General features: G+C 43.8%; 5 protein-coding genes across 8 annotated transcripts; 2 read left to right on the plus strand and 3 right to left on the minus strand.

The window, feature by feature from the left end:
* Positions 1–252: 252 nt before the first annotated feature.
* CHD1L (chromodomain helicase DNA binding protein 1 like) lies at positions 253–24,130 on the minus strand. Of its 2 annotated transcripts, XM_084201178.1 has the most exons (23): positions 23,997–24,130; positions 22,290–22,402; positions 21,441–21,547; positions 20,049–20,163; positions 19,673–19,704; positions 17,536–17,617; positions 16,122–16,284; positions 15,521–15,676; positions 13,931–14,023; positions 13,392–13,488; positions 11,988–12,061; positions 10,177–10,287; positions 8,488–8,602; positions 7,895–8,048; positions 6,641–6,806; positions 5,170–5,315; positions 4,640–4,803; positions 3,828–4,036; positions 2,695–2,793; positions 1,875–1,945; positions 1,504–1,618; positions 1,233–1,341; positions 253–536 (listed from the first exon to the last, which is right to left on the minus strand). In XM_084201178.1, the coding sequence occupies exons 1-23, from the start codon at positions 24,091–24,093 to the stop codon at positions 458–460; spliced, it is 2,667 nt and encodes an 888-aa protein (XP_084057304.1). In that variant the 5' UTR covers positions 24,094–24,130; the 3' UTR covers positions 253–457. The 2 variants fall into 2 exon arrangements, with proteins under 2 accessions (XP_084057304.1, XP_084057305.1); XM_084201179.1 differs by lacking the exons at positions 17,536–17,617; positions 22,290–22,402; positions 23,997–24,130 and having other exon boundaries at positions 21,441–21,543.
* On the plus strand, positions 24,104–40,789 carry LOC311151056 (uncharacterized protein). Of its 2 annotated transcripts, XM_084201180.1 has the most exons (21): positions 24,104–24,365; positions 24,448–24,504; positions 26,041–26,078; positions 27,309–27,449; positions 27,787–27,843; positions 28,412–28,474; positions 29,617–29,737; positions 30,133–30,225; positions 31,219–31,379; positions 32,443–32,528; positions 32,742–32,825; positions 33,648–33,710; positions 33,854–33,931; positions 34,025–34,113; positions 34,814–34,850; positions 36,449–36,597; positions 36,815–36,877; positions 37,189–37,264; positions 37,642–37,726; positions 37,889–37,976; positions 38,484–40,789. In XM_084201180.1, the coding sequence occupies exons 1-21, from the start codon at positions 24,213–24,215 to the stop codon at positions 38,592–38,594; spliced, it is 1,893 nt and encodes a 630-aa protein (XP_084057306.1). In that variant the 5' UTR covers positions 24,104–24,212; the 3' UTR covers positions 38,595–40,789. The 2 variants fall into 2 exon arrangements, with proteins under 2 accessions (XP_084057306.1, XP_084057307.1); XM_084201181.1 differs by lacking the exon at positions 27,787–27,843 and having other exon boundaries at positions 24,106–24,365.
* Positions 40,790–40,944: 155 nt separating this feature from the next.
* On the minus strand, positions 40,945–59,744 carry TMEM39A (transmembrane protein 39A). Its single transcript, XM_084227014.1, has 9 exons — positions 59,444–59,744; positions 49,093–49,286; positions 47,338–47,560; positions 45,894–45,977; positions 44,340–44,482; positions 43,549–43,891; positions 42,554–42,741; positions 41,943–42,063; positions 40,945–41,419 (listed from the first exon to the last, which is right to left on the minus strand). The coding sequence occupies exons 2-9, from the start codon at positions 49,203–49,205 to the stop codon at positions 41,186–41,188; spliced, it is 1,449 nt and encodes a 482-aa protein (XP_084083140.1). The 5' UTR covers positions 49,206–49,286; positions 59,444–59,744; the 3' UTR covers positions 40,945–41,185.
* Positions 59,745–69,718: 9,974 nt separating this feature from the next.
* B4GALT4 (beta-1,4-galactosyltransferase 4) lies at positions 69,719–95,628 on the plus strand. 2 transcript variants are annotated; one of them, XM_084226090.1, is made up of 8 exons: positions 69,757–69,850; positions 71,572–71,641; positions 83,175–83,656; positions 85,252–85,484; positions 88,913–89,100; positions 92,026–92,148; positions 94,497–94,601; positions 95,039–95,628. In XM_084226090.1, exons 3-8 carry the CDS (start codon positions 83,389–83,391, stop codon positions 95,178–95,180), a joined length of 1,059 nt encoding a protein of 352 aa, XP_084082216.1. In that variant the 5' UTR covers positions 69,757–69,850; positions 71,572–71,641; positions 83,175–83,388; the 3' UTR covers positions 95,181–95,628. The 2 variants fall into 2 exon arrangements, with proteins under 2 accessions (XP_084082217.1, XP_084082216.1); XM_084226091.1 differs by lacking the exon at positions 71,572–71,641 and having other exon boundaries at positions 69,719–69,850.
* Positions 95,629–96,892: 1,264 nt separating this feature from the next.
* On the minus strand, positions 96,893–110,991 carry B4GALT3 (beta-1,4-galactosyltransferase 3). The gene is made up of 6 exons (XM_084227126.1): positions 110,546–110,991; positions 103,457–103,692; positions 101,704–101,894; positions 100,966–101,088; positions 98,168–98,272; positions 96,893–97,252 (listed from the first exon to the last, which is right to left on the minus strand). Exons 1-6 carry the CDS (start codon positions 110,781–110,783, stop codon positions 97,111–97,113), a joined length of 1,035 nt encoding a protein of 344 aa, XP_084083252.1. The 5' UTR covers positions 110,784–110,991; the 3' UTR covers positions 96,893–97,110.
* Positions 110,992–117,170: the final 6,179 nt, after the last annotated feature.

A 117,170-nucleotide genomic window follows, 5' to 3' on the forward strand; every position in this document is an offset into this window, starting at 1 on the left:
TATCATATAGTTGACAGGTTCCTTTCTGCTGAGCTATATGTGGACAGGTAGACTGAATGCCAGGTAACCACTAAAAAGCTGATTGAAAAGAGGTATAGTGAGATAAGGTATGAAATCTGAGAAGGAGTGAGGTGGCAGGGAAATACAGCTAAACAATACTGTATTCCAAGCCCTAACAATAACTTAATGTAAGGGATAACAATGGACCATCAGTTAAAAGTTTAATTTTCCATCTCTGAAAGAGATCTGGGATTGAGCCAAGATCCTTCCTCTTTGGACTCTGAAGCCAGAGAGAATCTCATTCCACTCCAGAGCCACTGACAACATGCAAATGTCACAGCAGAGAGGTAGAGGTGTGAATAACGGCTGTGCAACCCATGTTTCTGACATGAATGCACATGACCTGTCTGAGTGATGGTCACTTTTTGTGCATGTTCTTGGTGAAATTACTTCATCTTCATGGCTTTGAGACTGTTGTTGAAGATGAATATGACTGTGAAGCAGAGGAAGAACCTTTATTCCTAGAGAAGTAGTATCTAATACAATGTCAAGGAAATGCTATCAAGTGTCAACAAGTACCAGACAATGTGTCCACTAACAGAGTTACCAAGGAAGAGAGCCAGAATGCTCTGAATACTTTTGTTTTTGTTTCAGGTTTTTGGTTTCACGGAACTGCTGACAGTGTCAGTATAGCAAATGCATGTCTTCCAAGAGAAGTGACAAAACAGAGCCTCCTTGTAAACCTGCTTCCTTTTCTGGAAGGTGAAAGCCTTCCTAAGCCTGTCCTAACACACCAACTTTCATCATGTTCAGCCAAGGAAGCAGGCTATCACCTGTTTGGAACATTGTAATGTTTTTTTATATTCTCACTTTTGCGGCTTTCTGAGTCACCTCCATTAATCTGAAATTCCAGTCATGTCCCCCCACAGATGTGGCATATACAGGTAAGTCCATGCTGTCAACAGAAGACTAGCACCTGGTTCTAACAAATCCTGACAGGCGCGCTGAATCACACTCATCTGTCATTATCACCCAAAATGCTAAGTCTTTGAGTACCTGGATGCTGTCAGAAATACCGGATACTGACAGCAAAGTGAGAGAAACCAGTTTTTTTAGCTGGACTGTGGCATCTGTGCCTCGCCTTACTTCCTTGCTTTGCATTTACCAAGATATTTACAGGATTATTTCAGTACTGGCTGGTGAACAGAATGAGACACACTCCAAAAGGATACATAAGAGTGGGCACACCCCGAGCTACCAGATGCTTTCGGATGAGCCGCTCGGTGCCATACCAGTTGAAGCCTTTTGTTGCATACCCGATCCGTGGGAGATGCACTGTTGCTGAGGAGGGAACAATAAAGAACAGAAGAAATACTTTTGAGCAGCCGAACTTCAATGGAGATCTCACTTTAGAAAAAAACAGTAGAGAGGTGGAAATTGGTCATCATCTTTAGGTGCAACCACACATGTACAGATTTGCTGTTCTGCCACACAGACACTTACCATTCCTTTTCTTGGCTGCTAAATAAATCTTCTTCAGGCCCTTTTCCAAAGCTGACAGCTTAATGCCAGACAAGTTGTTGGACCGATCTCGGTGCTGAGCTACAATCAAGGCCAGCTAAGGAGAAAATGCAATAAATTGAAATACAATCTACATACAGTACTAAGAGACACAGTGACAGTGCTGGAAAACTGCATTACTAACTTTTACCGTTAATAAATGAAGAAAAGAACTCATTATGTCTAATATTTAGCTGCAACTTAGCCATGTTCAGTAATCAATGCCATTACTGTGAAAAAGACATAAGGTTCATTTTACACAGCTTCAAAAACATATGGATAGAGCAAAACAGGAAAGAGCTTCTCATTCTCACCAAATCTTGTCCTTTTTTCCTGGATTTTCTATCATCAATAGGGAATAGCAGGGTTCCTCCTAACTCCAGGTCTGTCCAGAAAAAAGAACAGGACAACAATAAAAAATCAGTCCTGAAGAGTAAACAAGCAGTCAATGAAGCAGTGATTTCACTGTCACATTCTGTATTATTCTCTGAGACTGTATCTCCTCATGATGGTTTCAGCAGTCAGATCCTTTGCTCAGGGAAGCAAGACAAACATTTTCTCCCGAGCCACACAATCTCACACACACATCCCAATTAAAGACAACAAATGGAAAGAGAGACACTGAAATGAGAAGAAAGCATCCTGCAGGGAATTAGAAAGATCAACAGCTCCATTTTATAGCAAGATGTTAATTCCTAATCAGCTGCAGGTATCTCAAAACTGTTAATATATGCTTGGGAAAAGATTAGTGCTTGGAGGGGAGCAAAGGCTCAGCTGAATGCTGCCTGAGGTGACTTTCATCCTTCTTGAAAGCACTTTGACAGAAGATGCAGTGCTCTGTCTTATTTAGTGAAAAGCACTCTGTGAATAATGTACAAGATTGGAGTTTTCCCCTTTTTTTATGACTTGTAGGATGGATTGGAATGACCAACCCCTACACAGAGTTCTCACACTCCAAACAAGCCAAGTGAAAGCACCTGCTGAAGTACTTATTTGAGAGCTAGGGATGCACATATCCAGAGAAAGAGTAAAACACATGAGTATCGAGGCATCCAGGCACTTCACTCCTGCAGTGTCACTGGGGTTTTACCTCTTTCAAGTGTCTTGGCCTCAGGTCATATTTTAATCTCTTACCTTTCATCTTTCCTGCCATCTCATATATTTTCCTTGGCTGATCAGAACGAGCCTCTAGAGCAGTGAATAAACCACCCCTTCCCCAGCGGCCGGAGTCATCTAGAATGAAATAACAAGTTAGACTCCTTTCAAAAGTGAGGTTGAAACCACCCCTGCAGGAAAGACACCTGCTCTGTATACAGGCAATGAATGATTATCAAAACCAGATATGGGAATTACATACAACCTTAAGTCAACCACTATTCAAGGGACTATCCTAAAGGATAAACCTCAGCCCTGGAGAAAAACAAACTTATCACAGTTCCCTGAAAAACTCCACAGAAAAATTCCTTACTGTTCACTGAAAATGCTGAAACAAGCACTAACCATAGCACTGAGCATATAAACCTGACAGTATCCTCACATACATACATATAGGTACACAGAGCATGCATGTAGTATGTCCCCACACTGGTGCCTTGGGCTTCCCATACCAGGTGTTTGATATTTGCAGTCTTTCATTTCTACTTGGCATTTGCACTTCAAACATGAGCTTTCATGCACAGTGTAACTATAAGCCAAAGCAGATGTTGATGTTTTGCTGTAGTCCTGGACAGAGAGCAGCTCCAACACTGTTTCAAGAAGAACTCCTCTTAAGGTCTTTAATGCCTTAAAAGAGGGCCTTAACTTAGGAGACTAGCCTAGAGCCTCTGTACTGTCAGTGTTGAGAAACAACCACCTCTGAAACTTTGACCTCAGCTTCTGGAAGTGTCTGTCTTTCTCTGCTGACTGGAAAAAGAAGATGAATTTCAGGATCTCAGTTTGATTCCTACAGCTTCCACGGGATAAACAAAAGGCCCTGCTCTCAGGAACTGTCACTATTTAGCCCCAGATATAAAATTCCAAGCCCTACAGGCCCCTTTGAAGAGCCTTACCTATAAATCCAGACCAAGCATACAAAGACGCCTGCACACTTTGCTACTACTTAGTGGATTATACATGCTGGAATAAAGGCTGTATTGCCTCTTTACCACTTGAGATTGTCAGACTCAAATTGAAATTATTTCAGAATTAGAAACTATGGAACCATTAGGGAGAATTCAGCTCCCTAGTTCACCCCATCCAACAATACTCCTGTTGTTCACAAATCCCACCTAGGCAATGGACAATGATGGCATCTTCCTCTTCTGCTTGGGGGTGGGTTACATCTCCCATGACGTATTTAATATAGTTCTGGTCTCCATCTTTGTAATCTAAATCCACATTCTGCCCCAACTCATCCTCCTCAAACTCCTCCTCTGAGCCACTTTCCTCTGAAGGAAGGCAGGTAGATGTGTAATGATTGGCCTCCCACCAGGCCATTCTGAAACCAAGAGAAGAGGATGTTCAATGAAAATCAAAGGTAGGGGCACACAGCTTGGTTTAAATCATTGCAGTGAAACACAGGAGACCTAGACCTGCATTCTCTCTGCTCCCTCCCCATTTTGGGCTAGAACAATGGTTACCAAAGTTCTTATTTATAATATTAAGAGCCACATGACAATGTGATAAGCCAGTTGCAGGCAAGGAAAAAGTGAGCACATAGCAAAGGGCAAGGAGCTACTTGGAGTGGTGAAAAGGAAGAATACCTGACAAACAAGAAGGAGAAAGTTAAGATGTGCCAGAGAGTCACAGATGTCAGACAATTTGTAGGAGCCAACTGTGACATTCAGAAAGCTTCTCCCAAATGCTCATTGATTGTACAGTCAGACATGGGGCTCTTATTCAGGACATCCTCTATGAATTAAAGTCAGGCAGGGTATTCAGGAGGAAAGAACCCTTGCTAGGGACTCAAGCCATTTTTCCACTTTCACATCCCCATGTTATGCAGTTTGAGCATATTATTTCCTGATATAATCAGACACATTCCAAGAGTACAGTGCAACAGACATCGATTTACAAGTAGTAGATGCAATACAAACCATACTTTTTCTTGTGCTCTGCCTCTGCTTTTGCTGCCTTCTTTTCCTCCATGAGCCTCGCTCTCTTTGCTGCTGCTTCTTGGCGCTTCTTCCTCCGAGCCTCCAGCTCCTCTTCACTCAGTAAGTGCTTCCTCCTGGCTGACTGTTCCCGAAGGCCTGTGAGAAGGGCCTGGAGAAAGAAACAGGTATCACAGAAACAAACTGCTGATCTTAAAGCCATGCCTGATGCCCTCCTTAACCTACATTCCTTTCCCATTTGTTTACTTGTCCACAAGTCTTAATCATCAGAACTCAATTGTCACATAATACGTGGTTTTGTGACCTGAGTTTATAGAAGTACCCTCTACAGCATATCTCAGATCTGTTAGCAGAACTGCTGAATTGTCAAGCCCTGATTCCAGAGCCAACTTTAGTACACTGACATCCAAATCTTTTAACATGCCTTCTGCAAGCTGTAGGTAAAGAGAAAACTGCCAAGTTTCATTTTCCACAAGCAAATGAAAAAGCATCATGTTCCTTGTCACATCTGCCTTACGTTTGCTTTGTTCCGGAGAGCTCTCCCTTCCTTACTGGTCTCTTCGATCAATGCTTTCTGAAGATCCAAAAGCTGATCAAATGCTTTTTTGTCTTCTCTGCTGGGTTCTTTTGAATAATCTTTGCCTTCATACACGTACATGTGATCTTTAAAAAATAATTTAAAAGTGTGAAAAGGAACTGAAACCTACTAACACCCAAAATGTACAGTGAGATAAAAACCAATCTGGATCTTCTGTGACATTGTTCTACCCTCAGCAAAGAAATATCTTCACTCTCACAACTTTTTGGTATGACCAGAATCATGTACCAGTATCATGTAGAAACAGGAGAATCAAGATTTGCTTCCTCTGACAAAAGCTTTTAATTTAAGATAATTTAACATGTTTAGACTGGTAAGGAAGCTTTCTTCCTATTTCATTTAATTAATTATTTTAAATTGTGGTTCCATCGCTGTTCTCTTTGGTCATTGCATCTCTGCCAGTGGAGAATTCATTCAGCTCTGCTATGTAGTTACAGGCAGCTCTTGAAAAGGGAAAGCAAATTTTTCCTTTTGACTTCCCAAATGAAATGAAAGCACAGAACTCTGGCAGCCTGGGCTGCTGCTCACCACGTGAGTTATTTTCCCTATACTTATTACACTGTCTGGTACCACTGCCCCTCTTTTAAGTCATCACCAGAAAATACCACTCTTTGCTAACTCTCAGCAAATAATTACTCATTGCTGGCAACTGCTGCTGGATGGACAATAACTGTCCTGCAGAGCCACATTTCAGCTTCAGTCAAAATCTGTATTTAAGCGCTACTGTGTACCTAGACAAAATTTCAGTCTTTCTCTGGGAAAGAAGGCACTGGAAGAGGGAAGTATCCTTAAAATTTATTTTCAGGTAGCACAGGGCTATGAAAAATTAACCACAACTGGGTGACATTTGGGCTGGAAAGCACAGTTTTAAAGACAGAGTAGGTTTGTTTCAGTTCTATAGACACCATGACTCTGTGTTTCTTACCTCACCTTTTGGATTTTCGTAGCCAATAATCCTTTATTTGGAGATAAAAAATTAAATACCTTCTACACAGCCTTTCCTTAACTTACTATAACATCTCCAAAACTGTAGATCTATCTTAATGGTTCTCTGTGGGAAAAGCAGTAGCTACAATATTAACATTAATATTAATTCTCAGGAATTTCCATCTGAGGTATTAAAATATGAAAAGGAATTCAACTCTCAGCCACCAAAACTGGGCAAATATTGTTAACATTATCTTACAAACAGGCAAATAAGGACAGAAAAAAAGAACAAAAATACCCATAAAGACTCAGAAGTAAAGTTTGTGGATAGGCCACAAACAAAATCTAAGTATCTTAATTACAATTCTGCTTTTGTACCTATTGCCTGAAAAATGCCACTCCTGCCTGGGAAGCCTTCTTTACCAGCAGTTAAGTGACCCAGCTATTTAGATTCTTAACTTACTGTCTGTATCCTCCTCTTCATTCTCTTCCTTTTGTGGCAGCACAGTGTCCATTATCCACTGCCCTCCTTTTGTCTCTCCAAGGATGTTTTCCAGCTCCACATCCTGCACAGTACTTCCCTCAGAGGAGAGCAATTTATCCAGGCCAAATTTCAAGATTTCACTCAGCTTTAACAAAGAGAAGGGGAAGTTCAGTATTATTATGCTCTAATTCCATGTCAATCCCAGTGTCTCGAGCTTCTCAGGCTTAAAAGCAAAGGATGTATGAGTGGTGGAACCTAAGCTTTAAGGCTGCCTGTCAAAATACTTATTCTTTAACATGCCCCATTCTCCCAACACCTGACAGGACAAGCCCCAACAACATTTCTCCCATAATCATAACTCATCCAGACTTCAACAGTCGTTTTTCTTCAGGGCCAAATGACAAAACAGCACTGTACTGACTGCATTCAAGCAGCTTTCTTCAAAGCCAGAAAGGCCAGGCTTGCTTTTGCCCTCAACCCGTTTAAAACAAAAGCCTAAATACCATAAAAATCCAAGGAGAGAAAAATAACAGCATGGAATTTCCTATGGGCTCAGTTCCACTTCTCCCACAGAAACTTTAATTGCTGAGATACACACAAATAGGTCAGGAAGGGCAGGCAAAGGGGAAAAGGATACACTAAACCCAAACCTCTCCTAGGTTTAGCTGCACGCAGGGAATATGTTTCCTTAAATGTCAGTTTGCTTGATGTTTTGAAGCCAAGTTCTCAACACAAACCTCAGCTTTCAGGTCAGAATTATAAACCATACCCTGACTCCTGAGACACTGTATTTGCCATGAGGCCAAAAGAAGGTTGACAGAGTTTCAGACTAACAACCAAAAGCTGACTAGGTTATCACCTGACTTCTTAGCAGCTCTGTTTGTGAGAGAAAAGCACCAGAGACAGATCAGTTTGAGAAACAATGAGTCCAGCTTCCACTTTTTATAATTTCAACTAATTATAATTAAAAAAACAAGTAAGACAAAGAAAGGTTCTGTCTTCCCCTCTTCTCAAGGACAACACACCCTTTTCCCCAATGAACACACTTCAAAATTGCAAAAACCATCTTCAAACATCAGACGCTGTCTGGACCTGGGATGTCATTTTGGTTCCTACATACATGTCAACGCACAACTCTTTGCAGAAGTTCAAATATGATGTAAACACAGAAACATTCTGGCACATTTCTAAGGTGGCTACTGGAGTCAAATTGAGGATACAACTCTGGTTTACCTGTAACTCTGCTGTTCCCTGAGGCTTGGGTGCTCCCAGAGCAAACTGCCCCCCTTCAACAATGGCATTGGTCAGCCGGAGCTTGGAGGCAGCTCTTCGGTAGATTATTTCTTCAACTGTATCTCGCCCAATCAAACGGATAATTTTTACAGGCCTTGAAAAGTTTAAGAAAATTCTTATTACTTACTTTGTTTTGAGGTGCACTAAGGTATTTACTATCCACTCCTTTATTTATTTACCCACTCCTTTGGTAGGTAAAGAAGGCAAGAACAAAATGAGCAAAAATAATCAGCAGAAATGTGATGCTGATACAATTCTGCTTGACACAGGGGAAATGCTCACTGCAAAAGTGCAGTCAAACGTTCACCCTCCATCTCCTACTCCAAATTTACAAAGTTCCCACCCTGGATACATGACAAGAACAAGATTGTATGAGGCTGAAGTTGGAAAATGAAGACACAAAATCCTCTCTGCTCCCCTTTAATCTTCAATCTATCCTCATACTTGAACCTTCCACTGCCTATGGAAGGGGAAAGTAATACTGAGAGGCCAAGAGAGTCAGCAACCAAACCACAAGTAGTGACATTTCTCACTTGTGCTGCCCAATCCGGTGAGCTCTTGCTATTGCTTGCAAGTCATTTTGTGGGTTAAAATCACTATCAGTAAAAATAACAGTATCTGCTGCTGTCAGATTCATGCCAACTCCACCTACAAACAAAAGAAGAAGGTCATAAAATATGTCACCAACAGAAAATAAAGGAGAAGCTAGAGAATTTATGCTGTGCAAAGTACTGTCAGATCTGATCAACTGTATCTAATCCAATCCATCTCTCAAACCCAGATGTAAATCTTCCAAGTATCTAGACAGATGGGTAAGCCTTCCATTTCCAGCTTCTGGGTTTCTGCAACAGTCCAAAAAAGAAGCTGTACAATGCAATGTAATCAAAAAACATAGGGTGTGAGTGAGCCAATGCAAAAGGGACTGATTGTCAAGACTGATGAAGATAGACATAATTCTTCTGCTGGCAGGCAGATTGTCCCTGCAAGGACTGGCTTCCCTGAAGCCCTAAGGGACTGCCCAAGTCATGACTTGGCTGCAGCACAGAACCAGCTGTAAATATACCATTGAAACAGTGGAAAACACCAAGCCAAACTATACAATAACCAAAGTCTAGTAGTTTATGAGACCCAAAGGTTTTGAGGTTAGAACTTGAGGTCTCATGAAACAAAAAGATTTAAAAAACCACAGTTAACTTTACATTTTAAATTACCTCTACTATGACCACATTGTGTAGTTAAAGAGGGGACAGCTCATGACAAGACACCTTCCCTGTAATCAGAATATCCCTGTAAGTGGAGACAGTCATGCACCTGAAAATCTCTGTCCATAATATAACAACAATGGCAATACTGTTAGCACACCTGCTCCCAGCTGAATTCAAGATGCTTTGGCCAGACATAGCAGCGAGCAGTAAAAAACAACCCTAAGTCTGGCTGGCATGGGAGGGAGAGCTCAGGCACCGTGGTGACAGACACACATACTCACTCCTGACACACATCCAGCATTAGGGTCTTCCCTTCACTAACCCTGTGTGCTCTCCTCTGTGCCTTGTTGTGCAGGCTTGTCGAGACAAGTCTAACCAGAAGCCCAAAGGAAGACCTGGTTCCAGTTTGATGTTTGAGACCAAGCAGTGTGGATTCTTCCTCTGGTGACAAGCAGAAGCCTGGCTCTGTGCTTGTTTGAACAGAGACAGGGAGGTCTGAAACTGTGTAGAAGACACAGATCTGCCCAGGGAGCAAAGAGGGGAAGCAGCACAGATGGCAGTCCCATGGAGCTCTCTGCAGCCTCGGGACGGTAAAAGACTCTCATTTCAGTCTGTCTGCCAGCTAAAGAGCATGTCCATGTTCAGCAAACTTGAGAAGCAATTCCACCAGCTCACTTAAAGGAAGTCTGTTCCTGCCTAAAGACTGATGCTTGCAGAAATAAAATGGTAGTGAGATTCCTTAAGCTCAAGCTGGCACAGAGACAGGCATTATGGAACTTGGAATAAAATAAACTCAAGAGGCTGCAGTATGAAAAGATCTTGGCATCAGCTGCCTAAAGGAAAGCACAGAAACCAGATGTCCTAGATGAGAGACCCAAGTTCAGGATGTGTCCTGTCTCCCTCAAAAATCCCCCACATGAGCAGGCTCTGCAGGATTCAGAATTCCCTGAAACCTTGCCAGAGGGAATAAAATAAGAGTGCAGAAGCAAGATGGTTTGTTTGTCTCTCCTTACTTACCTGCTCTGGTGCTCAGCAGGAAGATAAAGATGGGCTGTTGACCAAAGTTCTTGATGGCAAGGTGTCTCTCCTCACCCCTAACAGAGCCATCCAGCCGCTCGTAGCTGTAGCCTTGCCAAACAAACAGCGTGAATGTTTCTGAAACTTTGCCTTTGCTCTTACCCTCTTACCTCATTCTCTGCTGTCTCACTGCTGTCCTGAATCTTTTCATGCCATATCCTCCTAGCTTGGTTCTCATCTAATTGCCTTCAATTCCTTCATTTTTTCCCAGTTAAACCTCATATAAACTGAGGTAATGACCCTGACTTCCAGATTGACTTGGTAAAGAGTAATTTAGCTGTCTGAAGCAGAGACTCTTAGCATTTAATTTACTGTTTGGAAACACAACAGGAAAATTCAGAGCCCAAGTAAAAGAACATTAGCACACAGTCCCATTTCAGACTATGCTGTGCTGGCTGTTGGCCCCACAAAGCAAGCCAACTACCATCAGATCCTCCTTATCCAAACTCCCACGGCCTTCAGTGTGCTTTGCTGTGAGCATGCAGTATGGGATATGGCACTACATTTGGCTTTATCCTACACTATTAGTCGTCCAAAACCATAAACACCAAACAAAAGCCTCTTTCATGGGAAATCCTAAGTAGGCATGGAGCCACGTGGATTGAAACAAAAGAAAATGTCCCAAGAACACATTGCTAACCTTGCCAAAAATGGTCTGATCCAACCTGCCCTCAGACACGTTGGGGCCCCACTGTCAACAACCGTTTTAATCAAAAATTAATTTCCTGGTATAACTGTGGCTCAGTTTGTGTTTTGTGCTGGACAAAGTGACTCTAGAGCAAACCTACTGCCTTTACTGCAATTACTTCAGGACACAGGTACACAACTGAACACAGGTATATAATGAAACATTGCTGTTAGCTCCGTTTCATCAAGGCACAAAAGCTACTTTGAAGAACACTTAACTGCCAGCTCATTTCAGGAAGCTGGTAACAGCAAAGAGCTGAACTCAAGACCCTCCAACTCACAGAGCTGCTGCAGGAATATGGTCCCTGTCTTAAGAACCAATAAATCTTCATCACATTCCTTTATCCATCCCAGGTGGATCAGCCAAAATCACAGGAACAATATCTGGCAGAGATCATTAAGATAAGCCCTTGTCTGGGTCGGCTGTTGTCTGTCTCTGCCCAGACACGTGTAGGATGGTTCGTTCAGATTGGGCTTCAAAGGACGAGACTGGACTCTCTGAATTTTGGTCTTCAAAGTTGTTTATTATTTGTTATCTACAAAGTTTTCTCTCTGCCCAGCTGGAATCGGACTAGCAAGGCAGCCAAAGGCACTCTGACTGCCCATGAGGCAGTCGTGTCTTTTTATAACAAAACCTACGTAAATCATATTTACCTTTTATCCCCCAATACCTTTCACCCTTGTTAACAAGTGTACCTTCACCAAGAACCTATCTAAAAGTATCTGCGTCACACAGAAAATGGATGACATGAAGAAGAAAGAAGAACCACGAGATAGGCCTAAATTCCTCCATCTTGTCTCCATAACCCCCCTGTACCAAAACCTTAAAACCTGTGTTTCACCTTGTAAATATACTATTTCTATACCATTTAAACCCCAGTGATTCTCATATCCTCATATGCAGGTGGCACATCCCTAGAGGGATTAAAATCAAGCCACCAAGTGCTTTTGGCAACATTCCAAGACTTCCGAGCCCCCCAAGGGTTCTCTCGGTAGCTCTGGACATCCGGAGCGATGTGCTGAATTCCCACAAGCCCTCTCCTATCAAAGTGTGCAGAACATACCTCTATAGTCCATGTAGTCCTGCAGAATATCGAGCAGTTGAGTCATCTGAGAAAACAGCAACACACGGTGGCCTCTGCAAGAAGAACGTGAAACTCTGTGATCCTCAGCATACTGTGACAGCATTTCACAGCCTGCTGGGGGGTCACAACGGCTTAACCAGTCATTATCAGTCCCTGCTACACAGCAAGGCCTCCCAGAATCACAGCCCATTCCCTCACCACACATTTTCAGCTCCATATCTAAATGCAATCAGTTAAGCTTTATCTGCCGTCATCATTTGCCCTGTCCAGAGTGTGGAGTCAGAGAAGTAACAGGGCTCTGGTACAGCTCTGCTGCTGGCTAGATAAAGGCCAGTGAGGAACCTGTCTAAAAGGACTTCCAGCTTCAGCCTAGCAAGATGAAGTCTTCATCATCACATGACTGCTCTCAAATCACACACTACAATGTATCTGAAATTCTGGGAAAATGTAATATCAGCACCTCTGTAACAGCAGAACATCTCCTTCTCCAGGAAATAACCTTCAAAGATCAAGTTCTACCTACAAAGGTGTTTTAAGAAATCAGCTCTCCTCCCTCCCAGCCCTAGGCCTCAGATAGTGCTCTATTTAAATCAGACTTCACCCTATAGCAGAACACAGACATTTTCAAGTCCCGAATTTGCACAGTGTTTGTCCTGCAGCAAACACATTCAGTGGAGAGGTAGTGACTTACAAGATGCTACACAGCAGGACAAAGACAAAAAATCACATCAGAACTTCACAAGGGCTGTTGAAGCTCTGTCCTTTGGTCTTTGGATTCCAGGTTCTGAACTCACCAGAGCACAAAACAAGGGGTTGTGAACACCAATCCTGAAACTTCTGAAGTTTCAGCTTAGCCTTGGGTTTTTCTTTTTCCCATTTGCCATGGATTGGGCCTCCCAGGCTAACACAGGTACGCTAGCACAAAGGAACTCAACTAAGGCATTAGAAACCACCCTCAGGAAATTCAGAATCAAAGCAGATTTGCTGAATACCAAGTCACATGGTTATTGTCCCAGGTTCTCAAATATGGCAAATATGAGAGCATGTGAGAGAGTTAGCCAACTGCTTTGAGAAATGCTGGCGAAAATGCACCTGAAAATCTCTGTCCATAATATGACAAGAATAGCAATACTGTTAGCACACCTGCTCCCAGCTGAATACAAGATGCTTTGGCCAGACATAGCAGTGTGCAGTAATCTTCAAGGTTCCTCTACCATCCCCAATACAGCTTGTTTTACTTCTTTCAGGTAGTGAGTAATGTGGAATAAATAAGTCAGTGCTTGTGTTGTAAAGAATAACTGCTCAGTCTATGGCTAAATAATGTACTTTGCTTTCCCAATTTACTTTTTCTCCCTATGTCAACCCCATCCCAACATGACATACCCAGCGTACAAGAATGAAAGGAGTTTATCCAACAAACACATCTTGCCACTGGCTTCAACAATATGGTCTCCAATCTCAAAGGGTTCAGGCTCAACACCTGGAACAGAAAGGAGTTTCAAAAGGCAGAGTTAATACCACATAAATAACAATTCTGTGGTAAACCTCAGTGTGTCTACACTGTTGCTTTTGCTGAGCGGAGCCACACGATGCTTGCTTGAGAAGTGATGGTCCTTCTCTATCTCCAAATGACACCCTCAGTAGTTCACAAAGCATTGTGATTTCTTTGTTTAGATGACAGAAGACATAGAAATAGAAAGCTGCAGTCAGAAACTCAGACTTCACACAGTCTCCTACTTTATTTGTCACTATTGATGAACTGTCATGTGTTGGAACTGGTCACAAACTCACAGCTGCTACTGATTCAAGCACAAGAGTGTTTATTACTTGCTTATTCTAAGCATTACACTAATAATAGAAAACCACTGTATAAATCAAGAAAGTTATTTTTTCTGTTCCAAAAGAGAACAGTGCTTTCCTACCATTGAAGAGGTATGGGTGGGCAACACACTTCCGAAGCTGAATTAAGACATTCTGGAGTGTAACCTTCCTTCCCGTTTCATTTTCAAATGCATCTGGAACAAAGAGCAGACAAAAAAACAGAGCAGGGAAGCCCATGCTCCATTAATGGCTGTGACTGGGAAGGTCTTGGTACTAAGCACTGCTCCAAAGTGCTTCAGCACTGGAGTATTTCTCTCATTGAATCACAGCTGGATTTGAATTTCCCATCTTAAGACTAATACATCTGTTTTCATGGGCCAAAAAAAATTTCCCTCACACTTTCTGGACAAGCTTTTAGAAATAAGACCCTGATAAGCACTACTTTGCCTTGTCAGATTCAATTATCAGACTCACTTTCTGGACTCCCTGTAAAAGGTCACTGTAATTTTTGTGATCAAAATAAGTGAAAGAAATTTGGTGCAATTCATTTGCATTTTCAGAAAAAAAAAACAAAACAGCACAGTTGAGATCTCCTGGGCAACAAGATCTTCTTGATGCATTTTTGTGAGGAACAACAAAAAAAAAAAAGCCTGCACATATGCTGACTAGAGTAGAAGATGAAGTTTCAGATTTCTGGGTGATATTCATGCAAAGTGCTAGAAAGCCCTAGAAGAACAAAGCATCTGCAATTCCCCAGTTTTAATTTCCCTAGGACAAATAAGCACTCACAAGCCACATGATGGTAGTGGTTGCATTGTCTACATAACCCTGCAGTTTCCCAAAAAACTCCTATCTGCATCCACTGGGTTGAAATTTGCTCTATGACATCTGTGCTACTATTAGAAAATTTGTAGAGAACCACAGATCCAAAATTTCTTGTACCACCCTTTTGTTTGAACACAAAAACATGCAATAAGAGCAGGCTTACCTTGTGATAAGTATCTTTAATTACTTTAATTACTTTGAGACTGCCCAAAGCAGATTCTCAAGCTGACCCCTCCTAGCTCACAACACCTGAGCAATAGATCAATATGTCTCTTATTTTGCCACAAGCTAAAATCAAAAATAAAGCAACCCAAATTTGGCATATTTATTCTGTACATACTCTGCAGACCAAAGTAAGTTCTGCTTCTTTACAACAGAGCATGCATGTACAACAGGAATGTCACCGATATGTTTTATGAAAAATCCTTTCCTTAGGATTTTTTTTCTCCTGAGAAGCTGAGAGACCTCAGGAACAAAATGTAAAAAATGATTGTTTGCTGCTGTGGAATGCAACAGGTGGATCTGTGATTGGTCTCATGTGGTTGTTTCTAATTAATGGCCAATCACAGTCCACCTGTCTCAGACTGTCTCGGTCAGAGACAAACCTTTGTTATTATTTCTTTTCTATCCTTAGCAAGCCTTCTGATAAAATCCTTCCTTCTATCCTTTTAGTATGGTTTTAACATAATATATATCATAAAATAATAAATCAAGCCTTCTGAAACATGGAGTCAAGATTCTCGTCTCTTCCCTCATCCTGGGACCCTTGTGATCACTGTCACACAGGAATTGTTTGCATGCACAACAGGAATTAGTTTTGTTTTTAAAAATAATTAATAGACTTCAAAATGCCCTTCAAAAGTTACCTAGATCTTTTGTCAAAATGGCCTTGTAGTACTTCTTCTGCAGAGCTGACATTCCATGGTACAGAACCACTTCCATCTTCTTTGGCAGCTCTGCAGCCACCTCAGATTTGACTCTACGAAGCAGAAATGGCTGCAGAAGACTGTGCAATTCTTTGGCTATGCAGAGGCAGGGAGAAATTAAAAAAAAAAAAACCACCAAAAAACCACCAAAACAAACAAACAAAAACTCCAAAAAAACCCCACAAAAAAACCATCCAAAACCAACAAAAACAGAGGAGAATACTGTGTTAAAAGTAAGGAATTCATACAATACCTTCAGAAGTACACTTTCAAAATAAATATAAAAGGAATATCACATTTATTGGTGAAACCATTCAAGCCACATTTTACAAACAGAGAAACCAAAACATAGCTGCATACCTGCAACACTTGGGACTACATTAAGAAAGCTCTTGTCTTAAAAGTAATAATTTGTTTTTGTGGCTTTGTTTTAAAGCTTGTCACCATTAAAAGAAAGCAAATAAAGATGACACAACACAGCTGTTTCCTAGTCAAGCTAAAAGCTGGTTCTGAATGAAGTACAATGTTGCTTATTACTGACCTGGCTCATTCTCCTTTTCAATAACTTGGTAATACTCAACAAACTCTTTCACTTTTTCCTGGGGAAAGATGTCGGGTTCAATAAGGCTGAGTAAAGAGTACAGTTCCTGGAGGCTGTTCTGGACTGGAGTGCCTGTGAGTAGCAGGCTGAAGCCTACTGAGAACTGAAAAAAAATCAGCAATAGAACAAAGTTATTAGGGAAAAGTATCTGTAATTAAAAGTTAGTTAATATACAAGTCTACCTCCACCACTCTTAAGCTTAACTTAGAAGATGAGTGGCAGCACAGAACTGCTCACAGAATGCTGCAATTTGCCAAAACCATCCAAACAGGAGTATAGTGTGACAGTCAAACAGCTCCAAATTGACTAGGCTGACACCAGGGCAAGGAATTCAGTGTAAGCAAAATAAGAATAAAGTATAAAACTGACTCCATTAAAATGTCAGGTCCATGCAGTCTACAGTCTAATACTGCACACTAGATGTTAGATAAGGAGGGATAACTGGAAAATGCAGTTGGAATAGGACAGTGAAATGAAACTGCATCAGACTAAGTTCCATTTCTGTTTGCTGAGTGACTCTGACAAACACAGGAACATTATCAGGTCTATGTTGCTCACAGTAATCCCTATAAAGAGGCTTGAGAAATATGTTTACCTTTGGAAAGATACAAATTTCTCTCAAGTTTGGTAATCGAAAATAGGTTAGGAGGAGAGATGAGGTGAAATCATGTCGATTTTTTTTGTGATTATAACCAAAGCTCCTGAATTATAGACATCAGGGACAATATGTTCAGAATAGGTAAGATTTTCAGGAATTCAATGAAACCCCCTGTTTTCCAAGGTGTATTGTAGTACATTGCTGCTGATGCCAGCACACACCAAATGCTGATGTTTCACTGCCATGACAAAAAGTGCAGTCTTCACTCAGGCATTTGGGCTGCTTTGGCCAGGTACTGTGGAAGCTAGAGCAATTGTCCTAATTTCTGTAAAAAAGGGTGGCTCCATTAAATGGGACAGTGGAAGTCATAGCTCAAGACTTGAGGTCTCATGAGCCAGGCAAGGGCTCCTTCACCCTGCCAGAGCTGGAGATGGTCTCCTGTTGCTTAGGTCAGCCAGACATCTACTTCTGCAGCAGCACAGCTGTGGTTTAGCATCATGTCTGGCTGTTTTACTTTTTCAAGTCTTTCAAACTGCTCCAACATGGCAAGCCCAAACATGAAGCAGAATGTGAGGGAAGCTCCAAATACTACTGCCCACTGCCATGCAAAGCCAACAAGGCCTTTATCTCTCTGACACTAAATATGGGAATCTTTTCACCAGTTCTGATGAAAACGAGTGATGATTCACATTGATTGACTGAGAATCTTAAAAGGGAGAAGTCTTAAGACACTAGAAGAGAGATGAGTTACTTTACCTCAGAAAGTGTCTTGTAAAGCAGAGAATTTTGATTTTTCAGTCTATGAGCTTCATCTACAACCAAGGCAGCCCAGTTAAAGCTGAACAAGCAAAAAAACAGCATCTTCAGTTAGGGGCTGACAATTCATTCTTGTAAGTACAAAAAGACCAAAGTAAGTGGTGGCTCTGCTTGGCTCAACTTGAGGTGGGGTCCCACTCCATGAACAACAAGCAAACACCAAAAGTGGGGTGGAATTCACAGGTACTGTTTTTGAAGAGCCGACAGAGGTTTTTACCTATCGTCTGGGTGAGTTTTTTTCTGAAATCAAGACTAACAAAATTCACTTAAATTTCTTGCTTCTCTCTCCACCCCTATTACTATCAGGAAAATGATATAAACACAAGTTTGTTGAACATACAAGGAGGTCTCTGATTTGGAAAAAGAGACATGAAACCAGGCCCTAGCACCTGTACAAAAACCCAGCAACGATCATGAGGCAGTGATGGAAGAGTGATCCCAAGGCTTTTATAAATCACCTGAGACAGGAGCTTAAACTTTTCATACAGCTCTATGCAGTGTGTCCTCTAGCAGGCTGCAGAATCACTGGTGATCCAGTAAATCCACTAGGCTTACTTGAAACTCCACACCTTCTCAACCCTCAGTGCCTCCTTATCACTAGGGTTTCAACTTCCACATCAGAGTCATTTCCAGGGGAGGGAAAGCATGAACCTCCATCTTTTCTCACCCACACACTTCTCCTCCCAGTGGAATACAACATCTGAAATCACTGTGACCCACATTCTTCCTAAAAAGCCTTTTTGTTTGCCTTGATTTCCCTCTCTGCTATATCAGAGAGGTTCTCCATTGCCAGAACAATCAAGTGTCATTACTCTTATTCTACGAGTTCAGAAGCTGAACTGCCGAAGGACTCTGCACTGGGCAGCATCACAGAAGCTCATCTGCAGAGCAGCCTCGTTCCTCATCCATTCCATTACAGCATGGCTCTTGCTCAACTCATTTGTGCTGTTACACTGCTTGTAAGGAGTACTGGTGGGGACACATCTGATAACTCTGACCCTCCTTTACAAAGTGCTCCAAATGCTCCCACACAGAACAAGGTACAAATGATTAGCAACCACTTTTTTTCAGAAGGAAGACAAAAGGGCAAAACCCTAAATTTGAGTGACTTGGCTTTGATGTTATTTGTTAGCTTTAGAAGTAGGAAATTACTCTGGAGCTGACATTTCTGTGATACTAGGGCTGGCTACTTGCTCTCTCTGGGCGCTATGTACCTGGGCTACACTTTAAAATAAACAGAGTAATATGCAGTAACGCAGAACAGGATATGAAACTGTAGGGACAATACAGTCAGGGCTACCTTTCATTAGACCTGGTTTCTACCATGATGTGCAGCACAGTCTGCTACTTCCAGCAGTGGCCAAGGACAGGTGCTTTGCTGAAAGACAGGAGGATGCCCATTGTGGGCCTGACAGAAACAAAATTGTGCCAGCGGGGGCCACTGGATTTGTGCTTCTACAAAGATACTGAGCCATTCATCACGTATAGCTGCCCCCAGCATTTGTCATGACACCATTGCAAGGCACTGGCACTACTGCTAAGAAAAAAAGAAAATTCCTCCGCATTTCAAGTGCAGATGCCTGTGGAATTCTGCATGACTGTGACAGTACCTCCTACAGGCTGAATTTGAGCTGAATAATCAGTCTTTGTAGAAGGCATAATGCTTCATAAGCCCTCCACAGTTCTGACTGGAGGCAATAAACCTCAGGATATGATAGCACATTATCACTGTTATATAATGCAGGTCAGTTTCAGTGAATTTTGCAACTAATACCTTTGCAACCTGAAGCTCTTGAGGATGTCCTCTGCTAGACTGATATTTAATGTAATGCTCTAAGTCACTATGTGTCATATTGCCTTGAGTTAACTGGCTTGAAAACTGTCCTTGGGGGAAGTTCATATATATTTTAGCTGACATTAAAGACTTAAAGTTGGAAAAGGCAAAGTTCTAATCACAAGCCAAGAACATCCCTGTCTCTTGTGAAACAACACAGAACCTTGCACATACAAATATCCACTTAAGAAATCGTTGACAGATATCCAGACTTAAATTTGAAGAAATTAAAACCAGACTCACGACTTTAGAAATGCTGCATCTTTCAGGCAAATCTGCAATGAAAGAAAATTAACTGTGATTTATGATTTAAGTAAATACATCAGTTAAGAAACAGAGCATTTTTGCTTGCAAACTATGGTGAAATGGAGCAGAGTGGAATGAAGGCACTTACTACCTGAGGAAAAAAAATGACAGCTACATGACAATTTCAGCATGTCATGGTTTAACACCACACACCCTCTCACTCACACTCCACCCAGGGAGAGGGAGGACGGAACTAGAAAGGTAAAAGTGAGAAAACTTGTAGGCTGACAAGGCATGAACTGGATGGTGCAGAGGAATCAAAAAGGCGAGGAAATCTTGAGCCCCCCTCTCAAGTGACAAAGACATCACGTACCTCGTATGTTGTCAGGAGTGCATGGAAGTGAGAGTCCCCTTTCAGATTCTCCTGCAGTTTGGGTCGCTCTTCCTTGCTGCCTACATATGTTATAAAAGAAAGACCTGGAGCAAACCTGTTGTTAAGAGAAAGACAGAGGAAAAACAGTGAGCCAAGTTAAGTCTTTTCATGTTTATGAACATGGACCTCATTACCAAACACAGCCACTGCACAGATGATGAGAATTCCTATCCAAACACCCTATACTCCTGTGAGATGTGTCTGGCTCTCAGCTTTTGAATCTCATTCCTTCATCATTTTTACCTCAGGTGAAAGAAAACTTCCACTGTTGGCTCTGGTTTGGACAAGTCCTAAATAAACCTGCATTCTTTTAGGTGTAAGAGTCCAAGGCAGATGATTGAAAACCAGTCTCATGACCTAACTGCTATTCTGAACTGAAAAAAGTTCATAAGAAGCTGGTGAATTAATACAGTTGGCCCAGATGAGGCCAAAGAATTGGCCTGAATCATACTAAAATAAAGACAAAAAATGTCTGCAGCAAAGAGGTCCAAGTCAGAATAAAATATATTCTGTCAGTCAAAAAGCAGATAAAACCAGTTCCACTTGTTGGGACTATAAAATTCCTCCTCATTTAATCCCACCACTGTTATTTACCTAATATTCCTCCTGGAAAGCTGCACTGCTGATCTATGAAGGAATGCACTTTCCCCCAACTATTCCAACCCAAAATCTATCCAAATCAGGCCAGCTCACTTCAGAATGAAACCTGGATGACTTCAAATGCTGAGAGACAGCATCAGCAAACGGCCACACAGACAGACTTCTGCTCCAATCTTTAACTTCTACCCTTTCCTCTTAAAAGGAGTCTGTGAGCTAGAGACCACAAATGTACATATTTCAGCACAGCAGCCTGTCACCCTGATACACACCAGCACTGCCACCCCAGTGAAGATGGGCTGCATGCACAGGTGCGATGTATTTTGTGTGTATATGTGAGCATGCCCTACAGCTCGGGTCTTACCTTTTACTATGAAGATTGCTGGTTGCCTTCAGCAGATTTTGCCTAAGAGAGGCTGAGCAGGGAGGGTTACAAATCAATAAAAAGCAAGGAGCTAGTGGAGGCATTTGGACTGAAAGTCAGCCAATAATATAGGATGGATAGATTCATGTATATCACAGCATTGTAAAGACTATGCATTAACTGCATAGTCTGCATTGATTTGTTGGTTTAGTAGCAGCCTCTCTTTTTACTTTCTATCCCTTTGAAAGGATAAAAAGGAAATGTTGGAGTGAGCACATTTGAAAACAATCTTTGCAATCTTGCAACATGCAAACTTTGCAATTGAAAGTCTGAGCAATAATATAGTAAGCCAGACAACTGTTGAAACTTACCTCTCCAGCTCTTCCTTCCAGTTGCTCAGAACTGACAGAGGACAAAGTATCAGAAATCTCTCTTTGTTGGATAACTTTTTTGTCAAATAAAGAAGTAGAGAAATGGTCTAAAAAGCAAGGAAAATATTTTTTTTGTAACAAGGGAAGGGTTCAACCCAATAGCCTGATCCTACATAAGCTGTCTCCTTGTTGAGCTTTGCAGCTAGTCTACATAGGTTATCACAAATCAGAGTTAACAGAATATCAAGTGGGATACAGACAAAAAGGCTTAGATCCTAAAACATGACCTCAATATATGAAGCCCCTTTCTTGCACAGTCACAAACTAGGTCTACCATGCATCACTTTCTAAAAGTATTTGTAATTTAAGACCTATTGAATAAAATCAGCTGATCCAAAGCACAAATAGTCATTTACCAACAAAACTTTAACTGAAAAACTTGGGAAAAAATCCAACAAACATCTGAAAAAATCAGATATATAAATTTTAATCCATGTGTTGACAAACACAAAAATCCCCTTGGTGTGAGAGCATCAAAAGGACATTATTTTCCCTGTACTGGCTGTGTATTGTGCCTTCAACTCTGCACACTATGAATTATGCATTAAGGCGTTTGGATAAAATGACCACTCATCTTTTTACAAAACCCTGAAACCTATTTAGAGTTTCACAGGATTTAACTCAGGACTTGAGTGACAGAAAAAGACAATGAGCTCTCACTTGAGTATGGAATTCTGGAGGGGTGAGGGAGAATAATTAGGATACTTTTTCTTTTTCGTTCTGCAGAAACACTAGGCTAAAAACCCCAAAATTTAAGCAAAGATCATTTTCCAGAAGAAGAAGACACACCTGACAAGTCTTCCCAAGACCCATCTCATCACCCAGGATACAGCCATGCTGGACTTCATAGCATTGCACAAGCCAGTTCACACCTTCTAATTGATAGGGACGAAGTTTAATGCCTGGGAATAAAAGTGATTTGTTACACTTACAGTCACCCAGTGCACTCCATACACACACTAGAAACAGGTCTTGCCCAGAACAGGCCTTCCCAAACATCTGCCTTATAGGAAAAGCACAGCAGCCTTCAGCAGAAGCTGGTTTATGCTCCTGGAAGCAAAGACCCCAATGTTATAGCATTAAATTAAAGCATATTCAGAAACTTACACAAAAATGCCCTGAGCCATTGCAACAGACTGTACAAGGAACCTGATCTAATAATTAGGCTGGTACTTTGCATTCCTAAAAGAAAGCTTGATTTTTAGCCCGAACCACTTTCTTAAATATTTAAGTACTAGAGCCAGGGACACGCTTTAGGCTACCAGAAATGCTTGTCATGATCTATTATTGTATAATAAAAATTTCTCAACAAGATGTTTTCTAGATTTTCTGTACTTAAAGCTAAGGCAGACCTCCACTATAGGCCACTGTGACTACTACCACCATTGCAATCCTTATTATGGGGCACAATACGTCAAAATGAATACAAAACGAGTCACATAGGAGTCGGCAAGACCTTTCCTTGTGCTTGGACTCAAGTGCTGTGTATTGTGGCATTGCTGCCCTCTCCTCTCTGGGAAAATGTGCACAGTGAGTGCATGAAGTAACTCACCAGCCCGCAGGATACACAAACCCAAACCAGCCCACAGACTGAGGTGGGGACTTCCACAAGCTAAGGAAAACGTTCGGGCAGGATGGATTGCCCTGGCACTCCCCTTTAACACCACCCTCCAGGCAGCGGAGAGCACTTTAACCCATTTCGAGCCCATTTTGGGGCCACTGAACAGGCCAACCCTCGTTCGCGTTGTCCCGAAGCAGAGAGCTGCCTGAGGCTGTGCTGAGGCACCAGGGAGGTTAAAGCCGAGCTCAGCCCCGGCCCAAACACCCACCTACCCACAAAGCCAAGGACACGGACTGCGGCATCCGGGGAAGGCTGGCACAGAGCGGAGAGCACGGCAGCAATGCCATCTCTGCAGCAGCTGCAGCTCACTTTGACCACTTTATTTGCACTTTTATTTCTTTCCGGCCTGAGGGCTGTTAGTACAGAGCTCAGACAACCACAGCTGAGAGAACTGGCGTTGTCCAGGCTGGAAAAGTGAAGGCTTCCGGGTGACATAACTGAGGCCTTTCAGGACCTGAAGGGAACTTACAGGAAAGATGGGGCAAGACTATTTAAAGGAGCCTTCAGTGACAGGACAAGAAGGCATGTGTTCAAATTAAAAGAAAGTGTATTTAGATTAGATATTAGGAAAAAATTCTTTACTGTGAGGATAGTGAGCCACTGGAACAGGTTGCCCAGGGAAGTTGTGGATGTCCTATCCCTCGATGTGCTCAAGGCCAAGTCGGACAGGGCTTTAGGCAACCTGGTCTGGAGGGAGGCGTGCCTGCCCATGGCAGGGGGGTTGGAACTGGATAATCATCTTCAAGGTCCCCTTCCAACGCAAGCCATTCTCTGAGCTGGGCAGCGCGGGGCCCCTCCGCCGCCTCCCGCCATCTCTGACAGCACCCCCACCCCTAAGGCTCCCTGCCGACCCTTTCCCCGGGCTCCCCGCTGACCTGTCAGCCCCCACCGCTGCACGTCCGCCTCCTGCACGCCCGGACCCCCGCCCCGGGTGCCGCCGGCGCGGCGGAGCGCCTGGAAGAAGCGGGACATGGCGGGACGTCAGTCACCCGCACCGCCGCTCCGTTCCCGCCGCCTGAGGCCGGCTGCGGGCGGGGCCAGCCCCAGCACCGCCCCGGCAGCGGGAGGGCTGGCTGGGAGGGAGCACCGCGATGGCGCCGCTGCTGCTGGTGCTCCTGCCGCTGCTGTCCGCGGCCGCCGCCGCCTACCTGTGCTGCGGCCGGCGGCACACGGGCAGCGCGGCGGCCCTGCTGCACCGCCGGGGGCCGCGCCAGGCCGAGCCGTCGGGCCCGCCCCGGGACATCGTGAGCGCCGGGCCGGGCGGGGGACAGCGGGCGTGGGGCGGCGGGGCCGGCGCTCACCTCACTTCTCTCCTTCTCTCCGCAGTGGGCTCCGAGGCTGTCCGGCGCCGGGCTGCGCCTCTTCGTCCATGTGGCTAACACGGTGAGTGCGGGCCGGCAGACGGGGCGGTGAAACCCGGGGTTGTGCGGGCAAAACCGGGCGGGGGGTGCGGAGGGAGCGGGGCTCGGCGGGGAGGTTGTGGCTCTCTGCGAGCTCTCGGGTTCTCCCGGCCCCACAGGTGTGATGCCGCGGGCACTGAGAGCGCCGGCCTCTGGCTGAGGGGGTCCTGTCTGTCTTCGGTTGTGGAGAGCTTTGGAGCTGACATCAAACTCGAATTAGAGCTGCCAGCAGCTTCCCTTGGACATTAAAGGGCTCGGGTCCCTCAGCCCTCTGAGGGGGGTTCCAGCAGGGTGCTAAGGCAGCTGTGCCGCCGGTGCTCCCCTCGGGTGGGCTCTGGCGTGTTTGGAGCCTGCGGGCTGATCCCGCTGTGGCACTGGGACCGCTCGGTGTCGGGGTGCCGAGGGGACAAAAGCCTGCATCCCCTGCACTGCCCACCTCGCACCTGCTTCTGCTGGAAGCAGCTGGGCCTGATTGCTGCTGCTGGTGCTCGGCCTTTCTTTTTGAGCGAAACAGGCACAAAAGTTTCTTTTCAGCCGTGTCGCCTGTTACAAAGCTTGGTGTCCGGCTGGGCCTGGAGTGAAACGGCTTGAGGGCTGTGTTTATTTGTGAGAATACCTTAGGAGCGGCTTTCTGTCAAGATGTAGGAACTAGAGTACTTTGGTATCTTTTGCTTTGTGGCCGCTTCTCGTGCGTGGCAAAGGGCTTCTTTCCTTTCGCGATACCTCCCTTGGAGGGGGGGTGTGAGATTCTCAATCTCCTACGGGATTGCGCTGTGTTAGATTAGATGTAGATTAGGAACCGTTTGTTTTCAAAAGGTGCTGTAATTCTTATGCAATGTGTGAGGTAACCTGCCGCTTTGTGGGGCTGGCAGTGTGAGCCTTGCCTCAGACTTGTACGGTATTTATACATCTCGAAACATGTTTTCTGAAGTCCATTGTTAAGATATTAAGACAGGCCAGAACAAGGCTGGTCTCTTTGGGACTGTTGATGCTACTACTCTGGGAGCCAGGGTATTGAAAGACTATTTTCTGCTGTCCACTACCACAGAGTCTATAAATTTCTCACACTTTTCCAAGTTGTCTCATGTTACTGCGGGAGCTGGTTGAGAGATGGATAAGGTCCTAATAGTAAATAAAATAATAAGCTCCTGCCTTATCCAGTGTTTGCATAATTGTGGAACATGAAGAAAATAACGGATGGGAGCTATATAAATGCTTCTTAACAGTGTTGCAGCTGCAGATGCAGGCTTTCTGTGTGAGTCAGGGAAAAATAAAGGCAGAAGAATACTCTTTTTATAATTATATAAATATGAGAGGTGGGGGGAAAACATTTCAGGCCGTTTTTGTGGTGTAAAATGCAAGTGTTTGTGCTGTTTCTTTACTGCATAGCATTTTATGCTCTCTAGGGTGTTCCAAGCCTGCAGCAATCGTGAGCATATTCAGCATTCCATGTCTAGTGAAAGAAGGTGTTCAGGTCAAAGTTGCTGCAAACCAACATTTTTGCTTGCTTTTTTCCTAGGCTTTTGGGCAGATCTGCTTATTGCCATTCTTAATGAGGTAAGCATGAGGACTTTTCTCCCACTCTTGCTTTTATTTCTTTTTTTAGGTTTAAGGTACTTGCATTGCACACTGCTTGTAGGTTATCTGAAATTGTATTTATTAAAGAGAAAAGCTGCATAATTTGACTGGAGAATAAGATTACTTCATAGATGTTTGCTAGATTATTTTTTTTAACCACTGTCATTTGAGTGGGTCTCTAGGAGAAGAAATTAACCTTTTTTCACGCTCATGCAGGTGCATAGAAACTGTAGCCAGCTTTTCTTTTTGCCTTTTGTTTGCCTTTATGTCTCTTTGTCTTTGCTCTTTTGTTAAAGGACAGTCTTTTTTCCAAAGCTGGTGGCAGTGCAAATGTGCTGTTCTTATCACTGGTAGGGTTCAAAGAATAGTAGTAGTGGGGAAGTGAGGCCAGTCATAAAGTTCAGAGGTTTTGGTAAGTTCTTTTTAATGTTTATTTTAGGCCAGCCTTTCTTCTTTCTTTCTTTCACATGTGTTTTTGTTCAGACACTGATTTCAAGTTTACATTGCACGAGGAGTAAGAGGACACTTGGGTAAGAGGTTCAGGAACCTCTTCATGCTTTTTTCATATAGTTTGCCCATCATTTGAAAGGTCATCTGTGCAGATCCCAGGACACTGAGAACTGTGTCACCCCTGAATTTGACTTGGGATCTGGGCTTTTTGAGCAAATCAAACCCAGGCAAGTGTCACTGCTGTTAAATTGCAGATCATTCCTGGATATCTGTGACAGGGTTTTGATCTCCTTGCTTTGTGTGGTCCAAGTCATGGATTTGTATTTGATTGCAAACAAACTATGTTCAAGCAGGTCATGGAAAAGTCTGAAGAGGTGCTTGTTTTAACAGGATTAGTGGTTGAATGTAGGGCTTACACTACATTCTCCTTTTATTTTCCTCTCCACTCCTGTCTTGTTTGGTCTGTGAATGAGAGGTCTAATTACAGTGAATCAAAAACTTCCACCATTTCTTTCCCAGCTTGAGTTTACAGAGGCTCCCCTTATATCAAGAGGTAGGAGGCTTTGTTAAAGGCAGAATAGATTTGATGCTGCCTTTAGGAAATATGTGAGGGAGATTAGCTTGTAACTGTTGCAACTCCCTGCTGTGAAAGCAGACTGCTAAGACAAAATGTTCTTGGGTAAAGGTTCCTTCTGAACAGTCTGAAAAATTAGTCATAGTTGAGGTTGAAAACTCCAGCAGTGACTCTCTCTTATTCAGAATGAACAACTTCTCGCTTATGCGTTCCCTTGACATTCATGAAGATCCCACGTTTATCCCGGAGGTTGCTGCGGGGGTTACAGAAGACAAGTCTGAAGCTGTAAGCCCTTCAGATGTTATCAAGCAGCTGACAGATGCAAGGTCAGTATGTGATGTGTAAGAGAGAAGTGGAAGAATACACGTGCTGGCACTGTTACGTTAGTGGGAAGCTGTCATTGTCAGCAATTTAGATTGAATCCTTGTTTCCGTGGCCAGCCACTTCACAAAACAAATAGTGCTGTCAGTCATCTTGCCTTTTGTAACTTGCAAATCACCAGTAATTACAAGCAATGTGAAAGGGAGAAGTCTGCCTACTGGGGAGAGACCAAATTCTGCCCTTATGAGGGCTCTGGTTGCACTATTAGAGCAGGTACACTTAGTGTTTGGCTAGTCAGTAAATAGATTCCTCTATGTGACTTTACAGGAGTTCTGTTTCTAGCCTGCAGGGAATCTCAAAGAGAGCACCAGGTTTGCTTGGAGGAGGAGAGGAACACAGGTTCTAAAGCAAATGATGCACAAGAAATTAGCTTTCTTAGTGATGAGAAATGGCCTACTGCTTATGTACTAGAGCCATTGATTTGTTGTTGAAGCAGTTTGCTTGTGTGTATCGTTGTGCATGCTGCATGGTGCCTTTTCCCACTCCTGCACTACACACCCAGATGTGCTGCTGGCTGTCTCTGGATTGAACTTTTGACAGAGTTTCTGGGAGTAGATTCACAAGCATATTCCAGCTAGGCTATAATGTTGTAGTGGTGAGTAGCAAATGTAAATCTGGAATACATTTTGAACAGTTTAATGACTGCTGTATTCAGTAGGAATATGAAGAACTAGAACATACTGGCAAAACTGGTCCCTTATTTCTATGGCATCTGCAGTGTGCCTGTTGCCTGGCTTGTGTGCAAGCAGTGTGACAGTGTGAGCTGCAATGCAGGGTCTGGTAATCCACATAGTTTGCTGTGAGTGATGCCCAAATCTCCACTGGACAGTGATGCTGAAGTCTACAGGTCTGAATAAACCTGGCTGTGGAAGCCCACAGTTGCACCTTTTAATCCTTTCTTTTGCAGGTCTGATTCTGCTAGGAATGGGTTTAGCTTCAAAGGGATCAAAGACTACCTGGAATGCTACCGGTAGGTGAAATTATGGTCTGGAAACAACCTGTCCCGCATGTTCCTCTGCTGTGGGCTGCCACTCTTCCACAGGCTCTCAGGCATCTCTTTGTCCTTGATGTGCCATTGTTTATCCTCACTTCCTGATGTTCTTTCCCTTTAGTAGAATAACAAAGGAAAGTCAGCTGGGAGAGCTGGCACAACTTTATAAGCCCTGCAAGGATATTTAAATACCATTTTCTTTGGCTTATTGTCAGTCTTGTCTGAGAGAGATTTCAACACATCTTGTTTGCTCAAACACGAGTGAGAAATAGATGAAGGTTGATCTGGATTATGAAAGTTGTCCATACTGTGGGTCTCTGATGAATCCCTTGGTTCCCCAGCTCCTTGTGCTTCTCTGAGCATTATACCTGCTTTCACCCAGTAAACATGTCCAGCTTGGAATGAGCTGAAAATGCCACCCTGACTCTGGGGTTCCGTGGGCTGTTGGCTGCCTGGTAATCCTAGTTGCCTCTGGGACATGTGCCAGAAGTGGAGCCCTTGGAAAAATATTCTTGCACCCATAGAACTTGTCCCTCAAGGGCTATCTCTGCCTGCAGGCTGTGGCATGGGAGCAAAGTGCTGACACTGCAGTCTGGGGTTACAGGTGCAGCTTGGCCACGAGGCCTTTGTTTCAACCAGAGATGGTGTGTTTGTGGTGTAACACAGCCTTTGCCAGGACGGAGGGAAGGTTTATTAAAGTTGTGTTAAGACAGTTCTGCTGCCCCTTCTCTGTAATGGGAGGCCTGCATAAAGGAGTCTGGCCTTTGGTCTTAGCTCATTATACGGGGAGTTTCACAGCTTCCAAGCTTTCAGGAGCTTGAGGACTCTCAGTATAGCTGTCAGCTGTTTCTCTCTGTTTATCTGTCTGGTGGTTCAGGAATATTTGTGTAACTCTCCTAGCTTTTGCCTCTCCTCTAAGGAGCATTCTGTGTAGGCAGATTGTCCCCTTAAGGAAAAGAATTTCCTGTCTTGATGGTGTCAACAGTGTTCAGATCATCACCACACAGAGATTCTTACCTGATTCTTGCTTAAAGCTGTGACAGCTGCCATCTTGCTGCATGGGAGACAAACCCTATGAGGGAAGGTCTTGTAACAAACTTCCAACTTCTCCTGTCCTGTAGGAGTGGGAAGCTGACACCAACCCAGGTAGCCAAGAACATCATTGCCATGTTGGAGGACTGTGACAAATCCACGCCACCGCTCAGAGCCATAGTGCAATGGGACCAGGAGCAAATAATGCTGGTAATGTCTGCCTCTGGTAGGAAAGGGGCCTCTGCCACCCCAAGCATCCATTAGAAGGAAAATATGCACAGAAAAATAAGTACATTTTTCCTTACTCTCTGTGTGGAGGACTACAAACAAGTTTGCTTTCCTTCCTCTGAAGAGAGGTAGCATTAAATCAATCTGTTTCCTGCTGGATGACTGTTTATAATAGGACTTCTGTGCTTATGTGGCATCCATTAGTGTAGATGGTTCCAAGTTGTAGTTTCCCACCAGCATATGGTGGAAGAAAGAAACTTTGATAGACTGGCCAAGAAAGCCATTTTTCATATCCATTCCAATACTGGTGATGACCTTCAGCTCAGTTAAATATATATATAGCATATGCTTTATGCTTTTTCTTTTTCTCTGTGCAGATGGCTGAGGCCTCCACTACTCGTTACAGGAATAAGTGTACCCTGTCTTGTCTGGATGGCATCCCAGTGTGCCTGAAAGAAGAGTTCAAAGTGGTGAGTTTCCTTGTCTAGCTGCCAGTTCCTGCTGCAGGTGGTTAACCTGGACAGCTCACTGTGACAAGGTTTTGAGACCAACTTCTCAGCAGAAGCCTGAGAATGTTTGTAATGAGGGGTTGTATGTAGGTTTGTAGTGAGTAGGATTAACAAGTTTTGCAAGGTGAAGAGAGATCTTGCATACAGCAGACGTGCTCCATATCTTGTACTGATCTCTTTATTCCATCGGGAGTAGAGGGTGGGTGTGGGAAACAGTCTTATGATGAAATGAGAATGTATAAAAGCATATGTAAAATGGGTGTAACTGTCTGTATTTCTCAGGCACTGATTCTGCTCCTTTGGCAAAACATCCCTCTCACCTTAAAATACATGTGCCAGAAATACACAAGTTCCTTTGAAAATTCCTACTGATGGAGATTTTTACCTGTGGCCTAACAACAGCTAACAGTAAATAGTTGTGGCAGTGCCATCAGGCTGTTGTAGACTCTGCAGAGACCTACCCCTGTAGTGGGAGTCCTGTTTATGTGCAGATTCTTCTGTTGCTTCCTCAAAGTAGAGTACTTAGCATATCCTGAAAATAGCCCATCTGTTATTTTGGCATTCAGCTAATCTTGATGCCAGGCTTCAGAGCATGCAGATCTGAAATGCTGTATCTCTGTCCATAGACAGACAGAACACAGAGCTGTGTGTGGTGAGGCCAAGGTGATCTTCAGCCTCTGGGCGCAGCAATTGCATTGCTGCAGGGAGGCAGGCTTTGATCATCTACTGTTTCTGCTCTTCTGTATCATGGTGTGAAAAAGATTCCTCTGCATGGGAGAAGGACCAAGTATTCAAGGGTCAAGTCCTGACAGGCACCAACACAGGACAAGTTGAAGAGTGCTGCTCCCTAGCCCTTGCTTACCTCCTTGTCCTAATGTCTGGGATCTATTGTGATGTTGAAGTGGGCATGTGCTCCTTTGGCAGGGCTTTATAATTAGGTGTCTTCTTGCTAAGGTACCTTACCATCACCGAGTGGGAACAGTGTATCTTGGGACCCAGCCAGAAACAGAAGATGCTACTGTGGCCAAGAAGCTGCGAGAGGCTGGGGCTATCATTATTGGGGTCTCAAACATGCATGAACTAGGGACTGGAACAACTGGATGTAACCCTAATAGGTAAAAATCCCTGTCTTCTCTCTTCTCCCAGTCTAGAAATACCTATGACTGTCCAGAACTCACAGGGAAGGGTACAAAAATAAGGGGAAGCATGACAGAACCCTGGGGGTATGAAAACCCAGTACTGTACATTTGAGGGTTAGAGTAGCTGTGGAAGCCTGAAGGCTCCTGAAACCAAAGGAAGGAGAGGCTCCAAGTGTTGTCTGCTGGGTAAGGAACTTGCTTTGTCAGGCATTACAGGCCTGGAGGTGTGAATGTTTATAGCATGAATGGTACACAAAAGTTGTGACAGAAAACAAATAAATAGTCATGTAATGCTCAGCCTCAGTGATGGCTGAAGGCCTAGAACATTGAGAAAAAGGTACAGTCATCTCAGGAGAATGCAGTGGTTTTACTTCCTAGCTAAAACAGCTTCACTGAATTTGCTTTACTATGGTGCATTCTCCAGCTATAGCCAAGCTGAGAACTCAGCTCCAGCCAGTGGTGCTCACAGCCTTGATGAGCCTTGTGTAGAGCCACACTGGGTGCATGTGCAGCTTGGTGGAACTAGGGCTCCCCCTCAGCTGCAGCAGCGTGCCAGCATTTCCAGCATTTCCTCACTGTGGGAGGGCAGCTGGATACCCAGTGGCTTGGCAGGGCTCTGCCGGCTGGTGCTGTGGTCAGGCTGGAGACGCGGGGAGCTGCTGCTCAGGGATAAAGGGCAGAGCTGACTTGCTTGTCTGTAAGGGTTGCTGGCCACCAACTGCTCCACCTTTTGGAATTGCATCATGCACTGTGGCAGGCAGTAATGGCATGGTGCCATTGCCAACAGAAGAGCTGGAGCGGCATCTTTTCTCTTGCTTTGGGCCTCTTTTGGGTGGGCTGCTTATGCTCACAGGAGATTGGACTCTGAGGCAGAAGTCTTTTATGCATCCTGTGTTTTAGGGACAGGCACTTTCTGAGGTTAAATGGTGTCTCTTTACCAAGAGATCAGAATCCCTGAGCTGTGTTTCTGTATCTTTTCCTGCCCTGTAGTGCACACAGTCCTCCTAAGAAAAGGTTAAACAGTCTTTGTCTGCTTCAGGTACCACAAGATCCCTAGGAATCCCTACAATCCTAACCACTTCACAGGTGGGAGCTCCAGTGGGTCAGCAGCAGCTGTAGCAGCAGGTAGGTGGTCCTAAATGGAGTTGGTGGGAGGAAGGTCCTGAGCCAGAGTACCTCAGGCATTTAGTTTTTATGGGGGGTTTGGCTTTAGCAGCTGGAGAGAACTTGTAGCTAAACAGAGAGCTCTCTGTGCTGTCTTGGATACAGCTGCTGGTAGAATGGACAGGGCAACATGTTGTGTCTCTGATCACAGGCCAATGTGTGGGTTTTTTGTAGGTCTCTGCCCCGTGGCTATTGGCACAGATGGAGGAGGCTCTGTGAGGATTCCTGCTTCGTTCTGTGGTGTGGTGGGGCTGAAAGGTACAGCCCTTTAATCATGGAGGGGTGTGTGTTTGCCTTGTTTGCTGTTCCAGATAGAATGCCACAAACAAGTCAGACACTTATTAATTCCTGTGGAGTAAAATTTGACCAGAGAAACTCTGAAATATAACACCCTGAGAGTCATGAGGGTTAGCATGGCAGCATGGAGGTATTCTCTACTCTCTGTTGAACACATGTTCAAAAAACCTAACTTAAGTAAAATACTAAACAAAATATGCATGCTGCTTTTCCTTTCTACCCTTTCCTTTCTACCTTTCATCTGAGACCAGATACTCCGCCATTACTCTCTTTCCATCCTTCACATGTGGTCAACTTGACAAATCTTGATTCATCTGAGGAACATGATAACAAAATGCAACTGGTCAGAAAGGTGATATGAGTACTTGCAGAATACAGCTGGTGTTAGCCATGAAGTCTCACCAGTGAAGTGGGTGAGACCTCCCATGGGGTGCTGTCTCCTGCTGTTGATAATCCTGCTCCTGCCTCCCCATCCTCCACACTACAAATGCTGCTTCTGCATATTTAAATATAAATATTCCAAAATGTGCCTGCACATATTTCCCCTCAACTAAATAATTTTTATGAGGGGAAACCAATTTTACTATTCACATGTTTCACCGATGAGACAGATTGGAGTCAGCAGAACAGGGTACTGAAGGATGAGAGACTGGGCTCTGAAAACAGCAGACATAAAAATGACTGGCAGGGGTTTGCTGTTTATCTTGGGTGCACCAAAGCCATCTAGGTAGCTCTTCCCAGTGACTGCTGATACCCAGCTAAGTCCCATTTCTTGTTCTCTAGGTACATTTGGGCGCATCAGTTGTCATGGCAGCTTGCCACTCTCCTACTCCACAGTCAGCGTAGGTAAGAGGACTTGTGCTCCACTTTGGGGACCTTGCTCTGTGCTGCTCTCTCTCACAAGGGAGGCAATCTCTGCCTAGAAAAGACCTGGGGAGGAAGGTACTATTTACCTCTTGTCACTTTTTTATAACTGGTCTCTTTTACAGGCCCTATCTGTACATCAGTGGCAGATGCAGCCATTGTCTACAGCGTCCTTGCTGAGCCAGATCAGCTCTATCCATATGGTAGGTGAGCCCTCTTCCTCCCTGAGCCCAGATGCTCTCCCTTCCTAGAGGCATCTTAGAATAAAAGGAGGAACTCTTCTTTGTTCCCTGCAGGACTAAAACAGCCGAAAGCAACCCTATCTGATATGTGTGCCCCTGACCTGAAAGGCTTAAAACTGGGAGTGGACTGGACCTTTTTTAAGGTACCTGGTTTATCTCTTATCTTTCTGCTGCTTTATAAAATAAGATTTTAAAGGGGCCCAGTGCATTCATTGTTCTCTTGCCTGTCATAATTAAAGCTTCTCATATTTAGTCCTGTAATTGGAAGATAATACAGCCTGTGTGAAAACATCAACATGGAGATATTTTTTTCTAAGGCAGCATTTTGAGTAAGAGTCTGTTGGAGGCATGAGGAAAAGTCATGACTGCTGCTGATTCTATTGGAAGTAATGCTTCTGAACTGATAACAAAAGACAGTTAGTTTAAAATGAAATGAGGAAAAGGAGTGTATCCACTCAGTGACAGTGCTGTAGCTGCTGAATGTTATGTTCTTATTCCAGTGTAGAAATGAGGCTTGCAAGCTAGTACTCCTTGAAAATTGTAATACAGCCCCACAAATGTACTCGGGATTTCTTCCTGAAGGTACAAAAAAGACTCTTAGTGGCTCTGGCACAGTGCTGACGAGGAATATTCTCTGCTCTGGAAAAGGTGACCTTTCCTTTTCATAAGGGGTGTGAGCTGCAAGCTGTTCTCTTGCAGCATGTGACCTAAGTCTTGTAGGACGATGTTTCACTGCTCTTAGGGACAGGAACAAGGAAAGCACCACGAGGACTGAAGTCCTGGTGAGTGTGCTCACCAGGATGAGGAGAGCAGTTACTAAAGTTCTTTCCTCTTACTCTTTAGGCATGTGATGCTGAAGTGCTGTCTGCCTGTGAGAAAGGTAAAGAGGGAAAGTCTGTAAGTCTCTTATTGTGCCAGATGTTATGGTGTCACTTAGTGCTCCTTTTGTGTATGCATTAAATAGCTCTTGCCTTAAGTCCTTAAAGGCAGTTGCTTAAAGGGGTCTGCTGGATGAACAGCAGTAACTTTGTATTGGGGAAGCCCCCCCTGACTGCTGAGGGTTAAAAAGCTCAGCAGTTGTAGGCTTGTCAGATTACAATGGAAGAATGCAGTCCAGTGTGCTCAGCCTCTGTGTGTATAAAGACAGATCTGTGCTTGGTTATACTTACTCTGCAAGCTTTAATGGTAAAAGACTTTTCAGGGAAGGCCTTGTTTCACAGCATAATGCTCAGTAGTAATAGAGTACTGAGTCTTTGTGATATATCCAGTCCTCTGGTATTTCCTTGAAATCTGCCAAGTGGTGGCTTTAGGGTGCCTTTGTCAGAGTTTAGACTGAGCAAAATTGACCCTGATGAGTACTTGTGGGCAGGGAAGAAAGCCTCTGCAGTGCCTGGTATAGTAGTTGCATTGGAGCTGAGTATTCAGGCTTTGCCTGGATTTTCTTCACCCTCCTTATTTCCATAAACACCCTTCTCCATTTATAGTTTTCTTAGGAGAGATGGGTCATAGGCAAGCTTGGGTATTTATAAAGAAGCTGGGGTCACAGAAAGAATAGGATTCTTTTCAGACTGCAAAAGATTCACTTTTCCCAGTCTTGGTGTTCAGCCTTGTTAAAGTGCATCAAGATTTAGTGGCTCTGTATTGTTTACCTGGTCTCTTGAGTATTCCCTGCTTCCTTTACCATTATGGTTCAGAAGAGGCTTTGAATGGGATCTCTTGATGCTAAATAATCACTTCATGCTGAGAGAACACTGGTCATGTGAAGTTCTCAGGGAAACATTGTCAGTCCTTCTACTCTTGGGCTTAACTGGGAGGCTAGAGGGGTGAGGTGAATTTGCCTGAAATAGAGCAGGTAAGTTAGGAACCTGTCTGCAGCCCCTGCCCTGTTGGAATACTGAGATGTAGTTAGTTGAAAGCATTTCCAAAGGTGAAACAGCTGCATCTGTGCGTGCCACACAGTGCACTGAAGATGCTTGCCCAGCAACGGCATGTCACCAACATATTTTATGAAAAATCCTTTCCTTAGGATTTTTCCTCCTGAGAAGCTGAGAGGCCTCGGGAACAAAATGTAAACAATTATTATCTGCTGCTGTGGAATGCAACAGGTGGATCTGTGATTGGTCTCATGTGGCTGTTTCTAATTAATGGCCAATCACAGTCCTTGTGTTTCAGACTGTTTTGGTCAGTCTGAGCCTTGTTATTCATTCTTTTTCTATTCTTAGCAAACCTTCTGATGAAATCCTTTCTTCTATTCTTTTAGTATAGTTTTTAATATAATATATATCATAAAATAATAAATCAAGCCTTCTGAACATGGAGTCAACTTTCTCATCTCTTCCCTCATCCTGGGACCCTTGTGATCACTGTCACAATGGCATATGGGGTCTCTCACTCTGCAGGGGTTGGGGATGTGCAGACTTTCTGTGAAGTCTCGAGAACTCAGGGATGCTGTCTGTGCTTTACCTGTCCTGTACACAGCGGTGAAGCACCTGCAGAGTTTGGGAGCCAGTGTGGTTGAAGTCTCTCTTCCAGAGATGGAGGAAGCCCGAGTGGCACATGTGATCTGCATTCTCAGTGAGATGAGGGACTTCCTGCAACCTGACTTCAATAAACATTTCCATGAAATGGTAAGTAGCTGCAGCTTGGAGCAGTGTCAGTAGTTGTTCTGGCTGATACAGATCAAATGTCATGTCAGTGAGAAACCTGAGGTGCTCCTGCTTCTTCTGTGACAAACTACCTGGTGGATGGCTACAGGTATAGAAGAGCAGACCTGGAAGAGAGCTCCTGGGCTGTCACAGTTCAGTTTCCTGTAAGCAGAGCCTTGATCAGTTTTTTCTATTTCAGAATTTGGAAACTCGGGCTAGCCTGGCCTTGGCTTGCCAGTTCACAGCTCTGGATTATATTAAGGTAAGGAACGTACTGGGGTGAAGGCTGAAGGAAAGCACTTAGTGAAATTGTAAAGGTGGGGTAGGGGCTTCTCTTATCTTCCCATGGGTATGGGGAGGCTGTCTCCCAGCTTTATCTGTCCTCTGCAGTGAAAGCATGCTGGATGGTAGGGCACCACAGAGGACATGCTACCTGTCCTGTACCCTGATTCCAAATTGCGGGAATGGTGACTTCTGCAAAGGCAGAGATGCTGATGAGCAGAGTCTGCCAACATCAAACATGAATTTTGTGAGCCAAGAGGGCCCATCAGACAGTATTCCCTCTGCTTGCAGGCAAATCGGCAGAGAACTCGGAGCATGAGATTTTTGCAAGAGATCTTCAGCACTGTGAACTGTATCCTTACACCAGGTATTGCCACTCTTAGCTAAAGAGACAGTCCTCAACATCTGTGTGGTGCCTTTTAAGAGCAGTCACTTCATGAACTTCCCCTCCTCAATTTTGAGAGTATGACTTTTGTGCACTTTGCTGTGCCTTGCACCCTTAGAGGATAATGCAGCCTGATTAGAGAGACCACTGTGTATTTCTAGACTTAGTGGTTATATCCATGGCACTGCATCAGGTTGCCCAGAGAGCATGTGGGATCTTCATCCCTGGGAATATTCAAAAGCTATTTGGACATGGTCATGGGCACCCTGCACTTGCTGACCATTCCTGAGCCAGAAGGTTAGGCAAGATGACTTGCTGAAGTCCCTTTCAAGTTCAGTCACTTTGTGATTCCTCCACAGCTGTTCCTTGCACTGCTCCAAGAATTTATGAATCTGACCTCTTGACTGGGAGCAGCGATATGACCTTCACAGTCCGGGCCATGAGGTAAGGAAAATGTTACTTGCACTACAGAAACAAACATTTGGGAACAGCTGGAAAAGAACCTCTGACTGTAAAGTGGGAGAGATTAATCATAGCTGCCTCTATCAAAAAAGGATGAATTTGCTGCTGTCCCCAGGAATACTGATGACAGCTTTTTCCCTCTAGGTTCATGCAGCTTGGTAACTTCACTGGGATTCCAGGCCTTGTGGTCCCCATTGGATATTCTACTGCTGGGCTTCCGATTAGCCTCCAGGTAAGTATTTGCTCTTTGTGAATGCTGGGGCACAAAATCCCGAGCTGGCTTTGTCCTGAAGCATCACAACCTCTTTCATACATCTCACTTGAGGAGTGAGCAGGTACTGGAAATAATAACTTTAATTTGCGGGCGATTTGCCTCACTCCTAAATGGCAGAGGTATCATCTTTGAGAAAGATTTCACTGTCTCCCTGTCTACTTGCATAAATACCCAGTATTCGTCGCTAATCTTTCCTCTCTTACTTCTCATGTCTGTAGCTTCTTTTAAATAGTTTCCCCATGAAACAGGTCTCATGTAAAGGAAAGATCTATGTCTTACAGCTGAAAGTCACACAGCTGTCTTTATCCCAAATATAGTGATGCCATACTTACTGGGGTAAAAGGAGAAAACATCTTTTGAGGATGTTGAGGTGGGGGAAAATTGTTTCCAAGGCTTTCAAGAGCATCTATATGATGCTGCTTTTTTTCTTTTATCCTTCTCCTTCTGCCTCTCATCTTTTCCCAGGTCATGGCAAAATGGTGGGATGAAGCTGTCCTTCTGAGGATCGGGCTAAAGCTAGAGCAGTTCCGTGACCAGACCAAAAAACCATCCATTTATTATGACATCCTCGCATGATGGAGCAACCAAGATGGGGAACAAGACTGTTTTTTTCCTAGTCTGACCTGACCAAGTATTAGAGTGAATTTGTTTTCAGTGATCATCAGAATAAGGCATAATAGCAGGCCCATCTGAGGAATGGGGACAAACCACTGATCTAATCAGGCACTGAGGCTGAGCCAACATAATTTCTGCTCCCTGCTTGGTGGATGGTCCAGTTTATACTAGGGAGACTAACTGTGCTAGCTAGTTCAGTTTTTGCCAACAGGGGAAGCTGCAACTATCTTCTACAATTTCTTCCCGTGCAGGGGTCCTGTGTATGGGTGGAAGGCAGTTGCATCTGCAGGACTGCATGCAGGCAGTTCTTACTACTGTACCATGGCAAGGTGAAACCTTAACTTTGTCATGGAACTTCCCCTCCTCCAGGACAGAACAAAGGTACTGTTTCTGAAGGGGAAAGGCAGCAAGCAATGCCTAGCACCTTGGAATGAGGAGGATCTTAACCCACCTGCACTTAGGCAGTGTTTGTTTTGGCTTTGTTCTCAGGCACTGGGAGCAAACCATAAAGCCTGTAGCTAAGGAGGTGCTGCCAACAGTGCAAGGTCAGCCCAACGGCTGCACAGTGTCTGGGTGGGCTCACTGCTGCAGAGTCCTGCCTCCCTTTCAGCCTGGCATGCAAGGGGAGGAAAAGCCACACCATGAACCTGCCTTGACTCCACCCCAAAGCCCTGGTGCAGTGTTTTGGCTTTCTTTTCACATCTCCATTTCCCAAGCTAAGCCTTGAAGACCCTCTTGTCTCCTGCTGGTTGCTTATATATAAGTCTACTATCAAATGGAAGAGACCACTAGATAATGCTATGAAATACTGTTCAAGGAGTGCTGAGCCAGCTATTAGAAACAGGTGGAATTTGTAGGAAATGCTACTAAGCTAGTGCAAAATTGAAGCTGGATGTGCAAGAAAGGTGTTGCACAAAGAGCAAAAGAGCATATACAGCAAAGAGCCTGCTCTAGATAAGAAACCAACCTTCTCTTATCTATAAATTACTTCCTAAAGTAATCATGGATTACTACATACAGCATGACACAGCTGTAAGCCACCATGTTGTTTCATTGAAAGGCACCAGACTGTAAATTCCCTAGTACCTTTGTCCTGCCAGCAGCATTAGGGCCATGTGAAAGGAAAGGCTTAGGAACACAAACCTAAGCATTTGTGTTCACTTTGGGTGAATGCTCAGAGGCATCTCCTGTTGTCTGCCTTACAAGGCATCCTGGAATTGTGATCAGGCTGCTGGAGACAGCAGAAATCACTGTATTGTTGTGTAGCTTGGAAGGAAAGAAGAAACAAAGTAGTTGCAGTTTCTCCCAAGCTCAGTACTGTTTTGGGATTTCTTTTTCCCATACCTACATACTCCTTAACCAGAGCTAGCACTTTACTAATGGCTGAAGTTGTCAGATGGCATCTGAATCCAAGAACATTGCATTGCTGTCCCCTGCTTAATTACCTGAGTTAAAACATCAACTCCTACCATCAGCTGTCACCAGCATGCACAGTTAATTGTATGGTTTATAATGCTTTTTATCTTGAATGAAATACTGGCACAACTATTTTTTCACTGGAGTCTAGTTTAGCTCAGCTTTAGGAAGAGCAGTCTCAAAGCAAGGTATTTCCTGTATTATTAATGATAAGTTATTAACACTACCAACATAAATTACAATGAAACTGCTGAAATGTACTGCTTAGCAATAAGGGAGTTGGTAAGAGTTTCACAAGAATAAATTTCAGCTAGGAACATTACTGCTTGAAGGAAATAACTGGATATTTCTTAATTCAATGGTATTACTCAAGGAATAAAGAGATGAGTGTCTAAAATATTCAGTTACAATCCTGCTAGATAAAGCTGTTTATTTCAAATCCTTTCCTAAATGCCACACTACCCTAAAATTCTAATTTCAATATTTAGTTCATTCTGTGGGCATGGTGAGGGAGTTCAGGTTGCTAGGAGGAGAGAGGCTGAAGTAAACAGTTATTTTTAAAAAATACCTGCATCCTCCTAACAGTGGGAAGAAGAAAGAACTGAGTTTTTACTGGCTGACAGTAATACTGCTTCCTCCCTTTGCCTAAACATATCTCATCAATGCACATTTCCAGTGCAAGAATTTCCTAGTACTGAGGTCACTAAAATAAACTTTACTCATCCTGGTGAAAGGCCCCTGTGTTTCCTTTTTTCCCCTGGCTGTTAGTTTATCCAAATTCTACAGCAGACCAGTTCCTAGTTATGAGTTCTGTGAGCGAAGCAGACACAGTGACCACACACACAATCCTGTTGCTTCACATAGATATATGTATCGGTACAGATATACTGTATATACACATGGAATTTTTTTAATATATATATATATAAAATAACACCTTGTTTATAAAGCGACATTTAATTGCCACTGGTTCCCTTCCCACCCCACAAAAACAATAGTATACAAAATATAAAATATTTTAAATATTTATAAACGTCGCAAGAAAAAAATAGAACTGTACGAAAATATTTTTTTTTTCTGAGGTTCCCTCCCTGCCCTGTGGGATGAGGAAGAGAAGGGGTACACGTCTGGCCGGCCTAGTGTGCCTTGAGTCCATAGTTGTTAAGTGGGTATGAGTATGCCCTGCCTAATACTATCCGGTCCCGGAGGAGCTTAAATAAGACATAATAATTGCAGAAAAGGATGAGGGCCATGGAGAGGGTGTGGTTCCACTTCTCTGAGCGCAGCAGGGAGTAAAGCTGGTAGCAGACCACGCTGCCTTCGATGAGAATCAGCAGGTTGAGCAGCCGTAAGGGACGATGAAAGAGGAACTGCAGGGAAAGAGTAAAGAAGGAGAGATTTCTGTCATTTGTTGCTGGGTTGAAGTGAGGAGGAATATGGAAATAATGCTGTCAGGGACCACTGCAGGGCAGAAGCAGTGCTTGTGCTCCAGCCACCACTAGCTGCTACTTAGGGCAAATAGTAAGAAACAAGGCATGTAGAAGTGGCATTTTGCTCGAGAAGAGGAAGTGGGTGAAATAAACCGATTGGCCTGCTGACACACTTTCCCCTTTCCCTGAAAGGTGTTAACTAGAACCCTCTCAGGGGAATGCTACTGCCTGATGGGAGAGCTGTGTCACCTCAGTGAGAAAGCACTAACAAGGCAGCCGTACTCCCATCTTGCCCAGAGGTCACTGTTAAACAGATTGGGAAAGCCCCACTGCTGCCAACATGTATTTTGATCAACAGCACCAGCCTGTCACGGAGCACTGAACTTTCTTCTGCTACAGCTGGGTTTGAGCTGCTCCTCCCTCCCACAGTCATGAGACACCAAGCAAGAGAAGAGATACTTGCATAAAAGCGGGCATGAGACACGTCTGAAGGCACTGCTACGTTGTAAGGCCCAACTGCTTTATACAGGCACCGGCTCCGTCGCACCAGAACTCCCTGTGGCCATATTGTGTTTTCTGACCAGCTGTGGAGAAACAATGCCAGAGTGTTACCATCTGTGCTCCCAACTCCCTGAACGAGGGTTCACGGGGATGGACTGCATCTTGAAAAATACAAAAGCCTCTGCCACAAGGACATGTCTTAGCTCCCACTGCAAAAGGGAGGGTTGATCACAAGCCCATTGAATGGACTCTTAAGTAATATGAACAAATGGCTCCCAGTGCTAGAACCTTGTCCACTGCAGTGGAGGGAGCCACCCCCTCCTCTGCTCAAGATACTCTCCAGTGGCCAAGAAGAATCTCGGCATTCCTTTCTGTGAAGGAACCAGGAGTGACTGGAGGAGCTCAGACAGCTCTCTAGAGCAGTCATTTCTGTTTTCAGTGAACGAGGCCAGTAGAGTTGTATGCGGAGTGGAGACACATCCTCAGAAGATAAACACTGCTGGTATTTGCTCATCCACTAGAACATCTCAGCCCCTTGGTAGGCATGCCAAGCCCTGCCATCCCCACACTCACATGTGCTGTGGAGCATTGCTGTAGGAGCCGTGTTCTAGTTTCTGCCACTTGCCGAGGTGGGCAGCAGACCTGTGGAGCAGGTCACAGTACTTGGGAGGCAGCAGCTGCGTGGTGAGCATGACAAAGGCATTGATCCACACCATGATGAGGTGCTCGCAGGACCAGCGCATGTCATAGTACTGGGTGCTCTGCAAAGAGACCAGACAAGAACTTGGCACCACTGTCACAAAGCAGAAAGAGGAATGACAAGGGACATACTGCATGTGCATCCAGCAGACCCACACCACACGTTACAGGCATGCGCTTTTGGACCGGTGATTTCGGAGGGTTACAGCTCAGGAGGCACTCAAGGCTCCCTTCTCCTTGAGCTGCAGGAGAAAGGGCAGGGGATGATGCTGCAGCTGGTGCATCTCCTCCTCCAGCAGCAGGTAACAAGGCAGTTTGCTTGCCACAGAACTGCCCCAGGAGCACCAATTGCACCAAGACTGCTACATGGATTGTGGAGCCCTGCCCATTTCTCTGCACAAACTGGAGCTTATTCAAGTTAGAGAAATGACAGATGAAAAAATATAACCCCCACACTGACAGGTTCTTGGATTTAGTTTGCCAAGCATCCTAGTTGGCTCTAACAGGCTGACCACCAAAGCCTCTGATCCAAGCACTCAAAAGCCACAATGTTGGATCTGAGACGGGTAACAACAGGTTCTCTTTTCTAGGAAGAACACAGCTATCCATCTGCCTAGGACGGGGGTGGGAGAAGGGGAGTTAGTAAGTGGGGTGATGGGACTAGAGGTGCATCACATTTATGGCAATACCTATCTGCCAACCAGGAGCAGTACTAGTGCACTCCGGATGCAGCCATGCTCCGCTATCCGGGCTGCCAAAGGGGAGACAGAGAAAAGGGGAATTAACCAGGATTCTGGCCTGGCAGCAGTTCACACAACATTCAGAAGGAGACAGTGGGCAGGGGCACAGAGAGAGCAGACAACAGCTACCTTTACAAAGCACAGTGGCAGGAATGCCACGTAGTAGGCACTGAAGAGAGAGTTGAAGAGAACTTCTTTGATCCTGCGGTTGAAGTCTGCTTTTAGGCACTCCACCTCATTGCGGATTAGATCTGGGGAAAGGGGGCAGCTGTGGGTGGGGATAGATGTAGGATTATTGAACTGTTCTCTCAGGGATTCCCACAGAAGCGAGAAGAAGTCTTTGACCAGGCTGCTGACAGCTGAAGCCCCATCATCCGCCACCTGGTCCTGTACCAAGTAACCACAGTCTGCAGGTAGAGGCTGTGCTCTGCTGTCCTGGTGGAAGCAGCACAGAGGGACGTAGACACCAAACCTGCCACGAAGGAAAGAAAAAAAAGGCTGAAATAACAGCCATCCCAACAGGGGACACCTCCCCAACAGGTACTGGCCCTGACAAGAGTAACAGCACATAGGAACCCCCACTCCAGAAGCTAACAGCCAACTCTTCTTCCCACTAAAAGGCCAGAGACTGCAGCTTCAACACCTGTGCAGAGAAGCTTTTTTAAATCCCATCTGTAGAACCAACAATCCCAAAGGTTCAGTTTTCAAGTGTCAGTAAAGGCCCCTCACACAAACAGCAGCTGAGGCAATTCATTTCATCAACTCAGTGCCACCTCCTCACACCTTCCCCCAGCCACTCCTGCTTCCTTTTTAATCCTAAATCGAGGAGACATTACAGCCAACACTCTGCACCCCCAAGCAGAGTGTTGGTGCAGCAGGGGTGCCCCCCTACCCAGAAGGTTCAAAGTGGTGTCACTCACGGGTAGCCCAGGAAGAGAAGGTTGAGAACAGAATGGCTGCGGAAGAGGTTGACCAGAGTCCAGCAGAGCACCCATCCACAGAGGGTGAGCAGCACCAGGCGCACCATGTAGCACATCAGCGATGTTGCACCCACCTGAGAGGCCTGCAAACGGAGAGGAAACACTCAGCAGTCCTGAAACAACCAGTGCTAGAAGATGAGCTCAAGGGATGCCTGTGGAGGAGGAGTAGGGAGAGGGGTGCCAGGAGGTACTAGAAGGGGGATAGGTGCCCTCTTCTTCTCCAAAGCAGGAAACGGATTCTCTTACAAACATAAATGCCTTTAATTTTATTAATGATTGACAGGATCCAAAAGATTCAAACAATCATAAGTTGTGGGAGATGACTAAAATAGGGCCTTTGAAGAAAAATTCAGAGCTGCAAAGTAGAAAAATATTTTTGCTTAAGTCCCTTATTGCTCTGATGATAGTCTAGGACAGCCTGAAACCCATGTCCTCTCTCTCTTTTATTTAGAAGGATCAGGTCTCAGCATTGCAAAAGTTTGCAGCTGAGGGAAGAGAAGATGTGCACCTTGGCAATCCCAAACCCAAAACCATATTTCCATAATTTTGCTCTATTGGATGTGCAGGCTGCAGTGTAGTGAGGAGGCACCACAGCAAGAAAGCCTGATCCAGTCTCCAGAGGAGAGAAGGAAAGTGAACTATGAAAAGATGCTTAAGGGTTAGAGCAAATACATGCGATGCACAAGAACCTGCATGGAAGATTTCAATGCAGAAATTTCAGTCTATGGCAAGTCTTACAGAGGATGTGTACTTAAATGAAAATGGAAGGAATCAATTGAAAAGAGACCTTCAGAGTTCCCACCTTCTCCATTTATCTATTCAACAGGACATAACTGTTCCTTTATTTAATTTACTTATTTTTAAACACTGATTAGTTGCTTAGCCTAGAGTTGTATTAGCCATTTCAGTGGACAAAACTTCTATTTTCCTGAAAATGACCTTTTACAGAGACCTAATTTGGCCTGGTTCTGCTCCCACAAACACAGAGAAGGTCTCAAAATGTGTGGTGACATGACCAGAGTGAGTTATTGAGTAACCAGGACTGGAAAAGCAGCTCTATCAGTATTCCTATTTCACTTCACTGTAGTCAGACATCCTCCACCTGACTCTTCCTCCCCTGAGTTCCTGTTCATTCTTCTTGTCTTGGCCAACCTCCCTATTTGCCTTTTTGCTACCTAACTTGCAATTCTCTCAGCCACTTCTCCAGCACGAGATAGTGGGGTACAGTATTGTACCTGCAGAGGTAAATAAGCAAGTGGGACCATTTAATCTCCTCCTAGATGCAGAGCCAACAGAGCTACCCAATACTACAGGACATGACTGGTCTCAAGGAGCAAACTCCAAGGCAGAAGAGCATCCTCAAAATCTTAGTCCTTCACACCCAGACTCTTCTGAGGTAAAAAACCTTCCAACCTGCAGAATTTTCGTAGGCCATGGATGACCACGTTCTGCAGCAAATTCTAGAGGCAGGAGAGGGAACAGTGGGAATGTTACCTCAGAGATAATGGCCCACACCAGCCTCCGTGCCAGCATCACTGTGATGAACGCCGCCAGGTGGTAGTCAATGAGGTGAAAATTCTGAAGGAGGAAAGAAAAAAGGTCTTCACCGGGAAAAGGAACTCTGAAACCACCCAGATGATGTGGGACTAGAAAGCTGGCTGCTGGAGAGTACATTAGGACCTCACATAAGCATTCCCCAAATCTCTCTATTAGGAATGAAGGGAAATCAATAAACATTAGTAACATAGGAACGTCCCCAGAAGCAAGATCTCCTCCATACAGAGATTCCTTCCCATGGAGACGTTTCCAGCGAAAACAAAATAAACCCACCCTTCAGGCAGGTATTTTTGGGGTCAAAGAGACATCTAGAACCAGAATCCTACCATGGAGAACAGGTTGCAGGCTCTCCACAGAAAAGCCCCTGAACAATCAATCAAAGGGCAGCCAAACTGGAATCCAGAGTGAGCACACCAGCTCACTTTCCACCTTGGTCTTAAAAATGGTCTGTAGCAACTAGTGCTTCCTGATGAAAACAAGCTGATCTGAGAAACCTCATCTTCATTGGCCATGAAGAAGTTCTCTAGCTGCATCAAGTTAAGACACAGCTCTTACAGCTTTTCAGTGAAGCCATCCAATATATTCTGGCCAGAAGAGTTAGTAGACTCTGAATACTGTTGCTTTTGGTACTTCAAGGACATTCTGGGTAAAAAAAAAATGCTTGAGTTGTGATGGGAATAAACAAACAACTGTTAAATCCTGGCAGGTAGGGAGCCCCAAACAGAATGCTTTTACTTCTAAGCCAGCTGTGTCCAGCACGGCAGAGCTGAGCAGGAGGCTGGTGACTGGAACACCAGCACCACCTGTCGGTACAGGTAACTGAGGGACGACTTCGTGCTTCCAAACAGCCTTTAGGACACGGTTCCAGCTGTACAGGCAAGCTTTGCTCACTTGAGGCCTGCTGGCTCACAAGCAGCTTATTGGGACAGCAAGAACACTGAAACCAAGGAGGTTGAGAGCTTTACATAAGCTGAGGGTCTGACCCCCTCTGCAGCTGTGCTGCTGACCTGCTGTTGGATCCTAAGAAAAATCTGCACATCTTCCTTCTCTCAAGCTCTCTTGTTTCAACTGTCAAGGGGCACTCACAGCAGGAGACAGCTCCTGGAGTCCCAGCTCTGTGTCAAACCCTAGGGGCTAGCTACACCATGCAAACACGTGCAAGAAATTTCCCCTGAAGGAGTCCTGCCCACTTCTCTCTCTCTCCTGCCATGATTTTCTCCCCTGTAAAATGGGGGATGACATGGCCCTGACTGATGGGGGTGCATGTGAACTCTCATTCACTCCCTTAATGTCAAAGGCTTGGTGATTCCTGGATTGAAGAAGCATGAAAGGAGCTGTGTAATGAAAAAGCCCTAGTGATGGCACTTGCTGGGGAACTCACCAGTGAGGTGCAGGAAGCAGGGTGATTGTATGGGTACCACCAGACAGTCTTGTAGATGTTGATGTACTGAATGAAGAGGGCTACCAGAAGGTAGATGAAGAACAGGAATTCAAAGAGAAGGCTTCCATCCAATGGCAGTTCAGGGATCCGGCAGTGACGCACAGGCTCTGGAGTAATCAGTGCTGTGATCGGAGGCGCCGACAGGCTGATGGCACTACCATTCCTGAAGCAGATGGACATCACTTACTTGATAAACATTCTACATCATCTCTGACATTTTCCAGGATAGAGTGCTTGAGGTTGTGAATTTGAGACTGGGCATTACTAGGGGAGAGGTGACGGCAGTCTTGCATTGCTATTGCTGACATGAGGCTGGTGGTGAGCTCCATCATCTTAGCTCAGACAAAACCCTTATCCAGAATTTTCTCTGGACGACAGCTTGATCTGTCAGAAGTGCTGTGACAGGCCCAGCAACATTTCAGTAAATTTGCGTACAGAGCAAAAATCATTGAGGACTCTGTGCTACACCCAACAGTTAATATTGGCTCTTTCCACCCATCACCAGGACATTACACTAGCACCCAGCCTCCTTCTCCAGCACAGCAAAGTGCCCATTGTCTTACTGTTCATAGTTCCTGTTTTAAAAAGACGACTAACTAAAAATGGAATGGAGTAGTTCAGCCACTTCCTAGAGACTAACCTCTCAAGTGTTCTCACACTTCCTTCTTTTCTAGCTTCCAGAGGAGGATAGGACAACTAAAAGCTCTGCCATACTGAACTGGTAGAGGAACTATGCTATGTCTGACTGAAACCAGATAAGCAACGCTCTCCCAGGACGCTGGGGCCCTGACTCCACAGTCTCGACAGTCACTTGCTCCTCAAGAACCTCAAACTGTGCTATCTGTCCCTCTGTTCCTGACAGAGTAGTCTGTAAAGGCCAAAGCTAAATGTCTTGGATTGCTCTACTCTGTAAGAATGAACCTATACCAGGGCCCCAGCATGCAGCAAATAGCTTCTCTATTCTGCTAACTTTTTATGGAAAGAAGTAATGCTGGGCCCTTTCAGTTTTTATACCAAATGTAGTAATGTCAATGTCACTGCGTGTGTGTTCCTGTTTCAGCCCCCAACTTCCCCAGAAAATGCAGTTCCTCTTTACCAATGATGAGAATTTGTTTCATCAACCTGCAGGTCTAAAACAGAATATGGGCATCCTCCTGCCCTGCCTTTCTATTATGTAGGGGGAGGAGTCACAGCTGTACTGTGATGTGTCATGCTAATCCCCCGGGGCAGTGAGGGCAAGAGCGAGACAAGGACTCATCATTTGCTAGGACTCACTGCTCTGGAAACTGCTGCAGGAAAGACAAATGAAACATTGTGTGATTTCCACCCCTGTGTGATTTCTACTGTGGCTGTTATGACCACAGTGAGTGGTGAAGGGGGGCTGAGACCACTGCCACAATCCCCTCCATGGGGCTGGTTTTAATGCATGAAGTCAAAAGAGGAGCTGCAGAGGGAAGCATGTACCACAGCAGAGCTGAGAAGAGAAGCTGGAAGAGGTTTTTCATGCAGATCTTGTTCCCTCTTGGATAAGCCATCTCATAATACCACAATGGAGGGCTCAAGGTTCCCCTCTCCCAGTCCCTCACTTTCACCACAAAGCCGTGTTCCCACACAGGGTTCAGGGTGGATCAAGGCTCCTTGCTTTCAGTGCTGTCCCAGCCACAGATGTCTCAACAACCCTGCCTTTGTCCTCACCTGTTTCTCAAACCAGTACCGTTTCCACAGCTCCCGCCAACCAGAGTCTGGAGAGAAGGCAAAGCTGAACGGCTTAGCTGCTGCCGGCTGGGTCCCCTCCTTCCACCGGGCATGACCAGGAACCAGTCCACTTCCAGTGCCTCCAGCAGGCTGTGCCCCGACACCCAGACAAAGATCCAAAAGCCTTCCCAAATCTGCAAAGGAGGCAGAAACATCACTTAAGCTTTAAACTACTGGTCACATACCCCCAGTTCACGCTCCAGCCAGGCAAATTCATGCAGAAGGAGGTCACTCCCATACACTCAGAGCCCTGTGGGACAGCCATCAGCACTCTAAAACACTGTGTCACTTCAATGGCAGCAGGTCAGTGTCTGCTTGCACACCCAGAATGAACACCACTGACACTGTGTCTCTAAAAAGGGGCTGCTTACATTAGCCATCAAGAACTGACAGCACTTATTGCTGGCTGGAAAGCACCACTGAGCATCTCCAGAGCTGGAGACGACACAAACGTGCTTTATTTCAAAAGCAAATCTGGGAAGAGCCCTCTCAATGTTATGGTTGAGCTACTAGAGCTTCACAGCTCTATTTAGGCACTCAGCACGTTACTTGCCAGGCTCTGATGCTGGTAGGTAATTTGGACACCCTCTGGCAGAGCTCTGAACAGACAGTCTGGTGTCCTTGAAGGAAACTGCATGGTTCAGCTCCCTTCTGTGCTAATGCCCAAATGACACCAAGGTAATACATCCATTTAAAAGTGGGTTTCATTAGCAGAAGACTGCAGCAAGATGCACGTGTATGCATGTACTTCAATGCATTTATGGCAATCACATAACCCAGCCCTGAAAAGAAAAATAATTCAGAAGTAAACTTGTACATATTTATTTACCAATTTATTTTTAATGACACACTAAAATCTATCTACTCCTTAAAATAAACTAGTATGAGAGAGGCTGGGCAAGTCAGAATATCAGAAACAATAATGTCATTTCTGGCACAAACTTTATCATTTCCCATACAATTTTTCTTCTATTTCACTGGTCTCTCACGTGACACTGCAAGGATTTTGGCAGTCAGGAAAGTTTCCAGTGGAAACACAGCAGACATAAGAGAATGAAGGACTGAACTAGAATACGTGCGTGCTGTACAGGAACAAGACACTGAGTGAGCATCTCACTACAAGGACTTCAGTGTGTCTGTGTGCCTGGAGTCTAAATCAGCTGTCCTTTTGGAAAAATATCATAGCCAGAACCAACCCAGGGGCCAAAAAAGCACATCCACCTTCTGGGAAACTCTAGATGTAGCTTTGAAATGTACAGATGGAACCTATGGTCTATTTATAATTCAGTCATCACCTCCTTTAAAATCCTGAGAAATCACAGCTGGCAGAAATGCCAGAAGTTTTGTCAGTGAGTCACAGGACTGTCACCATGAACATAGTGTGCAGGAGTACTTCTCTAAAAAATTCCCTCAAAGAATTGCCCTTTGTATTAAAATTTCCCATCCTTCATCTCTACTCCGATAAACAATTGTCATTATTGAAACCAGGATACCAATGCTCAAACTTTCAACAAAAACCCAGATGTTTCAAAGGATGAATGCTTTCTGCACACCCACACAAAAGTCAGTTGGAAAAATCAAACCAAACCAAACCCAAAAAAACCACACCAAAAAACAGAGATCTGGGAGGGAGAGAGAAAAAAAAAGAAAGGATATATGAAAATGCATGAAAGGCAAGCAAACATTGGAGAATTTTGGTTTTGAGGTGAATAGTGTGTTTTGACAGACTTTAAAACTCATATATCTCTAATAGCAACACAACAGAGATTGAAGCTTTCCTTACCTTTCTTGTCAAGCAAGAATTTTCTGACAATTTTCCCTAGGATGTTCTAGAATTTTATTTGGAAATATTTATATTTCAGGAATTAAATATAAACAAGAACATTCTCCTGCATGTGTAAGATGAGCAGGGGCAGCAATAAACAATGCAGAATTCACTTAGGGCATTCAGATACTTTCGATAAACAGCTAAAGTGAAGGAAAAAAATGAGGAAAAACTCCCAAAAAGAACAAACTTGAAAGCCATTTTAAGCCAAATTTAGCTACCACAGGGCCTGTGGTAGCTGAAACAATTGATCTGATTCGACCTACAGGATATTTATGATAATGGATGCAATATGTTGGTGGTCTAATTAGTGCTATTAACAGTGGAAGGTATTTTATACCCCATTCAATAATTCATGTAAATAATTTAACAGGTCTCATTAGTATCACCCCATTAGTATGCCTCACACGCTCGCCAATACAGACACTTGGACACAAAGCAATCGCAATTCCAGCCCCTGGCTTTACAAACCAGTAAAATGCAGGTTTCTACCAGTAAAAACAACTGCCCATGGAAAGAAGCCATCCTTAACGTCAGCGCACATATTTTAAATGCACTTGAATAAGCCCTTTCACAGTGATTCATGAACATATAGACTGGGCAGTTCCTCAAGCCAAGCTTTAAATAACTTTAAATACTGGAGTTGGATCAAATTAGGTAGGTGTTTGTTGGAGCAAAATCTGCCTAAGAACCATTCCTTTTTTTGTTTGTTTTTATTTTGTAAAACTAGCTACACAAAACTGAAGCTCCACAGATAAAGCTAAACAAAGCAGTGAGATTACAGATCAGATTGTCTCTAAGTCTGCTTTTTTTTGGCCTTGAACCAATCAACAGCCTCCTTTTTGAGGAGAAAGACATGGGGAAAAGCATTTTTATGGTTTTCAATTAATAAACAAAGGCATGATTCTACTTTGAAAATGAGAAAAAAAGGTGTCCATAAACCCCTTACTCCAACAGATAATATTCCAAGTCGTATTAAGTATTAATGAAGAGTCCACCCTGCTCCCTTCTCTATTTGCATTCCCCATCAGTGATCATATTTTATAGAGTCATGCAGAAAAAGTGAGTAATGAAAGATAAAAGCTTTTCCTGACAAGACTCTTCAGTCCATTAATGTGATTCCACACTGTTCTTTTCAGTTCACCTACAATTTCCCTCAAAAAATAAGCAACATGCTTGTAGTCCCTTCATCCCCAAACCCTCAGAACCAGTATTACCTAGCCTCCAAGATCTCCTCTCTGAGGCAGATGTGGGCATCATAAAAACACACATGCAGAATCTGGAGAGCAGTTACAGAAGAGCAGACAGTGGTCCTGCCAATGCACAGGGAATGGAAGTGGGTACCGACAGCTCTTGGGTCCTAGGGCAGACCATACTTCAGGACAGAGACAAAACTTCACTTTGTGACACAGTTACAAGAAAATCCAGAAACAGAAGGCATCAGATGCTCTGATTTCCAGTTCCTGCTTTTAGGACCACAGAAAGCACTTAGTAATTTTTTTTTTTCTGTGCCACAATACCCTTCCTGCCCATCAGCTCCCCAGCTATCCTGATGAAGCAGGATCACGGCAGGATCAAGCCAGGCAAGAACCACAGCTGTGTGCAAGACTTTACTGATAAAGAGCTAGGCAGACTAATTACTCACCAATTCAAAGGTGAAACAGTGCAGCCCTGTCCTGCTCACCAAGGCCCATCACTCAGAATCACGTTTCTGCATCAGCAGCTGCCCAAACAGCTCTTTCAAGAGGCAATCAGGAGAGAGTCAGTGACTCATCAGAATGGAAAGTGTGCCTGTTCCCCATCTCTTTGCTGGAAACGCTACGAAGCTCCGTCAGTTATTTTGATGGTGTTAACATTTTTTAATTGGAGAAAACTCCAAGGCTCTCCAGTTCTGTTGGGAAGCTTGCTACACCGAGACATGAGAACTCCCAGAGTCTGGAAAACATTCAAGTGGCTCTCCTTGGCTCCACAAGTCCTACCCCCAGTTACTCACAAAAGCAGAAAGGGAAAACATAGCCATCCTCACTTGGTGCAATGTGGCTCAAGAAGACCACAGGTCTCTCATTGCAACTCACCATCTCAATTAAAGCAACTTTCTTCCTGCTGAGGAAGCATGTGACAGCTGGGGGTGAAGCAACACATGGCCTCTGTGGTGAGGGACTCTCTCTGCCTCCTCCACAGCAACACAGACACCCCTGGCAAGACTTTCCATTCAGGGTGTCTGTGCTTTATGGAAACACACCTGCCACATGTGCAGAGCTCCCTGGCAGGGAAGCACAGCCAGCCACCCCCACGACACGGCTGCAGAGCACTGACACAAAGCACAGTTAGTTTCTGAAACCAAAAATGCTCTCTTGGTTGCTGATGTTCTCAACTCACTGCAGCTGGTCATCCTAACTCTAAACTTGCAGTTGTCCAGCAATCCTAATATCTTTGCAAATTATCACACAAGTTTTACTTTGAGCTTTGAACTTTGAGAGTCCTAGTTACTGTAGGTTATTTTTACTTCCTTTTAGTTTGAACCTCTTATTTATTTATTTAAATTAACATAAGAAACAACCAAAACAAAACCAAAACCCCATTTTGACAGCTGGAAAAACAGACACAAAGCTAGTAATTGACTCACCCAATGTAACACCAAAAATAAAAAAAAAATCACCAGAGAGCCAAGGAACAGCGATGGCTGCACCCAAGCCTTGGTCACAAGGCCACCTTGTCAGCACCCTCACATCTGCCACAACGGAAGCCACAAAGACACAAAACTTCTGTGAAAGCCCCAACTGGTCTGGGAATAAAATAAGCATTTGGTTGTTGCAAGGGAGGAAACAACCGACAGGTTATCAGATGGAAAGCTAAATATTTGGCTTGCACAGAGCTGCCCCAGTGCTAAGTCAACACAACCTTTCAACTCCGGTTGGATCCAAAAGCACACACCCGCCACCTGGCCCAGAGCTGGGAGGCAAAACCGGTTAGGAGGGAGGTCTCCAAGTCAGCACATTTTCCAAGTCCTCATGCCATACAGAGCGATGGATTAAGATGGGGATTTGGCACAGAGACAGAAACCCCCCTGAAGTACAGCCCAAGCACCATCAAACAGGAGAGCTGGGTGGGGAATCACCACAGTCAGGTGGTGCACCAGCAAGACTCATTTTTGCTCAGTGACTAATAACCTCCTCTGTAAAAACAAAACCAACTCATCAAGACCATGTCAGTGTAGGCTTTTCTGATATAGCACAACTCTGGCTGAAGATGCTCCATCTATCAGTCCTCTACACAGATGCCAAAACCAAAAGGTTGAAGTAGTAAGATTATGGCAAGTGTTAACAAACAGCTGTATGACTTATTTCCAGTGTTTTCAGCAAGGAAGACTAGAGCTAAGCAGAAAGGTAAGTGGGAAAAATAGAAATTTTAGCTAAAAACAAGGGGAAGGCACCGCCTGCCATTTGTAGTATTCACAGTATTTCAAACACCCACATACAAAAATGGGAACAGGAAAGAAAAGTTTTTCAGGAAAAGCCTCTCAAAATTATTAAGTGCAGTAAGCTCAGTCAGCTCATTTTGCAGACATGTTAAAGTATAGGACATAGATTTAAGTTCTTAATACTCCAGATAAACAAAATTATCCAAGATACTGAAAAAGCCATTTTAAAAAACAGAGAAATCCTGATCCTGTAAATTCCCTAAAAATCCCCTCAAAGACCTTACTTTAGGGGGTGCAAGGAAGAAGTCTCCAGAGGTATGCATGCAATAGTGTCCTCTTCCGAATAGGCAAGTTCAGGTTTTTGTGAGTCGGAGGAAAGTTGAGACACACACACTAAGCGCTCAAAACAAAACTCTGAAGAGTACAAGAACAAAGCCACAATTCCTGGTGCAATAAAACAGTATTACCTTATATTACCATATAATTACCTTGTGCAACTAACTGCTGCAGCAGGTCAAAACAAACAGCTTAGGAAAACTTTAATGAATGACTGTAGTAATTTTATGAATGAAGACAAGAGAATTTATATTCCAAAAGGAAGTAAAAAAAAAAAAAAAAACCAACATAACAAAGCCACAATGCAAGACCCTCAAGGCTCAGCAGCTCCAAGTGGCCAATAACACTCCTCACCAAGCCAACAAGTATTACACAGCTAGCAGCAAGACATTAACATTTTCTTTGGCTTCTTCTTATGTATACAGCAGCACTCCCAGCCAAATAGTGGATCCAGGAATAAAGAAACCATTGGCTTGTTCTTGTGTGAGAACAAGACAAAATTGCAAAGCTGAGCTTTTCCAGCAGCAGAGGGAAATGCAGGCCTGACCAGCTGGGTCACAGTCTATTTTGGTCCTAGAGTTCCCATGCTTCTGAATTGTCTGGGGAAAGGGACATCAGGCGCAGCCTCATCCAGAGCAAGAGGCCCAAACTAAAGAGCTGGAGGGAATTACTGAGCCAGGCAGTTCTCTGAGTATGTAACAACACAGAAGTTTTAACTCCAACTCCACATTACTGATAGAAACTGAAGTTCTGTTTAGAAGGGGATGCTGGTTGGGAAGTGAAACACAAGGGCAGTGTTTCAGCAGACACAACACAGGCAAAGCTATCAAAGCTGGCCGATAATACAATTTATCAACACGCACGCGCTCCTAAGTACATCTTGCACCAGGGCTCTTCAGTAAACATTACGCACAGCCACAGCTCTGCTAAAACACAGCTACAGATCACTCTCCATTATACCATGCCATTGCAGTAACTGGGAAAGTCATGGAATTTTAGGTATGGCCACTGAATTTTTTTTTCCAAGATATCAAGGCAAATGCACAACAAAACAGATCACTACTGATAGGGGGGAAAAGGAGGAAAAAAATACAAGATGCTCATGCTTTAAGAGCCCATCTTAAAACTTTCCATCAAGCAAGCCACCAAAATAAGCATTCTCCTCCCAACCTTGAACACAAACCCACAGTCTAATGGCCTGAGCACAGGCCAGGATATCTTCTGCTTTTTAATCTTTCCTCTTCAACTGACTTCCAGGGAACTTGTTTTACCAATACAGACCTCAGTTTCCTTATCCAAAGCAGGATAAACTGTTCAGCAAGTACTTCTCCTCCCAAGGGTCTCTGTATGTAGTAGTGGATATTTTTTACAGTATTATTTTAGCGCTTTAGACAAGCTTTTTTAAAAACAAACAGAAGCAGCTTTCCTGCTGATTTTGTTCTTCTGCCAATCCCTATGTTTAATTTAATGGAGATCAGCCATGATGACAAATCATGGGGAGTCACTAGGATTTTTCTATTTTGTCCTCAAACAGCTAAAAATAAGGCAGGCATCTGCCATCTGTAGCAATGAGCTTGAACGCATGAAGAAGAACACAAGTTAAAAACCACTTCCTTGAGCCTTACACCAAGTCATCACACTGGGATTCATAGCAGAAAGTATCACTGAGACACACCCCTGACACTGCAGAAAAGTAATAACATTACAGGGAATTTTAAACAAATTTTAATTTGTATAAATCATAAATTCACATTAAAATATAAACCACATATGAGAATACATCAATTCTCCTCTATTTGCCTATTAAACAACAGGTTCAGGTGACATAAATATTCCCCACAAAACAGTAAGTCTTCAATTCAACCTCCATGACTTTGGTAGGCAAGACTCAGAACTTCATATGACTGTTTACAGAGCAACTAATCCAGCAGACTGAGAAAATGCAATAGGATTCATTAATCCCTTGTATAATTAATTATACTGAGACTAATCCAGCTGTCTGAATCTGCATCCACGCTCCCTTATATCTATTTCTGGGATGCAGATGTCTACTGATAATTTTGCTTTAAACCAACAATTCCAAACCCCCCAAGGGATGCCACTGCACCCTGTCTCCCAGGACAGCTCTCCTGACCAGGTTGCATAATACCCACTTCTCACCAGAAGTCTCATCTTTGCTTGCAATACCCAAAAAAAACAAGATAAGGTTGGAAATAACTCGCCAATGACAACAGCCCCCAAAGAACGGCACAAAATCTTCCAGGACAGTTTGTGAAAGCTAATGAGCTATTTTCCCAAATCACACAGCTACTACAGATTTACCTCTGATGTTAAAAATTCACCTGCTAACAGCCATGCCACTTACCTAACTGTGGTAGGGTTAGAAACAAATGGACTAAAGTTCCAATTTTAACTGCCAGAAGAACACTTCTTCCAGGATTTCAGGATTCTGTGGCACAGGGAAAACACTGAGACTAAGGAGCAGGATGGTGTCAGAATTGCTACTATCCTGTTGCTTTCCACCACATCCATCTTTAGCAACTGTAACTACTGAGGAGTGCTGAGTGGCCCAACTGGTTTCTGAACTGAATGCTCATGGAAACTGGAAGCCACCTTAACAAACATTTCTAGCACATTCGCTCTTGGCCGTATTCTCAAACACCCAGATTTGGTGCCTATAAAAAGAAAGAAAGCGTTAAGTTTTATGAAAACCAGGTTTGAGTCAATCTGCATTACATATCCTTTCAGAGAAAGATTTGTGTTCAGTGCTACTCAGTTTCAAAACTAGCAGAAAGGTGTGGGGCTTCCCCTTCAAACACTACATACAGAAGTTAATTTTTTAATCTAAAATTTCAGAACAAAGAGGAATGTCTGAAGAATAGACAAAAAAGTGATTATGCCCGTCTGCTTTGGAGTACTTCATAACAGTACACCTATACTGGCAATGTTACATCAGCACAAATGTTGCTAGTACAGGCAGGCCAGTAAGATGAGCTTCCACTGAATCTACTGTGATAAATGCCATTAGTGTCTCTGAAAAAAAAAAGTAATTCAGCAAGGTGCTAATCTAGAAAATGCAAAAAAATTTTTATAAGAATTCATCATCTTACAGCAAGCAGAATAGAAACATGCACTGCAAAGTAGGAAGCAACATATTTTATCCCCATTATACAATCACTAAATATAAAAGTAAGAAATAAAGGCTCTGATTTTCAAAATATTAATGATTTTGAATGCTCTGGTTGAGGCAGCATAGACACCTCCATTAGTAGGAACAGGGACACCCAGAGCTTCTGAAAGTGAGGTCTCAAATGCTGCAAAGAGTCAGCCAGGAATGAGCTGTACAGGAGGCACTCAGGTGTTCTATGGTCTTGAGATCAGTAGTACATGCTGAGCACAGGTCACTGTGTCACTGATATCACTCGAGCTTCTTGTTGTTCCAAATAAATCAAACCTGGAAAACATTACCACCCGCTGTGCTGGTTTGTACAGCAAAACCCCAGGCAAAGAAGCTCAAGAACAGGAACAAGGAGTAGCTGCCATCTACACCTGAAGAATTTCCAATCAGATAAGAGACAACAAGGAGCACGTGAAGTTCCAGCCCAAACCCCAGAGGGGTCAGCATTGCCAGGCTACACACCAGTGAGCCCAGATTTTACCAGCAGAGTATCATCCAAGCACCTTGGCTGAAAGAGTCTGCACTCCCAAGAGCTGCAGCTGGAAGGAGGAATGAGTGTCAGAAACAGTCCAACAGCAGGAGTGCCAGGAGGTGAGCCACGGAGCAGACTGTGGGTTTTAAAAAGGGCTGATGTTCTCTGCCTTCAGCATCCTGTAAAACTGGATGCTGAGCCATTCCAGTCCCACCCCTGTACTAGTGTATCCCTCTCCTAGAAAATCTCTTCTGGTTACAGTGAGTTAACAGACAGAAGGGATAGTTACAGAAGGGATGCCTTGTCTCCAAAATTTTGTAACACAGACATCTCATTTCTCCATTTACAGTTGTAACAGACGACAGGGACACGAGGGGCCCCTTACTCACAATGGAAAGCATGCATGAGAGCAATCAGAGATTGCAAACAAAGCTGCCTCTGTTTCTGCTGTACGTTCACATGTTAAAACGATGCTGGAGTAGGGAAGGAGCTGCCTCACATAACAGGGAAAATCATGCACCCAACTGCTACCCTATATAAGGGAGAATGACTGATACACTGTTTACACTGCAGTACAAAAACAGAGGCAGAAATGTGCAGCCACATCCATTCTGGAAATGGTACCTTATGGCGGGTTGGATTTACCTGGACTTAGAGAATATTGCCTCAGCTCCTCATCTTCCACAGGACAGTGCCCTTGCAGGACTGGTTACGTAGGGACAGCGCTTTAAAAGCCCAAAGTGCACATTCCCGTGACCCCAGCCCAACCTCCTCGTGTCTAATCCCCAACCCTCCCACCACAGAGCACCCGGCTCTCGGCAGCGTGCGCGGACCTCCTGCTTTAACCCAAACACAGCAGGAAATGTCTCAAAGGAGAAGCCCGAGACCAAATGCCGTAACTCACCACCAGGACGGAACAAACCCGGCAGAAGCCTCCCCACCACTCACTCCCACACAGACAGACACCCCAGGTTTCGGAGGGGATCTCCGGCGGTCGCAGCCCGCCGCCCTCCTGGGTCGCCGTGGCTTTTCCGCAGGAGCGGCGGGGCCGGTACTCACACATCCAAGCGCGGGCGGCGGCACGGCTCGGACATCAGCCGGCAGCGGGGTCTCCTCCGGCGGCAGCGGCCCGGCGGCGAGCCCCGGCCCCGGCAACCCCCGGACCGCGCGGAGGTAACGAGGCGGCGGCGGCGGCGGTGGGAGCCCCGCGGAGCGTCCCTCCTCCCGCCGGGCAGACCCACCTCGCCGCTGCCCCGCGGCGGGGCAGGAGCAGGGGAAGGGATAGGAGGAGAAGAGGAGGCAGGCGGGCGGGTCCGGCCTCGGCGCCCCGGCGCGGCCCTGTACAGCGCCGGCTACCCGGGAGACGTGGCAGTGAGGGCTGATGCTCTCATCACGCGGCGACAGCGGCGGCGGCCCCGGCGGCCGCGGCCGGCCCAGGGAGGGCAGGAGCCGCGGGGCGGGGCCGCGGCCGCGCCGCGCCGCCATCTTGGGGGTGGCAGGCCGGGCTCAGGTGATGCCGCCGGCCAGGCCTCGCTGCTGTGGCTCCTCAGATCCACACCGAATTACATTATCAATCAGGTTGGAAAAGACCTCTGAGATCGTGGAGACCAACTGCTCGCCACCTTGACAACCAGACCCTGGCACTGAGAGCCACGTCCAGTCCTTTCCTTAAACACCTCCAGGATCCGTGACTCCACCACCTCCCTGGACAGCCCATTCCAATGTCTAATCATCCTTTTAGTCGAAGAAATTCCTCCTAAAGTCCAATCTAAACGTCCTCTGGCACAGTTTAAGACTGTGTCCTTTTATCCTGTTGTTTGTTGCCTGGGAGAAGAGACCAAGAGAGTGATATAAGGTCCCTCCAAGCTTTCTCTTCAGGCTAAACCCCAGTTCCCTCAGCTGCACTCACAGGACTTGTGCTCCAGACTCTTCACCAGCTCCCTTGCCCTTTTCTGGACTCGCTCCAGCATCTCAATGCCTTTCTTGTAGTGGGGGGCCCAGAACTGGACACAGGACTCAAGGTGTTGCCGTGTTTTGCGTCATGAGATGCCATTTAAAACAAAATAATAAAATCATAATCAACTGCTTCATTACAGCCAGCACATCTATTTATCCCGTGGCTGAACATCAGCAGCTGAAAAACCCTTCTGCCATTGCCACCCTCAGCCAAGGTGGAGAAGGCCCGTGTTCCCATTTGAAACCAGCACAGTATCCACCCTTTATTCTACATCATTTACATCATGCCAGCTCCCATGCTTTCAAATATCCCATCACCCTTCTTCTCCTTCTGTGTATGCACACAGATACCATTCCCCAAGTTTATCTCTGTAAAATGTCAATTGAGTTCATTTTGTCCATGACCTTGAGCTCTATTTGCCATTACAGTCTTTCAGGGCAGAGAGGACTGTGTTGTTGGACTGTTGCATGATGAAGCCAGTTCTGATTACATCACCATTGCACTTGTCCATATTTATTACAGTTCATTCTCTAATTATGTGGTAATCAAAAGGGAGTTGGGTTCAGATCCCCAATCCAGAGTTGGTGGAGACAGGTACTGTAAAGTGCCCAATGCACTGATAAGCATATCACTACCATATATGTGATAGCACATAGTCTTACATAGCAATTACATCAAACAGTTTAATAAATTGTAATTCTCACCCATAATCAAATCCTCCTGAGGCACACACCGGACTTCCCCATCCTTCTGAATTACCCATCAAGTACACCCAAGTCCTTGAACAAAAGCAATCCTATGGATTGCTTTTGCCTTTGCCCGAGGCAGGAATAACTCAGACTTTTCTCCCCTGCATATTTTTTATGTGCACTACTGGAAATTTACCCCATTGTCCAGTAGGTAAAAGTTTTGATTGAGCAGTGCCAGCCTGACCGACAGATTCCCTAGTGCTGACTAACCAGGGGGCTTTTGCTAAATGTTTGAAGATTCCACCACCCATTGCTCTCAGTGCAGTCTTTAATAGTTCATTGCACTGCTGAATTTTTCCTGGAGGCTGGTGTGCAATAGGGTGTGTAATATCCACCTCAATACTATGATTTTGGCCCAGTTGTCTACAAGGTTGTTTTGGAAGAGTCCCATTGTGTAACACAGTTGGTTATGGCCTACAAGGTCCCCACAAAACTTGCTTTTCAAGGCCTAGGATAGTTTTCTGGGTGGTGATATGGGGCCCAGAATATGTTCCCAGCCCTCCAGTAAGCCCATGGAGGATCTGTGGGAGTGTGATTCATTCACACTGCCAGGCCTCCTTGTACTTATATTTCAGCCCCTGTCCTTCATATTAGAGTCTTTAACCACTTGACTTGCTTAATTGCAGCATGCTGCACATTCAAGGATAACCTGGGTGACAGTGTCCATGGTCAAATCTACCCCTCAATCACTCTCTAATCCGTCTAAAGTTGCATCTCTTTCTAGATGGCCTGAGGTATCATGGGCCCACTGAGCTATAAATAATTCACCTTCATGTTGCCAATCCAGATCCACCTGAGCCACCTATTGGTTGTTTTGATGTTCTGCAGTGGCCCGACTCTAGCGCATGAGCATTTATGTGATGCTCCTTCCCAGCCAGGTTCTCCACCCAGGTAGCAATATCCTGCCATAGTGTAGCAGCCCAGGTGGGTTTATCTCTGCATTGCCAGTTCCTCTCCTTCCATCACTGCAACCCCCTTCACAGGGAATTTGCCATCATCCCTGAGTCAGTAGAGAGATAAAGTATTGGCCATTTTCCCCATTCAACAATGTCTAAAGCCAGATGGATGGCTCTCACCTCTGCAAACTGACTGGACTCCCCTTCTCCTTCAGCAGCTTCTGCAGCTTGTCATAGAGCTGCCTTCCACCTCCAGTGCTTTCCTGCAACACATCAGGACCCATCAATAAACAGGGCATATTGCTTCTCACTTTCTGATAATTTGTCATGCAGTGCAGCCTCTTCGGCACATGTCATCTTCTCCTATGACCATATTCTGAAATCTTTACCTTCTGGCCAGTTCACGATCACTTTCAAGATTCCTGGGTGCCTGGGTTTTCCTATCTGAGCTTGTTGTGTGATCAGTGGTATCCCACTTATTCCATGTAGCCTCGGCTGTCTGAAGTGCAGAGGAGACCTTCGCTTTGAGCATCCAGTCCAGAGGAGACCTTCGCTTTGAGCATCCAGTCCAGCAGAGCTAGCCAGGGTGCCAGGAGCAGCTCTGCTTCAGTACCAGTTGCTTCTGAAGCAGCTCAACCCCCTTCATAAGGTGCAATTATCTCTTTTTTTAGCTGAAATATAGCAAGCCTCCTCAGATCCTCTGAATCCCTGGCTCCAAAAGCCATGAGGTTGACCTCAAGTCTCCCATGGTGCTTTCTGACAAAGGTTCCATGCCAGGTCAATCTCCCTGGCTGCAGCAGAGAGCACATTTCTAACATCTTGCCCTGCCCAGACTGGCCCAAGGGCTATTGCATGAACTGCCTCCTGTTTAATTTGTTCAAAGATTTCTTGCTGCTCCAGGTCCCATTAGGTACCATTCTTCTGCTGGGTCACTTGATAGAGAGGACTGTAACTTGGAATGTGCATTCTCCAAAAACCCATAGCACCTTAGAAATCTTGTATTTCTTTCTTGCTAGATGTTGGACATGTGGGTGTTGTTTTGCTGATCACACCTACTGGGATCTAATGATGCCCATCTTGTCTGGGTGATGTAAAACATCTTCCTTGAAGGGATACTTTTCCTTCATGCTTGACAAGAGTCACTTCCAAAGGCTGAGGACTTGTATTCCTTTACCAATAAGCTTGTCAATGCCCCTTTCCCTAGTGAGTGACTCCAAATGCTTGGCTTCCCTATTCTAATTCCAGGCTGCTCGTCCCATTATCCCAGAATTTTAGCCAAGTGATAATGTGTTCACCTGGACAATAGATGAAATCTTTTCCCATAATGGATAACTCACTCAGTGATAGGGATCGAGTGGAGGTTACCTTTTGTTCTGCTTCTTCCTTCTTTTCTTGGGATGGCCCTGCTTTGTCCCCCTTTACTAAATGAGCAGACTTTTGTGTCCATTTCTTCTTGTCAATAGGGTGACTGATGCTGGCATGGGTTGGGTCTCTGGTTCAGCTGCAGTCCCTGTCACCAGAGTTGGAGTAGCTGCAGTGCCTAATGCTTTGCCATCAGATCCAGACCATCTCATCTTCTTGAGGTACTGAAGAGTGTTGAACAGGGATCAGCTGGCATGGACCAGGCCCCAGCACATCTCAGTGACTTGTGCCTGTCTGGAATTGACAGGGTGACAGCATTCTTTTCCCAAATATTGATTCTGCACTTGTTCAGGGAGGAAGTTCCAAGACACTGGAGGTGCCCACTGTCCTAGGTACTTGCCACGTGCTATCCCACACATCCTGCTACTTTTAACTATCCAGACTCATGGAATTCTCTTGATCTTATTCTTAAATAGTTCTTTAACCATAAACAAGACCTGGAACACATTCAACATTACTGGAAATAGGACCGTGCTGGTTTCAACATCCCAAGGACATTCACAATTTTCAAAATCCTCAAACACTACTGTAATTAGCCTGGCAGGAAAGGGGAAAGTGTGGAAAGATATCTCCTCCATAGGTTGTCTCTTGGAGGAGGAAAGAAAGAAAAAAGGTGTGATTATTGGTAGTTCCCAACAGATGGCTCTCGAAGAACAGAGGTGAGCAATGCTGAGTACACATACCAGATTAGTCTTACAACCAGTAACTCTATCATATCAAAAGGCAGCATTACAAAGTACAATAAAACAATAACCTTAGCCCAGACCTCAAAGGCGATAAAGCCAAGAAAGCCAAGAGAGGGAGCGCGTGCTGCAAGTAAAGTGCTGCACAATATAGCCCTGAGAACAAGTGCAATGACTCTGAGAGCAAGTAAATCAATGTTGTGACCAGTGATTGTTAAACCAGTGCAGCGAATGCTTATAGCAAATTTGTTTTAACGCGCTCTGGTCAGATCTGTCCTTATCTCAACCCTCAGTGCCTCATGTTGGAGGCCAAAATGGACACTGACACACTGTAACACCAGCTGGCAACTAAGTACCACCCGGACTCACTGCCCCACCCACCCCAGAGAGGGTTGGGGAGGAGAACCGGAAGAAGGTCAAATCTGTGGGTTGGGATAAGACCAACTTAATAATTGACATAAAGTAAAATATTAATGCAACTAGTAATAATTGTCATGAAAACAGAGATAATGGAAAGACAGAGAGAGAAATAAAAGTCAATATAAGAAAAGTCAACAAGCCAACAGTCATGCACAATACAGTTGCTCACCACCCACTGACTGATGTCCAGCCTATCCCCTAGAAGCCAGCCGTGACTCCTGGCCAGCTTCTTCCAGTTTGTATACTGAGCATGACATTCTATGGTATGGAATACCCCGCTGGCCGGCCTGGGACAGCTGTCCTGGCCCATGCTCCCTCCCAGTTTCTTGTGCACCTGCTCCCTGGCAAACAAGGGAAGCTGAAAAATTCTTCACTTCGGGTAAGCAGTACTTAGCTACAATGACAACACCATTGTATAATCAACATTATTCTCATACTGAATTCAAAACACAGCACCGTACCAGCTACTAGGAAGAAAATTGACTCTATCCCATCCAAAACCAGGACAACTGTTCTGTTTTACTTTTAAAACAAATGTCTGCAAGGGGCTCTGGTAAAGTCTTTTTGGCTTATGAGTGCGATTGGGCTTGTTTCTGACAGAGAATTCTCCCTCTTCATTCCCTGCCAGCAGATCAGGGTCTGTGCCTCATGCATTCATTCACTTTCCTTGCTTCTGCCTCAGCAGCATTCTCACATAATTTCCATGTCTACAAACTGGATCACAGCTGCTGCTCAGTAAACAGACTGATTGTGTCTGCCTCACTGCCCTCACACCTCAACTTTGCTGATCTTTCCCCTTTAGCCACAGAAATGACCTGTGACAGCCCAGCTGTACCAGCAGACTGTGTCTGTAGTTCTGCGTCTAAACCTCTTGTAATGCACACCTTGTACTAGGAAATCTGCCAAAGCATTCCATTGCTCCAGATCAGCTGCAAAAAATACTCAAACAAAACAGTGAAATATTTAAGAAGACAAATAGTTCTTATCCTCAGTCCAGGTGTCTCTGAGGCCTGAGATGCCTGCTCCAAGAGAAACTTGATCTTTGTGTGAAATATGCCCAGGAGATCTTAGCTGATGGAACTGTGCAACAAACCACAGTATGGTAGGAGACAGATCTGTGCAAATTCAACAGGGGTGAAATTCCTTCTCAGTCACAAATCTGAACAGCAGTTCAAGTCCAGATACATGCAGATGAATTTTACAGCTGCTGTGCATTTTGACTAGAAGAAGTAACTTTGTGCTATTTATAAAAGTTAGGCTTATGAATTGAGTACAGCTTTGGTTGCATACTTTAAAGGTTTACACACCCTCCTCCCTGGCATATTATGTACTAATTGTTATGCCTACAGAATTCAATAAAATGGTATGGAGACTTAGGTGTCTCATCTTTTCCTTTCTCATTTTCACACAGAAATTGTAATGTGGCCAGAGCAATCATGGTGTGACAATTTATACCCATCTACCCTTGATATAATATTTCAGAAATAACTTGCATTTGTCTGCCAGGGTCCCTGTGTGCAATCCATGGCATGTTGTATTTTTATCACTGAATTAATCATAGAGCTGCCTGAATGTTTGGGTCCTTGCTTTCCTCATACTTGCAAGAAACTGTAATCCAGATTGAGCCAAGGAAACTAGTATTGAGGAATAAGGATCAGGTCAGGCAGAATGGGAAAGGTGACACCTTCCTTGCTAGGTTTTGTGAAATCCCCCTTAGTTATCAGTCTTCTAACTTATCCTTCTTGGTACTTTACCCTAAATCATTGGGTTATGTGTGTGAGAAGACCATCAAAGTACACAGGCCCAGGCTCAAAAAGACCCTTCATTGATTAAATATGTAACTGCTGCAGGGTCTTAGATAAAACACTCCTACTGAGTCATGTAACATCAGTTTGCCCCAGCAAACACTAACAGTATAAAGCTTTTCTACGCTGTAAGCCTATTTGATTGTCCTATCTGTTCCTTCCACCTCTCATTTCCTTTCTGTTATTTAGGTTAATGCCCTTTTCACCTACTTCTCGCTTCTGCTATGCTTCATGTCTGTTTTCTGCTGCCCCTGAGAAAACATAGACCCTTTTTGCTGCTCACTCTCCCTCCTGTTTCAAATCCTTTTCCTGTCTTACTGGTTCTTCAATTTTTTCATTTTATCAAACCCCTCCTCTATCCTTTCACTCCAGGGCTATTGTTCCACAAACTCTGGGACATAAACAGGTGATCCTGAATAGGAACAATCCTTTAAATTTACCCTGGGAGGAGCCAATGTGGACTTTGTGTCCAAGAAAACAGGTCTTCCAAGCATCTTCTAAAATTATGTGTTATAAACAAATTTATTTCAAGACACATGTCTGCGTGAGTAGGAAACCAACCTGCAAGGCTTCAAAATCTACTGCAGCTCAACAAATAGCAGCATTAACATAATCAGACCCAAATGACCCATGATCCGATTCTGTTTGCTCAGAAATTCTGCCATTTCTATGGCACAGTATTGAGATAAACTAGTAGCATTAACAACCTGTTGAGAGGGATTTGATTTCTTAGGGAAACCTTTTATGTTGTGCTAGGCAAGTTGATGGGGTATCAGGTTTGCTGTTAATATCATTGCTGCTTCCGGACTGGAAAAAAAATTCTTTTCATCACCTCAATGTAATAATGTTGCTCAGCATGCTGTGTGACCTTCTCCCAGTTGGAAATGTAGCATTCCACTGAAATATCTACTGCTAAATTTACAGATAATTATTTATTGGACGGCATCATTTCCACAACTAATGATATTTGCTCCTTTTTAAATATAAAAAAATATATTATTTGACACCTTGAAAACCTTGAGTCATGGGGAAATTTAGGGAAAACCTGTCTTGTATTGCATTTGCATGTGGTGTGGAGCTCAGCAATGGTTGATATTCTGGGTGGGTTAAGTTCAGTCCTTGTCAAATTCTACAAGTGAGATTAAAATCAGCTGCTAAAGAGCACACCTAGGGTAACCTGAATATTTGAGGTAGAGGAAAATGTAAAGTTTGCTTAATAAAAGAATAAAGATAGATCACTGAAGAAGACCCCAGAATCAGGGCCTTTCTCAAGACTGTTCCCATGGGATCCACATGGTTTTATTTTTTGGAACAAGCAATACATTTAGTCCAGAGAAAAGAAACCTGGTTAAACAAAGTTAGACAGATGTTAAATTTGCAAGATAAGAATGTTTGTGGAGGAAAACACAAAGAGAGAGTTTTATAGAAATGAAGTGTTCCAGGGGCCATAAACAGAGTTAATTGCTGTTCTAGAATGTTTTCCACATTCCCTGTGATCACTGCCATAGGCCAAGTTTCCCTTTACATACATCCTTTAGACTCCTGCAGCACAGTATTTCTGACGACTGCAAGTCCACACAACGCTTTCAGATCCTCTGCATAACGCAGTTCATTTCTAGCATCTTCACACATAACTTTGGCCATTTCATCTCTCCCTTCCCTATCCTGTGAGACCACCACTGCTACAGAAATTTCAGGTCTCATTATTTGCTTCCTTCTCTTTCTTGGTCTGTAGGACGAGTGATTTGCTGCATGCACTGGGATTTAAGATACATGCTGGTTAAATCTGTGGTATGAGGGTGGACTGGCAAACTGATAATGCCATTGCACTCTTGGGTCAAATAACGACTAACACTGTGGGCCACTCTCAGCAGAGTGTCTTCTGTATCTACAGTTCTGACTGACACAGCACTAACAGAAACATACTATATTTGAGACCAATTCACACTCATAGATTTGTCTACAATCAGGAAGTAGCATCTGAATCTGACAATTAGATAACATCATTAAACTTGACTAAAACTATCAATAGGTGTGACTGATGCCACTAGGAAAGGGGTCACTCATACAGCTATTACTGGACAACTACTCACATCCCTTTTAATTTATAAACAGAAGGAATGTAATACTATCCTTCATTCTCCCTCAGATCCAATTTTTGACAGTTTTATTGTTTTGCCTTTTTTTTATTTCCTACACTTTTAAACAGATACTTTCTACTCTCTGGTTCTTTCAGTAGAAGTAATTTTTCTCCACGAAAAAAAAAATGAATTTTCCTCTATTCTTGAAGGACTTTTGTAGTGCTTCACAGCAGATGCCCCGTGGGTGCAGCTGCATGAGAGGTGGGTGGTATATTCCAGCTCCTGACAGGCACAAATGCAGGCCTGTAGAGTAGCAAGTAGCAAGCCTCTAGAGCAGGGCAGCACCATAGTCATCCACATTGCTCCACATTTTGCCTTCCTCACTATGGTCAGTGAAACTATTTGTTATTTGATCACATAATTTAAAATAATTGGCCTTTTTGGCAGGTAGGGGTTGAAAAGGTTTGCATGATTAAACAAGCGATGCTAAGCTACAGCAATATGAGCGTTGTTTAATCCATACGGTGATCAAACGTGTACTGCAGGTAAAAACACCTTTGATTTTTTAGGCTTTTTTCAAACATTAATTTCCTAGTAACAGCACCTTCAGCCATCTGCATGTGGGCACCAAACTTGAAGGGGTTTTCTGCACTCTTAGAGTTCGAAACCAAAAGCCTTGTGATTTCACTTAAGGAAGGGGAACAACATTCCCGTTCCTGAGCAACCAACTGGGTTTTGGAAGCAGGCATTTTAAGTTCTTATCACTAAGAACTCTTGCGGAGCCCCACTTAATTTTCACTGTAAAGAAGTGCTGCATATCACAGAGCCGCAGAAGCACAGAACGGTTCGGGTCCAAAGGACCTTAAAGATTCGCTGGCTCCACCCCCTGCCACGGGCAGGGACATCTTCCAATAGATACGTCTGGAGAGGAAGTGAGACTCAGCTACTGAGGAGCACCAGCCATGCAAATGCTGTGATGCCCAAACTCTCGGAGCTCCCCCGCAGCTCAAAAAAACCCAAAACCCAGGCGGTTCAGCATTCCCGTAAATAGCAAGAGCTGGCAGAGTTCTGTCACCGCCACCAGCACTCCGGGCGTGCCGTGGCGCTGGCGCCGTCCGAGCCGCGCGGACAGAGCCGTGCCTGCCGCGTTAGCTCGGGAAGCCCAAAGCAAACAAGCGACCGAGGCCGGCGGCCCGCTATTCCCGGGATGGCCCGGGAGCGGGAGCGGCCGCGGCGGGAGGGGCGCTGAGGGGAGCGCGGGGAGGGGCGGCGCGGCGCCAGGGCGCCTGCGCGAGTGAATGAGCGGGTGGGCGGCGGGCCGGGGGCCGCGGCGGGAGCGTGGCCGGGTCGCTGTGGCATCGGAAGCGTGTCTCTGTCCCTGCGGCACCGGGAACCACGCCGGGAGCGTGTCCGTGCCCCTCCGGCCCCGGGGGCAGTGGGAGGCGCGGGCCCCGTAAGTACGAGCTCCGTCTGCAGAGCGGGAGAGCGCGGTGAGGGGCTGCCCGTCCTGAGGGCGAGCGGTAGGACCGCGGGGGCGGCTGCGGAAATGAGCGCTGGGGGTAGCGAGTGCCCGGCCGGTGCTTCGGTTTGGGATCCTTAGCGAAAAGCGAAGGGTGTGGGTTTCATTGCACCTCCTCGGACTTGGAGTATCTGGTCCGTGGCCGAAACTGGGTCGTCTTGTGCCGGTCAGGACTTCCAGGGAGTCCGTGTGCGTGTGGGGAGCCCCTCGTGGAACATCACAGGCGGGACTTGAGGCTGTGATCGTGAAGTAAGTCTACCGGGGCATAGTGTTCACCATAGCATAGCTTTACTGAACTAATTGGCAATAGTTACATATTTAAAAATTACGTACTCGGTGGAAGTAGTTACTGTACTCGGGCTTGGGGTTCGTAAGTTAGGAGGATGTCTGCAGTGCACTGGTTTTTGCATTTTAAGTACAGCTTTGGGTGGTTTTGAGCTAAAGTAAATGCACTGTCGGATGTTATTTTCTCCATTTCACACAGGGAGACCGGAGAACAGGCAATTGATGCTCTTCACTAAATATTTTCTCACTGACAGGACATAAATTATTTCACTTGCTTCTCCAGATGTTAATTTGAAAGAGCCAGAATAGTGATCAGTGGGTCTGAAAGGAGACTTGCACAAGTTCACGGAAACTCATTTGACAAAAGTACTCCAGGTGATGATGGAAGCCACTACCTGAAAGGAGGTTGTAGCCAGGTTGGGGTCGGCCTCTTCTCCCAGGAAACCAATGACAGGACAAGAGGACACAGTCTTAAGCTGTGCCAGGGGAAGTTTAGGCTAGACATTATGAAGAAATCCTTCGTAGAAAGAGTGATTAGGCATTGGAACGAGCTGCTGGGGAGAGGGTGGAGTCACTGTCCCTGAAGGTGTTTAAAAACCGACTGGATGTGGCACTCAGTGCCGTGGTTTAGTTGATAAGGTGGTGTTAGGTCATAGATTGGACTTGATGATCTCAAGCCTCTTTTCCAACCTAGGTAATTCTGAGATTCTGTGAAATGTGTTTGCAGGTGTTGAGGGGGAGCAGAAGTGGGGCTACTAGCATGAATATTCAATAAGGTTTTATTTCTGAATCATAATATATATGCTTTTGAGGTAGAGCTCTGATAAGATTTGAAACCTTGCAGACTTTAAGACTTTCACAGCATTTTGGTAGTAACAGTCAAAAAGGAGAATATGTGTATTCAGTTGTTACTAATGCTTGTTTGTCTCAGAGAGTTAACAATGAATATCTCTTATGGATTTAACATTTTTTCTACCCCTTCATTTAATAGCTGTGGAAGTTCTCAAGAGACAGCTGAGGCAGTTTACAAGGCAGTTTTCAACAGAGAGATTTAGAGAAAAGGAAGGTGAAAGTTTGATATCTTTCAGATAGCTACTATTAAAAGAACCCGAAGAAATAAACTTTGTGATCAGTTTTCAGTCCTCAACTTAAATATTTACAATTTTTTCAGTAAAGTTGGTAGCTATGTGAGATTCTCTTTCTCTAAGTATTTTTTTCTTTGCCAACTCAGTGATGATTCTGTAGGTCTTCTGTTGTTAATTACAAACGCTGATTAAATTTAGAATATGTAGAAGTGCAACTTTGGGGTTTTGTATTATTCTCTCTCACTGCTCAACTTGGATAATGTTTCATGAACCTTTTTTTAACAGTGTGAAGTATCACCTTTCATCCAAGATAATGTAACTGTGACTGAGTTATCTTGATAAACTCTTCCTTAAGGTATGATTGATCTTGCCTTTGATTTATGTGGGTATTTCCTTGTCAATTTTGTAAAAGCTGTGTTTCATCTTCACAAATATGTTTCAGTTAGAAGTAAGACATTTGCTACTTCTACTTTGGAAAGCTTGGGTTTTTGTTTTTCTCTATAGTTTGAGTTGGCATGTCCTTCTCTTTTAAATAATATGTAGGAGAAAATAGAAGTTGGGGGGTGCTTGATTGCTGGCTTTCTGTGATATGGTCTTAAGTCTAAGTTAGCTTTATGAGTTTGGTGAACTTGGTTTTTGTTAGTTTGAAGGAGGTGTGCCTTGAGATTCTGTAGCTTGGGTGAATGACACAGGATTTGGTAAAAAATGTATTTTTTTTGCAAATACGTAGTTCAAAAGTCATGCAGCAGACCTGGGATAGCTGGTTTTTTTTGCCTCAGAGATTGGAGGTTTTGCCCTGCATACCTTGAAAATATTGTAAAATGATGGGAGAGTGCTTCCTTCACTTTTTTTCTTTATGGGTTTCAACATATTTAGGTGTTTTATAAGTATTTTGTCTTCTGTTTGAAGTGCTTTGGCACACCTACAAGTAACGTGCCTTACAGCTACAATTGGGTCATCTTGGTGTCCTGAGAGCAGCAGCTGAGTAAATATTTATTTATCAGGCAGTGAATTGTGGGATAAAGTTATCATGCGTTATAATTCAGATAATCCTTTTAAACGGATACAGTGGTGATTGTAAATGTGTGCACTTACAAGTAATAGCAATGTATTTGGCTCTGATGTTGATGGGGCATCAGCAGCACTAATCTTGTGCTTCCCCTCAGTCTTTAGTCCTTCTGAACTCTTGCATCTAATTTTGTTCATCAGTGAGGTGGGAAGGGATAAGTCCTGCGAAGTAATGAGAAGTGAAGGGTAGGAAAGGAGCCACTTGCCCCTGCTCTGCCTCTGAGTTAGGTATCATCCGTCTCTAACTCCTGGAAAGAGAGAGAGCCTGTCTGCTGCTCGAATGAGAAGGGTTGGGGAGACAGGAGCTCTTTAGTCCTGAGAGGGTAGGAGCCCAATCACATCTCCCTTAATTCTCCAGGCTCCCAAGCAGGATCTGGTTAGGTGGGGGAAGGAAATTTGTAACTGAGTGATGTCTCCCTCTGCCTGAAGTTTTACTGAGCTGCTTGTCCAAAAAGTTTAACAATATCCTGACTCTCAGGAGTATATTTTTCAAATTACTTCCGCGAGCATTTGATTAAAATTTCTTGTTGTGATGTTGTACTAGTTTTGAGCTCCAAAATGTTGTTCTAGGCCATATCACTTCCAAGGGGTTTGAGTTAGGGCTCTTAAATTGTGTGTTTGAAACTTTTCTACTGCATAAAAGTCCATCAGCAGATTGGTTGAAAACTGGTATAGGTGTAAAATTGTGTTTTAACATGGAAGAAGTCCCGTACATTTAGTAGCTTAAAAAAGTCATGCCGTCTGTACAGCTTTTTGATGGATGTCTTTGCAGTAGGCCCTGAGAATTTATAATCCTTACTGGGATAAGACTACAAAAATAACAAAAAAGTAAATCTCTTCATGCCTAAGGAAGCTTTATCTGGAATGTCTTTGGTGCAGTTCTCATGCTGAAGCACCTTCATAAGAAACAAAAAATGTTCTTCATGAGAAAAAAAATAACTTCTTAGTTATGCTTTCATAATACATGTTCAACTTTATTAATTGTCATTTTTTTCCAACTTTGTTCATAGATACACATAGACTGAAAATTATAAATGTATTAAGTAGCCACAGGTCTATGCTACTTCTGTATTGCTTTAGCTATCAGTGGTTGACACTTTCATTTAAAAAAATGGATTGTGAAGCTGAAATAAGAAAAGTGGTATTGTAATATAATGTTTTCTCAGATGTTATTTCACTGTGCAGAAGAGAGTTGAGTGAGGAATTTGACCAGGAATGTGTTGAAGTGTTTTTGTGAAGGCCTCTGACATCTGTCATCTATACTGACTGATGCCACTCCAGCAAGGCCAAGCTGCCAGAAAAAGATAGGGTATTGCTGAGTTGAGTAGTGACCTGAGCATTCCATTACACATGAGGTTCCTGTGTTCACAGAGATCTGTTTCATCATGTGTTTTTTCAGGATATTCCACTCATCTTGGACGGGAAGGTGTTTTTAAAAAGTGCTGTATTCCTTAAATGTTTCTGTGCTAAGCATTAGGAGCCATGGGCTGTGCCAGAACTGTTTGCTGTATCCCTCACTCCGTCACTTTGGCTGGGCTCATGCTGACAGTGCCGTGTCTTACAGTGAGGTCAGTGGCTCAGCTGTAGTTGTGTAACAAGAGGGGCCATTCATAAATGTGTTTCTTGGCCTAGGGAAGCTAGATTACATTTCCTAGTGTAGCACCAGAGTTCTCTGTGCCTCAGGAAAGTGAAAACTGTACTGCAGGATTGGAGCTATAGCACTCATTTGCTATAGCTGGGGAGAACTCTCTCACCCGAGCGTGCAGTAGTCAGTCTCATCTTGTATGTAGCAGGAGGAGATAACTTGAAAGAAGCTGCAGCCTGTGGCATCCTGGCCTGGATCAGCAACAGTGTGCCCAGCAGGATTAGGGTAGTGATTGTCCCCCTGTACTCGGCACTGGTGACGTCACACCTTGAATCCTGTGTCTATTTCTGGGCCCCTCACTAAAAGAAGGACATTGAGGTGCTGAAACAAGTCTGGACAAGGGCAGCAGAAGTGGTGAAGGGTCTGGAGCAAAAGTCTTGTGAGGAGCGGCTGAGGGAGCTGGGGTTGTTTAGCCAGGAGAAAAGAAGACTCAGGAGAGATCTGACCTCTCTTTAGAACTGCCTGAAAGGGTCGGTCTCTTCTCCCAAGTAACAATCAACAGGACGAGAGGAAATAGCCTGAAACTACACCAGGGGAGGTTCATATTGGATATTGGAAAGCATTTCTTTATGGAAAGGATTGTCAAGCCCTGGAGCAGGCTGCCCTTTGAAGTGGTTGAGTCACTGTTTCTGGAAGTATTCCCAAGTCTTGTAGATGTGGTGCTTAGGGACATGGTTTAGTGGTGGCCTTGGCAATGCTGGGTTAGCTGGTGGACTCGATCATATAGGTTTTTTCCAACCTAGATGATTCTATAATTCTGTGACCTGCATTCCTTGTCCCCCTGCACTGTTGTGGGTTGAGAAGTGGTTAAGATGGAAATGAATGATTGAAGTTGAGCCTGGGAAGAAGGAAGTGGAGGGGAAGTGTGCCTTTTGCCTTTCACCATCCTACTCAATTTTTAATTGACAACAAATTCATTTTCCCCAGGTTGAGTCTGCCTTGTCACTTGGTAAGTGACCTCTGAGTCTTTACCTCCCCCTCTTCTGTTCCAGAGTGGTAAAGTGAGAGTCTAGCAGTCAGAAAATCAGGATCACACATTCAAAGGACAATGGACTTCACATATACGAGTGCTTAGGGACTGCTGCATTTGTCTAATGCAATCCCAGTGGAGACAGTTGCTCAGCTTATTGATCATAAACCAGAGCAGGCTGGAACACTGGAATAGCACTCCTTGTTCAGGGTAATGTTGACTGGAAGAACAATGGTGTCCCTGTTAGGGATATGCAAGATAATGAGACACTCCTATTTTCTTGTCTGTCCTGCATGTCAGAGTTAAAAATGTATGGAAAGTTCTTTCTCAGTGCTTTTTTTGCTGTGATGTTCTCTTTTTATGTAATGGATTTATTGTATTTATCTGCCAAGCCTTTCCTCATTTACAACGTTGCAATTGCTTTTTCTGTGATGCCCACACTCCTGGAGACAGTAAGTTGTGTAAGCTAAAATATCCAGGCTATTGCCCTGGTTTCAGCAGGGATAGGGTTAATTTTCTTCCTAGCAGCTGGTAAAGTGGTGTGTTTTTTATTTAGTATGAGAATTAAGTTGATAGCACAGGAATGTTTTGGTTGTTGCTGAGTAGTGTTTTCCCCAAGTCATGGACTTCTTAGTTTCCCATGTTCTGCCAGTGAAAATGCTGGAGTGGCACGAGAATTTGTGAGGGGGCACAGCCAGAACAGCTGACCCAAAATGGCCAAAGGAATATTCCATACTGAAGGGCATCATGCTCAGTGTATCACCTGAGGGGTGGGCTGGCCAGGGACATTTGCTCAGGGTCTGGCTGGGCATTGGTGAGCAACTGCATCATGTCTGTTGTATATTATATTCTAATTATCATTATTGCCCCAGTTATTCTAATTATTATTTTCTTCTTTTATGTCCTATTAAACGTTTTTTATGTCAGCCTGTGAGTTTTCTCAATTCTGCTTTTCTGATTTTCTCCCCCATCCCACTGTTGGTGCAGAGTTGAGGGAGTGGCTCTGTGGTGTTGAGTTGCCAGCTGGGGTTAAACCACAGCAGTTATTTCCTGGTGTGTTAGGTATTCTTTTATCTTTTTTTTTTTTTTTTTTGGTTTGTAATTCAGGGAGTTGGAGCTGCCAGTACCTTTGTTCTTTTATATTGAGTATCAAGCAGTTATCAAGGAATAAAGAGTGTGGAGCCAGCACATCCGTGTATCTCTTTGTTTTCTTGACATAACTGGAGTATTTAGCTGGCAGTGGTGTTCCTGTAATCAGGCCCCACAAGTGCACCTTGGTCTGTTTCTTTTTAACTCATCCGTTTCCTCTTTAAAATTGCCTGATTCCAGGCAGTTTGTAGAATGTTACCTGTCGTTGCCTGGACATCTCTGTTATCATTCTCCTAAAATAACCATTCCCAGTCAACTGAAAGCTGAACTACTGTTTTTCTGCTGGTTGTCGTATCAGGTTTTCTGACATTTTTCAGTGGGAAGTGTAGACAAAGGATTACAGAAGATTGCTAGAAATTCTACTTGCTTCCTAACCATCTAGCTCTATGTTTTCATGAGAGCTAGTGCTGGTGCAGAGGAATTATAGTTTGGGGACTGGACCAGAGAGAAAGATGAGATGGTGACAGTTGAGACCCAGACTGGTCTGGCTTTGTGACTGATCAGTTGAAACATGTGGTAGTGCTAAAGGTTCTCTCTGCACTACTGAGTGTCTGAAATGAGGAAGCTTTCCCCCTGAAATTCTTGTGCAGTCCTGAAAATAGATAAGATCTTTGTGGCACAGAGGAGGTGCCACTGACTGGGGAAGCCTTGAAATACCTTCCTGCTTCGAATGCATGTATTGCCCAAAGAGTTCAAACAGGTTTGAGTTACAAGAAATTTAACACTTGTCATGAGGCTGTACCTATACTTTCTCTCCCATCCTTTTCTGCAATCCACCTTACCCACGTACCCTGTGTCTACTCAGGTCGTTGCAATGCTGCATCCCTGGTAGTCTGAGGGACCTTCAGATGGGTCAGATGACAAAGTGACACCTCTGTTTTGATCCAGCTGATTCTGTGGGGTTGCTAGAGGAGTTTTACAGGTCAGAGGGGTAGAAGAAGCACCAGAGAGGGACAACCTAGTAACAGGAAGTTGCCTTTCATGAAAAGGGTCAGTGAGCCAGGCTGTTTGCATAGAGTAGGGACTGTTATCAATGGGTATGTCTAGGTGATAACAGAGAGAAGTATAGTGGGAGCACTGGGACTTCTCCACAGATATGGACTAGAGAGTGGGCAGCTTGATGTGTGTAAGAAAAATGACGTCTCTAATGTTTAAAATCTCCAAATGGAAAAGATGCCAAAAGGGCACTGGTAGATTGTGGTTTGCTTTTAGGAGCAAAGGCTTGAGCCTTTGTTTCTAATGGAAGGGTTTGTTGTGGGAATTATTTCTGAGCAATATTGCTTCTGTCCCAGTACGCCTGAGTGCCTGTGTGCTGGTTCTGCTGTGCTAGGAGGAAAGGAGGGAGGCTTGCTGCCATCCCGGGCTCGTTCATGAGCTGAGGGAGGGGCATGTGGGACGGCACCACGGAGCTTCTTTGGCCTGAGGAAAAATGGGATGTGTTGGCTCTTTTTTTTTTTTTTTTTTTCTTTTTCCTTTTAATTTTTTTCCCATCCTGTGATATTGAGCTGATTCTTTCATGCAGCCTGTGAGAGGTAACAGAGGTCTCTTTATGGTGTGGGGTTTCCTGGATAAAAAGTATCTGCTGCTTGTGAAGTGCTCTCGTTCTTGAAGTGAGTGTTCGACAGGAAGGGGCGATGTGGCAGCAGCCGTGAGTGGTTTAATGTGCTTTCTTTATTTGGCTTGAAATTCTGAGAAGTGGAAAGAGAATTTGTTTGATGATTGGATTTATCTTTTTTGTTGTTTGTTTTTCTTTTGAAATAGCACCATTTCTCAGTGCAGTTGGTGGGTTTTAAATAGGAAGAGGTAATAGGATTATGAAAGTGTTGCGTAAAAGAAGTGTTAAAAGCTATTGGCTTAACGGCCCTACTAAGAAACTAATCTGTTGAAAAGAAGGAAATGCCTGTGAAAGGAGCAGGTACAGACTCTTGTAAAACTTGAAGACTTGAAGTGTCCTGCATAGAAAAGCTGATGCTGTACAGTGATCTTCTTACCTTGCCAGTTGTCAGGAATTTTAATTCCTTCTTGGTGGATATCATAAAGAAGACTGCTACACTTCCTGATGTACCCGGAGCTAACCCATTGCTGCTTTTGATTCTGGCCTAGATAAAATAACAAATAATTATCTGTTTAGTACAGAGCTGATTAAATGCAGTCCCAGGGAACTCTTTCATGCTTCAATTCCTGCTTGAACTTATTACAGTTTTTAGAGTTAGGTTGAAGTGAATGCTCTTTGCTGCTGAACCTGTTCTGCTGCCTTTGGAATTTGTGCGTGAGCTTGAGGAGCTTGCAGTGGCTTCTAGAAAATCCTGCGTGGGAAATCTGTCCTTACTCAACCACGTGAAGCAGGTAGTCAAAGTTGGTTTGTGTAAATTAAAAATTAATTTTCCTTTTGTCTGATGAAAATATCTTTCACTACAGGGTGAATAATTTTAAATGTGAACATATGAAAAGTAAAATTTAGGCACCATGTTCTCACTGATTGTTTATACTGTTAAGCATTACTTTTTTTTTGGCTAAGTAATCTAGGCTTTAGCATAATTATCATAATGGCAGTTTTAATCTAAAAATGTATCAGGGAAAAATCACAGTTTGGAACATAATGAGTTTTTATCAACTCCAGTTACTTACCAAATTTTGTTCATAAGGTTATTTTCCTTCACTTACATCTAGATCAGGGCTATCAGTTCTCAGTCTTCTGACTGATACTGACTTTATCTAGGAATTCTGAATCGATGAAAAAGAACAGCCTTTGCTCCAGTATTCCTGGGCATTTCTGAGTTTGGTAGTGCCTACTGGCTTCAATCAGGAGGCAAATGCACAGGCTGACCTTGCAGCCCTTACATGAAGAACCACCTTGTACGTGTGTTGCTTGCTCGTTCTGTGCTTGCACAGTGTGTCAGACTCCAATGCATGTGTGATTCTGCTGGGAAAACCCTGGATGGGTATGGATGGGTTCTGATCATCCTAGTATGCTTTGGAAGTCTTGTCATGCTGGAACCTTGTTTACTGTTTTGGACTACCTGGATGGAAAAGGGCAAGTTAAGGCTTCATATTTGTGCCATCATGCTCAAGGATGAGAACTGAAGGAGGAGTTCCTGGAGGAGTCATACAGCTGTATCCTGGATGGGTTCCTGCAGATAAATGTCTTATGAGCAGTGCAAGGAGCCTTCCAACAAGGAAGCAGGGTTTGGCGTGTGTTTCAAAACACATTGCAGGCTATAGAACTTGGGTTGTCAGACAGGCTGCAGAGCAAAGGGACAGTTGTTGGTACAGATGTGGTTTTGGGGAAGGCAGAACATGCACTGTTTTTGTGCCTCAACATGATCAGGGAGCTATTTAGAATTGTGTTACAGCATCTGTCTAGATACGAGTATATCTGCATGTAGATGGAGACCTTTCACCTTTTCCGTCAATTTTAGAATTCTGACTTGTGCCGTATTTGCATAACTGTGGCTTTGTTCTGTTTAATTTTTTTCTATTTTGCATTTTGAAATGGGTACTGTGGTGGTTTTGACCTTGTGGTCTGAAGGGCCATTCCCTTCTAGCCTGCTGTAACTTTCTAAACCAGGTTTGGTTATGCTTCACTGAGATTTTTTTTTCACAAGAAATTCGCACTTTGTTTACTATTAAAGTTTCTTTGGTCTGTTTTATGAAGGTCACACACAGCTAGAGTCAGGTTTCAGAGCTATGAGAAGAGTTGAGTTGCACCACAAGTGTTCTCCCACCCATGTTTAAGGGTTGGTGACCCTGAATTATGAAGTGCAGGAGAAAAAAAGCCCATGTTTCCAGCTTCTGAGATACTGTTGCTTCAAGTAAGATTTGTTCAGTATTGAATTTTTGTTTGCACATGGTATAATGTATGACTAGGTGCCCTTTTCTCACCACTACCCCAAACCAATATATCAGCCATAATCCAGGGATATCAAAGATGAAAAGATGTGCTTCATTAGCTGCATAGGGAACAAAAGAAAGATGGGAAATTAAACAGTGGGAGTTGGTTGTTCAGGATGTGGAAAGGACCTAGCTACTGAATATCTCTTCTGCCTCAGTTGTTACTGTCAAGACTATTAAGGCTGGAGTAGGTTTTGTATGACTGTTCTAATCAGTATTTGATTAAGACCATTCCATTTATAATGATTTTATGTTATGTATTATAACTCTGGCTTTTATACTACTTCTCCAAGTATGGCTTTTTAGCAGCAGGCCCTGAGCCTAACTTTTTCTTTAACAAGGTCCAAGGTCTGGTCTTCTTGACTCTGGGTTAGCTGCCTGACTTGGCAACTAAGGTACTTTAGGCTTGCTTTATAAAAAATGACTTTTTTAACTGAAGAGTCCTAAGTGTGAAATGGTAACACAACAGCCTCCAGAGGGGCAATGGCCAAGGTTTTTTGTTTCTCTGACAGGCAGGTTCTTATTGAAGCTTAACTTCTTGCTTGTCCTTTTATTCTCAGTTATTGTCCTCTTAAGTTCCCAAGTTTTCAGTCTTTGGCAGGAGTCCTAAAAGTGACAGCTCTTCAGTCTTCATTCATAAGGGTACAGTTCTTCCACAGTTCTTCCTTCTCTGTTGGTAGAATCAGGTTTGCCTTTCTGTGCACATGCCATTCTCATGTTTCAGGGGAAAAAAGCCAGGCAAACAACCTTTTAACCTCTGAAGTAATAATGGAAGGTAAATTGGTGTGTCAATTGATTCATCTGTGTTTTTCCATTTGAAATACCAAAATACCTTTGTGTGTCTGCATTTTGAAACACTAGCTGTATTCTCCATAGATAACACCAAAAAATCAAACTGTAGGTTTCTGAAATGTGAATTATTGCCCCTCTGCATGAGAGTTGTGATGAGCTGAGGGTGACTAATGGTTGTGATCGTGGGTGTGTATTTATACACCCTGCTCAAGTGTATTTTAAGCAGGAGCAGCATTCTGTTGCTGCCATAGAAGCCAGTAGAGACGTGAGTTTAGTTATTATAGGAAATTATTCACACTGGCAGTAGAATAGTGTGAAGATTTGTCAGAGACAAGTAACGTGAACTTTTAGTAGCAACTATGTACAGAATCTTGCAAAGCTGACAAAAGAAATTCATATGTGTGAGATTTGGAATAGGAGTGGAGGAGAGTAGAAATAAGGTTGGTGCAGTAAATTCATAATTTATGTCCATAATTTTAACATCCTAGTACCTTAGCAATTTTACACCTGCATGCTCTTCCTGATATTTTAACAAAAACAACAAAATATTTCAGAAGCTATGTCTTCTGATTAATACTGACTGCCTCCTGGTTTTTCTTTGTCTTTTCCCACAGATAGTTAGTTTTTAGCTTTATTTATGGACAAAATAATTTCTTATGGGGGGCAGCCCATTTGCACTAATCGAAGTACCAGTGGTGAGCAACTTTTTAAACTCTTTTTATAGATTGTAGTCCATTTCTGGGAAAGGGGGAAGCTGTGAATATAATAAACACCTTTTGATAGTTGTTCCCTGCAGTTTAACTTTCATGTTGTCCTTTTCAGCCCAGATAATTCTGGGGTGCACTTGGATTGGGTGATGGAAAAGGAAATTCCCTTCTTGTGAGACCTTTGGTTTATTTTGGAGGAAACTGGAGCCTTTGGGGGAAGTGCTTCACCTGATGAATACTGCATAGTAGCTGAAAGGCAGCAATTTAGATTATTCCATAGAAACTTATAGGCAGAGTTTAGATAAGCAAATTCTAAGGTCATTGATTTGTTAATTACAGGCTTTTATTAACCCCTGAGGTTCACACTGTTTTCAGATGATTCATAGAGCTTATCACTGATATCGCAGGGTGTAAACTGGTGGGGAAGGGTGGACATTTTGGCTTTTATTGGAGTCCCTTTACTTAGTGCATTGCTATGTGTTGCATGTGAATGGGGAGAGCAGGTTGGCTTTTCCATGAAGTGCCTGCCAGGAGAGATAGCAGCTGGTAATTCCTGGTGAACCCTAAAAGCTTGGGAGTTCATTTTGGTAGTCCTGGGTCAGGCTCCCATATACATTCCCACTGATCAGCAAAATTCTCCAGAAGACACCAGGCCTAAACTAATGGAAATGTGGAGTTACTGTACTCCTTGTGCCTGTGATATCTCTCCGGGGTCTCATGTACTTTAGAGGCTGGTATAAAATAACCTTTTCCATGTTTTTATGTTTCTTCTCTTTGCTCTAGCCTGTTTCATGTGCATTGTCTTTAATCACTGCCTTTGCTTCACTTAGCCTCAGTCCTTGTTCTTCTCAGAGGCTGCAGTTCTCTTGTGTGTTTTCTATATCAGAGCTCTCTTTCATTAAAATTTCATTCTTTCTTTGCTATGAAATGATAACAGCCAAAAGAAGTAGGGTGATGGCAGTGAAAGGCTGTATGAAAAGTCGACCCCTTGAAAGAGGGCAGGAGGAGGAATAAAGGATTGGCTTCTCACAGACATAACACTTTTGGAAAACCGAACCTTTCCCTTAAAAAGCAGAAAGATTTTCCTCCTTCAAGTGTGTGAGAGGAGGAATACTGGACAAAGACCCAAAAGGTGGTACTGACAGGCAGCAGATAAAGAACAATGATTTCTGATACCAGTCAGTGTTGTTTCACACTGCATTGTGCAGAGCAATATAACATCAATAATACTGTCTTTCAGAAGAAAACAGTTTATTTCTACAGAGATTCATGTGGTTTTCATTTTGGATGGGCTTTACTCATAGCCAGCAGAATCTCTTGCTTTGCAGCTGTTGTTAATTTTGGTAGGAACAGAAATAATAAAACCTGTGTATTGCCATATTGCCAAGCACAGACATAACATGGGATAGTGGTTGCACTTTCTGATCTGAAAAAAAAGAAAGATTGAGAGAGAAGAACAAAACAGGAAAGTGATTTTCATAAAATTATGCAGCTGGTTTATGGCTGAACTAAGACCAAAGATCATGGTCTTGGTTTTTGACCCGTTCATACCTGCTGTTCCTTTTGTGCATTGTCATAACCTGTTTTCATGGGATCTGTGAAAGTGTAGCAGTGGAGGTGGTAGAAACTAATTTTCTCCTTCCTTTTTTCTTTTTTTGTGGTCCAGGCTAAAGTCATATTTTGTGACATTTGAAGAGCAAACCAGTACCATGGCTCCATGAATTTCAGAACTGCTGGAAGTGTGGCAGCCTTCCCTACCTCCAGCTTTACTTCCCTACTGTGATGTTCTTACTGGGAGCTGTGGTTTCATCCCTGCTGGATATGCAGTGACCTGCCTCAGCATCAGAGCAGTGGAAGCTGTTTGTGGATCAGGGAAAGCCATGGCCTTGGCCTGGAATGTTTTTAACCTCTTCTATAAGTTCAAAGTGTTGGTGCTTGTCGCTTTATTTGTGATGGTGCTATGGACCACATTGAGTTACTTAGTGGACACCAGACAGGAAATTCCTAAAGCTAAGAGCATGGTGGAGTTTTTCAGGAAGGTAACTAGCCTGGAGCACAGTCAAAAGGAAGAGAAGATTGAATCCACTGCAGATGTTCCCATGGTGGAGTCATTTCAGGATCCCTGCCCAGCTCTGTCTCCGAACCTGCGTAAGTGATAGTGTTTTCCTCTCCTCTCTGACAAGTGAGCACTGTAGTGCTGCTGACTTCCTAGCCATTTTCCAGTTGGATTCCTTTCCTGTGAAACCAATACAACCAGTTGCAGGAAGCACTCCTGGGTGAGGGAGTGTCTTGTGGCACCCAGTGCCGTGCTGGATCTGGCTGGGAGAGCAGCTGGTGCTGTATTTGTTGATAAAACAGCTTTGGTAACACAGCAGTAACTTGCCGACTCTGTACAGTGTTTGCACTCTGGTGAGGCTTTATCTCTGTCAGTCCTGGCCCCCTAAAATCCAGTGGGATGGGCAGGAGGCTGGGAGTGAACACAGGCCGTACTGCTGACCCCAGCTGACTGCAGGGATATTCCATACCCTGTGACTGTGCCATTCATCATGCTCAGCAGTAAAAGCTTGGGGAAAGGAGGAAGGAGGGACGTTCATGGTGGCAGCATTTGTCTTCCCAACAACTGCTGTATGTGCTGAAGCCCTTCCCTGGATGTGGCCAATGCTGCCTGCCGGCCGATGGAGATTAACGAAGGAATTTTTCTTTTTCTCTTGCTTACATGTGCATCTTTTTATTTTTTAAAAAATTAAATTATTATTTTCTTTTTAAAAAAAAATTATTTTTGTCTTAACCACAAGTGTTTTCATCTTTCCTCAGTTTTTGCCTTTTTATTATTAAAATACTTTTGTGTCTCTCTATTAACAATTGAAGGACTTCACAACTCTGTTGGAGTTAGCAGTAATTGTGATGAAGGTTCAAATGGGTGACTGTTTTTTTGGTTTGGGCATTTTTATTATTCTACTTTTTTCTTGGCTTGGTACTGCTAGCAGCACCAGGCTTCTGCTTTGCATCATTATCATGTCATTATCTTTATTATCAGTATCATGTTGTTATCTTCTTTCTCTTCCTTATTGTGAACCTGATTAGGGATTTGTTTGGGAAGCTAGACTCTTCCTTCTTCCCTGATGTAGTACAACAACCTTTGTCTCCCTGCACACCCTGACCCCAAGACACATTTGATTAAGTATATGCAGCAATGACTGTGGCCATCACAGTTGCCTGTATTGTACTTTTTCATGGGCTTGCTGAGTTCAGAGGAACTGGGATTATAGCTCAGTGCAAGAGAAGGGATGAAAATTTCATTTGGCTACAGGAAGCCTTGGTATGTTTTATCTTATTAATTTCTAGCCTTAAGCCTGTTGTGCTTTTTTTGTGCTTTAGGTACCAATGATTTCTTACAGCCACAGTCCTGTGTCTCTTTCCACTTTCTTTTCCTTGCTTTGCCCTGGCAGTCAATCCTGGTCAATCCTTCTGCAGTAGCTTAGAACCTCTCTTGGGTTTTTAAAAAATATTTTTATTTTATTCCCACTACTTCACAGTCAGTTTAAGCAACTAACATGCTTGACATCCTCTCCTTCCACTGCCTACATAGAATCCTTGTAGTGCTACTTTTCTCTTGGAAGCGCAGGGAAGCCAGTTGGGACTTGAACCTGGGTTTCTTACACTGGTTACACAGTGCCTCATAACGTGACTGGACCAGCCACAACCTGAAATTACTCAGGAAGGTTCTTGTGCTTCTCTTACAGGAGGTGCCAGCAAACTCTCCTTCAAACCATCTGTTACACTGGAAGAGGTGCAAAAGGAGAACCCTCAGGTAGCCAAGGGCCGGTACCGCCCTGTGGAGTGCTCAGCCCTGCAGCACGTGGCCATCCTTATCCCACACCGCAACCGGGAGAAGCATTTGCTGTACCTCCTGCAGCACCTCCACCCCTTCCTGCAAAGGCAGCAGCTGGATTATGGCATCTATGTCATCCACCAGGTGAGGCAGCTGTGCAGAGCTGTTTGGGTGAGGGTGATGGCTGTGCCCTGCAGCCTGAGGAGAGGCTTCTGCTGCCTCTGCTGTCTGACATCAGTTGTCCAAGCCTGCTTCCAACAATTCTGCTTGCTGAGGGATGCAACACTTCCTGCAGCCACTGCTGGTGGCATTCCTGGATCTCAGGGCTGGGGAGTATTGGCAGTGTCTTTAACTGGTGCTAATTTCTCAGTCTAAGTAACTTGGTGTTTCTGAGTTAGCATGCAGGGTAAGCATCTTTTGCACTGCTAATGCAACTGACTTCTCTTGTAGTATCCACACATGTAACTAGGCTGGCCTGTCTGTCTCCACATTTGGAAGTCGTTTGGCCGGAAGGCCCCAGTTTGTCTGTAGCCCTTCTCTCCCATCAGGCTCTTGTGCTTAGTATGTTGTGTGTACCGTGTGGTTTTTGCTTTCTCAAACTAAACACAGCAGCTGCTGCTTGTAGCTGCTTTATTTGCCCAGCAAGTGGGAAGTAGTCATCATGGAAGAGCACTTGGTTCCTGAAAGAGTTATTAATTTCTTTATTTGCATTTTTTCTAGCAAGGCTGTTTCAGTGGCTAAAACTTAAGCAGACCTGTGCCACATTGTCTTTCATCAAGGTGCTTATGTTCTAATTGCATGTGCTAAAAGCATTATATATTTCTCTTTTGTAATATGTTGTCTTTTTCTTGATCTTCTGTTATGTTTGCTTTATTTTACTGCTGTTTACTTATATGTTCTGCTTTGGCTCCAAAAAGTCATTTGAGACAGCTGAAGAAAAAGGTGATAATACAGTTTCTCTTCCCTCCTGATGAAGAGCCTAGAGTCAATTAATCAGTATGAGTGCTTTCTAGGTGAAAGCTTCCACTCTTACGCTTCTGCTCAACTGAATGTCTCAGCAGAACAGCAATAAAAGTCATGGCATGATACTTTTACTTGGAATGAATTATTCTTTCATTGTTTAGAGTCATCATATGGCCTCTAGAGTGGAAAAATTAGGGCTTTATTTCTGCATTAATATGTCCTATAATCATATATTTACTGGCTCATTCTAGCAGGAAGCAGTGGTTAGCAATAAATTACTGGGAGAATGGGCATATCTTTTTAATTTATTGAAATATGTGAAGTGGAGAACTGCTGTTGTCGTGTTAGCAAAAAGTAATACAAAAGTATGGAAGTTTTGTCTGATGAGCGCAGCAGTGTCAAGTCTGAACTTGTTCTATCAGAGATTGTGCTTGGAAGGTTGGAAGCTTTCACATAACTTTTCCATGTAGGTAAGCATGCCCAAAGACTGGAAAGTGGGTCCTACAAAACTCTTCTGGGGCAAATCCATTTTTTCTCTTGATTTGTGATGTCATTAGTTGTTCTAAGTCTATTTTGAGGAAAGACAATACACACTCTACTTTGGAGGTAGATTAAATAGGCCTTTTGTATTTCTTTCTGTGAGCCACTGGAGGGCTTACTCTAGATTTCTTCTCTATGGGCTGCTTTTAACATCTCTGAAGTAGTGCTCCTCTAAATGTGTGTATACATGAGTGCTGCACTCAAAACAATGTGAGTTTGTAATCCCTAAAGGGTGAATAACTTCTTTCCCAACACAATTTTGTCTTGTGGTCAGTGTTATTCTTCCATAGAAACAAAGGGAGACAATTCTGTCCTCAATAAAAGATGAGTAAATTTTGCTGTTTGCTCAGTATGTGGTCTGACATGGCAAACTGCTCTTCCTGGAAAGCCATGCCAGCTGGCATTTGGCTGTTGTGGTGGCTTGCACTGATGAGGAAAACAGAACTTAAGCAGATGGAAGAGGCTGTCCTGAACTGAGCTGGGTTTGATACTCGACACAAGTGATGTTCTCCAAATGTGCCTTACCAGACATCTGATTTGTTCTGTTCACTCAATAACCTCTGTTTTAATCCTCAGGAGGAGACTGTCTCATGGGTATTTTTAATATATGGGACATTTTAAGGAAAAAAAAACCCACACAAACCACCCCCACCCCCCCGCCCCCAATTCCCCCTATTCAGAAATTTGACATCTTGATTTTGGGTGAATTTTATCTAAACTTTTTACTGGAAAATTTCTCTCCAGAGGATGGATGCAATTGATTACCCATAATTTCTCAGAATGGGCACTGTATTGTATTTTTCGGAGTGCGAGTATGGAGTCATAAATCCCATAAATCTTCATTCCGGAGCAGATGCTTGTTTTAGTGAACGAATCCTACTTTAGAGCAAAGTGCTACTTTTTAGAACAATAAAACAGGCTTTGTATACAACAGCTTTTCCCTACAGCTCACCTTCTCTCAGCCTGGGGAGGCCAGCTTCTTTCTCATTTTCCATGGACCATCTTTCTGTCTAGGCACCTTCTAGAAAATCTGCTAGAATTCCAAGCAGTTTCTCTTGAAAACGTTTTTTTTAAATTATTCTTTCAAGTACACAGGTTTCTTGCTCAGAAAAATGACTGTCCTGTCTGTGTCTGGGAGGGCTGGGGTCAGCCCTCTGGCTCCCAAGTGGGAACTTGAGGTAAATCCTCTCTTTGTCCTCAAGAGCAGAAAGCCTTCTGCAGACTGGTACCGTGTGCAGCCAGGTAAAAAATGAAAATAGCAAGATAAGCACACATCTTGCTCCAAACTAAATGTTGACATGATAAGCTTACAAAGCTGCCAGGTGTGTGTGGATATACTTGCACCTCAGAGGTGAAAAATTTGATTTTTCAAAAGTGAATACTAAGTAACGTACAGCAAAAGCAAATGATGAAGACTAGTAAAAAGGTGAAGCTCTGTGCTGGGAGCACATCCCCTGCAACAGCATCATCAGGTTACAGATGGGAGGTAAAAAAACCTGCCACTTGTGTGTGAGCTGAGGAAATACAGGGAGCTCTTTCAGCATTGCTATCCTCCAAGCTGAGGGGGAGGCATTAATAGTTCATGGCAAGGGCTCTGACATCTAGAGACTAATTAGCATGGGATTAATATGGGGGTTTGGTTTGGTTTTGCTTTTTTAAAAAAGCTTCCATGAGCCTTACTGACACAGTTGTATGGAACGCCAGATTCTAGACTGTACTGGTACCTCTTCTGTTGTGGAGTCTGATAGTAATTCCAGGACTGGGACAGAAGGGCGGTTTAGCCATGGAGCAGTCACACTTGTGGTGCCCAGCTAAGCACAGGGTTTCCTGACCCTGGCTGGGTGTGGTTGTGATGCAGGGAGGCTGGAGAAATACTTTGCACTGTTGGCCACTCTGATGCTGTGCCCAGTGTGACGGGGCACCCTGTGTAGTTACTGCTCCCGAGGTGCTGGAAAAGCCACACGGCTGTGGTTGCAAACCATGCAATCAGAACAAATGCCCAGGAGCAGCTCTGGTTCAAAAGCTGTGGCACCTTCTTCAGAGTTGTTTTTTCCCATTCTTTTCCACAGGCTGGCAACACCAAATTTAATCGAGCCAAACTGCTGAATGTAGGATACCTAGAGGCCCTAAAGGAAGCAAACTGGGACTGTTTCATTTTCCATGATGTGGATCTGGTGCCAGAAAATGACTTTAACATTTACATGTGTGACACACAACCAAAGCACCTTGTAGTTGGCAGGAACAATACTGGATACAGGTAGGAAACCAGGAATATGGAAAGAATACCAACAGGGAAATGCCTTGTTGCTGATAATATTCCTCTTCTGATGGAGCTGTTTGCTGGTATCTACCCTTCCTCATGACACAAGGTTTCTGGTGGTAACACTTCACCTCTCTGGAGTACCGAACTGGACAAGACACCTCTGCAGTCAGCCCTCTGGTCACCTGCACAAATGATCATTGTCATTGTTCTGGTTTCTGGAGTTGAATTAAGGGGCATTTGAGAGGAAGGCAATGTGCCTAGATTGTGCAGAGACCTTCTGGCAAAGCTAGATACACATTTGCAAGTTTCCTGATGCTGTGATTTGTGGGTGTGATCTTACTGTAACAGAACTTGCCACATACTTCTGCTGTTGAAGAGGTAATGTCTGATATTGAAAGCTCAGTGTGGGAATTTGCCAAGGCATAGGACTGTCCTTTAATTATTTGACTGAACAGTATATAACACAGGATCATTCTGATTCTTAAATGAGTCCCCTAAGTGCTCATGTGATATAAATAGTTCAAAGTGAAAAGTCAAGTTCAGTCCACCTCAGAGAGAAAAGGCTCCTGAGCTTGGTGCATTTAATGACTAAAAGTGCTTTCATTGAACTTGTTTCTTTCAAGATTCAGTTCATGTCACATCACTCTAAATATTGATTAGAAGTGGGCTTTTCAAAAGCTGATCTCAAAGTATTTTGAAGTAAAGCTCTGCTTTGCTTCTGTATTTCCTTTGTTAAATATATGAGAAAGAGGTGGGATGTGTCAATACTGACGCAGAATAATGTTCACTTTCCAGTCATTTAGTGAAAACTGGAACAAGTACATATGTACTAGGCTTGTGACAGGATTTTTGAGCACTTGAAGTGCCTTGCAGAGTATTTCACTGGAATGCTTGAATTTGATAGTTCGACTTGATTTGAAAGTAATACTTTTTCTATGTCACTGCCTGTGTTTATGCATCCATGAAGTGGGGCTAGTAATGCTCTGCTTCCAAGGCATGTCTGAAGGAATTCAGACTCTGAGCTCAAGAATGATACTCGAACTGAGCTGATAGCAATCCTAGTTAGGTGACCTCAGTGTTTTGCTGCAGCTGAGGTGAGCATACTGAGACATGTTGCCCAGATGAGGTAGAGAAAACTGAACCCATCCATGTTCCGTATTTACGCAAAATGTCCTGGGCAGAAATGTGGGTTGGTTTGTTAGGGGAGGTGGTTGGTTCTTTTTTCTTTGTTTGTCTGTTTTTTGGTTTTGGGGTTTTATTAGTTTCCTGGTGTGGGGTGAGGGTGCTATTTCTTCCAGGGTGCTATTTTCTATTGTGATGCATTGTGCAGTAATCTCAGCAGCCATGTGCCTTTGGAGATTCAGTGCTTATCTTTAGCTACATAAACTACAGCTCAGTTTTGGATTCTTTTAGGCAGAAGACTTATATATTCAAGTTTTGAAGATAAGGTTGGGAAAACTCTTCTATTTTAATTAAGGTTTTTCCTTGAGACCAGCACAACATCTTTTCCTCCGGACCATTCCTCTTATATGTATTCTTCAGTCCAATTTTAAGAATTCCAAAGGAGCTGATGTTCTCTCGTCCTCAGGGAAGGGTGGTTACAGGGGTTGCTCAGAGATGCATTTTTGCAGGTGATGTCAGCTGGGAGGCTCAGAGTACTGGGGGTGTTTAGCAGAGAGAAGGCAGAGGGGGATCTTGGAAATGTATATACATATCTGATGGAAGGGAGTAGAGACTCTGGAGCCAGACCCTTCTCAGTGAAAGGCAAGTGGTAATGGGTACAAACAGGAAATTCAACTTAAACATATGCAAAAGTTTTTTTTTTTACTGTGAGGATTGTCAAATACTTGGAACTGGCTTTCCAGACAAATTGTGGAGTCTCCATCCTTGGAGATGCTCAGAATCTGACTGAACATGTTCCTCAGCAAGTTGCTCTAGCAGACCCTGCTCTGAGCAGAGGGATTATGTGATCTCCAGGGGTCCCTTTGACATTCACAATTCCTCTGTGATGCTGTGAGCAAAAATCAGCCAGGAAAAATATTCTTGAGGGAGGTTGTGTTGTGAGGGTCTTGCATTGATTTATTTTCTCCTTTGGTGTTTTAAAAATTGTATTCATGGTAAGCCAGAAATAATAATAAGCATTGTCTGGCATGTCCAATGCCATAATGTGTACTTTCTAGCCCTGGCAATTTGTTCATCTGTTTAGATTCACATACATGTACAAATGCAATCTGCAGCCCTGTGCCCATCACCTCTGAATGGACTGGGGCAAGATAAGAGGCTGTGTTGTAATGTTACCTTAAGGGCCAAGACAGAGGGCATCATAGAAAGCAAATAGCAGAATGGCCTAAGACAAATAAACATGTTATGTAAACACCTTTTAAAAGTAGATGTATTTTTCAGGATGAGGAAGGTAAAAGTTAGAAATTAATCTTCTTTAGAGCTGAGCTCCATTGCATTGGGTTACTAAATAACTTGCACTGTACCTTACTTGTAGCACATGTGCCCTTGCCTGTTAGCTGATTTCTTTCCAAGTTTTTCAGATTCAGCTCTAAGATAATCAGTGGCTCACTGTTGTTATTGCAGAGCTTCCACTATATTAGTGCATAGCTGTGTTGGTGTTCTATACCTGAGAGTCACTGATATGAAGTACCTGCTTGGCTGGCAGGGGAATTGTGTAAAGAGAGAGAAGCTTCTGAATAAGACTGTGTTCTCTCAGCTGGAGAGGTAATTTTTTCTGGCCTAAAGCAAATCACCATCTTTTTGTGAAAAGAGGAAGAGAACAGGACCAGCTTTTAAGGATTTGTGCACCATTAACTCTGTGAAAGACAGGTCTAGATCTGGTGTTATCAGGGTGATGTTTTCATTGTTGATAGAATTTGACTTTTTATTTTTCATTCTCTCTTCTTGTGCGTCTAGGTTACGGTACCGGGGATATTTTGGAGGTGTAACTGCTCTTACAAGAGATCAGTTTTCCAAAGTGAATGGATTCTCTAACAACTACTGGGGTTGGGGTGGAGAAGATGATGACCTTCGAATCAGGTAAACAATGAGGAACTAGTTTAAAGAAATTTTAAAAATTGGCCCAGCTTTGCACTAAACCTCCAAGAGCAAAACACCCCAGGGGCCTTCATTCAGAGCAGCATTGAACAGTATTGCAGTGGACATGTGAAGTCCAAGATGCAGTTCTGTGAGCAGTTTCCTCTTTGCAAGGATTAGGTATGTCCAATGCCTAATCCTCTTTCTCATGGCACTTTTGGCTGGGTGTAGGTTAAGTTATTTGGTTGGTCTGGTTTGGTTTTGTCTCAGATACACAGCATTTGTATTCTTGCTTGGAAATGGGTTATAATTGAAGTCTGGAGTGTGATTTGCCAGAGACGCACAAATGTATGGAGTTCCAGTGCTTTACTAGAATGTGGGAGTGTTTTGGTGGGACTGGGTGTTTTGCATTCATTGACTACTGGATTTACTCCAAGTAGGGCTGAGTTTGTATTTGTGTAGTGTTGATTATAGTGAAGATAGCAAGTAACTTGAATTTTAGAAAGGTTACATATATATGCATATTCCCTTTGCTCTTGTGAAAACTCATTTTGCAGATATGCCTGTCAAAGTAGGAGAAACCTGTTGGCTGGAGAGGTTTAGTGGGACAAAGAAGCTAACCAAACTTTTATGTGGATCTTTTGCCCTTTGCCTAGGAATAAACCTCTAATCCTCCATTGCTATTAGTAAATGGAGAAAAAACCACAAGCAAACAGCAGATAAGAACCCACAACTCCACAAGCTCTGCGGGCAGAGCCTATCTGTTTGTAACTTGGTTTATACTGTGTCATTTTTAAGTTATCCATTTCAGTTGCTTAAATATTCAAACAAACATTTTGGGGACATAATATTTATATCCCTGGTGATGTTCTGTAAATATAGAGGGGATTAAGTGTGTTAGAAATTAGGAACTTGCAAATGAAAAGTGTTTCCCAGTGTCAGTTCAGCAGATTGGTCCACTCTATCTGAAGAAATCTGAAAGGTCTGCTGCAGGTATGGATTTCTGTCCCTTAACCACAACTATTTTTTTCCTTCTTACTCCTGCCTAGATGCACCAACTTCTCTGTGACCTCCTGGGAGCTGACTTTTATAGTTTAGGGGGTCGTTTGGTGCTATTTTATTCCCTGGCTTCCCATGGATGATAGTTCTTTCAGATATTCCCATGGGCAGCAGGATTTACTGAGGGTCTCTATGATGGGTGCAAGGGGTTGGAAGCAAGTGATGTCTTTGTGTGGCGCATTGTAACTTTGCAGCTCTTGAGGTTTTGGTGAGGAAACCAAGTACTGACCCAGTGTGTGTTCTGCAACTGGACTTCACTTGTGCCTTTCCTCTTGGCTGGGCCTTGGGCTGGCCTGGTGACCGAGTTTGCAGGGGTAGGTAATGGCAAGCTTGCTGTCTGGTGGGTTGCTGTGCAGAGATCCTTGGAACCTTCCCGAGGGAAGTCAGCAGATGGCAGCATCCCTTCGGTGCTCTCAGAATTCGGGGCCGGGGACACTCACATTCTACTGATCTGCCTCTGGAACAAAGGTGATGGTCTCTTTTGGGCCCCCTCCTAAGACGTGTATCACAGAGAGATTCCTCATATAATTTGTTGTAGTTGTTTGATAATTTACTGATAAAAAGTCATGGAAATCTGTAAGGTGCTCAGTCTTTTCAGATCTTGGTTTCCTATTTTTCTTTCAGCTGATGAGTGACTAGCAAAGAGGTGGACTATTCCTTAATTCCCTTGTCATAAAGTTTATTTCTTTCTGCTGTCAGGGCAAAGCTGTGCTCCACAGATATGTGTAAGGTCATAAGTTCCTAAGCACCTGATGTCAGACATTTAAATCCGTGTATAGGGCTCAGTGCTTCTGGCATTGTTCTCAGAGAAATTTTCTTCATGTGAACAAGTAAGTTTTGCAGCTGTCTGCCAGCTACTAAAAACCAAGCTTTTAATTTATTTTTGAAGAATTATGAAGTATAGGGGTTTTATTGCAGGGGTTGAGATGTACTTGTTGCAGAACAGGTGGAGACTTGCTACAGGGCAGTACAGAGTAGTCTAGTCAATACTGATATAAATGCACTCTGTTGTATAATGTGTGCTTAAAGCTCTGCATCTCTACTGTAAGTAGTTACCTGCTTCTGTTCAAAAGGATGGTGTATCTGTCACCCCCCCAGACCTGCTCTCCAGGAATGCAACTCTGGGCCTCATTTCTCTGGCAAAATGGGTTGTGGAAGAGATGCAGATTAGCTCTTGCAACTCTGTATCTGCTTCCACAGCATCTACAAGAGATGAAGTCTCCAACTGTCGGTTTTTTTCACTAACAGCTGGTTTATAGATGTTCCTCACAACACTTTATTGCTTCTTGCAGGGTTGAGATGCAGAAGATGAAAGTGGTGAGGCCGCCTGCTGATGTGGCCAGGTACACAATGATCTTCCACAACCGTGACCATGGTAACGAGGAGAATCGAGAGAGGTGGGTCAAGAGCAGGTTTCTGCCTCACATTGTCATGGTCTGTGGCTGAGCCAGGCACCTGGGGGACAAGTTCCTTTCTCCAGGCCAGACAGGCTTCTTGTGGTACTCAGAGGCTCTGGGGGACATCCGTACAACAACACTGTTCACAGCTGGCAGCTGTTTTCTTTACATGAGATCTTCCTAGAGCTGACTGGGTAGTGTTCCCTAGAAACTTCTAAAATTACACTTACATAGGTATGATTAAAGCATGACTTCAGAGATTGAGCCAAACAATTTTTCTCCCCATATGTGATTGTGTTGGAAACAGGAGCAACTTTGTATTTCCAGTAGATAAAAAATAGCTGTAGCTTTGCTTCCAAATTTACTACCATTGGGAAAGAGATCAAAACTCCTCTCCTGTGCATGTCAGTGAAGGTTTTTCTCCTCTTTGTCCTCAGGATGAAGCTTCTCCGTCAGGTCTCTAGAACATGGAAGACAGACGGGCTGAATTCCTGTTCCTATAAACTGCTCTCTGTGGAACACAACCCACTATACATCAACATCACGGTGGACTTCAGCGTGCAGCCCAAGGTCTCATAGGGGCCAGTACCTCCCATGTTATAGGAAATGGCAACAGATCTCCTTTGTGGCTGCTGTTATAGCAGATGACTTCCAGCACCTGCTTGGAAGAGTCCTTCAGTAGCACAGGAGCAAGTAAAGTGCTCCTTCACAGCATCTCATGGGGTGGTTGAGAGTTTCCTTTTGTGAGGACTGGAGTTATGGACTGACCCAAGGGACAGGTCTTCATGTTCTTCTATGCACTTTTTGCGGGACATTAGAAAATGTGTCCTTGTTTGGGCTGGTCCAAGGACTTGAACCAAGTCCCTGAAAAAATATTTGGTTTTGCAAATCTTTCTAAAGTTATTTTTGGTCTGATTAAAAGCACAATAATTCTTCAAGAACTACAAACTTGATGAGAAAAGTTAATTTTTTCTGGCCTAAGGAAAAACTGCTTATGCGTGAGGGAAGGGGAGTAATGGTAATGGGTAAGGAGATGTTACAAATTTCTCAATAAATGCAGTCCACTGAACTCCAGAGTGTCTTGTCCTTCACACCACTGCGCCCCCTGCTGAGGGACTGCTGCCCTGTCCTGTGGCAGTGATCAGTGTCATTCTGCAGCAGGACGTCTGTTACTCTCCAGGGATCGGGAAGGAAAGGCAGTAGCCAGCAGTGTTGGAGGTGGAGAAATTCTGCTCCACATATTTTAATGCTTTGGGCCACACTGTTAGCAGAGTGTGACCCAGGCCATTATCATCTGTGAGTCTTGCTTAAGAAACAGGTGAAAGGCTGTGGATAACCAGCTGTTCCACTGTGCTGTCGGATTTGTGCAGAAGTCTTGATTAGAGCACTGGCCTTACTGCATTGTATTTAACTGTCTTTACATGTTGATGTGAAGGCAGGCTTGGGAGAGTTTCTTTTAGGACATTATTCCAATTGTGGAGAAGACTGAAACAAAACGTTTGTAAGTATAGTGGCATGGATGCAGATGTGATGGAGTTTTTGTAGCTTCAAGTAACAACCCAAAATACCCTGTGTCACACTCTCAAAATAACTGGTCCTGGCAGGCGGTGCTACAGACTGAGTTGGCAGAGAAAGTAAGTTTACAGCAAGGGCAAGGCTTTGGGCTGACTGTGTCAGCCTCACAGTCACGTCAGTACGGTAAGTACAAATGCATTACTGCCAGGGTCACAGCTTCACTGTTGACATGTTTGACCTCAAGGAAAAACTAGTATTTAATTTCTCACAAGTATTTTATATTGGAGACAGCTCAGCCTTGAATGATACTTCATGTCTGAGCAACAGCTGTAGTAGTAGATCAATTTCCCTGCACTGAGCAGGAGGTTAGACTAGGTGACAGCCTCAGGTTCCACTCAGTCTGCATTACTTGCAGCTACAATAAAACAATTTCAACAGTGGTGGTTCAGGTCAGAAAAAAAAAATCAGAGATTTAAACTCTAGTTTGTCAGGTTTCAGGGCAACTTTCTTTTTTTATTACATTCTTATTCAGTATTCTATAAAACTCTTAAGCCAAACACATAACTCCATTTATTTTACTGAAATTCACAAAAAATATTTATAGAACAGTAAATGGCTTCAACACCTTCTCAAAATACAACACGTCAGAGGCCAATCTGACAGAATGGCTTGCATCCCAATTAACACTTAAGTACAAAGCAGGACAGAGCTATCCAGCCACTGAACAAAGGTTCCAGAAAGCTTGGATTGGCTTACTGTCACAGATATGGCTCAGGAGTCAGTTTTACAGTGACTTGGACATTTTTAGAGTAAGCCACAGACTGTTTAGTAGCTGTCATACCCTGTTCCTGGAGCCTCTTCTAAATCTGAAACAGTTTGAAGAAAAGTGAAAGGCAAAAGAGTTAATCTCAGGTGGGGCAGACGCCACAGGAAAATGGGAGAGATTGGCTGTATGCCCATGCAGTGCCCAACCTCTGCTTTTGTTTTCAGTCTCTTAAGAAAATGGGGGAGCATATCCAATGTCCACAGTGATCTTGGTATAAAGAGGATGCTTAGTCCTGGAAAGAAGCCTGAACTGTAATGTATTCATTCCATCAGCTTTCCATGTTCTTCTGGTGTTGTGTTGGGAAGGAGGCCTGAGGGAGGAAGAAGACGTGCAGTTAGAAGAAAGAAGGTAACATTGGCAGCTGAAGCTGTAGAAGAAAGAATTTTCCAGAGGGCAGAAAAGCCCTGAGACAACTCTTCCACAATACAGACTGAACAGATTACAGTGAGTTCACACTGAGTATTCCAAACAAGGAGGACAATTTGGACTGGACCCTGATCAGAGAGGGAGACCAGTGAGGGGGCAGCTAGAGTCTCCAAACACCAAGAAGCTGTCAGCAGCTTAGAGAGACCTGGGAGTGCAAGGCAGAAGTTTGCAGCCATGGTGTACATAGGCTGCTGTAGGTAGGTTTTTGACAGGGTTGTTATGGAAACCTGAGTTTTGAGATGATAAAGAGAGATCTGCACTGCCGGTATGAGAAGCCTCCACCACACTTGACCCAACACCCTCCTCCAGCTCTTCTATATAAAACAGTCTTTGATAAAGTCTCTCATAGCACCTTTCTCATGTCTTCAAACTAGAATATTGCTTTCCACTAATTTAATGGCATGTTGTAGCTCCACACAAACTGAACAGCAAGCTTTTAATATTGGGAACTTGTAACAGTGCCCCTTCAAACTGAAATCTCCCTATTTATAAGACAGTATTTTTTTTCTTTCAGTTTTACTCTCTGTATAATTTCATGTTTAAATCTATGTGTTAGCTTCCTAGCTGGCATGTGTCCTTCACAATAGGAAAAAAACCAGGAAACTAGGAGAAATCATTCAAATGTGAAGACAGGAGCCAAATGATTCAGTTGAAACTGACTGGGGGCTGCTTTTAAATAGCCTTCCTAAAGCAGAAAACGCAGCAGTGACATGAGGCATAGGTAGCTTGTGCTGGGGAAGATGACAGCAACAGCCAACCTGCCACACGGCCCAGAGTAGCCCCCAGCCCCACCAGGTACCTCCTCCAAGGCTCTTGGGTCTCTGTCTCTTCATTGGAGTCCATCACTCGGTAGCGGCCAAGGTGAGGTGGTGTCCGGACTATTTTCATTCCTGCCAAGTGAATCCTTTAAAACAACATACAAAAGTGTTTGCTTGGGTGTAGAGATGCCACTTCCAGGCTTATGGTCAGAGATGATTTTCAGTGCTAATGCAACAAAAACAAAGTGCAGAAGCAGCACAGGGCCACATGACCTTCTCTAGCAGGCTCTGGGCCAGACTTGGGTAAGAAACCTCCCAGCTGCAGTGCACTTTGACAGGGCACAAGGGGATTACAGCAAGCAGGGAATGAACTACAACATACAGAGCATTCAAGAGCAGTTCCCCTGACAAATGAGCATTATTCCACTTCCTCCTAAGAGCAGAGCTTTTGCTGCCTAGAAGTCCATCACCTAAACTTTAAGGGAAAAAAAAAAAAAGACCTCAAACTTGCAGTTTCTGAAAGGAAGTCAGTCCTGAGTTTCAAAACCAGATTAAGCCTCTCTGTTCTTTGAGAAGTGCCATTCATTCAGATGGCCTGATTAGACTGGTTCATAAAAGATTAGGGATAAATACAGGCATCAGACAAACATATGTAAACTCAGCTGCAGTACACTTAGATAAGAGAAGAGGAACTGAAGGCTCAGAATTCCAGAACAGAGCTTCTAAGCCCAGCATTTTGGGTGACTTTCAAGCAACTCACAGCCCACTGCTGATAGCACCTATGTTACTTTGCCAATAAAAAGTGCCTCCAATAGTGCTAGGGCTACCAAACCTCTGTTATCACAGGACAGCCCTTAGGCAGAGAAAATTCCTGTGAATGTAAGAATGAATGTTTGCCCAACTGAGGTTATCTAACTGGCATGTTTGCAGCATTTGACTGCGTTCCATCGGGATCTGATACAGCAGGAATGTTAGGAAGCTGAAAGGCTACAGAATTGAAAATATTTGTTAGGCTAGAGCCATCAGACGATTATAACACTTCACTGACAGTGTTATAGTTCCATTATTTCACATGGAGTTTTAGACAGTTTAGTGTTTTCTGAACATAAGCTTATGGCACATTCAACCATAAAGAGACCAAAAAAGCAAGAACACTAAACTAGCTTTGCTGTTACAGTTTTTTACATTGCAAATAAGACTAAAACTGAATTGTTAATACATTCATTTACTGTTAAGAAGAGTCCAAGAGACTTTCTTGTAGTTGAAAATGTTAACACATGAGTGGCTCCAATTAGAATAGTGTTTTCTTCTAATAGAAGGTAGATCCTGGTATTTGCTACAACTTGCATTAGAGAGTACTGCAGTCTGGTGACTATAAGTAGCAGCTGGCAGTTTTTTTTCAGTAATCTGCTTTTAATAAGCAGTATTCCAGAAAAGAAAATCATCTTTGCACAGAATTTCTTAAAACTGGACATTGAAATGTCAAAAAAAAAGATTCATTAATTTTTTTGCTACATGGTAAGAAGTGCTTGAGCACCTCCTAAAATCCAGATCCCAGCTGGTCATTGAAGAACAGCCAGTTCATTCCTAACTTCTTCAGGCTGAGACTTCAGAATGTGAATAAATCATTAACAGGCATTGTCCACAGCCTCCATGTATCTCTGGGCCAAAACATTGCTAATCATTAGTGTAAGTTTTCTCTGAAAACATGGGCTCTAATTCCCTTCCAAAAAGGGCTATTCTGGGATCTATATAATTCACTTGCCTTGCGGGATTCTCTTCAAAGAAGTGCACTCCTATGCATAACTGGCATGACTCCACCCTGGGTACCAAAAACCAAATTAGATGCCTAAGCTATACTAAGAACAGCTGAATACACCCAGCATTGTAGTACTTGATGTAAAGATCTATTTCCTGGCATTCTATTCCTTTCATAAATGCTGACTCTCTAAACAACCATACAACCTTTTAGTTGGCTTTCTCTGAAGGGCAAAGGAGGAATTCTCTATTAGAAAAGCTGCCTTTCAATTCCCAGATGAATACTGCTTTGAAAAAAAAAACCCCTGTAACTTGTCACATTATGGAAGACAAAAATAACAAAGGCTTCCATGGTCAGTTTAGTTTTATAAACTCCCCATGAGCCTGCCTCAGTGTTGGATCATAAAGGTGCACAGTGCAATTCCAAAGCTGAATAAAGAAGCTGCAGCCATGATTCTGTACTTGAAGAATTCACATTAGGCAGAGCACCTGGAACTAAACTCATCTATAGAATGCTGCTGCCATGGCAACCAAAGTACAAGAAAAACCATCAACTCTTGCTGTCACTGACTCACACTGGTACGCAGGCTCCTCCATCACCCAGCACTGCAGACAAAAGATAGAATTCCTTGTGCTCCTTAATCCCAAGTATCAGTGATTAGGTAACACTTGGAACAGCCTAAATGCACTTAACTTAAATTCCCAACTGTCTGAGAATTAGTAAAGTACGTTCTTATTCCTCAAGCTTGCAGATTCCTTCCCTCCCTTGGGGCTGTCAACATCAGTGGAGGTACTTGTCAACTATAAGCAGTTATAACCCCTTGCACTGAAGGCACAAGGATGTGAAATAGCATTCTGCTCCCCAGAAATGAGAAAGCTTCATTTTCCCAGCACATAGGGATTGGATTCATAGGTTCTGACCATTTTATGGCATTAGGCATTCCAAATACCAACAGCATTTGGGATTATAATGGTACTGCAAGCATATTAAGGAACAATGTCGTTAGTTCCTTTCCTAGGGTGCTGCTATGTTTCACTTGCCAGCTTAGATCCATTTCAAGCCTGTCCTGTGCATTGGTACCTTGTAGCAATGTCATCATTTTCACCACCATCGTCCCAGTATGTGTTGGGAAACCCATTCATCTTCATGTAATGGTCTGGAGTCAGAGCAGACACGCCCCCAAAAAAGGACTCGTATGGCAGACTAAAAGAGAAAACAAACAAGCAAACAAACACCACCCTCCAAAAAAATCCAACCACCAAAAAACCACAGTTCACTGTTGAAGCTAATGCCTGTCCTCCACAACTAACAGTGTGATCCAAGTCACATATACATTAATTGCATACTTGCAGGCACTCTCATGACAACGCCAAACCCCAAAACAGTAAACACAGTATAATTCCTATCATGTTCCCTTCCCCTCAGTGCTTCCCACCACGTTCCCCCAAAATTGTCCAAAGTAAAGCTGGTTTCAAAATTTGTATTTTGGATCAGTTTAAAGTAACTGTATCCTACCACATCATATTCCACGTGATCCAATATTCCCACCTTACACTTTTTTTCTTAAAGTAAAGTCAAACAGAAACCTGCCAGTCATTTGCTAAGCTGAGCTAACTGTGGAACAGGGAACTACAGGCAAGGAAACATTCTAGATTGCATGCTTGGGTCAAAAATATCCTTTTCTAGGAAGTAACTGCTGCAAAACTAACACACAGAAAACCTCATAAAGGTTGTGTCTTTCACTGTTCCCACCCATACTTTCTAACAGGAAGTGAACCAACTGGAATATATCCACAGAAAGCAAATGGAGGCACTTACGTGTACTGAAACTTATCCATGGCACTGGCCATGTGCTTGGGATAATATTCATCACAAATGTACAGGTTATAATCATTCTCAGGCACCAGGTCAATATCATGCAGGACAAGGCAGTCCCACTCTTCATCCTTCATGGCTTCCCGGACACCAACATTAAGCAGCTTTGCTCGGTTAAATGAACCAGTCCCTACCTGGAAAAGAAAACCTACATTTCTTCACCAGAGCAACAAAGATGTTGTTAATATTTGCTCAGTTAAAATTTGTTTTAGTCAAAAAGCCTTATTCAAATGAATGAATCAATACTGGCTGCAAATTCTATGCTTCCAGCTTTGAAAATGTCACCCATCCTCTTCACAACATTCTCAACAATTGTCAGCTTTGCTGTGTCAGGGGCTATGCACTGTTGGCACCTTTCAAGAGACCCATAAGCCAATCCTCAGGCGCACATTTGCACAGCAACACTTTTGCCCTGACTACTGTTTACTAAAACTTACAAATGAGAAAAAGATCTCGGTCAAAAAAGCTTCTTTGCCCTCCCAATAAACTATTGTTTTTTAACTGATGAATCCAAAACTTGCTCCCTTGCCACTGATCTTTTGCAACACCAGTCCATGTCAGGTAAAAAAGGCTGCTTGACCTGCACAGCAGGGCCAAGCCTCATGTATGTATTTGACACAGACTAAAAATATCCAGCTTCACTTCAGCATTCAGTCTCCAGGTTTTGCTCAGTAGTTTTGCTCACTGACAAGATACAGACAGACCACGTGCAAACCTCAAAGAGAGGAAAACAAAAGTTACAACTGTCCTGGGTTACAAAAGGAAAGTGCTACTGTGGGGTGTAACCAAACTCTGTATTCTACTTTCCTCTACAACATTTTTGGACAAACCCTTAAAGAAGGGTCGTTTGCAGCAGCTGCCCAGTGCACAGCCACCCCTCAGGCTACAGCTGGGTGGTTACATAAGGAAAAAAGAGGCAGCCGTGCGAGGCAGAATAGTGCTCCTTTTCTTCACACGGGTGACTCAGCTGTGGTACCTCCCTCTGCTGAAGCAGCAGTCCCACCCATCCCAAAGGGTCTCTGCTAAGGGGCCATCACGAACTCACTGGCACCAGCAGAACAGCCGGCAGCAACAACCACCAAGGACTCCAAAAACACTCTGTCCTTCATAGGACTACATCACTCCATTGTGAAACTCCCTGCCCTGGGGAGGTACCACCTGAACCTGACCACATAGAATCTCAATCTGGGGACTTGGGACACCACCACTGCTTGAGGGACCCAGAGGAGGACCAGACCTTGTACAGGACTGTTTTCAACACTCCAGCTATCACTTAACCAGGCTGTGACCACCATCCTGACCAACAGGGGGACAGGCTATACTCCGTCACTTTAAGCCAGTGTTTTTGTATTGATGCATTTATTGTAATCTTTCTATTAAATTGTAATTCCAATCTGAAATCTTTCTCAAGGTGATTGTATGGGGGTTCATTTCTCCACTTAGAGATAAATTTATACCCCCAGGAAAAAAAAACCAAACCCACAACAGAACCAATTAATAGCAGAATGATGATCTTGACAAGTGGTACAGTATTTCAATCATTAGCAGTCATGGAGGTGGGACAGCTATCTGACCTCCTCTCAGCCCATGCATAAAATAGTATTTCCATGTCAGAAGAGTCACATTGCTTCTTCAGAACCCAACCCTTAAGTAGTGTAGCTGAGCTTAGCAGCAGGCACATTTGACTTGGATATACCTGTTGGATCAGGTAGATAGTGTAGCTGAGCTGCTGGCGCTGCAGGAAGGGATGGATATAGTAGAGAAGATGGCGAAGGTACTTCTCCTGGTTCCTGTAGGCCACAAGGATGGCAGATTTGTAGCGGGGAAAGCAGTGAGGTGGCTTGTAGTGGCCACCAGACTGAACAAAAGGATTTCTTTTTATGATCATCTTTTCACTAGGGAGCACCTTGAAGGTGATGGTTAATGGACCAACTGTAAGGAGAGACAGAAAAAAAATAAGTAAGATCAGTGATGTTTCTCCACCTTTTTCAGACCTATGAGATCAGCTACCCATGTTTGCTCCTTCAGACAGCAGCCCCACCAGAGAAGAGTTAACAACACCCATGCAGATATGGCTCTGTGATAAATTTCACTGCTGCCTGCTGGCCACCTCTCCCTGCTCCACTTGCTGTGGAGCAGGGAGAGGAGGTGGCCAGCTCAGTACCAGCAGGACACACTACCTGCCAGGCATCCCGAGTCCTGGCACGGCCAGCAAGTCTCACTGGGCTGCTGCACAGCTGCTTCTCCCGGGGACTGCCTGCCTACTACAGTCTTGTGTTGCTTAGATGAGATCCTTGAGTAAATTGATTTGCTGAAAGAAACAGCATTGAAATTATTCAAGATGAACAGACACATCTGCTTTTGCTACCCATTTGGAAAATTTCTCTAAGCCTCTTTCAGAAGAGATTCAAGGACAAAGATGTGCAAGTGGATATTCAGCAGGTCAGGGGAGAAACAGTTTAAAGCCTTCACGAATAGAAATGCTTTAGAAAAGGTCAGCTCCACCTTTAAAAGCATTTCAAGTTCAATTTGATGTTATAATCACATGCCACAATGGCTGAATTTGCTATATTATTTCATTTTATACACTGTGATAAGCAGGCAGTACTTCAAAATGTTGAGAGAAGCAGATGACAGAACAGAGACAGAAGAAAGATGTTATATTTTGAGGAATGGGCACAGGATAGCAAAAGAAACTATATATGACTGTTCTTCTACTCAGCACTTTGTTTTTAAATACAAAATATACTGGGTATCTTGAGTTCTTGCATAATTTTAAAAAAATCTGCATTTTTTACATTAATTCTTCCATTCTTCAGATGGAAAAATACTGACAAGTCGTAAGTGAAAAAGAATCCATATAAAGGGTCAATACCCATTTTAACACAAACCTCATTGTTACAGTATAAATAAACAAATTCTAAATAAACAATTAACTAAATGCCTGTCCTCCTGGGTTGTGAGAAAAGTTTCCAGAATTTGCAGAAGACTTGTATTTATACACAAATCAGTGTGTCTTAATGGTTTTCTACAATTGTGAACTTTTAAGAAAATAAAACCCAGATGCAGAACAAGATTAACATCCAATGCTTAAATAAACTAGAGAAAAACTTTCACCCAAATCATAATTAGAAGCTGGCAATTTCAAATGACAGTTCTATTTAAAAATTCTTTGCAGGCCATGCTACCATGGGCAAAATGATTTTTGCACCAGAAGTCTGCAAGGCAAGTTTGTTGTTGCGGGTGGCTCTTTTAAAAATAGCTATAAACAAGATTTTCTTTTCTTTCCAAGCTGATAATTAACACTATGGCTGTCCTAAATCAGGTTTTCAGTATCCTCTGAGGCACCCTCTTAAACCACTGAAATAAATTATTCTCTCAAAAACCTTCTGATAATGAAGCATGAGAGAGAGCAAATATTCAGGCATGGTGTTTAGGAGCTTTCATTTGAGCAGGAGAAGGTACAGGTGTGTTTTAAGACTAAATGAGAGTGAGTCCAGAATATGCTTCTTTCAGTTCACCCTATATTCAAACCTCTGCTACAATTCTAACAAAACCAAGAAAACTGAGCCTGCCCACACCTACATCCTGTTTAACTGACACAGAAAGAAGCAACATCCCTCCCCTTGTTCTGGGGGTTTGGGGTTTTGGGGGGTGGTTGCAGGTTTTTTAGAGCAGTAACAAGGCTTAAGGACTAAATTTGGCATAAATTTCAAAGCGTCCATTCTGAACCAGGGAACATTTTGCAGCTTTGAGGAAGTAGGTACAACTCACATTTCTGATGGCCAAACCTGTGTTTGATAAGTGTCTCCTTTCCTTCCTCAAGGAACACACAAATGGCATTTCCTGAAGGTCAGTCTGAAGAGCCACTGATGCCATTCCTCATGCTGTCAAAAATGTCTGGTCTGAATCCTACTGAGTGGGTTTTGTTCATTGGTTTCTGCTCGTTGGTTTGTTTTTAAAAAGAAAGCCTGACTTTTGCTTGTCAGCAAGATTTTGCAATAGCTGACTCTTAAACATCACTTTTCAGTCCTTCTCCAACTATTTAAAATACAGGAGAATTTGATTTTCACGGCATTACCCGCAGCAGGAAAGCAGAGTACATTGCCATATATTTGTACCCGAAACAAAGAGCGATTCTTCAGAGAATCATTGTGTGGCCTATCAACCTAGGCCACATTTACAGTGAACATTTCATGATGTTATTTCCTACCTCTGTGCATGAAGTTTCCCTTTCCACAGTTAAGACTCCCACATTTCAGTCCAACAATGTTATCAACCTGTGGTTTACGTTGCTGTTTAGATTAATGGACTCGCTGATTATCAGATCTTTCAACCTAAAGCACCATTAACCACTGATTTGATGACAACTGGAGCTTGCTAAAGAAGTATTATATTCAGGGATTTCAACCATAGATCATTGCTCTAAGGAAAAAATAAGAAAGGGAATTAATCCCTTTTATTCTCCCACAAAGGCAGGGTTTTATTTTCTATAAAACAATTGGGACTCTGTATTGCAGAGTAAGACTCTGCAGCAACAACCTTTAAATTCCAGAAAAAATAAGATCTTGACCATAAGGGTATGAGTTAGATAATGTGAATAGCTTCACTCCTGTTCTCTCCTTCCATACCCAAGCATACCATTCAGGAGTGTAACATTTGCATTTTCCAGGTTTTTCAAGATATCATGTTCTCCCATGCTGCCTGGCTCCACACCTCAAACAAATCAGCTCAGAAACTCAATCTGGAATATGCCAAGGGAAGGAAAAAAAAAAAATCAGTGTGACTTATATCCCCAAAACCTCTGGCTGCCCTACACTCCTTGACTACAAGGTACATTCTGGCTCTCATGTCTCCCTGCCATCCAACTAACAAAAGGCTAACACAATCTAATCCAATTAAATCCCAAATGTGAACAGAGCACTTGCAGGCTGGACCACAGAGGGATAAATTAAACTGCTGAAGCACAGCCTTGGAAAAGGAGGAAAAACCTGTCTTACACATACTGGGAAGCACAGGATCCCTGTTGAGGCAGGGTACAGAATCAACACCCTGAAGTGTCCAAGCAATTTTTCCATGGCCAATTTTTCCATGGTTCCAAAGATGTTTCTGTGCCTGTACCATCACACAGAGGGTGTTTAATGACCATGAAACTTCAGTGTACAGTCAGGTCTCACAATTCCCTGTGCTGTCAGCTGGTGCCAGTGACAGCACACCCTCTGCTTGCTTTACTCCCTAGGCAACATATTCACCTATGAGGGGACCTATTGACTTTGACCGTATCTATCCTACCTTATGAAAATAACTCCAGGACTTCTGAACTCATTTAGAGTTTGCAGCTGCAATTACCAAGCCCAATCAGAATAACCAGAACTTACACAAGATGAACAAACAGGAACAGTAGGATGGGTGAATGCTGCACTGCAGCACCACACACTACATTAACAGAGTCATATTCGTGTAATTCTACCAGTGCTTGGGGGGGAAAAAAAATCAGACCAACAGCTTTCATTTAAGCATCAGTTTCTAATGATAGAATAAAAGGCTGCCTCAATGGCACCTGAAAATAAATCTCAGCATTAGCACTGCCACCTTTTTATTTCTCTTTCAATCCAAGAGAAGAAACTCTGGCAGTATTAGAAAACATAGCAGGAGCTACTTAATACAGCAGATGGTCCTGCTCATGAAAAGGTTATGACAGATGGGAGTGAAAGGCAGTAACTACTATAAGAAGGGCTTGGAAAGAATCCTTCCATAGCATGAGCAAATCATAAACTGCAGAGTTACAGAGAGACCTTTCAGCTAGTGAAGTCCTCAAGGACCAACCCAACTTGTTCAGCATGTACCATGCATGAAGGAAGGTACCCCTTTAAACCAAACCAGAAATAATACAATAAAGCCAAATCTTCTAGCGCCAAACTTTTTCCTTGTGAGAGGAAAAGATGAACTGAAACAAGACATCTTGCATGCAATGTGACAAAGTCAGATTTTGAATTTAAAAGCTATTTAGTTATGCTTAACAAAGTCTAACCCTGGCATATAAGCATTTCACTTTTTCTAAAAACAGAGGAGGAAGAAACAGGCAATGTGTTATTTGTGTAGAAACTTTAACCTTTGAGGGAACTCAAGTAATTTATTCATTATATTAGTGAAGACACTGAATACCTGCAATGCTTTGCAGGCTGTTGGTCACAAAACACTCAGCGGACACCACTAGGTGCTTAAAAGTACCACTAGTCAGCAGGAGTCTAATTCCTCTAAGGCAGAGATGATTAGCAAAAATACTTTAATTCTTACTTCACAGCCCTGGAAGAACCAAGCTGCTAAAGATTCAGGAGACAGGAAAAAGACAGATGAGCTGCAAGCTGATTAACATTCAAACAGTTATCAAAATGATCTACTACATATATAAATGAGAAAAGTGCTGCACTTCATAAAAGCCCTGATGCAGAAACCATTTAAGCCATTTGGCATTCTTCCAGGTACTTTAACACACTTTAGAGTGGGCACAGTGACTTATTACCAGCTCTGAACTGGAGGATGAGTCCTCAAGAATTGATTTGAAATCTCATTTAATAGAGTTTATGAAATTAATATTAAAAGGCATTGCTCTCTGCAATATAATGCTTCCAAGAAACACCAGTCTCATGAGAGATGATGGCAACAACTATTCAAGACATTTATAAAGTATTTATATCTCAATTCATATGTGCTCATCATGTATAAAACAAGGGACAAATCCCTCACAAAACAGCATGCTTCTCAGCTAAGAAAGAAGCAAAACACCCATAAGAGGCTGAAGCGATGCAGTGATAGAAACAATAATTTAGATCCTATATTTACAAGGAAATACCACTGAGCAAAAGTTAAGCAGCAGCAGTGACCTCATTTTTCTTAAACTGAATTTGTATCAGTGCTCCAAATTACTTGTGTTTCACTTCAACAATGGTTCATATGCTCAACTCAGTATTTTCATATAGTAAAGCTTACATAGTTACTTTGCCTCATGGTTGGTTTTTTTTTCTCCCAGACAGCTTGCTGTTTGTTTCTGTCTGTGACTAACATGATGTTTCCATTTTAGCTCTGAAGTACTGCCTGCAGGATGATCCACTGTTCTCAGCACTCTCAGTGATGGGCAGAAGAAGAGTTCTTAAAAAGATTTCCCAGCTCTAAGAGCACAGATTAGTGTAATTTTACTCTGCATCTGCCTCCTCCATATACATCACTACTTTTACTTATCTGATGGTTTGCAGGCAAGCTGCAGAATTGTTTGGTTTTCTTTTTGACACTAAGGCTGTCTCATTTGACTCTTTAGGAGAGAGGATTTTCTTTAGTAGTGGACACAAAATAGGTGCAGTCACGTTTCTGCTGTGCTTTTTCAAATGAAACAAGGAATTGTAGCTTCCCAGAACTGAACGGGCTGCAGCGCACTGAGGCCATGACACCCAGCACCTGTCCAAAAAGGCTCTGTGCTATCAAGATTTCAGGATTTAGTAGAGCCATTTCTGAGGGAAATGCTGAAACACACACCCAAAGCTATCTTACACTTTCATCATACACACTGTGTGTACTTAATTTAATTGCAACAGGGGAAGGAAGAAAACATCTCAAAAGAATAAGCATCATTACAAAGACTGCAGTCTGAGCAAGCTCATCCAAAGGGTCCCAGCAGAGTTCTCCAACCTAAGTAAGCAACTTGACACAAGAGCACTGGCTTCCCACAGAACTTCCACATGAACAAAGGCCACCCATTTGCAGTGATGTGCAGTGATCCATGTGCAGTGATCAGCTTTCCTAGAACAGCAGTCCAAGGCTAGGTGCATACAACACTTAGACCTGCAGAAACCTGCACAGTATGGAAAAACCTGACAAGAGTAACTTACTACACAGTGCTCTAAGAAAAACCTGACAAGAGTAACTAACTACACAGTGCTCTAAGAAAAACCTGACAAGAGTAACTTACTACACTGTGCTCTAAGAAGGTGATGGTCCCAAACCAGCCCTAAGTGCACGCTGATGGAACTTAATCCGTTCACAGCTGGCTGAGTCAAAGGGATTCACTATTGCCCAAGCAGCACCACCACTTTACTAGCAACACACCTGCTTTATACACCTGGTTTGTCTTTGTGTTGACTTAAAATTTCTCAACCGTTTTAGTACTGCAATAGCTGGATGAATGCTGTTCCTTAGATCAGCTCCGGTTTGGTCCTACTGTGAATACAAATTAACCTGTGACCAGACTTTTAAATCTAACACAGAAGTTTCTAAGCCTAGAGGATGTGTAACAATCATAGACTAGAAGATCACCATGAAGAGCGAAGTGCCACCCTCATACATCCTCCTTAAGCTGATTTCAAGTCAACTTAATCAATTTATGTTGAACTACAGGTTTGATATAAGGCTAAGACAAAGAACCTAGGAGTTAAAGTCAAAGGTCAATATTACGCAGTTTCTGAATTGTTGGGTCATTTTACACAGGACTGCCAAGAAAAAAAAAACATTACCAACTTGATATTATCACCATGCACTATTTTCACTCTTGCTCTACAATCTTGACATCTGTGTAACCAAACTCTCAGTATTGGAAATTTGTAGGCCAGTAAAATACTTTTCCTCGCAATAAAAACAACACGAGTTGTTAACAGGAGATAATTTTGTCAGTGTGAGTACATCAGCACACCTGTTCCAAAGTTTGGAGACGCAACTTACATTTATGACACCTTCAGGGTTATGAAAGAGGTTCTTTCAAACCACCTTTCCAGGGTTTTTGGAGGTTCATACCTACCCAGGATTGGGGACTGCGCTGAGCAGTAGGGCATCGTGTCCTCATTGGGAGCCCGGGTGAACAAGCTGAGGTTTGTGTACACATCATGGGGCTTCGAGTAATCCACCACCTGAGGCGACTCTGAAAACCCGCGGAACACACGCGAAGGTCCGCCTCGGTAGAGGATCAGGATAAAAATTGCTTGGAAGACAAACACAAACAGCAGGAAACAGTGATTTTCCATACGGGAGAGGAACATAGCTTTTAGCCCATGCTCCAGGACCAGGGCGGCGAGGAGCTGAAGAGCCTTCCACGGGCTGCGGTTCCACGCTCTGGGCTACATCGCTGTGCAGACCTTCTCCTCCTCCTCCCCTTCCTTCTTCTCCTCCAACTTTCTGAGGCGGCAGCGTGCTCCCCTAGCTGGGCTCCATCAGGACGCCGAGAGGCAGACCTCCCCTTCCCGGTGCGAGCTGTGCCAGGCGGGCTGGAGGACGGAACGAGCTGGCCGCGCCAGCCCGCTCGGAGCCCCGGGGCAGCGGCACGGGCTCGCTGTGGCACAGGCGCAGCACCCGCCCTCCCCCGCCCGCCTTCTGGCGAGACTACAGCTCCCAGAATGCAGGGCGGAGCAGGGCGGGCCCCAGCCGGGCTGTGCTGCCGCCCAGCATGCTGGGAGATGTAGTCATCGTCCCTCCTCCCTCAGCGGCCGCCGCTGTGGGTGAGGAGGGAGAAGGATGGGGTGGCTGCTGAAGTGCACCTCGTGTCGTCTCGTCGGTGAAAACCCGACTGCTGTCTCCACTTTAAATTGGCTGTTAAACTGGTCAGGGAGAGATGATTGGAAATTTAGACATTGCAATGGGCTGCCCAGGAAGGTCGCGGAGGCTCCGTCCCTGGAGGTGTGTAAGGAAAGACTCGGCGTGGCACTCAGTGCCATGGGCTGTGTTCGGTCATAGGTTGGACTCAATAATCTCAGAAGTCTTTTCTAAACTGATTGGTTAGGTGGTTCTGTGGAATGGATGCACCTCAGCCGGTGCCTAAAGGGACCAGAGCAGGCTGGCCACTGTGAGAGGCCTCCTGCCACGGCCACGCTGCCCTGAAACAGTTCAGCTCTTACGCCCCTCTCTTCTCTGGCTGATTTTAAAAAAAGATGGGGCTTAGGTTGTGCTGTCAGTCATTTGTCTGCTCTCATGTGCCTGCTTTGGCTTAAATGCAGGAGAGGAAAAGACATTTTAAAGATATTAAATTACTACATGGCTTCAAAGAAGAGTTGGTGTGGGCCGTGTTTGCCCTGGGGAGATGGTTAAAGGGAAATCTGTGAAGGGGAGCTCAGCATCCCGCTCCAAGGCATCGCTGCTGGCCCGGCAGCCAGCCCATGAGTGCTGGCCCAGACCAGGCACAGCACTGAGCACTGGACAGACAGACTGCCAGCCTCTTTCCCTGGAGATATTCTAAAGCTGTCTGGACACAGTCCTGAGGAATGTGCTCTAGGGGACCCTGCTTGAACGGGCGGGTTGGACCAGATGGTCACCAGTGGTCCCTTCCAGTCTCACCTGTTCTGTGATTCATGAAGCATGTGCTGCTGTTTGCCTTCCAAATGGCAAGAAGATGGGGAGAGAGACTATCACTTTTATGAGGAGTTGGGAGTACTCTTGCTTCAGAGCTGGACTGAGATGTATGCGACACATGAATGGGAAACTTGATCTCAGTCATTCTCCTGTGCAGAACAATCCATTATTCAATTAAAGTGGATTGCTTAAGGCCTGGATGTAAATTGTCATCATTTCACATTTAATTTTAACTTAATTGGGTTTTTAAATAAAAAATGTAGAGAACTTTTCTTTTCCCCAGGCAAAGTTTTGCTTTACTGAAATCCACGCAATGCTGCTGCCACGAGGTTGCTTTTTCTGTACACCTACCTCTACTGTTTACATTCTCCTTGTGCCTTTCCCTCTACAATGACAGCAAACCCACCCTGCTTGCCTTCCCCTCCATAAAACAAAGCAACACTTGCTGTTCTGCTGATAACTCCAGCAAGTACAATGCCAAGGAGAGCAAAGAATTAATCTCTGCATCAGCTGAGAAACAAAGAAAGGAATCAAGATTTTCATGGTACGACCTGGGGCTGCAGATGTTAATTGTTTCAGGGCCAGTAGTGCTTTATGTTTCTCTTGCAATCCCTCCTTGGGTCACCGTAGGAAATCTCAGTGTAGAAGATTTGGACAAAGCATGTCTGCCTCCCTCTGTCTTGGAGAAGGGAGCAGCTGGACCATTAGAGCTGCCCCACTTCAGTGGCTCTGCTAACTTCCTTGCAGTCCGGGCTTTGTTGTAAAAATTGCCACCCTGTGCCAGTTCTTGGGCAGAAGAATGAGGTCAGATGGAAACAGCCTGTCCTAATCTGTATTTTCACCTGTGTGTATATTTGTTCTCCAGACTGGAAAACTAAATACAGCTAGGCAGATCAGCTGTCTGCAGAGGAGCCAGCCAGCACATGTTTCTGTGTGGGCTTGGAGAGCTGAATCTCCAGGTGTGACTCCCTCAGGAGCCTTCCAAACCAAGTACAGTTCCTCTCCTTCCCCTTCAACAATCAGCACTGAAATGAGTGGATCATAAACCAAATCACGAGCCTTTTCCTCCCCAGAAAGCAAGCAAGCCAGGAAGAGCAAAGTACAGGTCAGAACTTCATGGTGCCAGCAGGTCTGAGCCTTTTCAAGGTCACAGTGCTCCTGTTTTAAACAGAGCTGTGGAAACTAGGGTGTGTTTTGAATTAAAAATGAATTGGATTGCTTAAATGCAAAAAAAATAATGTAACTGTCTCCACTGAAGTGTGGAAGGGAGGTGGGAGGAATTTTAGCAACCTTTGTGCAGAGATTTATTGAGGGCAATGATGAAGGAAAACAATGTGAGACTGGATCTGTAAGAACCAGGCACCGGGCTGGATTCACAATCAAAGGTCTGCCTTTTTCATTTTCACACAGCTCCCTGGGAAATTAAGTTGAATGCATACAAAAAAAAAAAAAAAAAAACAACAACAAAAAAAACCAACCAAAAACCAACCAAACAACAACAACAACAAAAAAAAACCCCAAAAAAACCCCCAACCCAAAAAATCCCCCCAAACCAAAAAACACCCAAACTAAACCAAACCAAACACCATCTTCAACGGAGCTTGAAATTAAGTTTGTGCAAGAGCCTCTGGATTGTCCCAAGGGAGGGGGCTTTCCCTCCCTCCAAGTGCGGTTTCACTTCCCATCAGGCCTGAACATGATGAGAGACTGCGAGGGGTGCCTCACTCTGTTTAATGAGATTCATTCTTGCTTCCTCTTTTTCTCTCTCTTTCCCCTCCATGCCCTGTCTCCTGGGGGTTGCACTAGATCCCTACTGAAAGTGCAGCAAAGTGGCTTTGGGGAGCTTTGCCTTGAAAATGCAGGGCCCGAGGAGGGGAGGAGCAGCTGGTGTAACAGAGTGGTTGATACCAGGCTGGGTGCTCATACAGTGCTGGTCAATGTGCATTGCCCAGTGCCCTCTCAGTCCCCAGGGTTTCCATTAAGGCAAGAAAAAGGTAGCAATCGTGGATGCTTTCAGCCAAGCAGAGCTGTCCCTCATTTTTGGGAAGTGAGGTGGTTTTAAATCATGACACTTTTAAATCATGACACTGTGTTTTCTAGTGAGGTGCATGTTTCAAGTACCTTGGCCGCAGCAGTTCTTTCTCAGCCTTTTGCAAGACCTTGGCTTGTAAACTTCATTGGTCTTCTACCAACACCTTTGTGAATGTCATTTTTTTTATTACACAGGTATGAATTTGGCTTGTTCTCTAGTATGTTAAATTTTCAGCAAGGCTTCCTCAGAAGAGTTTTAAAACTGCTTCCATGTTTCCATGAGGTGGATGCCCTGCTGTTAAAAAACACAGATAGCTGATGTCATGTACCTTGAACCAGTGACAGAGTAAATTTGTGAGAGCTTTAGAACCTGGATATCCAAGCTTCTCCTAGGCTTGTGGAAGGGCCAACAAGGGGCTCCTGTCAAACAGATATTTCACTAATACAGCTTGTGGCACCCTTCCTCTTGGGATGGAGAACTGACTGCCTGCCCTGTGTTTTGACCACCACTCACTTCTGAGTCATGGTCAGTGCCTTTACAGAGCAATCTCAGTAGGGATGGGCACCATGCCTAAAATAACTGCTAGAGATGCTATGAGACTATGGAGTTTAGCTTATATTCTCCTGTCTCCTATTTCCTTTATCTCCATAATGCAGGCAGCAGTCTCAGGGACCTGAAATGTTTTTGCTTGACTTTCGCTTGTAACATTTAGGTCAGAGGAAGAGTGAAATGAGTAGCCTTGAAATGAGAACACATAAGGTAGATACTTTTCCCATTATAGATTCTGCTGTGTTTTCCTGGAAAAGGAGTAGGGACTTAGGCTGCAGACAAGACAATGCAATATCATACTATTCACATCATATTTAATAATGCTCTAGTACCATTCAATATAAATAAATAACCATTAAAAAGTACTTTCTTGACATTCTCTTTTGTTCATCAATAGTATTTTCTGCAACAGGAAGGGTTAGTAATATTCATTGGTTGGTGAGTTGGATGAATCTCAAAGAACATGAATATCAGGTACTAAGATGCTAGTAAAAACCAGGCGCTGGGATGCCTTCTCTTGTTTAAACACTTCAGGCTTGATTTGTACACTCACTTCCCCTGCAGCCTGTAACTCTGACAGCTGCTGCTGTCCTGGGCTCTCCCACCCTGCTCTGCTGGCAAACAGCCCTCTTAACTTGTGGTGCCTTTTACTCACCCACCCTTAGCAGATATGCCTTGGCCAGCAGCAGTCCTTGCTTTCCTCAGGTTGCTCTACAGGGAACAGAGTATTTGTGCTGAACAGGTCCATCTGTCTGCCAGCCTGGAATGCCAGCTGTCCAGACAAGGTCTCGGTTCTGCACAATGTAGTGACTGACAGAGTTTCTTGATTCACAGAGGGTCTGCTCCACAGGGCCAGGCTGGGGCAAGAATGGGGGTGGTGCAATAGGGCTGGTCTTGAGAGCTGCCTGTGACCAGGACTGAACTGACAGTGTAGTACGTACAGAAAGAGTAATTTTGCTTTCTTGTAAGGGTGTAGAGAGAACAGCTCTCTAAAAACGTGTGTGGTGGGATCTGTTGCAATGGGAATAGATCCTTGCTACAAACCCTCACTGTCAGTGCCTAAACCCTGTGTAGGACCTGTGTGAGGTTAAAGGCCAGAGAATTAATCACCACATCTCCTCCTGTTCATACGGGCAGAAACTTTGCCCATCTCAGAGGAGAAAATGGAGGATCATAAATCAACCCCTTTATTCCCTCACTCTTGCTCATTTATTGAAACCACAAAGAAGGGGACTTAATCTTGGGCTAATGCTGGGTAGAAGCACTGAGCCCACCTGCCTCGTGGCAGGATGGGCTGGTGAAGCCCACTGGAATGCAAGCCCTGCTACCTTCTGCAGAGGGCAGGACAAAAAGCTCTGACAAATGCAGAGTGAAAAGCATTCTGTGGATGCTGGACTTCCTTCATGCTATCAGGTGCCAGTAAGCTCTGTAAGGACCTTTCTACAGTCCAGATAATACATTGCTTTCTCACCTCATTCAGTATTTCCTTCATGCTGAGACAGTTGGCAGGGTGGCCTTGTACTGCTGGTGTGTTCATCCAGACAGGCCCTGGCCTTAGCCTCACTAAATGCAGTCTCCTTTTCTGTAGTTGTTGCCTATTCTTTGATTTCTCCTCTCTCTCTCTCTGAAAGGAGGCATCTCATCCCCCATGCCTCTCCCATACTTGGTCCTCTCCTACAGCAGGATGCATGGCTGCTCCTTCTCCACTGAGGGAATATGGACCAACTACTTCTCTCAGATACCCTTCAAAGAGCCCCCTCCATGGAGGCTTTCTGAGAGCCCATGGGGACTGTCTGCTGATTGAGGCAGTCCTTTGCTCATGTTTTTATCTCAGTGTCATTGCTTGGGAGCCAGAAACTTAGTGCCACCCACGTTTGTTGCATAAAAGAACTGTAATTTCCTTTGCTGTACTGCCCCCCTTGCTGTGTTTCTGATTATTTTGTCAGTTTAAGATACCATTGTAAAGAAACCCCAGGGAGCACAGAACATATGACATTCATCGGTGAACACCAAGCTCTACTGTTCTGAGGCAAGGGGGAAAATATTTTTTCTACATGAATATGTCATGTGAGTTAAGCTAAAAACCGAAGCTAAACAAGGAATAGGCAGAGAAGAATTCTAGTATAAAATAAGTTTCCTGCTAGCCCTGAATTCCTTGGGCAAGGGATGACTCAGTTGCTTATAACTTTCTCCCAGCTGTGAAATCCTTGATGTGTTTTGAATGCCTTAAGCCTTGTTTCTCATGGCCTGAGTGAAGAAGGTTTTAAAGATCTGCTCAGAGGGGTTTCTGGGTCATTCAGGGAATCTTCCTGGAAAAGTCACAGCGACACCACTCCCCACGCACACATATGGTACCAACACTTGTGCTTTTAATCCAGTGCATCCTTCCTTCGGTCCTCATTTGCACCTCCTGTTTTGTAGGCTGCCTCCCACCTGGCTGTCTTCCTGTTTTATTGAGGGAAAGGGAAACCCTTCCACATGACACTGGCTCCTCTCTCTTCAC

This window comes from Fringilla coelebs (genome assembly GCF_963513975.1).
Source record: "Fringilla coelebs genome assembly, chromosome: 2".
NCBI classification, from domain to species: Eukaryota; Metazoa; Chordata; class Aves; order Passeriformes; family Fringillidae; genus Fringilla; species Fringilla coelebs.

Coding starts and splice junctions, on each gene's coding strand:
- CHD1L (XM_084201178.1), bottom strand. CDS start 24,093: ATGTCCCGCTTCTTCCAGGCGCTCCGCCGCGCCGGCGGCACCCGGGGC. Junction 16,285..17,535: donor TTTACAAGACACTTTCTGAG/GTAAAGTAACTC, acceptor ATTTTTTTTCAG/TTCTCAGTAGGCTTCAGCCT. Junction 2,794..3,827: donor CATCATTGTCCATTGCCTAG/GTGGGATTTGTG, acceptor ATTTCATTCTAG/ATGACTCCGGCCGCTGGGGA.
- B4GALT4 (XM_084226091.1), top strand. CDS start 83,389: ATGGCCTTGGCCTGGAATGTTTTTAACCTCTTCTATAAGTTCAAAGTG. Junction 83,657..85,251: donor AGCTCTGTCTCCGAACCTGC/GTAAGTGATAGT, acceptor CTTCTCTTACAG/GAGGTGCCAGCAAACTCTCC. Junction 94,602..95,038: donor AACGAGGAGAATCGAGAGAG/GTGGGTCAAGAG, acceptor CTTTGTCCTCAG/GATGAAGCTTCTCCGTCAGG.
- TMEM39A (XM_084227014.1), bottom strand. CDS start 49,205: ATGCCCGGTGGAAGGAGGGGACCCAGCCGGCAGCAGCTAAGCCGTTCA. Junction 43,892..44,339: donor CTTCTCTTCCTGGGCTACCC/GTGAGTGACACC, acceptor CCTTCGTGGCAG/GTTTGGTGTCTACGTCCCTC. Junction 41,420..41,942: donor TGTCTCATGCCCGCTTTTAT/GCAAGTATCTCT, acceptor CTTTCCCTGCAG/TTCCTCTTTCATCGTCCCTT.
- B4GALT3 (XM_084227126.1), bottom strand. CDS start 110,783: ATGTTCCTCTCCCGTATGGAAAATCACTGTTTCCTGCTGTTTGTGTTT. Junction 101,895..103,456: donor CTATCTACCTGATCCAACAG/GTATATCCAAGT, acceptor TTTCTTTTCCAG/GTAGGGACTGGTTCATTTAA. Junction 97,253..98,167: donor ACCCAAGAGCCTTGGAGGAG/GTACCTGGTGGG, acceptor TTCCTCCCTCAG/GCCTCCTTCCCAACACAACA.
- LOC311151056 (XM_084201180.1), top strand. CDS start 24,213: ATGGCGCCGCTGCTGCTGGTGCTCCTGCCGCTGCTGTCCGCGGCCGCC. Junction 30,226..31,218: donor TGAAAGAAGAGTTCAAAGTG/GTGAGTTTCCTT, acceptor CTTCTTGCTAAG/GTACCTTACCATCACCGAGT. Junction 36,878..37,188: donor CAGCTCTGGATTATATTAAG/GTAAGGAACGTA, acceptor CTCTGCTTGCAG/GCAAATCGGCAGAGAACTCG.